The sequence below is a fragment of the Ochotona curzoniae genome, unplaced genomic scaffold, assembly GCF_017591425.1.
Source record: "Ochotona curzoniae isolate NIBS_2020 unplaced genomic scaffold, NIBS_Ocur_1.0 contig_1302, whole genome shotgun sequence".
NCBI classification, from domain to species: Eukaryota; Metazoa; Chordata; class Mammalia; order Lagomorpha; family Ochotonidae; genus Ochotona; species Ochotona curzoniae.
In genome coordinates this window covers 5200820-5344998 of record NW_024465035.1, presented here as the reverse complement: position 1 = coordinate 5344998, position 144179 = coordinate 5200820, and the positions used below count along the sequence as shown (strand labels likewise).

General features: G+C 45.4%; 2 protein-coding genes across 4 annotated transcripts; one reads left to right on the top strand and one right to left on the bottom strand.

The window, feature by feature from the left end:
- The first annotated feature begins 26781 nt into the window (after positions 1-26781).
- On the top strand, positions 26782-103362 carry COL6A6 (collagen type VI alpha 6 chain). The gene is made up of 36 exons (XM_040962999.1): positions 26782-26842; positions 29554-30150; positions 31326-31946; positions 32978-33538; positions 34228-34785; positions 36833-37408; positions 39623-40192; positions 46639-46982; positions 47054-47132; positions 50324-50478; positions 52429-52521; positions 53684-53737; positions 55098-55169; positions 55255-55281; positions 55616-55660; positions 55745-55798; positions 56712-56774; positions 58104-58169; positions 59346-59399; positions 63989-64024; positions 67431-67493; positions 68859-68921; positions 74312-74374; positions 77341-77403; positions 78125-78175; positions 79662-79697; positions 80315-80377; positions 85378-85440; positions 85899-85934; positions 86050-86086; positions 87000-87011; positions 88382-88887; positions 91525-91621; positions 94486-95157; positions 97552-97648; positions 102755-103362. Exons 1-36 carry the CDS (start codon positions 26782-26784, stop codon positions 102945-102947), a joined length of 6801 nt encoding a protein of 2266 aa, XP_040818933.1. The 3' UTR covers positions 102948-103362.
- Positions 103363-105248: 1886 nt separating this feature from the next.
- PIK3R4 (phosphoinositide-3-kinase regulatory subunit 4) lies at positions 105249-143946 on the bottom strand. Of its 3 annotated transcripts, none has more exons than XM_040963014.1 (20): positions 143712-143946; positions 142156-142912; positions 139654-139787; positions 135895-136477; positions 133289-133423; positions 130990-131211; positions 130152-130325; positions 127581-127726; positions 126209-126412; positions 121397-121598; positions 119675-119862; positions 118881-119091; positions 116670-116835; positions 115477-115641; positions 112338-112549; positions 110890-111021; positions 107765-107865; positions 106320-106408; positions 106015-106123; positions 105249-105463 (listed from the first exon to the last, which is right to left on the bottom strand). In XM_040963014.1, exons 2-20 carry the CDS (start codon positions 142886-142888, stop codon positions 105293-105295), a joined length of 4077 nt encoding a protein of 1358 aa, XP_040818948.1. In that variant the 5' UTR covers positions 142889-142912; positions 143712-143946; the 3' UTR covers positions 105249-105292. The 3 variants fall into 3 exon arrangements, with proteins under 3 accessions (XP_040818948.1, XP_040818957.1, XP_040818967.1); XM_040963023.1 differs by having other exon boundaries at positions 118881-119010; XM_040963033.1 differs by lacking the exon at positions 133289-133423.
- Positions 143947-144179: the final 233 nt, after the last annotated feature.

Here is a 144179-nt window from a genome sequence, read left to right as displayed (position 1 = left end):
TTAGCTCTAGGTCTTACAAATAAATAAACATAGTACAGATTAGTGAGTACAAAGGAATTCAAAAGTGCGTGGGAAATGATGATAAAAAATAAGCTTATTTTGGTGCAAAAATAAGTTTTGAAACTTACAGGGTTTTTTTTGTTGTTGTTCATTATATGCATTTTCTGTAAACTTTTTAAATATTCCTTGCATACATGAATCTCAAATTTTATGCAGTGAAATTAAAATATCTTTGAATTCCAATATCCATTTTTTTTTTTACATATACTTCCAATCGAGAAATGCTTGCTACTATTGGCCTATGAAGCAGCTAACAATGAAGTTTCAATTTTCTATGCTTCTCTTTCTACCTCTCTATATGAAACTTTTCCAAGGTGAGCAAATGTTGGACAAAACATTTCTTTCTTGTTATTTTTAAATTTTGCATTAATCATCTGCACATTTTATGGGATACAATGCAGCTTTTCAACATATATACAGAGCTTAACACAATCAAAGCAGGCATTTTGCCTTTCCATTTTCTCTTCTTTTCCTGTGGAGTCTTTTAACTCCTCCTCTCCAGTTCTTTGAAGAATGCTGCCATGATTGCATGCTGGAGTTGTCTCACGGTGCTGCAAGACTTAGAAACCTCTCACACACACCCTGCAGCGTTTTAGTACAAGCTTTCCCAGCTTCCAGTAATCACTACTTCTAATTTGGATATGAAATGTATTATTTTTAACTTCCACGTATGACAGAGAACATGTGGTATTTGTGTCTCTGGGTGTCTGGCTTATTTCACTTAAAAATGATTTCCAGACCCACCCACTTGGCTGAGCAGGTCAGAATTTCATTCTTTTTTATGACTGTATAACATTCCATGGTGTATATATGCCCCATTTTTAAGATGTACATGTTCTTGTTTAAAACCCTTTTCTTTTTAAGTTTTAATTGGTTTCTTATGAAATCCAATGTGGTTTATAGAAAAGAGTCTAAGAAAATAATGATATCCCCTTGCGCCTTACCCTCCCCCTTCCTTTTCCCTTTCTTTGCCTTTTTTTTTTTAGGTTTTGAGATAATATTTTAAATTCACATTATAGTAAAAATGCTTATCATGTAACCAAATAAGTTGAACAAATCAAAAGCAAAACGATCGTAGTAGAGTGGGAGTATAGATAATGGTTATAAACAATATTGAATGGAAAAATCATTTTACCTATATCCAATACATTTTAAAGTAATCACAGGATACCAGAGTAATATAGTGTTCTTAACCATTGATCTGACAAAAATATGAAACAAATTTTTCAAAATGGTATTTGCACAATAAAACACATGGGCGTTTTTCCTGTGTTTTGTTTTGTTTTTAGCTATTACCTCCCACGGAGAAGGAAGGCCAGCAGACCATATGGTGTTTCTCTATCTGGGTCTGGCTTATTTTACTCAACAGAAAGTTTCCCACTCATGTTTCATTTTGCTGAAAATGGGAGAATTTCATTCTTGGACTAGAGCTGGATAATATTCCCTTGTGTAAATACACTAATTTTTCGTATTTGTTCATCTGATGATGTATCCCATGATTGATTCCAAATTTTGGCTGTTGTGTGGACAATGCCGCCTGTATGTATAATGGTACAGGTAGGTGTCTGCCTGAGTCATTGTCTTTTGAGTATAGTCCCAGTAGTGGGATTGCTGAATGGATGGCAAGTCTCGTTCTAGTTTTTAAAGAAACCTCCAGGCTGCCTTCCAGTAGCTGCACCCACTTTCCTTCTCACACACAGTGCAGGAGCGTTTGTTACCCTCTGTGTTGGATCTGAGCCCTTCTCACGGGACTGGGATGATACTCGGATTCTGATTTGTATTTCTCTGATGGCTAGTGATGCTCAAAATTTTTCATGTATTTGTGAATAATTTGTATTTCTTCTTTTAAAATGATTTGTAAAGACTTATTTTTATTGGAAAGTCAGATGTACAGAGGGAGGGAGGGATAGAGAGAAAGATCTTCCATTCACTGCGCTCCCCAAGTGGCCACAACAGCTAGAGCTGAGCCAATCTGAACCAGGTGCCAGGAGCCTCCTCCAGGTCCCCCATGCAGGTACAGGGTCCCAGTCAGTGAGGGTGGCAGTGTTAAGATGCTTTGTATTTCTAATGTGTGTACATTCAAGAGTTCCAGCAGAGGTGAGGCCTAGCAGTAATGGAATGCGGAGAAGCCAGGGAAAGGTGAATGTCTGCAGCTTTGTAAGTGTGTCCAGGTTGTTCTCTGCATGTCTCTTAGGATAACTTATATTGCTGGGGAAGCTGGAACATAGGTCTTCAGCTTAATAGATGGATTTCACAATAATGACCATTGTTCCTCTCAGGATTTCAATTCAGACTGGATTGCCACAGTGACTTCATCTGCTAATTTCTAATGGACCCTGCCATCACCAAGCCTGGGCTAATAAGTATTCCTTAATACATCCTAGATTTGTCTGGAGTGATCTCTCTTGCACACCACAATAATTATTATGTCTTCTTGCTGAATCATATTTTATCAAAATATAGTCTTCTTTTTACAGTTTTTTTTAAATTTCAAATCTTCTTTTATCTGATACCTGGATAGCTGCTCTTCTTCATTTTTCATTTTCCTTTGCTTGGTATATGCTTCTCAGCTCTCTAAGTTCAGCAGTCCTTAATTACTGCCAATCTTGCCACTCCACGCATGATGAATTCTCTGCAGAATCCACTGGCTGACACAGTCCACCTTAGAGTCTCTGTTTGACCAACTTTTCACTGCCAACCCATGGCTGGGGTAGTTAATCAATTTGTTCTGTCCTTCGTCCTTTGTCATAGTATCAGGTGTCCTCTGCAGGTTCTAATGTACTGCCATATCCTCCATGTGCACCTGGCCATGCTGTCCACTGCTCCATCTAAGTCACTGAGGAGGCCCAGCTCTGACACATGCACTCCACAGTCAGACCATGGAACCTGCAATTCTCTCCATGGTTGAAGTCCTGAGTCTAGCAGTTCAGTTGAGGGGATCACCAAAGAAACCTCATCTGAGGTGATTCCAGACCTAATTCTTGCATGTGCTTGCCAGTGCAGGGTCCAGCCAAGTCCATCGCCCACCTCAGCCTATGCACACACTGGTAATGCACCTTAACCATATTGATTGTTCCGATCCATGAACATGGAAGGTCTTTCCATTGGTGAGTGTATTCTCTTCTTTTAAATGATTCAAGGCTCGCCTTTGCTCTCAGACAGGTCTAGATTCAAATTGCACACAAGCCTTGACAATGTATTTAAACTCTGAACGGTGCTTTTCTTTCATATCACATGGAGTAGAGATAACTACTCCCATTATGTGAATATATGAGAAAAAGTAGGAAGACTCTTGTAAAATATCAAGTACAAGTGTACAGTAAATGAGGACAAAGGCTAGGGGTGGGAAACTAGGCACCAGGCACTGGAACTGTCCCTAGCAATTTAGTTAATGTTGAGACCAATTTTATTCACTGTTCTGACCTCATTGAAATGCCTTGTTTCCATGGTTACAACACATGATGAACAGAAACAAATGACAGGCCCAATGCTGTAATCCTCCTCTTTCCCTGGAAGTGTTGTGGAGTGTGTGGAGATAGTGTGTGAATGACATGTCACTTGGATGTGCTGCTGTCCTGGAAGGCAGTACTTGGGGGAGGGATGGTTACTTACTCCGAGCATACTTGTTACTTCCTCCTGGTTTATTCTTTTGTTTTTCAGGGTCCTTGCTCCAGAAAATTCAGATTATTTTCATAGGCAGAAATCTTTACAACGTTCATTCATTGTTTTAGCTTCTTTTAGTAATGATTTTGTGATATGGAAAATATCTTTCTACTTTTAGCAAAAAGATGATATTTACATTCTCATAATCTTAACCTCCCCCCAAGTAAATCTAGATTGTTCCAGGGAACGGAAAGCTTTAAAAAAGTATAAAGTATCTTTAATCTTTACAAAGATAGTGATTAGAAACCAAAATTTTCAAATGAAAAATAATAGTAAGAGTCTTTGTCTCACTCCCTTTCTTGGTTTTCAACCCTTCCTCTCAGATTGGTCTTTTCTTACTGTGGATCCCAAGGTTCTGGGACAGGAATTTGGAAACGATTACCATGAAGAACAGTGGGTATCCCCTCATCAGTGCTCCACATGGACATATATCCTTAACTAAGTAAACAACATCAAAAATTAAATAATTTAGAAAGTAGATACTATTTAGTTGACACACATCATTTGCAGAAGAAAATATCTTGTATTCCTCATGCTTCCCATAGTACACACCACTTAGGAAGTATGCATTAAATGTTTGACAATGGAATGGCTATTAACATTTCAAAAGTCTACCTGACGTCTGCTTCCCGTGTAAAGCTGGAGCAGCTGCACTTACAAAGTCCGTAATGCACAAATCGACCCTGTGTCATATCTTAGGACAGAACGGAGGAGGCAGCTTCTCCTTGATGTGTCAGCTTCTGGATTCCAGTTTCCTTAAAGCAAGACTCAACTGTTCTATCATCTCATTTTTATGAGTTATTTTGATTGATTGAGGTCACCCTAAAAGTGAATATATCTTGCAGTTCCAAATAACAAGCCGAAGGAAATTCATTGACTTAATTTTGGCACATTGAGAATACCTTTCCCCTGAATGTTCAAATGCCAGAAGGGAGGGAAGAAAAAGAACATATCAACTAATTTTGTTTTGGGAATTTAAATCCCAACCTCCTCCTCAACACCATAAAGGCATAAATACTCATGTATCCAACCATTTTAAAAACCACTTACAATTAAGGATTTGGGCACTGATTTGTTTATAAAATGTTTTGACGATGCAATCAGTACTGTAGCCTAGATTTTAGAGAATTTGCCGGAGTCGGTTGGCAAAGACATTTGGCTTGAAAAACCATAAGCTAATCACTTATGGCCTTCTTTAAAAACAACTTGATTATTATTTGGGAAGAAAATCTGACCCAAAAGTCTCCATTACATGAGTCCAAATACAATAAAATCTCAAAGAGTATACACAAGTCATACTCATATTTGCTTACTGGTTTCCAGTGGAGAAAAAAAATCTCTTGTGTGTCAAGTGGTCCACGTACCATTTTTTGGTAACTCCCATAAGCCAGAAAGTGCAATCAACTCTGTGATCTTCTTTGTGTCCTTATCTCGTTTGGGAAAGTTGGGGACCATGACATCAGGAAGGCAGTGGTATATACTGCCACATACAGGCTTTGCTTTTCCCCAATGGCAGAGCCCTGCCAACATTCTTTCTGCATCTAGACCCTCAGTGCAGTTTGGGGCATTCTTCCTGCAGCTCTGAGACTCATCTGAAGGCTTTTGGTGGTCTTGGGCATTTGCTTGATGTGGTATGAAGTGTATGTTTTTTCAGAGATGCCCAGTGCAAATGAGTCCCCAGTGTCCACAGAGATGATCCACTTGCTGGCACTGAGGCCTTTCCTGTCTTGCCACCTAACTTCCCTTGCCAGGGCTCCTAGGAACTACCTCCTAAAAAAACCACCTGTGTAAATTCTGTTCCAGGAACCACTTTGGGGTGGGGGTAGGGACCAGCCTTGAATGATCTGTTTCAGTAAACACAGTGTAGAACAAGTGGCCATACATTAAGTGGCAGGTTTGGGGAGGAAGCCAGAGGAAGACGTGTCCATCGGCAGAAAGCATCCCACTTTTCTGACATCCTTTTGAGCTTCACTGGTGTGTGCCGTGAAATGTAAGTGATATATTAACCTATGATGGCCTTGTGATCACGTGTACACTTTCTTCCCAGCTTCCCGCTTCTCCAGCTTTCACACCTGCATTTCCGGGATGTTTGCCACAAACCCAGTTTCTGGGCCGAGGCAATTTTTTCCTGAGTATTGCTTCCCCACTGCAATTCCTCCCAGGATTTCTTTCCCCTTCTCTGTAATGATCGGCATCATCCTGCAAGGGCCCTATTAAGTACCTAATTGTTGGGCCTCCAGGGAACTGTCAAAATCCTCACAGCCCATATATGCATTTCCAGATGATTAAACCAGATGTTGGCAGGCACTCAAGCCATTCAGATACAACCCATTCACAGGCTCACCCTGGTCAATAATGATGGCCAAGAATTCTGATTTGTGGAATGGGGACTGGAATGAAGTACATAATTGGGGTAAAAACTGGGAATGATAACACTTCAGGAGGCTGCCTGTGTATTCAAGAACCTTGCGGTGTAACGGGGTGGATTATTGCTTTGGCACCCTGACCCAGCAATCTGTAGCACATGTATTCAAACTCATGGGGTGCCCCATCCCAGGCACACAGGGCTTCTGGCACACATAGTCACTTATAATTGATAGCCACTCTACCAAGAAGAATAGGTAAATTGATAGTTAACAGTGTTGTCTACATTGGAGTCCCATCTCATTTTCTTGGCTATACTTAAAGAGAAAAATCCATAAATACTTATTCTCAGCTGCAAAATACTTTCATAAAGGCCTTTAAGCTCCACCTATTTACTGTGTTTCTCTGTGGTGCACCAGGCCTTTTTATTTCTTCATAGACAAAGTTGCAATCAGGCATAGAGGGTCCCTTATTCTCTCCGTCAGCAGCAGTGAGCATGGCTCAAGTAGCAGGTGCACTGGAATGGACTGACTGTGATTCTAGACGCACTGTGCCTGCTAAATTCCCAAAGAGCAAAGTAGGTGTGTGCTTCGGCAACAGAGCTCCCACCTACACCAACAGCAAGAAGTGTCTGCTAGAATCACCTTGGGTAAAAGCACGTGGAAAACTCTAATCCTGGGGCGAGACAGGAGAGGAGTGATATGTCAGTTAATTCAGGACTTACGAAGCACTTTATATTCGTTATATTTATTTCTCACAGCCACCCAGGGAGGAATGTTTTCTCATTACTTTACTTGCACATATAGTGTATGGGGCTCCAAGGCACATCAATTGCTCAGGGTTGCGGTAGGCCAATAGAGGAGGAGATTTGAATTCTGGATTTGATTAAAACCCAGGCCTTGTTGTCACCTGTCTGTCCTGTTAGGCGCTTCTAAAACCTAGAAACTTCCAATGCTGCCACTCAGTTTTGATCCCTGCATGGTCAGGGTAATAGTCCAGAAGCCATATTTTTCATGGAAAGAGGACTCAATTTTTTTTTTTTTAATGATGCTTGAGAAGCCACAAAATTCCGTAGTGTGATTCTCTTCACTTAGTTACTATTTGCAAAAGCTCATGCTCATTTTGCTTCAGACTTCTCATGGAACCTAGAATTTCACAGCATAAATGTTTCTTATAGATCATTTGAAATCTTTTTCGGTAAGCAAAAGTGATTGATGCTTCCTTTACCCCGCGCTAATCCATCAGTGACTTCCCACAGCCTAGGGATGGCAAATGATTGACAGGTGCTGCGAGTCACATATGCTCTAATTCTTCGCCTTGTCCACCCTCACCGAGAGCCTGCTCCCCTTGGCTCTCTTGCTTGGACTGCATTCAGCTCCTTGGTCACGCCATCCTCCTCCGTGTCATAGGCCAGGTTGCTCTCCCCATTCCTGGAGATCTGTCACCTTTCTTGGGGAACTTTCACCATTCTGGTTACTTAATCTCCCCATTGCAGTCATCCTTGCTGGTTTACTCCCATCCTTCCTTGTGAACTCTTAGCATTCCTGGATATTCTCACCATTCTAGAAACTCAACTTTCCTGGTGAGTTTTCACCATTCCCAGTTACTCTCATTCTTCTCGTTAGTTCTTCCTTTTCCCACTTATGATTCCTTCTTCATTAGTTCAAATAGTCCTGCCCTAAGGAAGCCTTTTCTGGCCTCTGTTTGAGTTCATCAATCCTCTTTGTTGTGTTCTCACAATATATGATAACAAACGACAGGATTTAGAAAGTGCTTTTGTTAGATAAAATTCCTATTCTGAGTGCAGAAAGCAACAGGGACACCATCCTACTTCCAGGAAGCAAATGCTACAGAAATCAACAATTTCAAGTGACACTACATGATTAACTGATGTGCCTGACTACAGAGGGTGGGAGGTTATTATCAGATGGGGTGTTTGGAAGGGCCTTTCAAGGCAGGTGACATCTGAGCAGTGACGTATGCAAATATGGGAGTGAAATATGATGCTGTAAGCGGGAGGAGGATGCATTTCTTGGCAGGAACAACTTTGGCACATTCTGGAATGGAAAGAAGGCCATATAGTTGAAGTACACGGGATGATGAAAGAGTGATGAGGATGAGATCATGTGCACCCTTGTGGGCCAAGTAAAAGAAATTGAAATTTAGCCCAAGTGTGATGGAAAGTCATTTTGTATGTCAGGGGAGCAATTTCTGATCTTCAAAAGTCCTTCAGAATGCTGTATGAAGAATAAATTTAGGGAGCTCTGTTAGTGCTGCTATCCAGGCAAGAAGCAATAATGGCAAGGGTGTGGCCGGCAGCTAGTGAAAAGTAGTGAAATCTAGAACATATCTGGAAGGCCCCGTGGACAAGATTTGCTTTCAATGGATTGACTTGTGGGTTCCAGAGGAATACACTTAGCAGTTACTAGTATAATTCTTTCCATTCCTCCATGAGGACAAAGACCAGGTCTGTTTTTACTACTTTTTTAAACGTATCTACTACCTACCCAGAGGTGAGATGCTCCTTCTTTCCTAAATGAAAGAATAAGTGAAATCACTTTCCTTTATAGACAGGGGAGTGAGGGGCAGAGTTTACGGTTATGGCCTATGGCCTCTCAGGTCAGACCAGAGCCTTCATTTCCACCCTCTTCTTTCAGGCCACTTTCTTACAGTGGAGTTCCTATGTATCCCATGCTCATTTCTTCAAGGGAGGGGAAGTTTACCAAATTGTATTTCCATCCTCCTAATATAACTATGTAGGATGCCGCCCAGCATTATCCTAGTCACCTCGGAGGCTCTGTTGAGGCACTTCGCGTCTTGATTTTTTTTTTTTCCTCTTCTTCGAGCTTGTCTTCTTCCCCAGGAAATATCATATTGCTCTGCTTTCACTTCTGCCTAGCACCCAAAGGAGCCTGCCTAAGCCATCTGGCCCATGTCCGTTGTGTAGATGCTACATATCTTGAGCCAACAGTCATTTAAAAATACCCCATCCCCACAACCCTCTGGGTACACACAGGGATATTTTGAATGCAACCAGTGGAAGCAAGCTGTTGTGAAGAGGGAGAAGGAGAGTAGGACGTGGGGGTCCCTCTGCTCTTTGCAAGACAACAGCTGCTTCAAATGCAAAATCCTCAAGCAGCAGTGGCAGCCTTGGACCTCTGCCTGGCTAATTACATCCCTGATACGTGAGGGTATTTTCGTTCAGTGAGCAGCTGGTGAAGTTGGACTCTTGCTCTGCAGAGGTTTACCCCAGTGCTCCAGTGCTTGTATGGTTGAATGCTAATATTTAATCCTGAAAGACGAAATGAGAAAATGAAATCTAACCCAGCTGTGCACCACCTGGGACCTTCTAGGCTGTATCTTGCCTGGGCCGCTTAGTAATTTGTTCCTTTTTCATCAAGTTACTTCTGATGTTACATTTCCTCTTGTTCTTGTCCCGCCGTTGGGAAGCAGCCACCTCCTTTAGTGCTTCACACGTCCCCAGAGCTCCTCTTTGTGCTCTCAGAGCCAGCATCCACCCTCAGGAGCATTCCAGTCTAGTGGGAAAGAGAGACATTCAAATGGTTCCCCATCACAGATTTAGGACATGCTGTGAAGAAAAGCACAGGGGACCTAACTTAAGCTGGACCAGAAGCAAAGATCTCCCTGAGGAAGCAGCATTGCCACTCAGACCCGGATCATGAGGACTAAGCCTGAGTAACGATGGGGAGGGGGAGGCAAAACTGAGGCTGGCGCAAGTAGCCATGGTCAGGTGGGCACAGGGCAGGGTCTTTGAAACTTCCAGTTGTGTATGGATCACCTGAGCATCTTGTTAAACTGCAGTTTGGGGTCCAGGGGACACTGTAGAGTCTGCGTTGTTGAGTCTCCAAGTGCTGCTCACCTGAAGGCCCCACTGCATAGCAAGGGAGTGAGGCACGAGTTCATGAGGTTTTGCTATAAAGAGCCTGATTATCAACAGGTGAGACTTCGTAGGTTTGTGCTGTAGCTCAACAGTGTGGTGAATGCCAAACCAACCAGAGGTAGCGCCTAGGCGAGGGTACATGGCTCATTCCAAGAGAGTTTTATTTACCCACATAGAGATCAACAGATTTGGCCCAAAGGCCGAGGAGGACTGATTTTTGTAGAATCATGATGCTGGTTCTCACCTCAACTGCACGTTTTGGGTTTCAAAAAATACCTACAAGATCCCCGTTGCAGATCAACAAAATCACATTCTGGGGTTGGAGCTGAGCATGGTCAGAGGTTAAAAACAACCCTCCCGCAGTGATACTAAAGTGGTCTGGGGGCCACTGGGGGCCTCCCTCTCACTTGGTAGCTTCTTACTCTCTTAACCCGAGGAGACAGGCGAGGCCAAAATGACTGCCTTTCCTTAGTCCTCAGGAGCTCTTAACTACTAACTTTCAAAGAAGAAGAAATAAAATACAACAGGAACAGTATAGATCCATAGGCGCATCCATGTTGGTTTTACAAATGTTAAAATTAATGGAAACACGGGGATCCAGAAAATATGGCACTCTCATCCCTGATACAACTTCATTCAGTCTTCTCAGTGGGAGCCCCTCCACTTCCCTGGGCCTTTGCCCGCTCATCTCCCGGCTGGGGAGCCTTTCCACACCTCGTTAGCATCACCTGTCACATTCCTGCTTCTCCCTGAGGTCTCAGTCACTGGCTGCTGCTTTGGGCACATTTGGTCTCGCAGCCATGGGAGGAGCCCTTGCAGGAAGCATCTCTGGTGCTTAGTGAGGCTGACTCTCAAAGCTGGCTGTCTTTCTGTTGGCACAACTTAGCTCCCAAGCCCTAGAGACCACTTGCAAAATTCAGGACCATGCTTGGCCTCTTACTTTCTGTCTAACATTTAGCCCACAGCCGGAACTCAGAAACAGGTACTTTGGCTCAGTTCTGTTCAACAGAGGGCAGAAGTGAGCTAGAGGGATGATTGGCCAAACGTGGGCCCCAGCCCTGCCACATGAGAATCACCTGGGCTTTTACCACAACTACAAATCGCTGGGGCCAGCCAAGACCTCCTGACCCAGAGGCCCTGCGTGGGATGAGGCTTTGCGTGCTGTGTCTGAGCTGCCTTTCAGCGTCTCTGTTGTTCTTTCTGGGTGGATGGACCAGAAAGTGACGCCTGGCCTCCAGCGTCAGACCTCAGGGCCTTCCCTGACCCTGTCGCTTATGAACTGCTTCCCTCTGGGAAATTCATATCGCTTTTCTGTGTCTCAACCTTCTCATGACATGATAAACAGGAATGGTAGCTGCCTCAGTTTGGACACCCGCCAGCAGAGAACCTGCCCAAAGTAAGTGCTCAAAATACATTCCCTGTGGCTGTCATTAGCTGTGTGAATATGGGTACGTGGACTGACTTCTTCTCATTTTACGTCTTCTGTCTAAAATAACATGAAAATCTTTGTGTTTCGGTGTTCTGAAAGCAAAAGTCTCCTAATGGGTCAGTTACCATGCTTGACCATGGGCCAGGCTACCGTGCCAAGTTGTTGGAACCAAACATGGGATGTTGTTGTGAAAGGCATTTCTAGATCCAATGTTTAAGTCAGCAGATTTTGAACAAAGCAGGCTAGCCTTTCTAGTGTGGGTGGGCCTTATCCAGTAAGTTAAAGACCTAATGAGGAAAGGCTGAGATCCCCAGCAGAACAGCTCAGCTTCCAGAGTCAAAATGGCGACCCAGCTCCTGTTGGAATTTCCAACCCAGTGGTCTGCTCTACGAATTCGGGACTTGCCAGCTTTGTAAACAGGTGAGCCAATTCTTTAAGATTAATTTCTTTGTACTCCCCTACTGCTGCCCTCTCTTCTACACACTTGTATCCTGTTGAATCTTATAGAATGTGACAAGTGTGTGTACGTCTGGGTGTCTAAACCACAGCTTCTCAAATGTTAACACTTAGGATGAGTAATTCTTAGTTCCGCAGAGCCACGCTATGTGTTGGAGGATGGTTAGCTGACCCATGGCTCTACCCAGTACACTTCATCTTAGACAATAAGCCATGGCTCTAACTCACCAAATGCCAGTGGCAAACTTTATTTATGTAACAGCTTTGGGCTTTCATGGCTGGAACCATTTACTATGTTACTTCAACTTGGGGTTCCTGTACCAGTAGGTTTTATAGAGTCTAGCCCCCTACTTATCATCTTTCCTGTTTAATATTGTTATAAAGGTTTAGGACTTTGCAAAAATCCCTTTTGTACTAGTTCTTCACTCTAGGGCAGTTTGGACAAGTTAGCTTCTCTGGGCCTCTATTTCTCACTGTAAAGCTGGATATAGCAATAAATTTACTTCATAGAGTTTCTATGAATACTGACTGGTCGCTGGCGCATGGGAAGAGTCTGATTCTTGTTTTAGCTGTCTCTTAGGCTGGCACACCAAATGTTTCTATTTTTACAGAAGGGAAATATTATTGATAAACTCAGATATATCGAAAGATGCTCCATGCATCTGATCTGGTGGCTTCTGTCCTGCCCCTTTCCTTTGGACAAGGCCACATTCTGCTCCTGTTTAAAGTCAAGCTCATATTGGTTTCAAGAGTCCTTCTGTGCTTTTGCTACAGCCAGCTCCATCTGTCTGGCCATTCACTCGGCCACCTACCCGCTCCTTGTTTGTTCAGGTACCGCGATGGGACACTGTTCCGGACACTGGAGTACCAGTCCCACACTCATATTGTTCACATTTCTCAGGAGGCCATAAACACACAGCAGATTCTTAAACTCAGTGTTAAGAGGAATGTTGCAGTGGAGCAGAGAAAGAAATGGAGATTTTTAATAAAGTTCCTTTGAAGAGGATGTGGTATGTTTAAACGTCGTGGACAGTAAGCAAGTTGAAAATGCAGAGCTCTGAGGTTAAGCAGGCTTGTTCCATTCAAGGGAAGGCTCGATCAGGGGAGCTGGAGTGGGGTGTGGGCTGGTGGGATGGGACGAAAAGGGAGAAGGAGTAGCAAGGCTCAGAGCAGAGCGCCTTGATGGACATGATGGGCAAGGTGTGTGATGTGATCTCATTGTTGAGCTTGAAGTGCTCTAGCATAATCTGTTAGAGGAGCAGAGTCCACTCCGTAGGCTTTTAAAATCCAGACGAGACAGTGGTGTCTTAGACTAAGGCAGAAGTTAAAAACGTGCTGAGAAATGGCTAAATCTGAGATTTAAAAATACTTTGTTCTGCTGTTAAGAGTTGGCAATGACTCCTAAGTTTCAGCCTGATCTACTTTGAGAGCAGCGATGATAATGCCCAGCTGTGCATGATGTAACACTTGTTCTGGGGGTGATACAGTTCAGGAATTGGACTGTGGGTCTCTTAGTCTCCTTAATCTAGGCAAGCACAGCTGAAGACATGACTGGCTGATTAGTTGAGTCCACCTGCAATGTGACTTCTTAACCGGCCAGTTCAATCTCACCTGTAACAGTGGATTTGGTGATTACACTCCTTGGCTTGGTGAAGTGTTCCTTGGAACAATGTCTGGCTTATGGGGGCACTCATCCTAGCTCCTGTTCATTCCAAGAATGTCCCTGTGTGCTGCACACGACAGTCATCCCAACCAGGGACCCTGAGTTACTCCTTCTCTGTTAGTTCATTGCAAGGTCAGAATGTTTTTCGAAAGTACCTCCTGCTTGAGTTGGTCAAGAAAACCCATACGAGCCTAAGAATGCATCTTGATACGTGATTTTCTTTTGTTACCTCTTGCTTTCTCGAGTCTGAAACTTGGGAGGCCAACCGTTGGCAGATATTGAACTGAATGACTGTGTTGGATTTAACTGCTGGTATAAGAAAGAAGCCCAGTGAAACCTAATTCTCACTTCCTGTTATGAATGCTTTTGATTTAGCTGCAATGAAAAAAAAAATCTTATCAGTTACCCGTAGTGTTTTATTATCCCTTTGGTCCTCCTGGGTCCTTCTGGAGAGATTTCAGACTAGATGATGTCACGGTTGGCTTTGGTGAATTGCTCCTTTTGTATCTTTAGCCAAATACAGAAAACAACCACTTGGAGATACAGGATCTTTATTCAGACTTGATAGGGTTGGCTGTCAGCAGCAGAAATTCACAGCAGTTGGTATCCATTCATGGAGGGTAAAAAAGGGTAAAGAAATGATCTATGTTTGTAATTTTCACTGAAAATTATCTGGTGTGTTCTAGCGCATGAGAGAAATCTTTCATCTGCAGAGAACTGGACATCCCAAAGCTTGGCCTCCAGGAAAATGTTGCTAGGGGAAAACACTGGGCTCCCAGCATGGGGCTGGCTGTGACACGGCATCGTCAAGCCTCAGTGGCTTCCTTTGTTCAAAAGGAGGAGCCACTCCCTACCTGCTTCACAGGGATGCCATTGGGATACAGGGAGAGTTGATGGCTATGGATGGACATGGAAAGGTGCAAGATGTTACAACTTTAGCCGATGTTAAGGCTAAACAAACCAAATACATATTTAATTGTAGAAGGGCACAGAGGAAAGACTTGAGGGGGAGAAGTTTTATCATAGACTCTAGTTAAGGGCTTTTCTGGATTGCTCCATTCTCATGCTGCCCCATTGTCAAGATGGGAAGACCCGCAGAGATTAATGTTGATCAAATATCTACAGCAAAGCAGATGCTGAGCAGACTTTTTCCCGTAGCAATTTATTTAATTGCCCCACAAATCCCGGAGTGAGTGTGACCACTAACTCCACTTTATGGTGAGTAGACACAGCTGTCTTGTCACACTGGTTGTGGGTCACAGACCTCAGATTTTGCTCAGGCTGTCTGATGCCAGAACTGCTGAGTGTAAGAGTTTAATCACTAGGTTACAAAGCCTTCCACTGGATCCCAGTGTGGCTGGAGTCTGATGTTAATGTTAGGTGTTGTGTCACTTCAGAGCAGTGGTCTGCACACCCTCTTCTGTCAAAGGCTAATTCGACTCAGATGATAACTGTTGCTAAGGTAAATGAACTCCAAAATGTGTACTGGCCGCCACGCATACAATAGCAAATCAAATGATCACTGATTGAACGGAAATGCATGACACTCTGTCTCCACACTCATTCAGGCCCCAGGCTTGGGGTGGGGGAGTCCCTACTCCAGCCACTCAGCAGGGATTGCAGGAGTGCCCTGTGGAAGGTGACCTCTTCATCCACTGGCTAGGATTCCATTGTCACTGCGGGAAGTGCTGGGAAACAGTCCCGCTTGGCAGCCATGGATTAGCGGCAGCAACTTCATAATGTGGAAGGGGAAGCAGGAATTTGTGAGCAGTTAAGAGGAACATAGGTGTCCCAGTTGGCATCTTACCAGAGGGCCTGGGTTCAAGTCCCAGCTCTGTTCTCAAGCACAGCTTCTCGCCAATGTACATTCTGGCAGGCAACAGGTGATGGTTCAAGCACTGCTCCCTACCACCACACAGACAACCTAGATTGAGTTTCTGGTCTCTGGCTTTGGACTGGACTATCCATGAATATTGTGGGCATTTGAGGGGTGAACAGGCAAATGAGAGATCTGTCTACCTTTCAAATATGTATTTTTTACAGGTTTGTGGAAAGTGGAATTGAAAGATTGGTTTATTTGGGGCCAGCCCACTGGTACAGCAGTCTAATCTTCACCTGTTAGGCCAGCATCCATATGGGTGCAGGTTCGAGTCCTGGCTGCTTCACTCCCCATCCAGCTCCCTACTTATGGCTTGGAAAAGCAGCAGAGGGTGGCTCATCGCCTTGGTCCCTTGCACCCACATGGGAGACCAGAGGTAGCTCCTAGCTCTCAGCTTTGCATCAACTCAGCTCTGGCCGTGTGATTCTTTGGAGAGTGATCCAGCGGATGGAAGATCTGTTTCTTACATGTATTTTCATAGCTTGGTAGCTGTCTTGCTTGCTGGCTTTCTTCCTTCTTTGTGCTTAATTTCATTGCACTGGATGATGCACAAATGTTTACTTGTATTTGCTTGCCAGACATCATGATTGCTTTTAAGTTTTGACCATTGTGGATAAGACTACAAGAGCCTGCCTATGTGCAAGTTTTTGTGTATATGCGTGTTTTCGACTCAGGTAATTGTCAAGGACCAGAGCTGTGGATCTAATGCTTTAGTGATAAACTGACAACTTATCCCGATGACCACACAGTTTGCATTCCCGTGAGCAATGAGAGTCTGTTGGCATACATCCTTGACAGTATGTGATGTTATCAGTAGCATCAGACTTGGGCCACTGAATTGATGTCTACCAATATCCTATCATCTTAATTCGCGTTTCTCATGACATGATGTGACAGCTCTTTTCATATGTTGGTGGTCACCTGTAGAGCTTCTTAATGGAGTTTCTGCTACGGTCTGTGACTCATCTTTGTTAAAGATTTCTTTATTTGAAAAGTGGAGTTAGAGGGAAAGAGAGATCCACTCCCCAGATGGAGGTCTGCTGGAGCTGCACCCATCTGAGGCCAGGAACTTCGTCTGAATCTTGCAGAGGGACTCGGGGCCAAGGACATGTCTGACCCATTTTTAAAGCAGATAATTTTTTTTTGATAATTTATCATCTTATTTTTGAGTTTTAAGATTTCTCTGGGTAATTCAGTTGGCAATCCTTGAAAGCGTTATCTTTTGCAAATATTTCCTCCCACGTCTGTGATTTCTGTTTTCATTTCTTTGGTTTTTTGGTGTTTTTTTTTTCAGAGAGGAATATCTTATTTTAATGAATAAGGCCCATCAATTCTTCCTTTAATTCATAATTATTTTCTTTCATTTGACTGACTTTCGTGTTGAGTCCTGAGACTATACTTGATTTTAGTTATAGGGTTTTCTTTTTTGCTATAATTTTTTCTCTCACCCCCCTTCCCTAGTGCATGTATATTGGGATTTTCTATGCAAATTTTCTATATAATATCTGTACAAAGACATTCTTGATCTGTTTATCTTTTGTTTTCTGGTCACTAGCCAGTTCTTGGTAATATTTTGCTTTGTCTGGAAAATCATCACTAAACTGGAAAACCATTCTGTAGCTTTATTGCTTTGCACTTTACATTTAGCTGCATGGCCCTTGGTGAGTTACTCTGTGAAGGATGTAGGTGTCTCTCTGTAAGTGTCCCATCCTTCCAGCAGCACTTGTTAAAAACACAGTATTCTCTCCACCTTTGCTCGTTTGTCCAATCAGTGGACTATCCGTTTGGGTCTGTATCTGCGCTGTTCATTGCACTCTTGCTCTGATGTCACACTGTCTTGATTGCTGTAGTTTTATGGAAAGTCTCAAAGTCAGTGTCAGTTTTATTCTATAATATGTTTTATCTGTAATATTGCCTCGGCTATTCTGAATCTTTTGTCTCGGTGTATGAAGCTTAAAATCAGTTTGTTATCTCCACAAAATAACTGGCCTACATTTTGCTTTGCATTATATTTAATCTGTAGAACAACTTTGAAAGAATTGGGTGACTTGACAATATTGAGTTTCCTGCCATAAATATAAAACCTCTCTTCATTAATAGTTATTGGATTTCTTTTGCCAGGATTTCTTAGTTTTCCTCACATAGATTTTGTGTAGATTTTGTTTTATCTAAAAGTGAAAAAATGAAGTATTAATTCTTAGCAAATTATTTCGAGTAGTTGTAAACGCTACAGGATAATTTTTAATTTAAAAGTGTGATTGTTTATTGCTGGTATTGGAAAGAATTTCGCTTCTGTACAATTAACCTTACATTCTGCAACCATAATTGCTTTTAATTCCAAGGTTTGTTTTTAACTGTTGTAATTGTTTGGTTCCATTTTTTTTCTTTGATTCCTTCATATTTCTGCATAAGTAATAATTAGATCTGTGGGAAAAGCTTATTTTTAAAAAGATTTATTTTTGTTGGAAAAGTAGATTTACGGAGAGGAGGAGAGATACAAAGATGTTGTGTCCACTGGTTCACTCCTTAAGTGGCCTTAATGGCCAGAGCTGAGCTGATCCAAAGTCAGGAGCCAGGAGTTTGTTCCGGGTCTTCCATATGGGTGCAGGGTACCAAACTTTGAGCCATCCTCTGCGGTTTTCCCAGGCCACAAGCAGGGAGCTGGATGGGAAGTGGAGCATCTGAGACATGAACCTGCACCCAAGTGGGGATCCTGGTGCTTACAAAGTGAGAATTTAGGCACTAGGCCATTGCACTGGGCCCAAGCTTATTTCTTGTTAGTCTGCATATATTTCCTTATTAACTAGGACTTCCTGTATAATGATGAAGGGCATAAAAGGGGCATACTTGCCCTGTTTCTGATCTTCTATAGACATTCTTTATCAAGTTGAGGAATTTCCATCAAGTTTGAAAGTTTTGTCACGAGTGGGTGCTGAATATTGTCTCAAGCTTTTTGTTGTTGTTACAGTACTTGACGTTTTAGCCTGTTTGTGATAAATTGTATTAACTGATTTTCATGTGTTAAGCCAGTTTTATTTGCTACAAACCTCATTCAGGTGTGGTATATAATTTTTCTAGAATTTTAGATTTAATCATTTTGTTGAATTTTTTATTCTATTAATGAGAATTGGTTTACAGTTTCTTTTATGTCTTGGCAAAGGTTTTGGTATTTGGGTAATGCTGGTCTCACAGAAGTATTAGCTCTGTTTTGCATGACTGTAAACAGTTGAATAACTCGGAAATGGTGGACCTACAGGTGACTACATCTGGATCTGATATCTTTGGGAAGTTAGTCCTGGCTTAGCTTCTCTAATAGGGTATAGTCTTGTTGAGAATAACTGTTGTTACTTCTGTGGGTTTTGGATGACTGTTTCAATAAATTGGTCCATTTTGTCTAGACTGTTAAATTTGTGGCTATGGAATTCAGTGTGTTGATTAGCCTTTTCAATAATGCCTGTGGGTCTGTAGTAATGTACTGTCTTATTTCTGATATTAATAAGTTGTGTTCTTTCACCTGAAAGTTTAGCACTTAAGTTGATTTTGACAAAGAATCAGCATTTGGTTTTGTTGATTTTCTATTTTTTATCAATTTCACTTATCTTTAGATTGAGTTTGTGCGTTATCCTGTCTGAACACAACACAAAAGTGCTGATTTTAGATTCCGTTTTCTAATGCATTCAATATTATAATTGTCCTTTGAGCACTGTTTCTGCCATTGCACTTAACAAATTTTGATAAGGTGTACTTTCATTTTTATTTAATTCAAAATATTTTAAAATTAAGATTTTGTTTGGTGCCCTTGTGTGATTTGGAAGTATTTTGTTTAATCTACATGTGTTTGAGGACTTTCTATGCAACTTTGTTGATTACTGGTTTGTTATTTTGGAAGCTGGCAGGAGGCAGACAGAGGCTGAATAAACAAGCAAGGCTTCCATTGGTTGGCTCACTTCCTAAATACCCAAAGACAACCCCCAACCCCCAGTCCAGGCTCCCTCTTCCCCACCAGGACTGATTCCGAGCTGTCAAACTGAATCCAACTCAGGTGACAAGAACCTAATCACAGGCCTGCCGTGATAGCCTACTGGCTAAATCCTAGCCTTACATCTTCCAGAATCCCAAATGGGTGCCAGTTCATGTCCCAGATGACCCATTTCCCTTCCAGCTCCCTGGGAAAGCAGTAGAGGATGGCCCATCTTCTGCAGCATTACTGTAACAGAAGTCATCCACTGTGCTATGGGACACTGGACACACCGCGTTTGTCTAACCGGATTCTGCTGCCCATTATTTAAACTTCCTCCCCTAACCACTTCTGGCCCCTGGGAATTGCCAGTCTGAGTTAACACACACACACTTTCACAAATGAGAAAGATCATGTGGTATGTTTGTCAGGCAGTGTAAATTTAAAAAAAATCTGGTATGAGAGGTTCCTGGGACTAGAATCCCAGACCTGAGGATATTTCGTTTCATGAGATGATGCCAGACTCTTTTCCGTAATGATGATGCCACGTCACACTCCCACCAGTCACATGTTTGGGATTCTCTTTACCCAATTCTTTCTGATACTTGATTTCTGGTTTTTTAAAATTTTTGTTGATTGAATGGATACACAGTGACTTGTATTTCTCATCACAGATGAGTTTAACTATTTCTGTATTTGTCTAGTGCCCTTATAAATATGTTTTTTCATTTAAATTTTTATCTAGCACATAAAAATTGAACATGGTGTTTTCATGCATGTGTATGTTGTATAATGTCCAACCAAGGTGAATTTATCTATCATTCAAATTCTTCTAGCTTTTTATTTCAGAGAAATTTATGTCATGTTATTATCTTTCTATTATCAGTCTACTATACAACACAACACCAGAACCAGGAAATCTTATCTAAGAACTTGGTTGCTGTTGAGGCAGTCCCTTCCTGCCTCCCCTCTCTCCCTGATCTCTGGTACCCACCAAGGGACTCTCACCTTGATGAGGCCCAACTGTTTATATTTCACATATGAATGAGATACCTGGCTTTCTGTGTTTTGCTTATATCACTTCAAGTTCCATCCACGCTGTTGCAAATGACAGGGAGTCGTCTTTTTATGGCTCAGCATTGTTTCATCAAGCGCATTTACCACATTGCCTTATCCGGTCATCAGCTGATGGACACATGGGCTTCGATTTCTTGGATAGTGTGATTAGAGCTGTTATAAACATTTGGAGCACATGTGTGCCTTCAATAAACAGATTTAATTTCCCTTGAATACATTCCCACATTGAGAATACATGTGGTGGTTCTTTGTTCTTTGGGGGAGATTTCACACTGTTTTCCATATGCCTGTGTTCACGTGCTTTTCAACCAACAATGTGCAAGACTCTCCCACCTTTTAAAGATTTATTCACTTCTGTTTGAAAGGCAGAATTTTTTAAAGAGAGTGAAAGATTTTTTTTATCCACTGGCTCATTTCTCACATGACTGCAATGGCCAGAGCTCAGCCGATCAGGAACCATCAGCTTCATCTGGGCTTCCAACGTAGGTGCAGGGTCCCAAGGACTTTGGCCGTCCTCTGCTGCTTTCCTAGACCTTAAGCAAGACGCGGGATGGGAAGTGGAGCAGCCAAGACATTTACCAGCATCTGTATGAGATGCCAGCACGGGCAGGCAGATGAATAGCCTATTACAGCACTGTGCTGACCCTAAACTTTTTATCTTCTTTTTGGAAAGTCAATCTAACTGAAGTGAGATAGCATCACATAGAAATTTTACTTTTTCCCTACTAATTGGTAATATTGACGGGGGTGGCATTGTTGGTACAGCGGGTGAAGGTACCACCTGGCATGCCAGTGTCCCCCTGGTTTGAATCCTGGCTGTTCTGATTTTTTCCCTCAAAAATGAGCCAAGGACCATGTCAATGTTAGAGTTACAGGAGGAAGATGTTGAGGATCTCCCAGACCAGGAATACAAAAGAGTTCATGTAGCCATTCTAGTATCAGATTACATACACTTCACTGGGAAAAACACTAAAAGAAATGGAGACACTCCATAATGATAAAGGGATGCATCCAACAGGAAGAAATAGCAATAAATGTATACACACCGAATACAAGGGTAGCTAGCTATGTGAAACAATTGTTGCTGTACTAGGGGGAGATATAGATGCCAATACAATCATAGTGGGGGCCCTTAGCCCTCCATTAACATCAATGGACAGATGGACGAGACGGAAACTCAGCAAGGAAACAACAGATTTCACACAGACGGACTTTTAATATATACAGAACCTTTATCTCACGGACACTGCATATACATTTTTTTCGCCTATACGTGGAGCCTTTTCCAGGACAAGCCTTAGCAATTTTAAAAAGATTGAAATCAATCCCTGTATTTTTATATCCAAATATAAACACTCATTGTGATCAATTTGCCTTAACACGGCCTTGGCAGCATACTAGAGGTTTTTGGTATGTTGTGTTTGAGTTGTCACTGGTTTCAAGGAATTTTAAAATTTCTTCTTTGATTTCTTCTCTAATGCATTGTCTGCTCAGTAATACGTTGTTGAGCTTCCAGGAATTTATAAATTTTCTGAAGTTCTTTGAATTAGTAGTGTTGTTTCAGTTCTTGGTAGTCCGAGAAAATGTATGGGATGATTTCAATCTTTTTAAAATTGCTGAGGCTCGTTCTGTGACAAGTTATTGTACATTTCCATCTTAATCCTGTTGCTGGCTTCATTTTGTGGCTTTGTATTCAAGGGGATGTGTAGTTAACTGGATTGTTAAAATATATCCCTTGTCAGGTTAACATTCCTTCTATTCCTATTTTGCTAGATTTTTCTTCTAAATCATGATTTGAATTGATGAAGTTGCTTTCCATTTGTTCTATGAGGCTTTTTAAATTTATATTTTGTACAGTTTTAGTTGTTTGTGATAGGTAATTGAGTATGTTTTCTGATTTTCCTTTTTAAAGACATATTTGAAAATCGGAATTAGAGGGAAGGACACAGAGAGAGACCTTCCATCTGCAGGTTCACTCCCCAGATGATGGGGGCTGGACCAGGCTGGAGCCAGGAGCTTCATCTGGGTCTCCCATGTGGATTCCAGGAGCCCAAACTCTTGGGCTGTCCTCCATTGCCTTCCCACATGCATTAACAGGGAATTGAATCAGAAGTGGGGCAGCTAGACCTGAACCAGCACTCATATGGAATGTCGGTGTTGGAGACAGAGACCCAACCCATGGAGCCACTGTGTCTTTATTTTTTAAAGTTGTTTGTGTTTGGAAGGCAGAGCAATAAGAGGAGGGAAGGGGAAGAGAAGGAACTGGAGGGAGGAAGGATGGAGATAGTTTCCTTCAGTCGGTCCAATCTTCCAATACCTGCAATAGCCAGGTATAGACCTAGACCAGGCCAAAGCCACTAGTCGGGAGCCCCATCAGGATTAGCCATGCAGGTGATAGCCCGCCTCCCAGGGCATGCCTTAACAGGAAGTCAGATCCCAAGCACAGAGGAGACTCCTCACATGCCTGAGGTTTGCTCAACTCAACGATGGCATATTCTCATTTCAATATGCTGCAGGCATTGCTTTGAATGTTTTGCTGTATTTATATTGAATATAATTGGTCTTTAATCCCCCCTCATGTGATTTGTGCATAAAACTTATACTGGCGTCATAAAAATAAATTAGCCACCGTTCCTCTCTGCTCTCCTCTGAAATAGTTTGCAAAAGATGATGTGTTTCTTGAACTTAGTGAGACTTGCCAATTAAATCGGTGGGATTGAGAGTCTGTGCTCTTTCCACGCAGCCAAGCGCCTCTTCCACACAGAAGAGGTTCCTTTGACAAAGGTGCAAGGTCACCTGCATGAACTTACTCAAATATGATCAATGTTTAAAACTTTTTGAGCATGTAATTGGAGGACAGTGTGGCCTTAACCATAAAACTTATTGTACCAGGAGGACATGGCATATTTTGCCATTTTTACCGTCATTTGGTTGTTCCTATCCTGTGTCAAGGATTTATCCTGCAACATTTTAGCATGAAAGTAGATTACTTTGACTACTTTTCTTTCCACCCTTTTACTTTCAAGAAAGACAATGGCTTGAGGAAGGGAAGCAGTGGGGATGCTGGGGTGGGGAGGGTGGTCCATGAGGAAGCAGCAAACCTTTGGCCCCTGGGGAAAGGTCAAGATGTTACTTACTGTGACTCAGCTGGTGATATTCTGGCTCTTGCAGCAAAATTAAGCCAGTGCTGTATTTTGCAGGCCTGGATCTAATTTTTCTGAAGAGTTTCCTCTTATTATCTCTTGGTGAAAACAGGGCCTCAAACATGAGTTGGCTTGCCCGGGGCAGATGTTTCCCAAAGCCACAGGTTCATGATAGTTTCAAGAGGTATTGCCTAAGTGCTCGACATTCCAGGTTAGCCGCCAAGGCTTGTGTGTCTGTGCTGCAGCAGCTGTCCTTTAAATCAGAAACATTCCCAACAAAGTTTACAGAGACCCAGATTAAAAAACAAACTTTTATAGTATATCACTTTGAAAGAGATGTATTAGCTTCAACTTGCTTAGTTCGGAATGAGCGCAATGCAATGAAATTCAAAGTAAAGAACATGGGCCCTGGAGAGTGTTCTCACAATGAGAGGCAATCAGTCTCACTGGGTACATTAAGATGGGATGAACCATGGATTTAAATTTCATGCTGATTACTTTGACTATCTTCTCCACCCATGTTTCCCTCATAAGTTTTAGGTCCCAAAAAGTTTTAAAACAGTGAATGCAAAGTGTGCAAGGAAAATTAAATCTGAGTATCCAAGGGCTCTTCAAATGGTTCGTGAAACTGTATTTAATTTTATTGAAAGTCAGATTTACAAAGAGGAGAAAGAGAAAGATCTTCCCTTCACTGGTTTACTCCCCAAATGGCCACAATGGTTGGAGCTGAGCCGATCAGGAGCCAGGAGCCTCTTACAGGTCTCCCATGCAGGTGCAGATTCCCAAGGCTTTGCACCATCCGCTGCTGCTTTCCCAGGCCATACTCGGGGAACTGGATAGGAAGTGGAGCATCCAGGACACCAAATGTGACAACATACTTGGAGGTGGAACATTAGTTGATTTAGTCAACATACTAGCTGGCCCCCAAACTGCATATTTTGAAAGATTTGTGCAGGAATTTTTGAAGACATTTTGGACACCTGTAGCTACTTACAAGTGTACTCACATGGTAAGTGTACTTCAGGCAATGGAGCGTTTTTTAGACTTGCGTGTGAAAATCCCAGTCATGTTTCATAGTGAAAAAACAGAAGCATTGCATCCATGTTTGAATATGGTAAAAGTGAATCATTCTCTCTGCTCCCCAAGCATGAACTTGGAAGTTTAGTCCCACTTGCCTGAAGCTTCAGCAATGGGTAGTCTACATTATATCACACTTAATTTGGGGTTCTGTTTAAAGACTTCAGGAAGGACAAATGTTCAGCTTAGCAGGAAATGCTCATGTCACATATTAGGGTGCTTAGATTGGGACCAGGCTTCTCTTGGGCTTCAGTTTCCTAATAGGCAGCAGGTGATGGCCCAGATACTTGTGCCTCTGCCATTCCTATGGTATAACCCCCCAATGGGCTCTGGGATCCTGGGTTTGGCTTGCCCCAGCTCCAGCTGTTGCAGACATCTGGGGAGTCAACAAGCAGGTGGAACATTGCTTGCTCATTCTTCCTCTGTACTTCAAGTTAGGTGAAAATAAAACTTTGTTAAAGATGCAAAAAGTTCCAGCAGATGCTACCCCTGGAACTTACCTTTAAATGCACCAGTGTATTGGCCATCTGCACGAGTGTGTGTCCAGATGCTGCCGGTTGCTTCCGTGCTGCTGTGGGCCCCCCAGCCTCTGCTCCTCTGCCTGGTTATCCACCCTTTGCTCAGCACGGTTTCCTTCCCATGTTGACTGCTGAAAGCTTTAGCTTTGATCCTATACACCCTTCCCAAAATATTATCTCCTGTAACTCCTGAATACTATACTAACATACAAAGCTCACAATATAATTGGAAAGTAGTGTGAAGTTCTAGACTTGACAGGCAAAATAAAAGGAATAATGCTTTCTGAAACCACAGGCAAGGAGCCAGATTGGAAGTGGGACAGCCGAAATACACACTGGTGCCCATATGAGATTCGTGTGCATGCAAAATGAGGACTTTAGACACTAGCTTACTGTGCTGGGCCTTCCAATGTCATTTTTCAACTTTTATTTTCAAGATCTTTCATATCCTAATTCTTTCCATGAGGTCACATTTCACAGTAGCTGAAAATACTTTAGATTAAGCTGGATTTGGAAATTGCTTTGTGTAATTTTCTGTGGTTGGATGCAAAACAAAGCACATTGAACAACTTGTGTTAAAAATATTGTCTGGGTAGCCTAGCGGCTAAAGTCCTTGCCTTGCAAGCGCTGGGATCCCATATGGGCACAGGTTCTAATCCTGGTGGCCCCGCTTCCCATCCAGCTCCCTGCCTGAGCCTGGGAAAGCAATTAAGGACGGCCCAAAGCCTTGAGACCCTGTACCCACGTGGGAGACCCGAAGGAGACTTCTGGTTCCTGGCTTGGGATCGGAGCAGTTCCATCCATTGCGGTCACTGGGGAGTGAATCATCAGATGGAGAATCTTCCTCCCTGTCCTTCCTCTCTGTATATCCTCTCTTTGCAATAAAAATGAATAAATCTTAAAAAAAAATATTGCCTGGAATATGGAAAGTTGGTACTGGTTTTAATCATTTCCTCTTATCCCGAAATTTGAGAGATTACTTTTTTAACTACAATGAAGGAGGAAACTCTAGTGAAATTCTATAAAATTACAAAATAACATGAGTATAGTGTCACAAAATAAGGAATCACAAAAAAGGAAAAGGAGGGAATTTTGACTGCATCTAGGAATATGGCTGATTCAAAGATGAGACAAACATGTTGACAATGGCAAGGCCTCAGTGTCCTGGGGTGGCCTCGGTGTCCCGGGGTGGCCTCAGTGTTGTCTTGGCAATGCAGGATTAAGGAGGCTACTGAAGTATTGGGACGCGATCCATAGGAAGAAATCCTATTGTTGCGACAGAATCCATCTGGCTACTCGCACTAACTGTGGAATTCTCCTCTTTCAACAGGATCTGAGGACCAGGACAAGCTCATCTGGCAGTAAATTGTGATTCATTCTAAGTGACTTCGTGGATGAGGTGGTCAATGAACTTCATTTCTTGTTGCCTGGAAGAATCTTTGTGTCCAATCTGTTGTATAACGTTGTGTGCTCATGTGTGGGCATAAATGTGTGAGTCTTAATTCCCAGGTAATATTTACAGCAATCTTAGATGTTTGTGCTTTGGCCTTTACAGATTTCCAGTTGGAGATTTTTTGGGATCATAATATGAACATGTTGTGGATTTTGTTCTTGCTCATAATTTACTGCCATGTGTCCGTGAATCAAAATTCTGGTAAGTGAAAGTGAGGATTGTTGCCCATAATTTTTATTATAGAAAATACACTCCGTGCTCACTTCACATACACTAAAAGTGGAAGGATAGAAAATGCATTCCCAGGCACAGCAGGGAGCTGCATCAGAAACGGAGCAGCAGGAACTTGAACTGGTGCCCATCTGGCACACTAGCCTCACAGGTGGGGGGTTAACTTGCTATACAACAGTGCAGGTCCCGACAGCCAGTGGTGTGGAAAGATGAGCTAGACTTTGCCCTCCAAGCATCATCCTTTCATGTCTGTCTGAGCCTCAAGCTTTTTAAGGAGACGTGATGTTTTCTCCCATATCATTTCCTTGTTTAGACATAACAACAGACCTTATCAGAGCCTGTATCCACCTCATGTGCCAGGCACCCACTTTTCTCCGTGTTAACTAGAAAGATCTCTGCTGGTCATGAATCAAGCCCTGTGGGCAGGACTCAGCCGACAGTCCTCACAGGCGGTGCTATCTTCCTGTGGAGGACAGTATTGATTGGTCCTTATTTGTTTCTTTCCTGACATGATATTGGTTATATAACCACGAAAGGAATGCCATATTGGTTGGAAAAGTTATTTAAAAGACAAGAATGATTTTTTTCCTTTGTCTTGATCAATGTAATGTGAGCACAATAGAATAACACGCTTAGGTGCCAAAGCTCATTTCCTAGCAATTGCTGAAAGGAAAAGGTTGGAGTTACTTTAATTTCACTGGAACTGAGCTATTATCTGTTCAGTTCACCAGAGTCACAAAGTGAGGAGGTCCTTGGATCCTCTGTAGCTGCATCTACTAACTTTAAAGGAGCACAGACCGAGCTCAAGTACATTGAGTGGCTTGACTCGGGGCTTTCACCCCTTCTCAATCATACTGTATTTTCTTTTAAATTTTTTATTTAGTTGAAAGGCACAGAGACAGAGATCCTATCCATTGTTGCCCTCCCTAAATTACTACAACATTTGGCGTGGGCCAGGCCAAAGTCAGGAACTAAATCCAGGGTCCCCCATGTGGGCGGAAGGGACTTAATCCAGCATGGCTGCCTTCCAGGATACAAACTGGGGTCAGGGGAGCCACGACACAAACCCAAGTGCTCTGACATGGGATGCTGCCATCCACAGCCACAACATCTTAAGCATAGACTCAGCTCCTGCTGTACACTCTGCTCTAACACCCTCCCACTCCTCTCTCTCTCCCTCCCTCTCTCCCTCTCTCTCACACACACACAACTTCCCTCCCCTTCCTAGACAAGAAATGAGTCTTAGGCTATGACAGAGGGAGCACCAAGTTCAAATCAGTACACAACAGTGGTCATTTTAGTCCAGGGATCCCCTGGCATGTAAAATTACAGTTAGATCATTAGTGTTGAATCTAGCATTGACTGATGCTTTAGAAGTTCGACAAGACATTGTATATCTAAGCAAAAATTACATCTACAGGGGAAACTAAAGCTGCTATCCCTTTTGTTGCCCAAGGTATAACGAGGCTATCAGATTCTGCATATGTAAAGAATAAGTATACCTATTTTAATATGTGATTCCTTAAAACTACTGTCGACTTTAAAATAGATTAAAACAATCACATTATGATTTGCAGATTTTTTATACTTAATCATTTGAATGCTTTGAAATACAAAATATTTTTATGTTATGCAGATCATCCATTGTATTCCTTAAATGATCATTTCAATGAAAGGCTGTCTTTCAGATTTCACTTAACCAATCTGAAGAAAATGGAGTCTCAATAAAATGTTTATTCTGTTGATAGAAGTTGCGGTCATATTTTGAAGGGGGGGAGTACAAAGATCAATCACTTAAAGTATAAGAAATGTATGATTTATCTAAGTTTCTGAATATATCTAACAAATTCCTTGCAAAAGTAACATTTAATTTTGGATCAGTTCATGTAAGAGGTTACATGGGGGTTGGCGTTGTGACAGTGGGGGAAGCCACTGAGCGGTGACACTGGCATCCACATTGCAAAAACCACTTGAGTTCCAGTTGCTCTGCTTCATCTCCAGCTCCCTGCTAGTGCACCTCAGAAAGCAACAGATAATGGCCCTACTACTTGGGCCCATGCCACCCGCATGGGCGCCTGAATGGAGCTCCAGGCTCCCAACTTTGCCTAGAACAGCCCCAGCCATCATAGTCAATTTAGGAAATAAACCAGCAGCTGGAGGATCTCTTAATCTTTCTCTTTGTCACCCTGACTTTCATATAAATTTGTTTTGTAAAACATGTATAAGAGGGGGGCCAGTGCAGTGGTTCTACTGGCTAATCCTCCACCTCCAAGAGTGGACATCCTATATGGGTACCAATTTTTATCCCGGCTGCTCCACTCCCCCTCCAGCTCCCTGCTTGTGGCCTAGGAGCAGTGGAGCAGTGGTCCAAAGCCTTGGCACCTTGAGCTTGTACAGGAGACCCAGTGGAGGCTCCTGGTTCCTGACTTTGGACCAGCTCAGCTCCCACCATTTGGGGAATGAACCAGCAGATGCAAGATTTTTCTCTCTCCTCTCTCTGTGAATCTGACTTTCCAATTAAACTAAGTGTTTTGAAAAAATGCACAAGAGAATTAGCCCACCAAAAACCAAAGGTTTTTCTTGAAGATTTCGGTCTATTTTGAGTTCATTGCCAAGATGTTAAAGAAAAAGGCCTTCCTTTTTACAGTTTTTGCTTGGTTCATGTGTTTGTGGTTCTGCAGGCCCTCAGTATGCAGACGTGGTGTTCCTGGTGGACAGCTCCGACCACCTGGGCATTAAAAACTTCCCCTCCGTGAAAACCTTCCTGAACAAAATGATGGCCAGCCTCCCCATCGAGGCCAACAAGTACCGCGTGGCGCTGGCCCAGTACAGCGAGCAGCTCCACAGCGAGTTCCAGCTGGGCACGTTCAAGGGCAAGGGCCCCATGCTCAATCACATCAGGAATAACTTCGGCTTCATGGGCGGCTCCCTGCGCCTCGGGAACGCACTCAGGGAGGCGCACCAGACCTACTTCTCCGCCTCTGCTCAGGGCCGGGACAAGAAGCAGTTCCCACCCATTCTGGTGGTGCTGGCTTCTGCCACATCTGAGGATGACGTAGAAGAGGCGGCAGAGGCCCTGCGCCAAGACGGGGTGCGAATCATCTCCGTGGGGGTGCAGAGAGCTGCGGAGGACGACCTGAAGGCCATGGCCACGGCTGGGTTCCACTTCCACCTTCGGACAGTCAGAGACCTGAGCACGTTCTCTCAGAACATGACGCAAGCCATCAGGGACGCAGGGCAGTACAGGGATGCGGCCATGGATGACCTCATTGCCGAAGGTGAGCTTAGGCACCTTGCACGGGCGTGGGAACGGAAATGCTTTAGGAAAAGCTACACGGAGAGGATTGAAACTAACTCCCCTACATTTTCCATTGCTAGATATCCACGTGGCTGGCTTTCCCTCACACTGAATCATGTTGCTGTGGCTTGCAGATTTGTTCCAACCCCGGGGGCACCTGCTCCTTGCTACCTAGTTTTGACCTCTGAGTCCCCTCCTTGGGTTCCGGTTGCTGTTACTGGTTCATTTACAAGATATAGCAGCTACTACAATCCTTGACCCAGAAGGCATATAAACCACAGAATACTAGAGCCAGGAATCATTTCTTATGTCCAGATCCCCTGTTCTGCAAGCAAAGTGGGCAGGTGACCTTAGAAGCCATGTGACCCTGCCCAGGGCCAGGCTCCAGTTTGCAGCCTGAGTTATATCCAGCCTCTGGGTTCCCAGCCCACACAGTCTCTGTCCCCCACTGCCTTCCTCCCTTCTGCTGTGTGCCGAGTTGGTGCTGTTCATCTATCCTCTTGTCCTGCTCTATCCACAAGGATGTTCTAGCGTTTATATTATTCTGGCAGAGACAAGCCAGCAAGAAACTAACTTACTCAAAGTGTACCTATCCAAATAATGCATGAAACTGACATAATTCCTGGCTAAATCGGTTTCAGTTGTCATACGTGATTTCTTATCCATAATAGAAAACACTAATCATTTAAATGATTCCTTATTAGTATCTTTCCCAAATAGTCCGATGTTCAATTGTTCTGTTAGGATCCCATAGGAAAATCTGCACTGTAATTACTGTGGAATTATTGTGGAAGTGTTTAACTGGCTTTTTTTTGTGTGTCATTTTTTAAATTAATTACACAGTTTTATTTTAACTGATTTTTATCATGAAAGCTGTTCTTTGAGTGACTCCTAAGGACCAGGTCCCAGACCAAGTTTGTTATTTAATCCCTGTAACTATTCTGAGATAAATACTACGAGCATCTCCCTTTTACGAATGAGGAAATTGGAGCTGGGAGTTGAGCTGAGCGGAGGCATCAGACTGAGAGCTGAGACCACGAGGATGTCTGATCGCTTCCTCTAAGTGATACACTGACCCCTGGGCTCCCTCTCCAGTGCTCAGCAAGGATGCAGAATCTGGAACTAACACTGTGCCTGTTGCCTCCTTGCCCGCAGTCTGCCAAGGCCCCTCCGTGGCTGACGTCGTGTTCCTGTTAGATGTGGCAGTCAACGGCAGCCAGGAGAACTTGGACTATCTTAAGGCGTTCCTGGAAGAAAGTCTCTCTGCCCTTGACATAAAGGAGAACTGCATGCGAGTGGGCCTTGTGGCCTACACCAATGACACGGAGGTCCTCAGCGCTCTGAGCCAGGGCACCAATAGATCAGTGCTTCTCCAGCACGTGGAAGATCTCAGCCCCCGGGCTGGAGAGGCTTACACCGGTGCTGCCCTCCAAGCGCTCAGGAAGGAGGTCTTCAGTGCCCGAGGCGGCAGCCGGAAGAACCGGGGTGTGCCCCAGATCTTGGTGCTGGTCACTCACAGGGCTTCGGAGGACAACGTGACCGAGGCAGCTGTGAACCTCCGGCGCCACGGAGTGACAGTGTTCACTTTGGGCATACAGGGGGCCAGTGCCAGCCAGTTGGAAAAGATAGCATCTCACCCTGCTGAGCACTACTTCACCAAGCTGCCAACCTTCTCGGACCTGGCCGCCCATAATCAGACATTTTTGAAAAAGCTGCGGAACCAGATAACCCACACGGTCACTGTCCTTTCCGAACGGACCGAAACCCTCAAATCCGGTAAGATCCCGCGGGAGGAGGGGCATCCATGCCCTTTCCGCTGCTTCCTGTCTTTGCCTGTATCTTGAACGTTAGCTGAGAATGTGGGCTTTCCCGGCACAATGCGGGCAGGACGAGTTCTTTTTTTTCTCTCACTTAGTAAAACAGTCGAGGTTTGGGGAGACTTAAACCTGACAATCTGCTGTTGGCACAAAAGAAAGATTTCTTTTCCTCTTGGGTGTGACTGTCATCACATACACCCCCAGGATGCCATCCTTCGTCGTTTTTCTCATCTCTCTTTTTACTTTCGCCCCTTCGCTTCCAGACCACCCTCTTTTTTTCTACGTTTCTTCTTTTTCTTCTCTTTCTTGACCCCCAAATTGCCAGTTTAGAGAACAAACAAGAAGTATCATGTGGATGGCAAAGTAGTTCACTGTGAGCTAGCCCAGCATCTACAAGTTGGGATGGCGAGGCGGGGGCAGTATCTTCTTACGCTTTCTGCAGGCACCCACAGGCTGTGGAAGTATCTTATCGCAGTTATGTATACACAGACAGACACATAGATGCTTGTGTCCTTCCACAAATGTTGATCGCATGTTTACTGTCTTTCATGTATAAAGACACCAACAATGTCTTGGGTGGTTAATTCATTGTCTAGCAAAGGCAAATGAGCAAATTTATTATTTTCCATGATACCATTTTGTAGGTTTAGGGATTCCTCCTCCCCCTTCTTCCTTCCTCCCTCCCTATTCCTCCCTCCTGTCATTTCCCCCTATACTATTATAATGGTATAGTCTTTTAGACACAGGTACAAGTTTAACTCTCTACTATTTAAGTGTATCATGGCATTGGACGTATAGAGAAAAGTAGAAAACCTCATAGCATACTGGCAAGGCATATTTAGCTGCTTCATTGAGAATCCTGCTGTTAGGCTGTAGCCTCACTCTTGCATCTAAGCTCATAAACTGTCTTCCCTTTCTCTCTGAGGAGGCTGATGTTGTCTCTTCACGCTTTGCCCAGATGCCACATTGAAGCTCTTGGTTGCATTTCAGGCTGTGTGGAGACGGAGGAAGCAGACATCTTTCTGCTCATTGATGGCTCAGAGAGCATCCAGGCCACAGAGTTCCAGGAAATAAAGACCTTCCTGTCAGAGGTGGTGGCCATGTTCAACATTGCCCCCCACAAAGTGCGGGTCGCGGCTGTGCAGTACGCCGACGGCTGGGACTTGGAATTTGACATCGATAAGTACTCCAACAAGCAGGATGTGGGAAAGGCCATTGAGAACATCAGGCAGCTGGGTGGGAACGCAAGCTTGGGGGCAGCGCTGAATTTCACACTGAGGCTGTTGGAGAAGGCAAAGAAGCAACGAGCAAACAAAGTGCCGTGTCACCTGGTTGTCCTGACAAATGGCGTGTCTGAGGACAGCATCTTGGAGCCTGTGAGAAGACTGAGAGAGCAGACTGTCCGTGTCCATGCTATTGGGGTCAAGGAGGCCAATCAGACACAGCTGCGAGAGATTGCGGGCGAGGATAGGAGAGTATATTATGTGCATGACTTTGATGCCTTAAAAGACATAAGAAATCAAGTTGTTCAGGAAATCTGTGCTGAAGAAGGTAAGAGACATACGTGGTGGGTTTGACCTCTGACTTGAACAAATGACCTTGTTGACAAACTTTAATATTGCTAATTTAGAAAAGCAACATACATTTCTGTAAGTGGAGATTTGAGCATATTTGTAACTGCTTTGTTCTCCAGAACAAAATAAAGACCCCACGCCCCACTAGGGGGGTCATTCTTATTCATACCTCAAGCAAAAGAATAGTATTTGGAGACCTTCCCAGTGTCTTAATTAACCTCCCCCCAGCAAATCCCTACTAGGACAGATATAATTGAATATCACAGGTATCAAGGGATCAAATGGTTTTAGATTTTCAGAAGTACTTTGAGTGTATTTAAATTTTTTGTGTATGAAACTTGTATGAATTCCTTCAGAGCTGCTGTTTAAGAGGGTTGATGGCACCTGCTGGCAATGTCTAGAGACATTTGTGTTTGTCGTGACTAGAAAAGTTCACTGGCATCTGATGGGTGGGGGTCAAGGTTACAGCTAAAGATCCCCAGGTATCCTATGACACATTGCCTGCTCTATAACAATAAAGATGATCCAGCCCAAGATGTCGGCAATGCTAGGCTTGAGAAGACCTGAATTACATGCTTAAGCAAATTAGTAACCTGCTGATAGTCTTTACCAAGCACATATCAATAGAGAATTGTGTTAAGAATTTTCTTGTCCACTCCCATGCAGCCTGCAAAGACTTGAAAGCCGACATCATGTTTCTGGTGGACAGTTCGGGAAGCATAGGACTCGAGAACTTTGGCAAAATGAAAACATTTATGAAAAACCTGGTGAGCAAATCTCAGATTGGGGCAGATCGTGTACAGATTGGAGTTGTCCAATTCAGCCACACCGAGAAGGAGGAGTTTCAGCTCGACACGTTTACATCACAGAGTGACATCTCAAATGCAATAGATGGAATGGCTCATATTGGCGAGACCACCCTGACTGGCCACGCCCTAACCTTTGTGTCTCAGTACTTCAGCCCTGCCAAGGGGGCCCGGCCCGGCGTCAGGAAATACCTTATCCTCATCACGGATGGCGAAGCCCAGGATGTAGTGAAGGGTCCTGCGGAAGCACTTCGGCAAGAAGGTGTGATTATCTACTCGGTGGGAGTGTTTGGTTCCAATGTCACCCAGCTCAAGGAGATCAGTGGGAGGCCAGAGATGGTTTTTTATGTTGAGAATTTCGACATTCTGCAGCACATAGAAGATGACCTGGTTTTTGGAATCTGCAGTCCCCGTGAAGGTAAGTATGAATATCTTCACAGTAGCCCAACCTAAACATCAACCATTATTTCTTGACTAAATAGGGTTCTACTTGGATCCTGTAAATATTTGGTTTCATTGAAATATTTATCCTAGTAGCTTTTGTGGAATTAACACCATAAGGAGTCACTTTGGTCTACCTAGTGGACTTAATCTCATGATAGACAAGCAACTGAAGGATGAAGAATCGTCCTTTGGAGAGAGTGGTATCCTACTAGGTCTTCAAGTTCTCGAAGTAACTGTATATCCAGGTCCTCTAAGGGGTGATTAAGATGTTTTCAGTGGGGAATGAAAGAGGTCAGACCCAGGCATGGGTGGCCAGAGTTAGGCAGGTAGGTCGTCTTGGCTGCAGCCCTGTCCGTTAGGGAGCTTGAAGGCACCAGTCACACACTGCATGATCTTACCAAGCCTGTGTTCCTGTGTCACTGGGCCATAAGTGTGCTATCAAGGCAGATGATGGGAAGACCTCATCTACTGGGAGACTGGCTTTTGTGGGGCTTGGGATTGGTCTTTGCAATTTCTAAAGACTGATGTTCATATCAAATGGAATAATGTCAAAAATGATTTGATATACTTTAAATCTTATGCACATAGAGTATAGTACAGGAATTTGAGTGACGAGTACTTCAAAGGAAATAAAGGCTTAGTCCCAACTCTCTTCCCACAAAATTAGAGTGATTGAGCTAACAAATGTTCAGCAAACCTAAGTGACCAGTGGGTACTGTGACCTGGAGGCTGTGTGACAGGCATTCTGAAATGGACCTATGAAGCAGATGGGTATGATTGGGGTCCTGGGGAGAAACACTGGTTTCTAGTCAATAACTGTTTAACTCCCATGAACAGAATTTGTGATGATGGCTGGTATTTGTAGAGAGGAGTAGACTCCCCCCTAGTTCTGCCCAGAACACATATGAACTCTTTCAAGGATTCCAACACTGAGCAATCAACCACCCTGCCCTGGCCCCAATCCCTGGGTAATCCAAACACAGGCTTTGTAGGCAGCCAAAGGATGGAGGGATACAATTCCCTCTTTGGTAGAGCCAGCTTTTCATGGGAATTTGGTTTATGGCTCCAAGCACTTGGCCTCTAGTCAGTGGAGTGAATATATGGGTTTGATTTTTACCTGCCCCACCCAAAGCAACCAGTCCAGCCACAAGGACGAATTGGGGTAAGCCTCAGGGTGGGTGAGGGGTTTACATCTTAATAGTTCTGTTTCTTAAGAATGGGTGAGTTACCTTCCTAAGACCTCTAGGATAAATAGACTTCAATTGGCTTCATAAGCACTGAATAACTAATCAAGTCAACATTCCATTTTTTCAGAATGTGTGAGTTAGGGCACGGAGCACTGTACTTTTGGATGGAACATGTACAAGTGGATTAAGAATTAATTAGGTCTTTCCTGCTCTACTTCTCCATGACAGTGACCTCAGAGATAAAGGTTAATAGGAACATGATGTTAGGACATCCCAGGTCAGATAACAAATGGGCTTTATGTCTAGGATGAGATTACAATCATGAGAATAGATATTTCAAGAAAGTCAAAGGAGAGAAAGTAACCTTGAGAAGTCAGCTGTCATGTATCTATGAAATCAGTGTTGCCAAATTCTTTCCATTTGATCATTTCCCCAAGGTTTATCTTAAGAATAAAATCTATCCATGGCTTTAGAATAAAAGACAAACTTGAATAAATGAAAGCACGTGTTGAAGGAGTCACTCGTACAGCAAAGTTTACACAGAACTGTGATGCTTTCTTTTCAGTCCAAAGGTTTCAGATTTTCTTTGCAATGAATCTGTGATTGTCAACTGAGCCCTCCTTCAGTTGGCTTGGCTTCACATCTGCCTTGTCCTAAAAGCTCACCTGAGTACTACTGTGCACTGGCAGCACAGGAGTAGCTGGTGACCAGGAACTTGACATTGTAAAGTATGGGATCACCTGGAAAGAAAACAGCAGGATTTTACCCAAACAGCTGGAGGGAGGCCTGCTGTCCGCAATCATTCACTGTGAATTTTCTCTTTCACTCTTTCAGAGTGTAAACGGATCGAAGTGCTGGATGTTGTATTTGTCATCGATAGCTCTGGCAGCATTGACCATGATGAATACAACATTATGAAGGAATTCATGGTTGGCTTAGTGAAGAAGGCTGATGTCGGCAAATCACAGGTCCGCTTTGGGGCTCTGAAGTATGCTGACAACCCAGAGGTGCTGTTTGAACTGGATGACTTAAGCACCAAGTGGGAGGTGATTTCCAAGCTGCAGAACGACCAGCCCATGGGGGGCAATACCTACACTGCCAAGGCACTGGAGTTCTCAAGCCACATGTTCACTGAGGCCTGGGGCAGCCGCCTGCACAAAGGGGTGCCCCAGGTCCTCATTGTGATCACTGACGGGGAATCCCACGATAGTGATAAACTCAATGCCACCGCGAAGGCCTTGCGCGACAAGGGCATCCTCATCCTGGCTGTGGGCATTGCTGGCGCCAACCACGTGGAGCTGTTGGCCATGGCGGGTTCAAGTGACAAGTACTACTTCGTGGAGACTTTTGGAGGCCTGAAGGGGATATTTGCCAATGTGTCGGAGAGTGTCTGTACCTCTTCGAAAGTAGGTAAGGCTTGTGGACTTTGTTTCCCCCTGATGAACAGCATAGAACCAGACCATGAAAACGAAACCAGAGCTGGAGTACCAGGGGTATGTTTCCCAGAGGAAAGGCCCCGAGTGTGCCATGACTTCCCCCAAGCAGGAACGACCTCACAGGCACTTCACGTGGGCCCCTCCTGAGATAGCATTTAACATTGTCTTTGGCAACATTCCCACCTTCCCACGTGCCTCTCTGGATGGACAAATCACTGTTTTCTAAACAAGCTCTCTTTGTTAGGACACAGATGACTGACATAATCTTTGGCTCACTGGTGCTGCTCACACAACACTTCTGATTCTGTCTATTGCTAAGAACAAGCTGGCCCACACTTGGGGCCAGCACCACCCACTCCATGTTTCTTCATCTGTTCCCACCCTGGCAGGGTGGGAGTTAGCCATCCCATAGGAGGATGCCTGGGTTTGATGCCTACCTCTGCCCCCTGACTCCAGTTTCCTGTGAATGTAAGAAAATTCCTTGGAAGGCCGCAGTGATGGATCAAGTAGTTGGCTTCCTGCCCCTCGAATGAGCACTCTGGCTTCGGTTAGTTCCTGGCTTCAGTGCCAGCCTGGAGCGTTGGTATCTGGAGAGTGAGCTAGCGTATGGTGGGAATACTGTGCGTCTCCCCTCCCTTCCTCTACTCTACCTTCCCAACTCTGTTTCTTAAACAATAAAACAACACTTATTCATGAAAAACCAAAATAACATATGAAGCCCAACACTGAACACTCTGGCCCAGCCCAGGCATTTCCAGGACAACAGGGCAAAGGGGTTTCTGCTGCCCCGGCTGTTGTGTTTCTCTTATGGCTGTCGCAGATGACTTTCCTGCACCTGTGTCGTCTTGCATTTATCCACCATCTGTTCATTCATTCATTCATTTCTCCTCTTACATTTCCGAAGGAAGATTGTGTCCCACTAAAATTCCTTAATTTTTTTCCCCAAAAGTTTTTTTTTTGAGAAAATAAAAGTAGTCATTTTAATTAGATGAGCTGTTGTTAGTCCACAGTTCCAACATGTTGGTGCAGTACTTCTTAACACTCATTTAACTCTGCTGGTGTTCATAGGCCTTGCCTCCTTAGACTGCAGGTTGCTCTTCTGGAACAAAACTGGCAGAGTCATGCTGGGTCTTATCGAACCCTGGGATGCCTTGCCAACTTCACGTCCGATGGCGAGTACTTGATCTCCCTTGTCAAGTCTCCACAGAAGTTGACACTGTGTCTCTACCATGAAACAACTTTTTTGGATGGAGAATAAGACTTGGTTTCCTTTATTGGACTTTGAAACAAAGGCATTTGTGCAGCGCAATAATTCCCAAAGGATCCATGTATATTTGCCAGATTACTTTGTATCACTTCCTTGCTTATCTGGACTGTAGGAATCTGAGCGTTGATCTTAGCCGAGGCCACAGTGAGAATCATTAGCGTTAGGTCACTAGTTGGATCCCTGGGGAGTTTAAGGAACAGTGTTGACCAGAGCTCAGAATATGCATGAGCATGTGCTGAGCATAACTCACTTATTGGCAATGGTCTCTCCCATTCCTTTTTTTATATTTAAGTATTTCTAACTATTGTGCCTTATTCGTTCAAAAAATATTTCTCCAAGGTTGATATTTTAGCCTATAGGCATCAGAAAGGGGACTGATAAAGAATAAAATCAGCTGGATTTGGATGAGAAGGCCTACTTTGAAACCCTAGATTTTCTCTAATAAATAATTTTTTTAAAAAATGTGTTGGGTCAATAGGCCAAGAAAGCCAAGTCACAAGTCCAAACCATCTGTGTGAATTTCTAAGTGATGTGTGGGATGTTGTTTGTCCTCGCTGTGCTCCTCCTGTCATGGGACTTTCTGGAAGGGTTAAGACTATATCACACATGAGGCTGTTTTCTGCACCAACATCCTTTGTTCTCTGCATCCCAGACAAGACAATGGCGTAAGACCAAATGGAGAAGCCAAGAGACGCGTTAAAAGGATGTGTGAGTGGTGCATGCCTGGCGCTGTTTTATTTACGATCTAGTCATTTGCTTTTATCCTACATCCCCAATTAATATGAACACAAAGTAACACAAAATAAGAAACCGCTTTCAAAAAAAAAAAGGCTTCTGTATGATTGCAAACATTTATTCTTGATAGGTTCAAGAAATGAATCATCATTTTTGCTTTTTTCTCTCTCCCTTTCCTTTTTTTAGAGTGCGAAATTGAAAAAGTAGATCTTGTTTTCCTCCTGGATGGTTCCAACAGCATTGACCCAAGAGACTTCAAGAAGATGAAGGAATTTTTGACGTCTGTCGTTCAAGACTTTGATGTGAACCTGCACAGAGTGCAGATCGGAGCAGCCCAGTTCAGCGACACCTACCGGCCCGAGTTTCCACTGGGAATGTCCTCAGGCGTCCAGGAGGTGTCGCTTCAGATCGCAAACATTCAACAGATCTTTGGGTTCACACACATTGGCGATGCCCTCCGCCAGGTGGGAGATTACTTCCGGGCAGACAGGGGCAGCAGGATCAACACAGGAACTCCACAGGTGTTGCTGGTCCTCACGGATGGCCAGTCCCAGGATGAGGTGGCCCAGGCTGCCGAGGAGCTGAGACACAAGGGCGTGGACATCTACGCCGTGGGCATTGGCCAGGTGGACGATCAGCAGCTCATCCAGATCACTGGCACTGCAGAGAAGAAGCTCACAGTGGATAACTTCGATGAACTGAGAAAGGTCAAGAAAAGGATTGTTCGCAACATTTGTACCTCGGGGAGTGAGACTAGTAAGTGTTTAATGAGATCTTCCCTCACCCCCTGCTAACTGCCCTGACATTCTCCTCTGGCTCTGTTTACATCCCCCGGGGCTTCTGGGAGACTTTAGGTTTGTATCTCTAGGTTTCAAATTGAGCTTCATACAGTTAACTATCTTCTGGGACCTGTGCTAAGCAACAGGGTGGTTGGGATGCTGGGATTTCTGCTTCCCCCACCCTCGTCGTTCAGGGAAGCAGACCTTCTTCAGGAATGGGAATGTCTTGACTTCAGAAGGTGTGGGGAAAGGCCAAGGTGCACAAGCCAGCAGGTTTCAGGGACTGGCGATGGGTCTCAGGTGTTAACTGTGTGATGGATTTGGGTTGCCTGGCAACGGGGCCTCCAGAGCTGCAGAGCACAGTGGTACAGGGAGGGTGGGGCCATTCCTAGAGCATTATGAACTTTAGCACAGAAGTCCGTAAGTATTTCCTTAAACGCTAGTGCCATTTTATGTTTCTCCAACAGATGGCAGGGAGGAATATCTTAAAGGGAGAGCTTCCTCTGTTAAGTTGCCTTGTGGTGGACAGCATGTTTCATAAAATCAGAGTTCTTGACTGGTAGAGTCCCATCTCTGGTCTGTGTCCCTCTGCACCTCCTGCTGCTGTTTCCTTTGTTCTGTCCACTCTGATGAAAACAGCACAGGGTTAAGTGTTTTTGTGGTGCAGTGTACTTGAGCCTGTTCCCCCGAGTGCCCTTGATCACCAGAATTTCCTGACTTGCAGCCTGCTTCTGCAGTGCAGCTTTGTGCACACTCCCGTTTTCTTGGGTCTTACTTAACTAAGCCATGCTTTTACCTCTCTTTCCCATCGGCTTGATGTCATGGAAGAGAAGCTTTAACTGTAACCACGGAAGTTAAGGTTGACCTGTTTGCTCTGCGGTTGCCTCCACACTCTGGGCAGACCAGCTGTGCTTGCTGTTCATCTCCCCCAAGTCCTATTCCGAGGCAGCCAGGGACCTGGATCTGAATCCTAGCAGTGTGGGTCTTCCACTTTTTTTTTTTTTTTTAGACTCAGCCTTTTCCATTCTGAAAAATGCTAGCGTGTCTATTGCCTCAGTGAATGCTGGGCAATACACTTGCCTGTGTGGCTGCCTCTCCTGAGTCTTATTCTTGAGAATGTCCAGTCCTTCTGAATGGTCTCCCAATTGAACAAAGAAACTTCTCTTAACTTAAAAAGGAAAGTGCCCTGCCCTGTGTGTGTGTGTATGTGTGTGTTTGTATGTGTGTGTGTGTGTATCTGCACACACATGTACAGTGGGTGAGTTCAAGAAAGTTCTTTCTGAAAATTTCTGGACTTCAGTCTCACACCTTTGAGATGCAATGTGTAGGGTAAAGGTTGAACAACCTGGGGTTGATTAGGAGCTATCAGATTCAAAAATCCTGTGTCACGGTCTCCTCCTACTTTGAAATGTGTCCGATCACCTCTGACAAACCTGCCCTCTTTCTCCTGTGAAATGCCCGTGGCCAGCTATCGGGCTGGAAGTCACCTTGGAAACCTCTAGTCTCTTTTTAAAAAATATTTTTACTTGAGTTACAGATAGTGCGGGAGAGGCAGAGATCTTCCCTCTGCTGATTCACTTCCAAAATAGCTGTGACAACCAGAGCTGAGCTCATCCGAAGCCAGGAGCTTCTTCCAGGTCTCCCACACGAGTGCAGGGTCCCAAGGTTTTGGGCCGTCCTCCACTACTTTCCCAGGTAATTAGCAGGGAAGTGGAACAGCTTGGACTTGAACTGGTGTTCATATGGGATACCAGGGCTGCAAGTAGAGGCTTAGCCGCTCTGCCACTACCTGCCCTAGTGGCTAGTTTCTACTTCAGTGCATAAAAAGAAAATCATGGATTGAAAGGAAACAGTATATATTCCAAGAAGTTAGTTCTCTTTAAAGGAAGCAGTTGGACACACATGCACACTCAGAGGAAAGTAGTCTACATTCAGATAAACTTGAAGTTATTACTCCAGCAAGCAGGAATGTGAGTGAGGGCTCTGTAGCCGAGCTGTGAGCTGTGAGGTGATGAGCCTGGAACGTGCGCTGATAAAGCTTCAGAGCAGTGTGCAAATGCATGTGGGGACACCAGTTTCTCTGAAACCATAAATCCCCAAATGAAAGAATACAGACAATAGCTCGGGTTGGCTCAAAGCAAACTAAAGTTAGAGCCTAAACATTTGTTCTGCTGATTAAGATAATGGGCAGCTTCAGGAAATTGCTACTTTTTTTTGATTCTTAGTTTTCTGATTCATCAAGCTGAATCATTTTCAAAGAGTTTGGCTAAGAGCACACTGTACTTCAGTGTCTGAAGCAAAGGTCAGCTGCACGGAGACATGAGGGAGATGAGGCGTTGCTCTCTGAGCATCTGTGAGGAATCACGTCTGGTGCTCTAAGCACTATCGGTGTGTTAGCTCATTCAATTCTCCCAACACCTTATGTGGCTGGTGATTTTTAGTTTCTTTTATAAATATGGAAATGGGGCCTAAGGGATGATTCCTAGCCTGATCCACCTGGGAAAGGCAGTAACAGACTAAGGGTATTTTCCAACTTCTGTGTCTGACCTCAAACTCCATCTCCCCTTTTATTATCTTTTTTTTTTGTTAAATTCCGCTATTTTCTGATTATTGCATGGATATCTATTGTTGACATAATGAAGAACCAGAGTCTAAGTGTTGAGTTTCACCAGTAAACAACTGGAGCTTGTGAACTCATGAGGAGTTTGTATCTTTGAAATTATTTCCAACAAGCTGCTGCCTCCTGCGGGTACCACCTGCTGCTGAGCTGTCACTTCCACCTGCACTGTCTAGCAGGAGAATTAGTAACTCATCAGCAGCAAATCAGGAAGTGGTTAAATAAGATGGTGTGGCATGCGGACTGCAGAGAAGCCTGGCTCCCGGTTCTCACTGTGAAACCTCAGTCGAGCTTCTCCAACTCATGATTTCCTTTTCTACAAAATGAACAGTAGAGGCGTTTTTACTTATTGCTTCAAAAGGACAAGTGGGAGGATGAATGGGAAGCTTGAGGTGAATATTAAGTGAGTGTAAGTTCCCATGGTAACATGATATAGCAGCGTGATCTTAGAAAGCCAAATACACAGCTCCCGTATTGTGGCACAAATACTGTCATCTGTGATGACAGCATAGATTTAAGTCCCCATCCCTCCACTTCTGATCCAACTCGGTCTTAGTCCCTCCAATGGAAGCAGTAGACAGTGGCTCAAGTCCTTGGGTCCCTGGCATCCACTTGGGAGACTGGGATTCTTGCCTTTGGCCTGGTCTAGTCCTAAAAAGTTGAGGCCATTTACAGAGTGAATCAGAAAGAGAGAAATCTTTCTGTCAGAATAGATTTTTTTTTTTTTAGAAAAATAGAAATACAGATACATGCAACAATAACATTAGCTTGCATTGGCTTGCAAATGAACAGGAGTTCCTTGGTGTAGGACCTTGAGCCTTGGGGCAGCATTTTGGAGCTGTATTCACATGTAATGTCTCAGTATCCATCAGTGGCTCCTGCATAGCTCCCCTCTCAAGTCCGCTTCCCTGCCTTCCTGCACGCTTCTTTTCCTGATTTCCCACTGTTGAGAGAAGACTGCCATCTGTCCTCAGGATGAGTAGACCCTGCCCTTCTTGACAGGAAGACTCAACTAGATGAACAAAGAACCAGTAGTTTCTATCACCTTTTGCATTTGCAGTCAGAGAGCGGAATGAAAATGAGCATCAGTTAAAAGGCCAATGTGATTATAACAAAGTAAGAAAAAAAAACTCAGATCTGATTCAAGGAAGGAGGGAAATAGAGAAAAATAGTCATTCCCAAGTTTCCTCCTCAAGGAGCTCAGGATGTTCCTGTCTTAGTTGCATTCTCTAGAAAACAGTTTGCAACCCAACATGTGTGCAGCAGGTCATAGGGTGTGCAGCTTCAGAGACATGAGCTAGGGAGGGATAAGCAGGCGGTCTGTAAATGGAGTGGCCACAGCCTCTCAAGGAGGCAACCCTGGGCCACTGGCTATACAGCGCATCACCAGAGAGACCCTGTGGGTTCATTGCCTGGCTTGCTCCACTATGGGACAGAGGAGACGATCTGTCTGCCAGCTCCTTCCCTTCTGCCCCTGCTAGGTCAGACTTAACCCCGTGAGGTGTTAACTCACTCGCAGTACTGGGCTGTTAACCCAGCTCCTTTGGGGAACTTCTGGAGAAACCGGAAATGGAAGCCACTGTGTCCTGCGTCTGGGGCTGTGGGTAGTGAGGGGCCACACCACAGCAGCTGGGGCTCTTGGGCAGGGAGCATGTCAGAGCCTGGCCCTCTCCTACAGTGTGTCCAAAGACCCGATGATGGTGACAGCTGGGACTGTGCAGTAGACACATGTCCAGTTCTTGACGGGCGAGCAAATCTGGTCAGGGTGTCTGCCAGCTCTCTGACGGTACCTGTTTCCTATACCTAAGCCACCCTTCCTTCCAAGGCTGCAGATGAATTCCTTTCCCATCCAGCTGATAATTACTCACAGTTCTCCTTTCCTTTCTCCAGAATTTTCTCCAGACTCCCAGCCTCCTAATCTTGCAGCTATCCTCTAACCTCTTGATGATATTTCTCAATACTAAGAATCTGTCATGATCAGTTCCAATTAAGGACTTTCCTTATGAGTCAGATAATTAGGATCAGCTTTGGGGTCTGGCAGAGAACTGAGACTTCAGCTGTCTAGTTCAATCTACCCTTTGCTGTTATTTTATATTTTTATTTAGAGATATATAATCCCTGTTTTTATAGGCAAGAAAAAGAATGCCCGGAGAGGCTTAAAGATCTGCCAAAAGTTGTTCACCAGTGAGAGAATCATGACCAACACTTGAATGAACTAGATTTCCTGTCTTCACTCACAGCTTTGCTCCTTGGCAATCTCCAGTGCTGCCTGGAGGACTCGGCCAAGGCCCAGGATGCTGCTTCACGTCACCCACCATAGCCTGTCTTGCGGGTGACCTCCTTCATTTTCCTTGCTTTGATTGCCTCCTTTCTACTCCACTCCTTAATCCTACTTTCATCTTTATCAGTTTTCTTTGGAAATCCCTAGCCCACTTCCAAAGCCACCCCTGACTGCATGATTTTGAATCGTCACTGGCAGATTCTGAGGTGGAACCACTGTCCTGGAGCACTCCAGTCCCCAAGCTGTGAGGCGCTCCTGCTGCCAGGGCAGGGGTCTCGGAGCTTGCAGGGGTGTCGCGTGGAAGCGCACATGTCCAGCCTGGCCTGGATCTCCCTCGTCACAGAGAGTCACATGATGGCTAACTCCGAATGTGTTTGACAAGCTCCATTTCTCTGATCACATTATTATGGAATCATTTGTCTATTTAAACACAAAGGATCTTACGTAGATTTTGTACTCTGATTAACTTAGACAAAGACCTGAAATACTCGAGGTTTGTAGGGAGCCATCTCCTGGAATGGCTGTCATCGTGGCATTTCTGTTGATGTGCCCTGGTATTAGGCGAAAGATTGATACGCTCTGAAGGGAAACCATAGTACATGATGTGCTCTGGTAAGGCTGGTTTTCCTTGAGGGCAGCCACGTACCTTGATTTTGGTTACTGTTTTTTTGCTCAGAGGTCAGAATAATCCTGATCCAAGAGTGAGATTTTACATCATAATACAGATATGAGAGAATCCAGATTGGCAAGGAGTTTGCAAACATATTCAGACGCTTCTTCTTTCTGACCAGTTTCTGTCCTTTCTGAATGTCTAAAGAGATTTTCCAACTATATAAAATTAGAAGACCAACTTTTCTGATTTGGGGTGACATATTTATTTGGAATCTCATGAAAACTTACCAATACGGCTTCTTTTGTCCTTCATCCAAATTTTTCCTTGTTAAAAAATAAGACTCCTATTTTACAAATTGAAATACACATTGGTTTCAAAGGCTTGCAGATACCCAGTTGACCAGTCTTGTCTGGAAATAACGTGAGTAGATGCCGGCTCACAGAATTGACATCTGAAAAACTGCAGATAAATCATTAAAACCGACCTATACATGAGTCCTTTGCGACTTGTTTTCTGAATGACTTCCTCTATTCAAATCTTTTTACATTTCTCTTATACAGACTATAACTTAATGTTTATTGAATGTCCTTCATTGATAAGTAGGATGATAAGAATTTTAGATAATTAACATTTCTGCAATCTATTTCATGGTATTTAAATAATTCAGTGGCAGTAATTTTTTCAATGGCAGTGATAAAATCTCCTAGGACTTCAGTTGTGGTAAGAAGCATCCAGGTCTCATGCCAGCTACCAATGTGATAATGTATGCTTATACCTTTAAAGGTTATGATAGTGACTCCAAGCCTCACACATGGCCTTCCTTGTTTTCCTAAGTCATAACTATGATAAAGAATTTCAAATGTGAATTAAAGACGTTCACTGGTTAAAGCATCGCTTTCCTTTGAATCCTAGATTGTTTTGTGGATGTTGTGGTGGGATTTGATGTCTCAACTTATCAGAGTGGACAGACTTTGTTTGAAGGCCAGCCGTGGATGGAAACCTACCTTCAAGGCATTTTACGAACCATCAGCTCCCTCAATGGAGTAAGCTGTGAAGTGGGCACAGAGACACGAGTTAGTGTGGCTTTTCAAGTGACAAATGCCCTGGGGAAATACTCTCCCAAGTTTGAGATCTACAGTGACAACATCCTGAACAGCTTGAAGAGTATAACAGTTCAAGGCCCTTCACTGCTCAACACAGACCTCTTGACGTCTCTCTGGGATGCGTTTCAGAATAAATCCGCTGCCCGAGGAAAGGTAATGAGGGTGTACTCTGTTGATCTGCGGTTACGAGGAATTTTTACTCATTCTTTTTTTATTTTTCCTAGGTGATCCTTTTGTTTTCAGATGGATTGGATGATGACATTGAGAAACTTGAGCAAAAGTCTGATGAACTCAGAAAAGAAGGTACCAAGCATGGGGCTGAGTTGGAAAGGGCTGTTTGCTAACGTTTTACTTTCAGAACCTAGCTCTGCCTGTATGTCCCCAGGTTCTTAAATAACCCTGTATGCACTGGGCAGAGCAAATCAGCTCTGGGGACATTTTGATACCTCCTTTGTTCTTCATGCCTTTTGAGTAGGAAATCACACGGTACTTCCTTCCATCTCAAAATCCTGAATTTCTTCTTCCTAATGTTTCCCAGCAATGCTTCTTTCTCCCTTACCACACATTGTCTAATATTGCTGCTGCTTTAGTTCTGGTAGAAATGAAAAAGTCTATATTTCTCTAAGAAATAATAAGACTGTTTTCTTGTAAGACTCTTAGAGTTTCCAAGATGCAAACATTGCCAGGAGAGCTGACTTGTGTTTGAGGATCTTCTAATCAGTTCCTTTCTTTAGACCGCAAGTGAACCACCAACCCTGATGTTTATGAATGTTTAAAGATCCGGCACAAGGCCTTTGGCTTTGGAAGCCAATGGCTGACCTGATTTATTGTCAATAGTAGGAAAATATGCATCAATGAAAGCAAAGTTCACCCTCATATTCTGGTCCAACTGAAAGTGGAAATATTCCCATAATTGGAAGCTGCTGTTGCCCCACCCCAACTTCCCCCATCATGCAGGTTCACCCAGCACCAGCAAGCCACTCACATCTTGCCTCCTCTTGGAAGAACTGCACCCAGAAGGTTACTGCTCACCTCTGGGCAGCAGATCACAAAGAGTTGAACCTTTGCCTCCAAATGGCATGAGTGCTGCACTGCAGTATTGCTCCAGAGCTGCCTAGCTTCAGGCTACAACTGGATTCCAACTGAAACAGGGTCATGTTCATGTCACTATCCCTAACCCTGCCTGGCTGCTCTCACTAGCTTCCCTTACAGAGCTCTTGATCCACAAGGGATGCCCATGTAACCCCCACCTTTGGCTCTGCTTCTAGAACAGCTGACCCAAGACCTCTGACTCTCAGGGTTCACTGACAGTTGCAGTTGGGACTTCCCTCTTTCCTGTTCTCTCTCTCAACCTTAAGCAGACTGCAGGATACCCTGTATTTGTAGCCACAGGGTGAAGGATTTTCTTTGGTTACTTACTAAAGCTGCTGCTGTCAATAAATGAGGCTCTTTGGAAGAGAAATGATGGCCATGATGTTCACTGAAAAGCATCAGCCATCTTTCAAAGTGGCTGTCCCTAGTTACACAGCGGATTTCAGTGTCGATGACCCTGGGAACTGCTGACCTGAGAAAGGCTCCTAGCCTTGAGCCCAGATGTTCTGTGTCTGTAAGCTGTGAACAGAGACGAGGAGTAAAATCATCCCTGGTGGTCGCTGAGGCTTTAAAAACCTACCCATATAAATTGGGGGTTGAATTATTCTGTTAAGCTTTAACAATATAATGTCAGAACCCACTCAGTGCTTCTTTATTCTCCTGCTTTAGAATCTTTAATTCATTTTCAGAAGTTGAAGGTACCATATTTAAGAACACGTGACTGCTTGTTTAGAGAAATCTGGAAGGAGCAGAGCTGGAGGCCTTCTCTCTCCCAGCTTCTGAAGATAAAGGCTTCTGGATAATGGCTGCTTGTGGATCTCCTGCAAGTCTGTGCTCCCAGGGCTGTTGTGACTTCAATTTGTAAGGTCCTTGAAACTTATAAGAGAAACCAGTAGTGAGGTTTTTTTTTTCCATCTTACTGACAATCCCATCAGCATTTCTTGGTTGTCTAAACTGCAGCTGATGCACACAGCATTGCCTATCCAGCTTGCCTTCCATCTCCTGTCCTCTGCATCCTTGCCCTCGTTCCAGAGGAGTGACCAACTGTGCTGGTTTGGTTGAGACAAACTGGAAATTTCCAGCACTAGAACCTGGGAAGTCCCAACCGAATGGAATGTGCTGGTCACCATCATCTTTGGTGGTGATTCTTTCAGCCGAGGCCCTGTCTGCCTCTCCAGTAAGTTCCAGGAACTTTCACTCCTTCCTTCTTTTCACCTATCCTTGCTTGAAAACCCTTGTAATGTAGTGTAAGACGGCATTCAGGACCTCAGCGAAGTCCCTGAGTATTCCATGCTCCAGTCCAGTTCACTGGTGCCCAAATCCCACCCAAGTACTCTACCCATCCAAAATGGAAAAAAATTGGATGACTGGGAGCAGATTTATGTCAAGGTAAATTTATTCAATTTCAAGATTGTCCTTTTTCATGACTCTTTAGCTGTTAAACTGTCTTTTGAAGAGAGGCTTTGGAATCAGCTGAGTGAAAACCTTAAAATACCACTTCATCCATCCATTCATCCTCTCTAAGTCTTGAGTTACTTATCTATAATAAAATATGGCTATAATCATATTCTGCCGATAGGATTGAATGTTTATCTTTAAAAATAACCCATACAAAGCACTTACACAACTTGTGGACAAGCTTCCACTTGGAAGCTATGAACAGATAGTTCAGTACTGTTGGTAAGCTCACACCTCCAGCATAATGATCGACAGGCGAACCACCATCAGTGCTTCTCCTCTGTCAATCCTATGTTAATCTCCTAAAGTTCCCTTTGAAGTATTCTTACCCTTAAAACCTCCAGGTCCCTGAGCCCCAGCTTGGGGTGATTGTCAGCATTGGTTTCTGTCTGACCATAGATCTTTTTTTTAATAGTTCTAGTTCCCACTGGTTTACTGATCCCTTATGTCATTCATAGCCATGCTTCTGATATGTTAATATGCACACAAATCTAGACATTTTGTTAAAATACAGGCGCTGATTGAGTAGATATAGGATGGGCCTAAGTGTATTCCTAGTAAGCTCTTAAGTGGGATCAATGCTGCTGTTAGAACAGTCTTTCACTCACAACTGCACAAGCCTTTCTTGACACAGACCTCTTTGTACTCTGGCGTGCTACAGCGACCTTTCTCAGCTCCCCTCGCACTTTGAATCATAGGGAACTAAAAGTTGTCACAATTTCCCAGGCCTTCAGTTCAATTAGTCTTAAAAATGCAGGATTCCGTTTCTGTTCTTACTATGAAAGTCTTGCCCCCTTGCTGGTTTTACACGTGGTTGGGAGGAAATGGACATTAAGATGAATGCTCTCTTTGCAATGTTTTCTGAGAATAGCAATTGTAAATACGTGTGCAAAAAGAAGAACCAAACCCACCTCCCCCATGGAGTTGTGAACTGTGTTGAATAGGCCTGAATGCCCTCCTAACCGTGGCTTTGGACGGAGCTGTCCACTCGGGTGACCTGGCCGATCTTCTCTCCGTGGAGTTTGGGAAGGGATTTGAGTACAGGACACAGCTCACCACTGGCATGAGGGACCTTGGGAGCCGGCTGTCCAAGTACCTGGTAAGTTAGGTGTGAGGTGGATAGTGACTTTACACTTTGGTTGTTTTCTATGTAGGCTTAATGTTTATGCAATTGTGTAACTGAGTAATTCCCTGCCTGCCTGTGCTAGCATCCCAAGTGATCACCAAATTGTCAAGTGCTCCACTTCCCAAACCGGCTCATGGCCTGGTGAAGCAGCAAAGGATGGCCCAAGTCCTTGGGAGACCTAAACAAGCTCCTGCACCCAGCTTTGGACCTACCCAGCTCTGGCTGTCACAGCCATTTGGGGAGTGAACCAGTGGGTGGAAAACCTCTCTCTGTAACTCTGACTTCTCAAGTCAAATATATAAATCTTTTAAAAATGAATTTATGCGTGCATACAAGCCAGGAGTCTCTTCCAGGTCTCCCACGTGGGTGCAGATTCCCAAGGCTTGGGGCCGTATTCAACTACTTTCCCAGGCCACAAGCAGGGAGCCTGATGGGAAGCAGGGTCACCAAGACACAAACCAGCACCCATATGGGATCCCAGCATGTGCAAGGCATGGTCTTTAGCCACTAGGCTACTGCGTCAGGCCCATACTCATATTTTTTAATGCAATTTCATTCACTCTCCTAATTGTGTGACAGTGATTGCTAAGAATATGAATTCTTTTCCTACAAGGGAATTCTGTTCCCACATGGGAACACTGTTTATTTTAAAAATGATTTTTATTTGCCACTGTTTGAAGTCTATGTTGGTAATTCATAGAGGAAGAAAGTTCTTCAAAACAAATGTGCCCATTTTGAAAGTCACAGAAACGAAAGGCTGTGTAAGGGGATGTTAATGTGCTGCTGGACTTCGGTTGTCTGAAGGAAGCTGTGGTTATCTAACACACCATCAAAAGATCTGTTATTTAGTTTGACACATTGAGTTTTATTGCCTTTTCTGAACTTCTCAAGACATGGAGAACTTTGTCACAAAACTGTGATAAGAAACAGAAGTCACTAAATGGCTATAACAAGAGTTCATTTTTAAATATAGTAAGCTTTTTTTTTTTAGCTTATTTTTACTTGAAATGGAGACGCGAAAAGATCTTCTACCGCTTGCTTCTCAAATGCACACACCAGCTGAGGCTAGAGCAGGCTGCAGGCGGGAATCCAGAACCCAGCCCAGGTCCCCAGTGTACGAGGCAGAGACCCACATGCTTGTGGCGTCCGTTGCCTCCCGCAAGACACCTGAAGCTGCATCACAAGCAGAAAAGCTAAAAACTCGAACAAGGCACTCTCTGCTAAAATGCTAATGAGAAATTTTACAATATTAAGATTGATTACACCCTGCCACTATTGCTTATAATATTTGATATAAACAGACTTTCCTAAAAATAAATCTGGTGGATTAATTATACAAATGCGAAGCAATGTGCCAGCTACTCAGGGATAACTAAGTCTGGAGTTAAATATTTTTAAGTATGCAACATGATTTTTAAGCTAAATTTGCCCCACATCCCTATTTCTACAGCAGGTGCTCCCCAAGTTGTTGGTGTTTTTGAAACGCTAGTAAAAATGTCATGGAAATGTTTGCCGTTGAACTTGGTTCTAAGCAGTGTTTACATTGGTTATCGCCTGACTCCTCTAACAGTCACAAAAAAATGGAGAAGAGAACAGAGCGTGCACCTGTTCTGTGGAACAAAGCAACTGGGTTACAATTACACTGGGTAGTTCATTAGACCATGGTCCATGCGAGGGTGGGGAACGGGCCACCTTAATACAAATTCCTGTATGATGAGTTGGCCCTGGCTAGATGGATGCCATTTTGAGACGACAAAGAGTTTAATTTAGAATTCCTTAAGTGCAGTTTGTAAAGGGAAAGTGGAAACAAAGTATCACGTGTTCTTGGTGCTGTGACGTTGGTGAGGGAGGAGCTTGGTCACCCTATGGGCCTTGTGTGTGTAACAAGCACCCAATGTCAAGTGTTTCCCATTCTCTCCCAAGGTCAATGTTGCCGAGAAGACGTGCTGCTGTCTGTTCTGCAAGTGCATTGGAGAAGCTGGCGCCGTGGGCGAGCCTGGCCCCCCGGGGAAAAAGGTGGCTGTAGTTCAGACTCGGGTTCCTGGTTTAGGTAGAATAAGGGGTGATTTTAGCTTCTAGGTAGGACAGTGAACTGTTACTACTCTCCTGTCAAATTAGATGTAGTTAATTTCCCCAGATATCTTTAAGTTGGAGTGCTTTCAAAAAGTGTTTTATGGGCTTTAGGAGAAACAATGACCAAGATCCTTGATAGTGTCCTAGAGTGATAATGTAGAAAAACTACCTTGAATCCCTCATGTTGAGTAACACAAAACCTTTCGACTCCCACATTCACTTCTTTTCCATTTATAATGGTGCCAGAAGCATTAAAATCAAGTGATTTGTGAGTGTGTAGCCTGCTGAAAAGCATATCATTTTACTGGAGCAAAAGGTGATATTTAAGCTTTAACCACGTCAGAATGTTGTCACAGATATATATATATATATATGTAAACACAAAACAGGATAATTTGTTTTTCAAGTAGCCAAAAACATTGATTTGTAGTCCCTTACCAAAAATAATAAAAAATAAAAACCCTTTATGTATCCATGTGTAAAAAATTATCTTGAGTTTCAGAAAATGTCTATATATAAACACACTATGGATGCGTTTAATACAGATTGCTGCGTGTGTACATGTGTATTTAATTTTTGAATAATTATAGACAACAGTGTAACTCCCCACCCTTCAGAGCTGTGACACTGACCAAAGTTTTTAGATTATTTCCTGAATGTTTTAATTTCATGTAAGCAGAGTGGTAAGATTAAAAAAAAAAACTCAAAAGAGGAGAGTAAATGTGTGTGGTCTGCATGTGTAGCATTAATCCTAAAACAAATGTGCTTTTCTTAAAAGGGAAAAAGGGTAGTTCCAAGTCTGCCAGAGACAAATATAGCTCTGTTTGCTTGAATGTTGTCTGGAAATAAACTCCAGTGCTAAATATATAAACCCAGAGAGTTAGACAGTGTTATAACATGCACACTTAGTATTTGGATACTTGTCACAAATTTTGGTTTGTGTTTATGTGTGCACAAGTGTAGATTAGGCTGCAGAGGGAGGAATATTTATTTCTTCAAGCTCTTGGTATCCCGTGTGAGGTAAAACTGTAAAGCTGGGAAATTTTGCTTAGTGCCTTTGCTTTTGTTCTATGGCATATCAGCATTTTCCCTTTCTTACTTTCAGGGCGCCTTGGGTTTTAAGGGCAGTGCCGGCTACCTGGGAGAAGAGGGTGCTGCAGTAAGTCTAAGTTTGTTTTTTTTTTTCTACTACATTGATTCCTAAGACCATACTATAATAAGAAACCCCTTGTGTCAATTTGGAGGGAGACAAGAAAAGAGACTTCAAGGAGTCCTGTGTAAAATCTCAGGACTTTTCTAATCCTTGTTGCATTTGTAAAGGTTACTAGAACATCAATCTGTTGTCTCCTGTTTGATCACTGATATTGCACAATGAAGGCAATGCAAAAATAATTGATGGGTATGTGTGTGTGTGTAAAATTACTCCTCTTCAAGGCAAATTGCTGCCATTTCTCCCTTCCTGGTTCCTTTTGCAAAAGCAAGCTTATTTGTCCCATTGACAGGGCCCTCGCTCTTTCATTCATTCATCCATACTGTCCTCTATCCTTCAATCGCTTCATCCATTCATTCATGTAAAACATTTATCACAGATCTCAGTCACTGATGCAGTCAGCCATTTATCACTTAAGAATATATACAAAATATCTTACGTGTCAGGCACAGAGACAGGCTATAGAAAGAGAAAAAGAAAGTGGATTCCTGCTAACAAGCTTCCAACCTAGAGCTGTGGTGGGACAAGAGTGACATGCAGATGTTTATATACAAGAGACATAGTAGAGGAAGAAGGAGGCATGAAAGGATGAGTCAGAGGAGGTCCTAACAGCCCCGGGCACAGCTTTGGTGAGACTTTGGTGCTTGAGAAGGGAACGCTATCAACAACAGGCCATACCAGGACAGCTATTCAAAGAACAAACAAAATTGATGGAAAAGACAGTTGCAAGAGAGTCAGGAAACAGCATTTTAGCAAAAATGCACACAGTTAATGTGATTGGAACCCAAGGAGGTGTAGCTGTACGTAGTGAGCCAGGTTGCAGGTTTTTGGGCATAATGAATACCAGGCAGAAGATGTGGGTTGTGTATGCTAGTCAATGGTCAATACTGAATGGCGCCAGGCACAGGAGTAAGCATGATGGAGGCATTTAGAATGTAGCTTAGTCAATGTTGTAGATGATGATAAGGCAGGGGTTGCAGGAACAGGTCTGCTGGGAGCAGGTGCGACACCAAGAGCTCCTCATCTTGGCTTTGGGTCAGGCAAATAGATGTATTAAGGAGTGAACAAGATATAAAGTGGTGACCCCTGGAGAAAAAGGAAGCTCCACTTAGTATGTGGATGCGATCGAAGCCACACTCTCTCATCAGCAGAGCCCACTCTGATTTCTACCCTTAGATTTTGGAAACTTGAACTGTGGATTACAAACTGTGACAGGCTACTTTTTTTTTTTCCAAGTAAAACTCTTGTCAAGTTTTTAAAGACACGTATCAGATTGTGGTAGCTCACCTAAAAGTGGCCTCTCTTACAGGGAGAAAGAGGAGCTCATGGGCCAGTGGGGGAGCAAGGGACTGAAGGATGTCAGGGTGCCAAAGGTCCCAAGGTAAGACTTGCGTCACCCTTTGGGGCATCTGTCTACCATCCGCTTCACCTCCTACACTAACTGCTGTTGTCCTTTCCATTTTCAGGGAATCAGAGGACTGGATGGACAGAAGGTATGTGACCAGGAACATCCATTTTGCATCCCATCCTGGTCTCGAGAGAGGTTTTCATTTGTGAGACTGTTGACATGGATCATTCATTGGGAGCTGAGACAACTCAAGTTTCTGTTGATCTTCCTCACCATTTCAATTTGTTTATTCCTGTCATTATTGTGGAAAATGTATGCTACTTGTTGATAGTTTCTATTACTAAAAATAATAATCACTCTTGCCAAGCCCAGCCTAACAGAGGTTATGGGTGAGACTCAGTAGACGTTTTCTGTTTATTGTTGAACTTTCTTGCATGTAATTGCAGTGTACTCTCTGGTAACCACATCTGTCTTTTCAGGGAGAAGATGGGGAAAGTGGAATTGATGGATTGACTGGAGAACAGGTAGCACCTTCTACCACTGGGCCCTTGAGAGTTATTTCCCATTAAGAAAAATATGAAGTTGGCCTTTTTCTTCTCTCTTTTCAGGGAGATAATGGTCTTCCTGGAAGAAAAGGAGAAATGGGTGACAATGGGATCCAGGTAAGGATTCAGTGAGGGGACGACGTAAAACTGTGCTCGGAATTAAAGGCATGGTTAACTGAGTGGAACCATTACCCCAGATGTGTTAGTCAGCCACTGCCACAAAATTGTTCTGTGACAATTACAAAACTTGTATCGAATAAAAAAACAGACATTTCCTTCTTACATCTAAGGGGCTATGCTGGGCATAAATGCCCTTGGTTCATGTGCAGGGTGGTCAGGAACTTGGCTCCAGGACATCTTCATTTTCCTGAGACGAGGAGTTAGCCAACCATGTTGATCAAGACCTTCTCATAGCTAAGACAGAAACCCGTGAAGGCAAGTAGAAACATAAGACTTGGAATCCAGGCTTGGAATTCTCTCAGCAACTCTTGCCTCTCTTTCTATTGGCCAAATCAAGTCATGTGACAAAACTGCAAGAAGGAAACCCTCTTGCTGTTGGAAATCACTGCAGAGCCACAGGGCAGAGAGCGCGGATACAGGGAGGAGTAGAGGCAATAGGACAGAACATCAAAGGGTCCACGCCAGTCATTCCCATCTGGAAGAAATACGCCCTGCAACTTCTTCACTTGAGTTATCAACCCATCAATGATTGAGTCAGAAGCTTGCTTCCTAATGGATGCAGCCACTCTGAGAAAATTCTGCTACTTTATGAAGCTCAGTTGCCTCATTAGGGAAAGACAATGAAGGAAAAAAAACTTGTTTCCAGAACAGCTGAATAAAGTGGCAACTCTTAGTGGAACACAGAGTCCATCATTATAGAAAATACTGAGGACATGCTTCAATTATTTGTCTGAAAGTATTTTTTGTCCTTTCTAATTTAGGAATTAGAGGAAAAATACTTTCATTTAAACCAAGGGGAGAAAAATCTGTCTAAAATGTATTATTGTATTCCGAATCGGATCAACTCTAGGGCATCCCTGGAAGGAGAGGCATTCCTGGTGACCGCGGAGCCAAGGGCCTGCATGGAGATCCTGTGAGTGCGGGCTGCCTGGGATGTGGACGGGGGGTAGGACCTGGTTCCCATCGCACTTCTGAGAGATGGGGAATGTTTCTGTGTGAAGCACTACAGGAGAAATGCTGAAATTAAACATCATGGTTACAGTTTTGGTAGAATTTTTTAAAAGCCGGTAGGGTGCCTGCATTAAATCTTTGAACATGAAGTGAAGGTTGGTGAATAGTTCTTGCACGTCACTTACAAATGCTTTTCTAAAAATAATAAGTATTCAGCATTGCCCTTGAGCTTGAGAGTGAAGTGAAGGGATTCCTGTCTACTCCAAGTGTCTCAAAATGAGGACAGCAGCATCTCTTTATTTTCATGTACTGGAAAGGCAGAGCATGAGAAAGGGCACACACAGTATTTGCCGTCTTCTCCTCCCCTCCTCAACTGCCTCCAGTGACTGCACTGGAACTGGCCAAAGCCAGGAGCCCAGAACTCCATCTGGACCTGCCATGCGGGTCTCAGGTGTCCAGTTGCAATCCACTGTGTCTGCCTTCCAGGTGCAGGAGGAGGAGGAAGCTGCCTCCCAGGTGCAGGAGGAGGAGGAAGCTGCCTCCCAGGTGCAGGAGGAGGAGGAAGCTGCACCAGAAGCACAGCAGCAAAACTTGGACTAGCACTCCAAAATGGGACACAGGTGTCCCAAGTGGCAGCTCGGGCTACATCACAGCACCCACCCTGCTATCTCATTTTTATCTTTAAGAGATATTCTCAGTTCAGAATATTAACCTCATGTCCCTGAATCTGAGGATTCAGGTCTGATTAAATTCCACAAGACTTAAGACAAAAAGCTGCTGCTCTTTCATAGACTTGCATTAGTCGAATAGACAGCCCGCAGTAGGAAAGATCCAATCCAATACAGGGAATGTGCCAACTCCATTGGAACGTTGTTGCTATAGGATTTTCATCTCCATGTCCACATTGAACTCCACAGACCTCAATGAATTAGAACTTGTGTTTCTGTATGTTTAACAAACTATAACATACACTAGGGGGGTTCGTGTTGTGGTATTAGCCAGGTGAAGCCACTGTCTGTAAGGCTGCCATCCCATTTGGGTGCTGGTTCATGTCCCTGCTGTTCCACTTCTCATCCAGCTCCCTGCTAACAGACTGGAGAAAACAGTGGAAGACGGACCCTGCCTTTTTCTTCTCTTTTTTCAGAGAGAGAGTGGTCTTGAAACTTGAACCTGCTTTCAAGGGCCTTATGAACTTTTTGAAGGACAGCTAAATGTATTATACTTCTGTTATTTTTTTTTTAAGAAGAAACATCTAAAACTTACTTGCCTCTCTCATTTTCTACTTTTTTAGGGAATTCCTGGAATTGATAATAGCATACAAGGACCCAAGGGCTTGAAAGGAGAACGTGGAAGACAAGTAATTATGTGGGCATTTGAGAGTAAGCTTGTAAAACGACGACAAGGCTGCTACAAGGCTTAAGTTCTTAGTGATCTAATATAAAAATGTCTGAAAAATAATTTGAAATCAAAGAGGCTAATGTTTACATAGACAACTCTTAAGAGCATACGATCTTTCACTGCTGCTTGTAAGTACAACTCTGAGATTGGAGTTCCTCTGTGTTTAAATGTAGGATAATTAGTTTCCCCAAGCCGTGCCCTTGAAGTTTTTCTCGCTAAGGAGAACTATCTGAACTCTTAACTAGGGAAGCTGATTTAAGAACCATGGCAGCCAGAGGAACACATACTCAGCAAGACAACATATGATTAGGATACGACAGAATGAGCGAGAGCTGACTGATCCATTTGGCCCCCAGCCTCAAGGCAGCTCTCCTGAAGCTAACCCCACGAGACACAGTCTGTCACAATTTTGGAGAATGGTTATACAGAAACTGTATGTCCACTGAATCTTTTTGTCGAGATGTCTCTTGATGGGTCCATCTGGGGAAGAAGTCTGAAGTGGAAAGGTAGATCTCCCCTGTCCCTCACCTAATTTGTAGCCTTAGGTCACTTCTAAAAGTCTCGTTTTCTTATGTGAGAAAGAGTGAATAGGCTACTAATAAAATCTACAGGTTACAGTGGGGCTCTGATGGCCACATCAGAAATATGTTACCCGCCACTGTTAGCAAATGGTAACAGTTTGGGAGGCTCATACATTCCATACCTCTGTGTCTTAGAGGAGACGTGTGTGTTTTGTGAGATTTAATTCATAATAGTGCATTCATCTACACAAGTTAGCCAGACAGAATAGGAAATCCAAAGCTGTAATAGGAGCCATTCCTGATGGATGGCAGGCTTCCATTAAACCCACTGTGGTGAGGTGGGCATAGTTTGATTTGAATACTCTGTGATCTGTGCCCCCAAAACAAATCCCACGTGGTAAGGATTGAGAAAGCCTAGTTACCATTCTGTACATCTTCCTTCATCACCTGCATGAACGTGAGCTTTATGACCAGTGCACATGAATGCCACATTCCAAATGGGGGGCAACTGGCATTCATGTGGACCTGTCCTTGGTCCTGGAACCACAAGCTAAAGTCGAGGAGCTCCGTGCCAGTGCTGTGTGGTCACTGCCATGTGTCTGTGTCTTTGACAGGGCAGGCGAGGCCAGCTGGGCGCCCCTGGAACTCCAGGCTCCAGAATAACGACGGTAAGAGCCTTTCTAGGTCAGGGACCCACCCCTGGCTCTGGGCAATGAGAATGACTGGTTGTGGGGCATAGGTGGTAGGGTTCCACTGGAGTGTACAACCTCAAGAAAATCCAGTTAGGACTTCTCTTAGAATAAGATAAAGGACTCAGTGGTTACTGCAGTGGAGGTAGGGAAGTTGCTAGCCAGATGACCCAATAGGGCAGAGGGCATGGTAAAGAGAACCCGAATGACCAGCCTGGGGGAGGGCTGAGTGTTTGGGTTCCTGGCCAGGCTGAGGTTGCCAGTGGTGATGCCACTTGAAGTCTACCTTCTGTCCTGGAATTTCAGCAGGGTGGGAGGACAAGAAAGAAAAGATGCTCCTGGTGTGGTATATATGAGAAAGGAATTGCTTCTGAAATCTTCTAGGAGTTCTGTTTGGTTCTTATTTTAATTTTTGATGATGTTTATATAGTTGAGAAGCATGCATGCCCATGCAGACCACTGGTTAGGATGGAAAGGATGAAGGAATAGAGGGAAGTGAATGAGGCAGTTGTTTCCAATCTTGTGTTTTCCCCTTCCTGTATTTGGGGGAAGTGGGGAGAGACAGGAAGAGAGTTGCTCGCAGCAACTCAACTGCACCAGTGCCCAAGGATGAAGGAGGCCCACCTGACGTCACCCCAGGGTCCCCAGTCTGTAGCTCTGAGGGAAATGCTTAAGTGGTTTCAGTAGTTCTGAAATGCAGGTGATTTCGTTGCTCCAAGGTTGAAGAAATTCTTTCAGGGTCCATTGGATGACATAGTCCACCTTAGAGTCTCCATTCACGCAGATACTTTCTGTCAAAACTTAGGAGAGTTGTCCCATTTGTTCTGCCCTTCATCCTCTGCCGTGGTACTGGATGTTCTCTGAGAGCCTCAGTGAGCTGTCATGTCTGTCCTCTATGCGCATCTGGGCATGCCATCCACTACACTGGACTCAGCGTCTGAAAAGGCCCAGTTCTGACACATGTACTCCACTGTCAGAACACAGATCCTATAACTTTTCCTGTGCTTGGAGTTTTGAGTTCAGTGGTCCAGTTTAGGGTATCTTCAAAGAAACCTTGCCAGAAATGACTTCAGACCTAATTCCTGTGTGTGCCGGTTAGTGCGGGATCCAACTCAGTCTGTGATCCACATCGGCCACACAGGTGGTTGCAGTCACCAGGTCCATTCTGTCCCCGGCCCCAACTCAGATGCAAACCAAAGGATGCTGTGACCCTGCCCGTGCCTGCCCACCATACACTTGGCCCTCAGGTATAGCAGCAGGAACTGCAGCCTAGTCAGACCGACTCCCAGTAACCACCGCCAGGCCTACCTCCAGCCTGTTTTATTTTTTCAATGAGCACTTTAAGTTTTTTGTCTATGCTTGACTGTTTAGAAATGCATAGAGTATAAATACAATTTTTAGCCAGTAAGTGGAGATGCCTATAATGAAATACACTTAAATGCCTTTCTTAAAGGTCAAAAATAAACCTTCCTTGTGTTATTTGACATTTTTTATTCTTTATTTAGTTGTCCAGCCCTCTTACAACTCCTCTATCTTCCCTAAAATATAAAATGTGTTAAAATCGAGCATGTGTATACGTGAGCTGGGTGTAGTGTATTATACGTCACATTTTTTTGAGTAGAAGGTCATGGAATCAGTTGTTATACTCCACCAAAAATATTTTTGTATCTGGAAGCAAATTCATCTTTGCAAGGCAGAGACCATGACAATGAGAATAGAGTGTACTTAAAATATGCAGAATGCGATGGATAGAGGAGCGCTTTGCTAATTCTATGTTAACATAGGCACAGAAATGCATTGTAGTTCATTTTACTTTCTCACAGATGTAGCCAGCTTACATACCCCTGGAAAATATTTTTTTGTTTTAAAAGGGTTATCCAGGAAATCCTGGCTAGGGAGGGTACGCTTTTCCCGTTTTATAGCCTCTGAGGGCTAATGCGGCATCACCCTAAATCATCACTTACATCTCATCAGCGTTGCAACCCCCAATGCGAGCTGCAGGTTCAGCTCCATGAAGGCAGGACTATGGCCGAAGAGGTCAAGCTGGAGATGTGTTCAACATCTTGGTGCAAGTCACCAGGAGCAACAGACATTAACAATAGAAAAACAGGGCCCAGTGCAGTGGCTCAACTGGCTTATCCTCCCCTTTCAAGTGCCAGGACCCCATATGGGCACCAGTTCCTGTACCGGCTGCTCCACTTCCCATCCAGTTCCCTGCTTGTGGCCTGGGGTCATTGTCCCCTGCTTTCCCAAGTCATAATCAGGCAGCTGGATGGGAAATGGAACAGCCAGGACATGAACCTGCACCCATGTGGGATCCTGGTGATTTCAAGGTGAGAGTTTAGCCACTGAGGCATCATGCCAGGCTCTTTAATATCCTTGTTAAATCACATTCCTACTGTCTAGGATTCTGTTTGTAAAAATGCATTGCCAGGGATCATCATTACCAAAGGTCAGTGATAGTTGCTTCCAGGCAGAGTTTGGGGGTGATTATTTATATTTCCTGCATTCATATATTTTTTTAAAAAATCAATGTAATCTTTGTAGAAACAATAAAGTCTTTCTTTTAGAAAGAAGAAAAATCCCCACTGTGGCCTGTAGAATTTGGGACTTGGGAGATGAAAAACACGGGGTTCGGTGCAGTAAGATTCTGCTGCACTGTTAAGTGGAAGATATGCTTTGCAAGGAAATACACAAAACTGACAAAATCTGACTTTTATTCATTCAATAAATATTCTTTGAACACCTACATTGTGTCAGCAGCTCTACTGACTAGAGTTATGAAAGCAATATGATCATTTATTTTATTTCTCAACTTTAATATTGGTCCAATTTGGGTTGCCCAAGTTGGGAGCTGTGTGGTACATTGTAGGGTGTTGATTTTGTCTCTGGCCTCTGCCCACTCAATGTCAACACTCCCAACTTGTGACAATGACAGATGTCTCCTGATATTGCTCAGTGTTGCTGGGGAAGGCCAGATGGGGAGCAAACTGCCCTGTTGTGACTGAGAGCCATTTCTTCTTCTGGAGGGAGACGGACTTGTCAGGACTGTGCGGGCAGAGGAGTGAGGCACAGGGAAGGGATTGGCTTCCGAAAGCTGCAGTGCTGGGCACAGATGGAGCAGATGGAAGGAGGGGCTGTGTGTGAACTAGAGCGCTGACAGTCAGTCTAGCATCCGGGAGAATGAGAAGCAACTACAGACTCCAACCAAGGTGTGCTTTGGTTCCGGTTGGGTCCAGAGGCTGTTGCGCTCTCTGTGCTTCTCGGTGCGGCCTTGGCGGCATCCTGAGGGGGCTCTAGGAGAGTGGTGCATCGTTGCCATGAAGATGTAGTATCAGTGTGATGGTTCAGCATTTCAAGTCCATTCCTTCGTCATCCCCATTGGTAGGACATTGGCTGTACTCTACCTTGTATATGTTTATGATACTTATCTCCTCCCATGAAACCCAAAGAGTAAGAGCACCAGCCCCCAAGGTCAAAGACGTGTGTGTGAGTGTGTGTGCGCGTGCGTTTATGCTCACATAGTTCCTGTCCAGTGTGCTTTCTGCCTGGGAAATAATCTGAATAAAGCTGAAATGAATTGAATTAGAGCAGAGAAGCCCTTGTGTTAAAGCAGTGGAGATTTCTTTTTCTCCCTCTGGTAGGATGTAGACTTCCATGGTAAGATAAATTGTTTGTATCTTAGAGAAATAGGCCTCTTGTCATTTGTCACCAATGCAGAGTCTTAGAATCAGATACCAACAGATTTTGACTAAAACACGATTAGGAGAATTTAAAATTTGCACTACTGGCCTTTCAGAACGTCAGGTTTCTATCAAGACACGATTGTCTGATGCTTAGTGAATTTCATAAGATTTTGAATGTCTACCTTGCTATAACCTTACTGAGTGATCTTAAGCAATGAAATGCCATTCTCTGTTGATATTTTGGTCTATGAAACAGTGATCTGGAAGATTCCTAGATAAACCCCTACCCTCACTTATGAGGATAGAATTAAAAACCACTTGAATGTTACAGTATCATTGTTTTCATTGGATATTTTATTAATGGGCTGACCTGAGTAAAATTAGGCTGATTTCTTCATTTTGGACATGTAAACATATTACTTGACTTTCAAAATAACATTAACCATTGTTCTTTTCTGAACTTGACCCATTATAAAGTTCATGGAGCCAATTTTTTTCAGTTTTTCCTCTGGCCTCCCGCCTTTTGGCAAGTCCCCTCCCAATTTCTGGCTTAGTTGTCAGTGCTAAGGGAAAAATAAAAAAGAAATAAAAACCCAGTCGGCCAATCTTGCAGCTGTGAATAGCTCTAGTGAAAGTTGAGGGGAGGACACGTTGCTGACCACACTGTTTTCATACGTGCCTGTAGATTCCAGCTGTCTGTGCTTCCGGTCACGGTGCCCCCAGGACAGAGCTAGCAATGCTTTGCTTTCACGAGTGGACAGTTGAATGTTTTAAACCCTTTGTGGGAACTTTTATTTATGTCAGTGCTTTAAAATGCTCATTGCTAGCTCAACTATAAAAAGCATGTTTTTTGAATGAAAGTTACTTTTCCTTCCATTTTAGGTGACTCATGGCCAAAGGGGACAAGCAGGGCCACAGGTACAGTAGCTTTTTTTCTTAGTTATCAATGATAAATATTTCTTGTGCAGGCAACAACTAGGATAAGTGTTTGACAAAAATCTCTTCCAAGTCTAAACTTCTTTCTGGTGATAGAATAAAATGTTCGGAAACAAGCGGGCTACAATTTCAAAGACATCTGATTTTGAAATAAATATTTGGAAACTTTTAATGAAAAACATAATGACCAGAGAGAGTTTGGCCAAGTTGTTTAATTTTGCTTGCATTTCAGGAACAAATTGGTAACCCAATAGGTGACCTTTCTTTTAGATTTTTTTTTCAGTTAGCTGTTTAACTGTACTGATAATTTGCCTGGAATCCCTTATATGGACTGTAGGAATGCAATAAAACTCTAATAAAATTGTAAATTCTGAATATTCAAAAACTGTATCCAATGCCCTGTGCATTTCTTGGTGATAACAGTGGACCTGCGGTATTTACAGCACAATAATGTGACTTCAGACTTTACAAAGCACACATCCCCAAAATAAAACACAATGTGAATAAATATGAAAATGCTTCGAAAGAGGCATTGCAAATGCAATGAAAAGGCTTTTTCTTTTGGTGCAAAAAAAAATTTTTAATTAATGCATAGTGGTTTTTTTTAATACATACTTTCCATAAATTTTTAAAAGACATCTGATGCCCAGCTTTCAAATTTCTGGCCTTAAAAATTGTTTATTTGTATTTATTTCAGAGAGAGACATCTCCCACTAAGTGTTAAGCTCACTCCCTTAAGTATTCACATCGCGGGGCCTGGTAGGACACAGGGTCCTAAAACCCAGACCGAGTGTCCTAGGGGCAGAGACCCCTTCCTTGAGCTGCCACCTGCTGCCAAGCAGGAAGATGGAGTCACAGGCAGAGGCAGACCTGTCCTTCACATTCCTGCTCGGGATGTGGGCGACTGGAGCCCTCACTGCTGCTGCAGTATTTGCCCCAGCTTGCCACGAATCTTTGAAGCCCTCCTTCAATACATCCACACCCTGTCACATTATGATGAAACTTCAGAATGTTAACTTTTTTTAAAATGTAGGCATCAGTAGGTAGTTTTGCTCATGAAATAAATGACAAACTACTTTACAACAGAATTCTATTCACAATAATACTTATCCAAAACCAAGAGAGGGCCTCGTGCGATAGCCTAATGGCTAAAGTCCTCCCCTCGCACGTGCCGGGATCCCATATGGGTGCTGGTTCTAATCCCAGCAGCCCTGCTTCCCATCCAGCTCCCTGCTTCTGGTCTGGGAAAGCAGTCAAGGACGACCCAAAGCCTTGGGACCCTGCACCCACATGGGAGACCTGGAAAAGGCTCCTGGCTCCTGGCTCCGGATTGGCTCAGCTCCAGCCGTTGCGGTCTCCTGGGGAGCGAATATCAGATGGAAGATCTTTCTCTCTCTCCTCCTCTGACTTTACAATAAAAGTAATATCCCTTTTTTTAAAAGATTTATTTTTATTATTTTTTTTTTATTGGAAAGGCGGATATACAGAGAGGAGAGACAGAGAGGAAGATCTTCCGTCCGATGATTCACTCCCCAAGTGAGCGCAACGGGTCGATACTATGCCAATCCGAAGCCAGGAGCCTCTTGCGGGTCTCCCACGTGGGTGCAGGGTCCCAAAGCTTTGGGCCGTCCTCGACTGCTTTCCCAGGCCACAGGCAGGGAGCTGGAAGGGAAGCGGGGCTGCCGGGATTAGAACCGGCGCCCACATGGGATCCCGGGCGTGCAAGGCGAGGACCTTAACCACTGCGCCACTGCATCAGGCCCAAAAAATAATATCCTTTTGTTTTTTACATGTTTTAAAGGCACAGAGAAAATAACTGGTAACAATTCTACACCTAGGTAAACCATAGAAGAATATAAAATAGACACTTCAAGGCAAAGTGTCTACTCCCCCCACACACACACACGCACGCACACACACGCACACACACACACAGACACACCCCCACACACACACCACACACCATACACACACACACACAGACACACACACCACACCACACACACACCACACACACACACACGCACACACACACACACACAGACACACACACACACACCACACACACCACACACACCACACACACACACACCATTACTTTAGTTCATTCCTATTACTATTACAAAATATCTTAAATGGGCAAAACTTATACACAGCAGAGTTTCATGTCCTACAATTCTCCAGGCTAAGGGATCAGAGCTCGAGGCACATGCAGAGGTCTCGGGGGAACTTGCTGTCTGCTGTAAAGATGGTGCCTCATGCAGTAGAAGGGGCTGAAAAAATAAATGTTAAAAGATCGGAGTATACTTGAGAGTTAAACTTCGACAAAAAAGGAATTTCAGCCCAGAGGAATGACATGAAATGCATGAATGTGAAAGAAGATGTTAAACAATTTCTTCTTTCCTCGTTCTATGCAAAGGTGTTAATGAGGCAGAATCCTAGCCAACAGTAGAAAAACAGATTATACATAGAATATACTGGATTATTAAATGTGCTGAAGCCTGCCTGCCTCCTCCACTGTTTCTGACTGTTCCAGAGCAGTACAAAGGAAATGTGTAAGCTTTTCATCATCCGTCTGCTTCCCAGAGTTTCAGAAAGAAGAGACCGAGCGTTTCAATCTGCTGGTTCACTCCCCAAATGGCCAAATGGGAGCGTCCTCTGCTCTGCCACATTAACAGAAGGGGCAAGCTCCTGGGCTGCCCTCTGCTGTCTTTGCTCCTGGCTGGCACACTAGTTAATATAATATTTTAAGAGATAATGTCATGGTGATCTTTGAAGAGCATCTGAAGTACACATAGTACAAATTTATTGAAAGTGTGGGCCCGATGCAATGGCTTGGTGGCTAAAGTCCTCACCTTGCATGTGCCAAGATCCTATCGGAGCCCTGGTTTATGTGCCAGCTGTTGCACTTTCCTTCCAGTTCCCTGCTTGTGGCCTGGGAGGGCAGTAGGGTACAACCCAAAGCCTTGGGACCCTGCACCCACGTGGGAAACGCGGAAGAGGTTCCTGGCTCCTGGCTTGGGTCAGCTTAGCGCTCTCTGCCTGTTGTGGCCATTTGCATAGTGAACCAGTGAATGGAGGATCTTTGTGTCTCTCCACCTTTGATTATATTTGCCTTTTCAATAAAAATAAATACATCTTTAAGGAAACAAAATAAAGGCTTGTACAAATATAAAAAAGCAGAAGGATATGTATATATACATATATGTATACATAAACAGTGTTTAATGAGCTTGTAGACTTTGCAAGAAATGCAGAAATCGAAGAATAAAAGCAAAGATCTTGCATTGTCATTGTGATTGAAAAATTCCTGATCTGTAACCTTGCACGTGAGGACGGCGTGATTGTCAGGAAGCCGTGTTAACACAAGGGTTCTTTATCATCCCAGGGAGTACCAGGCACCCCCGGCCCGGACGGACTGGAAGGCTCCCAGGGACTCAGAGGCGCTCAGGTATGTGTGAGAAGCCGTGCCGCTGCCTTGCGGAAGGAGACACGCTGGCAGGAGTCTCAGGGTGAGAAGCAGCGGGGCCACCCAGTGTGCATTTGTGCAGTGCATGTCCTTCTCTGTTTCAGTACTGTCCCCATCCAGAAGTGAGAGGAAAGAGGGTGAACCTGCCAGGCAGCGGTCCTTACCCACCGGGCTCTGAATATCAAAGTGTCCCAGCCTGGCTTTAAAGTCAAGAAACTGTTGAGTCTCAAATCTGTAAATCGTGGTCAACAAGTCACAGCTCAGAGTAACAGAATTGTTCCAAACGTGGCAGGAGTCGTCCGCAGGCTGGTCTGCCAGGTGGCGCTCAGCCTGGCCTTTGCTAGCCTGCTTGGGGGACCTGCTTCGTACACTTTGCTTTCCCTGGGACACGCCGCAGCTGGCTCGGTGCACTGTCACAGGAGAGAGGAGGTGTGTGCCAGCAGCAGCACAACGCAGCCTAAGATAACAACGGGCAGGGAAGGAAGGGCCTAGCCAAGGCTGAGATGAGAGCGGGTCCAAGCACAACCAAAGGGGAAGGTTTTGCTTCATGGGTTGTTGGTTTTTTTTTTTTTTCTCCAAACATAGTTTGGAAAGCCAGAAAAAGAATGATTGCTTGGACCATGCAGAACAATGGCCCTGTTAGTTTTCAAAGTGTTGATTCACAAATGAAAGTAGCTAAATGAATGTTGGCATGTGGATGGATGAAAGTTCTACAGAATCTCCTTGAACATCAGAAGAGAAGTCGGGCCCACGCTGGAAGTTCAGAGCAGTGAGCAGCTTTCTCTTGGCCCTCCACCTGGCCAGTTTGGTTGCTCTCTCGCAGTTACTCGCCAGCTGAAAAGGTCTCCTTTCCTCGCTCTCCAGGGAGAGACCCTTACCACGGGGACTTCACAGGAAGCTTTATTCCATGCTTAACACATCACCCTAACGTCCTTTCTTCTGCTTCATAGACCCTTACTTTTTTTCCCCATGCCATAATTGAAAAGGAGAAGTCTTAAACCAGGAATGGTCATACGTACTAAAGCTCCAGGTTTTTATTAAGGGTCTTTCTTTCGTTTAACGTAGAAATGTTCTATCATGAAAATGCAAAAGGAATTCTAAAGAGCTCAGCTGTGCAGTTTGCACCCCCCCACACACCTAGTCCAATGCCCCACCACCAGCATTTCTTGAAACGTTGGGGTCCCCACGAGATGAGGGACAACACAAAACATCAAGATGGAACCAATGACATCGTGGGAACTCTGTCTCCAGTTTCTGTCCATGTCTCTAACTTGGCCTTTCCACTTTAATATTCAAATGTTTTAGGAAACCTCAAAGAAAATAATGCTTTTATGTCTGTGCATTTAGGGCCGAAGAGGAGAGACTGGTGTGAAAGGAGAAAAAGGAGATCTGGGAAGAAAAGGTCCCCAGGTATGTGATGATGTCATCTCCGCACGTGTCTTTGATCTTAGTTTATAACAAAGGCCCTTTTCATTTCTCTAGAGCAACTGGAAAACTTTGAGTAACAGCTACTTGGACACAGCTTTGGGTATATAGAGAAAAGGCACAACCGTTGGCTTTCCTCCCGTCCACATCTCAGTATTTTACATCTCACTTTGGCCAGGGGCTGGGGTGGGGAGGGTCATAAATCATCCCACGCCTTGGCATTGCCAGCATTCGTCAAAAGGCACTCTTCTGTCCTCCAGTTCTTCCATTTATCTGGCTGCAAACAAAATTTTTTTTCCCTCTGTGCATTTCATGAAATACCCTTGTCACACAGTGAAATGCCGTTTCAGAGACGTATTTTTTTCTGGGTTCAGTCCATGATCACTGGGCTCTCCATATTGTTTACGAAAGAAAACTGGAGAGACACAGTTGGCTAGAAGGGCAGTGCTCTGTGCATCCACTGCCATAGGTCGCAGAGCTCTTCGTTACACCCAAGGACCAGCCACTCTAAAAGGATAAACAAGTTCTGCTTGGGGGCTTCAAAGTTTTTTCTTTGGTTATAGCATTTTTTAAAAGAGCACGTGCTTGGATTTTTGCTCCAATGTCCTGAAGGCTTATAAACGTACGTAGTGTCGGGTATACCACGCAGATCAGACTGACGCAGTCGAGTGAGTGCTGGGATATGTGAGAAGCACGGGTCGGCACAGTGAAAAGACCGCTTTGGGAGGAACAGCATATTCGTTAGCACTTTTTTGTTTTGTTTCTTGCTTGATTTATCTCAAGGTCTTATCCCCATGTAATTGATGTCTAGAGAAAGAATGGAACATCAGACACAATTATGAATTCCAGTTAGAGCTGTGAACGTCCTTTAAGGATGCTGAGTGGTTAGGGGCTTGAGCTCAACCACATTTCCAGCGCTGATGACCAATTGCGCGCCCTATGTTGTGTAATGCCGGGCAGTTTATTTCACCTTTATGTATTTGTTTTCTCTGCTATAAAATCAGAATATTGGTAGCAGTGATCTTACTTTTTGTGAAAACAAAGTGTGTTGGACATAACTAGCGATAGTAAATGCTGAATAAATCTTTGGTCAAAATTGCCTAATTTAGTGGAATATTTTGTGACTAAAGATTAAAGGTCACCATTCCCAGGAAGGTTATAATGGCAATCTAGCAATATGCAAGTGTCAGGTCTCATTGTTCTGTATCATCTAAGTTGGATGATCCATCAACCATTTCTTTGGCTCAATTTTAAAATCATTTGCCACAGACCTCCTGTGAGTGAGGACCTATCCTGGCGTATGAGAGTGCCTCCGATGCAGAGCCCCAACACAGCCAGGGAGACCCAGAGGAGACACAGGCATCAAGTCAGTGAAATGTGCTTAATATTGGGAGAGTTTTGAACCCAAAGTAGAGTGATGTGGAAAAAATGTCCAAGTGAGAAAATGAGCGGACCTGGTTTTACAGAATGAGGGAGCAATGTCTGGGCAACCAAGGGAAAGACGGGTGTTCAGTAAAAGGAAGCACGTTGTGCTAGGAGTATAGTCAGGGTGAGTTTGGCAAACGCTGTAGTTCGACACGTTTGCAACGTAGAAGTCGAGGGTGAGGGGTATTGAGAGCTACCTCTTAGTCATCAGGGGATTTCTTCTTGCATTCCGCCAATTCTTGGCCGAAATGTTGGCTTTTATTTTCTCACATTTAGGTTATCTATTCCTAGAGAAGCTGTATCTCTGTGATGCTTCCTGGATTGATATGTACTGGTTGGAACTTTTGCAAAAATTTACCTTCATGCAAATAAAAATGAGACTTGACAAGGATTGCAAGTGAGAAGAACCTGCACCTCTTGTCCCTGCTACGTTAGGACTTGTCCTTGACTGCTACAAGTGTTTATCACAACCTCCTACTGTAACCTCTTCTGTTAAGCTGTCGCTCTTTTTCAAAGATTTATTTTTATTGGAAAGACAGATTTACAGAGAGAAAGATCGTCCATCTGCTGGCTTACTCCCCCCAGTGGCTACAGTGGCCAGAGCTGAACCCTTCCAAAGCCAGGAGCCAGGAACTTCTTCCAGGTCTCCCATGTGGCTTAGGGCTGTCCTCTACCGCCTTCCCAGGCCACAAACAGAGAGCTAGGTGGGAAGTGGAGCAGCCAGAACATGAACTGGCACCCATATGGGATCCCAGCAATTGCCAAGGCAAGAATTTAACCACTGGGCCATCGCTAGCCCCTGTTAAGCTGTCTTAAGGACCTGTTTGTTTTTTGTTTTAACACCTGAGTTCTAAAAACCTCCTTTTCCCACTGCTTTTAATACTTACGATGTCATCACTGCCAAGGGCTCCATGACAAACCCCCAATCCAAGTCCCCATATTGGAGGTTTTTCTGGGCCCCACCTCCTGCATTAAGCTTGTGGATTCATGTTTTTAGATCTCCATTCTGGGCTGATACCTGGATGTTGCAAGTCGGAAAAATTGTCTCCGATACTGAGGCCTCTGAACCACTGTGGCTGGGACAAAGACAGATTTAGGTTCAGTTTTATTTCATCCATTTATTCACAGAATCAAGGGTAAATGCCTTGAGAATCGATTTTTGGTTGAAAAGTTGTGTTAGTAAGACATGCCTCGCTGTGTGGTTGTGAGGGCTGAAGATTTGTATTTATTCTATCAAGTGTCCTGCGCAGAACAAGCCTTCCCTAGAACTGTAGCAGCTGTCAGAACAAAAGCAGCAAGAATTTGACCTCAAGCTAAAACCCTTTCCCTGGAAATGCCTTAGGCTTCTCTTTTACTGCTGAGCTGTTGTCACTCTCAAATCAAGGAACCCCTTGGAACCTGGAAGGAGAGAAGCCACCAGCATTCCTTCCCTGCCAGCAGCATCTGAATAGGTAATCTGTCTGGGTTAGCCATTCACTGATGCCAAGTCCCATTCAAGCAGGCGTAAGCCCACATGTGGTATTTTGTGGCATATTTCACAGGGAAAGGAGTCATGACTCCTGATTTTTTGGTAAGAGAACACAAATCGACTAGTTTCCAACCACTGGTTTTTTCCCCCAGATGGTTGCAATATCCAGGACCTAGCCAGGCTGGAGCCAGGAGCTTCATCCAGGTCTCCCACGTGGGTGACAGGAGCCCAAACACTTGGGTCTCCCTGCTGCTTTTCCCAGGCCATTAGCAGGGAGCTGGATTGGAAGTGAAGCAACTGGGACATGAACTGGAGCCCGTATCGGATATCAGCATTGCAGGTGTCAGTTAAACCCCACTACTCCACCAAGCTGTCCAGTGTAGCACAGTCAAGGACACAGTGTGGTATTTCAAATTTTCCTGACTGGTGTTGTGGCATAGCAGGTAAAGTCACTGCCTGCATGGTCCAACTGCTCTACTTCTGCTCTAGCTCCCTGTTAATGGCTTGAGAAAAGAATCATAAGGTGGCCCAAGTGCTTGGGCCCCTGGCACCCATGTGGGAGACCTAGAAGAAGCTGCTGCATGAAAGAAACTTCTGACTCTAGGCTTTAGTCTGGCCATAGTTGTGCTCTTTCTCTTTCAAAGAAATAAATCTTTAAATAACTCACTTTAACCAAAGGCTGGGGGATAAATTAAAGGCTAGGCTGAATTTATGCAGAATAGGAAAAGGACTTGAAGCTGAGTGATGGCGATGGGCATTGGCGAGGGATGGTGGCAGAAAGCATCTAGAGTGCTGTGCAACTCACAGCAGAGTGGTTTCAAAGAAGCTGGGCTTAAGGTCCTTCTGACTTGGTTTTTAGAGGAGTTTAAAGAAAAGGAACATGGGAAGATGAGCATAATTTACGAGAAATTTGATGATTTGTAGTAATAATTGTTTTAGTGTATTTGCTGGTTTTCAGTGAGTGGTTTGAACTGAAAAGGCATCCGTGCACATTCCTTGTGGAGAAGTGACTTGGGGGTTTTGACAGACCACTCAGGAAGTGGGGATGAGTTGGGAAAAGTAGTTCAGCAAATACAGTCCTTGCAAATGGAGAGTAGGGGGCGGGTTTTCTTTGAGGCTGATGAGAGAAGTCGGGGGATGACCAGGAAGACCGTGATAGCCTGGCATCACAGAAGTTGATGGAAAGTTTTCAAAGAACATGTGTTCAAACACAGATAAGATCAGGGCGGAAAAATGACCACTGGACAGAACATGAAGGTAACGGGAGGTGATGCTGTGCAGAGGTGGAAGCGAAAGCTCTCCTCCCCTTCTTTTTGATCTAAGGGAGTGAAGAAATGGAGTGTTGGAGCTTGGAGAAGGGGAGGAAGGGAGTGAGAGACCACGGGCAGATCCTTATCTTAGCAATCAACTCACTGTTTAGCAATCCTATCCACTGGGATTCTTCATGTCCAATTTTCTCATCTTTTAAAAAGTTAAAAGCATAGTAAGTTGTCAAAAGTCTTCTCATTCTGAAATAAATTTGTGGAGTCCCGTGCTTCATACACAGCAGTTGCTTTATAGAGTTTGGAATTGACCAAAGCATTGTAAAAGTTTTACAATGGACTGACGCTAGAATTGCAAGTCCGTGTAAACACTTTGGAAAAGATTCCTCCTGCCGAGTGTTTGTCCCAGAGGAAGAATCTGGTCCCTGGAGTTCCCAGCAGCAGGCGGCTATTGTGTTGTCTCTGAATTGGGATTTTTAAACTGTTCGCCTCTCGAGCTGTTTTAATAAAGCATGCTTTCTAGAATATTGGAAGAACGTTCTTCATTCGATCTGATGGATCTTTGTAGACACATGTTCAGGCTTGTTGTTAAGGTCTTTACTCAGATGTTAAAGCTTTCTTAATATGGGCCTGTTATCTTTCTCGTTAAATTGGTCTTAAGCATCTTAGAGTTTTTTTCCCTCTCTTGGAAAATGGGTGTTTACTTCCAATTTTCTAACATAACACACAGAATACTTAAATATATATTTACGTTTTATAGATTTTGTTACTGCTAATTGCTTTCAGAGAAGTCTCTAATGTGCAGATCATATTATTTGCAAGTAGCAGTAAGTTTACTTAAATAAAAGCTTTTGAACAAAACAAGGAATCCATAGGAATTTAGTTCAAAGCAAATATTATTGAGAAAGCCTCTTTAAATGTTAGGCATTTTAACAACATCTGCTTAAGAGAAAAACATTGAGAATTTGAAATCTCTTTGGAAGAAAAGACTCACAAGGATGTGCGATCATTGGAGTGACATCTGGCATGAATTACCTTATTAATTTTCTTTTATTTACTGGTCTTTGACAGCTGTGATACATTTTTCCAGAGTAAGAATCAAGGCAGCCACAACTCTTGTCCCATCTGTGCTTCATTTTCCTCTTAGGAGAAACACAAAGGGCTTAAGGGAAAGTTGCTTCATGTTTGTGCTACGTTTATAATTTCTGTTTTCATTTCAGGGGCCTCCAGGACCTGCAGGAGAAGCAGGGAATCCAGGCCGTATGGGAAGCCAAGGCAATAAAGTAGGTCACATTCTTTGGCCCCACCAAAGGAGAGAGGTTTTCTACCCAAGAGAGCTGGGGCCTGGATGCATTGAATTGAACCTTTTCAACACGGAGAAGGCACTTCATTGCCCCAAAACTCTGGCTGGATTCTTAGAGAGCCAGAAACCTCTAAGGATATGGGTGTGGACCCCGATGAGGTCAGGGATTCCAGCTGAGCAAAGTCTCAGTCGGGGCTCCACCCAGAGACAGGCCTTCCTTTCCTTCTCCCACTGGCCCTCCCCTCCTCCTCTCCTTGCTTTTTGTCTTCCCACCATTCATACAAACCTTGGCTGAACACATCTGCACGACAAGATGCTGCCCTGAGCCTCCAGGTGGACCAGGGAGTTACAGCAGAGCGATGATCTCTGGTTTGCAGAAGCAGCCCTAACGTTTAGGATAGTCCCTAACATGTGAGAAGAGCTTGGTAAATATTTCTTGGATGAATAAACTTGTAGATGTAATCATGTTAACCGTGACGAGAAAATAACCCCACAAAATTTAGAATGTTTTTAAGACCATACCCTAAGGCGTAAAATTAGTAGGGGTAGTCACTGAGATGGAAATTTAAACAGCACAAATAGAAGTGTTTCTGCGTCTGGAAACGTGGCTTCATGGAAGTCCAGCACTGAGTGGCCTAAGGAGATAAAGGGTTTTTGGCAAGGAGAGAAGGTAGCAGGGGAAGAGATGGTGCTGGAAAATCCTGGGAGAAAGTTGTCATTGGAGAGTGAAAAATAATGCTGTCTGGCAGGCACCTAAAGAACAAGAAAGTCAAGAAATTCCTGGGCATAGAAAATGAGACAGAGGGAAAGGGAGTTTGTTTTGCAATGGAGGACTGTTGGCGTGGGCTGCTGTGATGGAAGCCAGCAGCTGGATGCTGCTAAGCTAGTTGGTTGGCATATATAAAGAGACGTGGATGGGACGATAGGGAGGAGGCAGTTCAAGGGCAGAGGGATTACTATGGCTTGTGGTACAGCAATTGTATACATGTGTCTTGCCCTGCAGAAGGCTGCAGGGGAAGCGGGTCTCCAGTGGGAATTGCCCTGAGCTGCCATGAGACTTGGAAAATTTTGTCAAATTAGGTGCTAATGTTTTTCCACTAACATTTTGAAGACATTTTGTATATATGGAATGTATACTGTGTGTGAGATAGCAAGAAACCTCCCAGGGTTTCAGAAGGAACTGAGAAAGGGGTAGACAGTGGAAGATGTGGAAGACAGACGTGAAATGGTTGTGCCAGAAGAGATCACCATGAGCGAGCTCTAAAACATTCACGGAAATGATGTGCATTTTCATAACACACGCCAAAACTGAATGGATTTTTTGCACCAATAGAAGCATCTTTAGTTTGATTTGTCCATGGAATTTTGCAGTTTCTTTATTAGTAAAGAGGGGTTTGTAAGGGAGGAGGCAAGAATTGAGGAGATAAATAACCCAAAGCAAACCCAAATCTAAAGGGCAGGATGGACTAGACCTTCCAGAGCTCAAACGCACGCTTGTCCTCCTCCAGCAAGTGCAGGTTCCCAGCGAGACATGCAACCCAGCGGTTCATCCTGGGTTCAGTGCTGGACTCCTCCAACAAGTCTGGATTCCTACCGGTAGTTCCTGACTCCAGCTTCCTGCTCATGCAGCCCTGGGCATGGGAGACCTGGAATGAGTTCCTCGTTCTGGCTTCAGCTGAGCCTCAGTCAGTGCTGGCACTTGGGAAGTGAACTAGCAAATGGAAATGTTCACTGTGTCTGGTTCAAATGTAAAAGTAAAAACATAGAAGTAAAATGTTTTGAAAGGAAGTCTTGGGAGCAAGTGAACGGCTTGTGTTTCATGGGATTCTGTTTCGCTTCCCCCTTAGAGTTCAATGCTGGTGGGAATTTGTCCTTTCCTGTGTTGCCTTTCTAGCCTTAAAATGATGTAATGACCCTCCAGGTGCAGGTGCACACATTTCCTCAGTTTCTTTCCCCAAAAAACAAGAGAAGGAAAGAGGTAGAGTGGGGATGCAGAGTAACTTGAGAGTGGAGACACTTAGCAAGTGTTATGTCAAGCAGCAGTCAAGGCTAACATCAACAGTGAGAACCCATGTTGACGGGATGCACTCTTGATATAATGTGATGAGAACAGCAGTGCGTCCTTGCGGTCTGCGCCAGAGCCCAGACTAAGCAAAGAGGGGAATCTGAGGAGACCCAAGCAGGGGACAGCCTATGACAGGCCTGAGCAATATTCCTTTCAACACATAACTCATCAGAAATAAGACAAGTTTAATTTTCCCAATCTAGAGGAGGCTAGGGAGATCCTGGAACAGAAAAACTATGATATAAAAACCATGGAGTCATCAATATAGGCTAGATCCACTGATTGATTTGTTGGGATAAATGTGTCCTCTAAGTAAAAGTCATAAAGAAATATTCACAGGGAGAGCAGGGAGGTTAGATGGGTACTGTCTGGAATATGCTCACAACATTTGTGTAAATCTAAAACTGTTGCAAATTTTTTTTTTGGAAGAGGGGTTAACTTTATAAAGCTTTGTGAATTTGCTATGAAGCTGAGCCTTCCTCAACATAATAAAGGGATTGATTCATAACCCACAGTTGATGATCTACTAGGCAGAAGACGGACACTAGTGCCACGCAAGCTCTGTTTTATCTGGCTCATCAGGGAAAACACTGTGTTACATTTTTTTAAGCAGTTTACAGCTTCCTCTTTGATTCATGGTAAAGACTCTCGTAGTGCTGGGTTGCTGGGATGGCAGCTTGCTCTAGACCATACATCAGTCTCACTGGCTCTCCAGTGATGTACGGAGAACCCCACTGGCCAACAGCAGCGCCTCCTGGGGTGTCACCTGCTTGATCCACAGAACTGTTTCCCATTGTTGTATCTGATACACAGGGGATGGGTGCCATCACTTCTGATTTCCATGACAATTCTAATACACATTTCTTGGTTCTGTTTAACAGGGAGAATCTGGAGATGTGGGGCCAAAAGGAGCTGTTGGCTTTCCTGGTCCTCGGGGCTTGCCGGTTTGTTGTTTTATCACTATTTTTTATCTGGTCCTGGGAATCTTAGAATTCAGTAGACACCCGGCATGGTTCTTGAAGAGGTAAAGGATGCTATCCAAATCAAGCTAATTTGTAGCTTTCTAGAATTTGAAAAGAACAGCTGTCTTCATCTTACCTTAGTATCTTAGCCGCTTTTTCCAAGGCAGCAGTCCTCCAGGTTCCAAATATGACTAGGATGCTCTTGACGCCAAATGGTAAAATGGACCAAGTTTGTCTTTAGCATCCCTGTAACCCTCCTTCAATCTCTCCTCCCGTGAGAACCACAGCAGCAGAAACCCACCCCAGTGTTATTCCTCTGCACTCAGCATGCCCAGGCATTTAACATTCTCGCTCTGTCTGGCAAACTGAAAATGTACATGTGCTTCCGAAGTGAGCACAGCAAACAAAAAGCGAGTTAGAGCTAAGATATTAAGACATGAATGTGGTGCAGAAGAGACTATAAGTTCCTGTTTCTGCTGTTTTCTCATCTGCATAACTGAGTAGGCACAGGTAATATTCCCACTTCATTGAAGAGAATACAGGCTAGGTGCCTTAGGCGCTGCTGTCCCAAAGCATCAGTGACTGCTCAAAGGGAAGATCCTGTTTCCTAGTCTCTCCTACTTGGACCGGAAAAGCTGGCTCTCTGGTCCTCTTGTGAATAAGCTCTTGCACTGAAGTCTGGAATGTTCATGACTGTTCCTAGGGTGACATCGGCAGTCCTGGCTACGGTGGTGTGGGCAGTAAAGGGAAAAAGGTGAGTCCATCTGCCGCAGTGCACACAGTTACTGGGCTTGTTGCTCAGGTGTGGGAATCTGCCCCCACACCCACCCCCCATTTTAAGAGGGAAACCGCATATAGAGCTACCTTGGACCATCTGAAATGCATTTTCGTCACTTGGTATTGATGTCTGTCCTGTGAGGATTGTGATGGAGAGGGGAAAAGTGTGATGCTTTAAGGTGCAAGTTACAATTGAAACGTGCAAATGGATTTCCTGGTTCTTGCCGTGATAGGCAAGTGGGACCTGGCAACTCTGCAGCCCCACTGCTCAGGGAAGCATGCCAAACTGTAGCCCCTCTTCCTCTGCTGGCTTTACCTATAGTGAGAGATTTTGCAAGAATTCTTAAAAAGTGCACTGTGTTGAGTAGTCACTTAAAAAAAAAAGCTGCACATGAAGATGCTAATTTTATGTGTTCGCTAAGGATGTGAGTGGTTGGAAACAAGTTAAAGTTCACCAAAACTATTGACTTGTATAGACCAACAATAACCAACAGGAAATCATGATAATAAGGGCTCAGTCATAGCCACACAATCCTCAAAAGCATCCAAGCAAAGACAGCCTTCCTTGAGGATGAGAGCCTCTGTCGGGGAACCACAGAGGTGCATAAGCAAGCTCCAAGAATCAGAGAGATTACCAAGTTCCTGGAAAATTAAAACATTGTAAAGGACCAATGCAGTCGCCGTTGGAGTTCCAGAGGGAGTGAGGGTGAAGTTTGGGAGGACAAAGGCCGTGGAAATCTAAAACTTTTCTAACAACAAAACTACCAAGAGGGATATCCAGTGAGAAGGTCTTTAGAAGCTAGAATAATTAAAACAGCCTGGAGGGCCTCACTGTGGCTGAGTAGGTTAAGCAGCTGCTGACAACATCAGCATCCCATATGGGAGCCCTGGGATTAGCATACCTCTTCAACAATAATCTTCGGTCAAAATTTGGTAAATAGATGACCAAAAAGGGCATAATTGAGCTTAGAGTCTGTAAGCTCCCTAAATTTCCGTTGAGATCTGTCTTAAGATCACTGTTGCTGAGGTGAAACCAAGCAATAGCCTATCACACTGTGTGCAAGCAGGAGGTCCTGACATACGTGCTTTGACGCGCTCAGTGCCTTTGCTTGCCACATCCTGATGAAAGCAGCGCCTGTAGAAATGGGAGTTCCCATCTTTTCCAAGTGATGTGGCTTCCCAGCCCCTTGCCTGCTTTTCTGCCTCTCTCTGCTCTTTTTGACTTGACCTTTTCATTGAGTGCAACATTAAGCCTTGGCTATCGTGTAAGTTTAAAATTAACTTCTCTCAAAAATAAAGTATCATATGACCAAAAAAGTTGGAATTTGTTTCCAATGGTGCTGTTGTTTCAGTGCCTCCTTGGCTGCAAGGCATTAAAAACGAAGGGAGGCAGTGGAGAGATAAAAGTCGATACAAATGGACTTGGGCACCACGCGTGTTAATCCTCCTATTGTCAATTACAGGGGCAAGAAGGATTCCCTGGAGAGAGTGGACCTAAGGTATTGTGTGCGTCCTGGTAACTGCAGATCAGTCAGAAAATTCCTCAGATTATGAAATGTATCAGAGCCCACTGCAAGGGCAGTTAATAAATAAATAAATCCTACGGGGGGGGGGGAGATTGGATGGGCATTTTTTCCCCATTTTTTTAAGACCATACTTTTTTTTAGAATGAAAGACTTTTGAAAATATATATTGTTTTATATTTGTAGATTAAAAAAGATAATTTTCCTTCTGAAATACTTTCCATTTGCCAAGTGAATTGTTTTCCCTTTGCTTGAAGGAAAGTAAAATGTAAAGCAAAGATGAGGTGATTTCTCCTGGCTGAAGGTCCCCACGTCCAAGGGAAGGGGAAGGTTTTCCTAGAAGCACTGACTGAACTCAGTAAATGGCAAGCTCTGTGAAAATAAAGCACAGGGTGCGTTTTGAGGCTCCCCTGAGGCTGTGACATGTTAAGACAGAAGCAGAACTGCGCTGGGCTGTGCTCTGTGGGGAAGGATGCAAATGGAGCAGAGTCCCTGGAAAACAGCTGCATGTTGGAATCAGTTTAGAAATGTGAATGTCTCTATGAGGGGCTGTGTATCGGATTTTAATAACCGTGTTGTTTTAATCAACTCAGGGTGAGATGGGGGACCCTGGTAGCCCAGGAGAGATGGGACCCAAGGGAGCCAGAGGCAGAACGGTAAGTGTTCCCGATTCCCAGAGCACTTAGAACCTTCTGGACGGCCCCCGCTCTCCACAGTGTCAGATGCGGCCATGTGTAAAGGCGGATACTGCTTAATGCCAACGCAAGGGCGATGAACTGCACTGTGGCCGAACAAGGCCCGCTGCTCCTGTAGCCACGGTCCCATTCTCGACACCAGGAACAAAGTTGAAAAAATCTGGGATGCGAACGCAGATGTTGCTTCTGTGCTGTTTCCATGGCAGATCTTTATTAAGGTTTCGAGAAACTACTTTCTAATAGGGCATGTGATGAATGGTCTTCTCTTTACGTGGCTCCAATAGACAACTTGAGCTCTGTGAGAAAGTCTGTGTTTGCTGTGTACTTGTATCTGAACACATCTTCTCTATTTCATGGAAGGCTGAGATCTTGTGTAATGCTGCAGATCGCATAGCACAAATGCACATCTCCAGTTCATCCCATCAGCCTGTCCTGGGTAGGGAGATAAGGATGGATTTCTTAGGCCCAGCGCAGTAGCCTAATGCAATTTACAACCACCAGAAGCCCGTGTGGGTACCAGTTCATGTCCTGGCTGCTCCACCTCACATCCAGCTCCCTGCCTGTGGCCTGGGAAAGCAGTCGGGGACGGCCCAAAGCCTTGGGACCCTGCACCTGTGTGGGAAACCCAGAAGAAGCTCCTGGCTTCTGGCTTCAAACCAGCTCAGTTCTGGCTGTTGCCGCCACTTGGGAGTGAACCAGTAGAAGAGAGATCTTCCCTTTCGTCACTCCTTCTCTCTGCAAATCTGACTTTCCAATTTTAAAAAGTTGATTCCTTGCATTTGCTGATTTTTTAAAATACCTCTTAGACTGTATAAATAAGATGGTTCTTTTTCTCAGAATAGGTGAATTGATCTTGATATTATGTTAATTAGCGAGAATTAAAATATCTCAAAAAAATTGAAACTTGGAAGGTTTTCCAGGTTCGGTTTCATAGTTGATTTTGCCTTGATCTCGAGTGTGTGTGCGTGTGTGCGTGTGTGTGAGTGAGTGTGTGAGAGGGGGAGGTGGAAGGAACAGAGGATTGTTGATTTTTTTTCTTGCAAGCCATCCACAATCCAATGTACAGAAATTATTTATGTAAATTTGGGGGCAAATGGGGGAATCCTTCTCTTCCCTCTCTCCCTCTTCCTGAAGGGACTGCTCCCCAGAGGTGGTTTTTCTCCTTCAACAACTTTGGACTGGCAATTCTTCAAGACTGCACTTTCAAAACAATGGTAAAGATGATACACATAGAAAAAACACTGGGCAAGACTTTAAAGTAGTCCAGATGTTCTCTGCATTGGAATCCTTCTGGCTCATTCCCCGGCTTTAGTGCAGCGGCTCCACCATGCGTGCTGTCCGCACTTGCTAACAAGTTCAGCCCTTTGTTCATCTTCCTCCCCCACATGCACATCAGTCCTTTTAGTTTAAATGAACTAATGGGAAACGTGGAACCCTTGCTCTTGCCTTTGGCTTCTCTGTTCTTCAGATTGGAGTGAATCATGCTATGTAGCTTGCTTATTCCGCCCTCCTGGTGGCTTGTTCACCTTTCCATGAATATTCCTGAATTTGGAGTTTGGAGTTTGAAGTTTAGACATTGGAAACCTGCGTGAGCTCAAGTTTCTTCCATAAGATTCTGGGAGAACTTTGCCCCCCTTTCTGAGTGTTTCCTCCGTTCCCCACACATACTTGTGGTCTTCATTGTTCTCTGCATCTTTACCTTGCCTTTTTTCTCTCATAAAAGACTTGGAAATTTCATGAGAGTTTTAACCTATTTCTTGCCCGTGTTTGTGCTTTTGTTTGGTTTTCTTTCTCCCGGCGTTGCATAGCCACGTAGTTTAGGCAGAGTTCCTCAGCGGCAGCATTGCTGGCATGTTGGGCGGGTCTGTGGTCTATGCTGTGCATCCAAGGATGTTGGGCAGTGTCCAATTAGTTCCCCTTCTGTCCATGTGGGAGACCCTGATGTAGGGCCTGGCCTGGTAGGTGTGGGCCTTTAATAGGGTGAGCCAAGGCATAGGAGATCAAGAAATCTCTAGGGGCTGGCGCTGTGGCTCAAAAGGCTAACCCTCTACCTTGAAGTACCAACATCCCATAAGAGCGCCAGTTTATGTCATGGCTGCTCTTTTGCTCCAGCTCCCTGTTTATGATCTAGGAAAGTAGCAGAAAATGGCTCTAGTACTTGGGCCCCTGCACCCATGTGGGAGATCCAGAAGAGTCTCCTGGCTTTGGATCATCTCAACTCTGGCTGTTGTGTGATCATTTGGGGACTGAACCAGCAGATAGAAGATCTCTTTCTCCTCCCTATAAATCTGCCTTTTTAATGAAAATAAATAGCTCTTGCTTTCTATTTTATTTAAGATATATTTAGTTTTATTGGAAAGACAGATATACAGAGAGGAGGAAAGACAAAGAGGAAGATCTTCCATCTGATGGTTAACTCCCCAAGTGACCACAATGGCTGGAGCTGAGCCAATCCGAAGCCAGGAGCCTCTTCCGGGTCTCCCACATGGCTGCAGGGTCCCAAGGCTTTGGGCCGTCTTCAACTGCTTTCCCAGGCCACAGACAGGGAGCTGGATGGGAAGCAGGGCCTCTGGGATTAGAACCGGCGCCCATATGGGATCCCAGCACGTGCAAGGCGAGGAATTTAATCACTACGCTGTCACACTGGGCCCTGTCTTGTTTGTTTATTTTTTTAATCTTTCTCCCTCTTGTTTTTTCTCTTTTGCTCCCACCTTCTTTCTCCCTCTCCTTGGCTTCACTCTCCCTCCCTCCCTCTTCTCTCTCTCTCCTCCCCTTCTCTCTCCCTCTCTTCCCACTTCTCTTTCCCACCCCATTCTCTCTGACTTCAAGCAATTAAAAATATCATTTTAGGGCCCGGCGCGGTGGCGCAAGTGGTTAAAGGTCCTCGCCTTGCACGCCCGGGATCCCATATGGGCGCCGGTTCTAATCCCTGCAGCCCTGCTTCCCTTCCAGCTCCCTGCCTGTGGCCCGGGAAGGCAGTCGAGGACAGCCCAAAGCCTTCGGACCCTGCACCCGCGTGGGAGACCCGGGAGAGGCTCCTGGCTTCGGATCGGCATAGTATCGACCCGTTGCGCTCACTTGGGGAGTGAATCATCGGACGGAAGATCTTCCCCTCTCTCTCTCCTCTCTGTATATCCGCCTTTCCAATAGAAAAATAATAAAAATAAATCTTTAAAAAAAATATCATTTTAAAAACACTTGATAATTTGCCTTTTGTAATTTGCTATTTGTCCAGATCCCTTCTGAAGGCCATATGGGATCCTGGAGCATGCAAAGTGAGGACTTTAACCACTAGGCTACCACGCCAGGCTGTTTCATGCAGTTTTCTTTGCTCTTTTGCTCTGCTCCTCATGTGGCTGAGGGATGTGCCATCTCTTCCTGTGTACGACTTGAGCCAAGAAAGAATGATTGGGAGCACCGAGGACAGGAGTGTGACGTCAGCCAAGTTTGCGTTGCGAGTCCTCTGGTTGAGCTCGTTGTGAGCACAATGCAGTATCAGTGCTTCTGCGTCGTCTGTCCCATCAGCTCTGCCTGCAGAGTGTCGGGCTGGTGGCCAGCTCTCCCCAGGGACCCACTCCACCACGGCACCCCTGGTTCTTGGCTCTGTCCAGGGTGCCACCTCAATGTCACTCTTATTCATTGGGACATTTGCCCAACTTTTGAGAACAGACAGGTCTGGAACTTCCTTCGATGATTGCCAGTGAGTCATCCTAAGGTGGCCTCTTTGCTTCACCTTTCTTTCTGCAGGCGCCTAGTCCTGCCAACTCCAGAGGTTTCTGGGAATGTGTGATAGAAACCACATTCTGTCTTGGCTTCGCCCGCTGCTGGCACGGCGTCCCGCTTTCTTGGGCCTAAGTCATTTAACACAAATGCCTTTGCTCGCTAGCATCCAAATTCTTATGGCTGTCATCTTCCTCTTTCTTCCCCTCTTCGTTAGTTTTTGCCTCTTCGAACAGTCCATCATTTTAGTAAATAGGGAAAAGGTACAATAGTTAATGCATGTATTTCATCTGCTATTTTTTCCTTGGAGATTAATTCATGTCTTCCAAATAAAATAATGTCAATAGGTTTATTTCTACTTCTTGCATATTGCCAATGTCGTTGGTATCCACAGAGGACATGTGTAATTCCTTAGTGTTCCATAGGCAATATTATAACATACTACCTGTGTTAGACGACTTGACTTTGTTTTACTGTAAAGCTTGTAAATCCTGTGCCATTTTGAATGAAGGAAATAATAGTCTCAATTTTTAAAACTAAATCCTTGTTTTCCCTGTGTTATATTATTGAATACGTGTGGGTAGTTGTCTGGCACACAGCAAACAGATGGAAGCATTGTTTACAGCACTGCAGCTCTTCCCGCGTTATTACAGATATTTTCTGCCAAAAGTTAAATAATTCTGCTCTTTTAAGGATCTTCATGTTCTGTTTTCTAGTTCCATAACTACCTACCATCTTTAGATAAAAGTTTGCCTCCTGGCTCAATAATTCTAGACCTTGCCATCTTCCCTTATAATCAGGATTGAGTCTGTAACTTTATACTAGCGTTGCCCATCCCAACACCAACCAGCCTGCACGCCAACCATGAGTGACTGGCATTACTTGTGGAATGCCACTAGGATGGAATACAAAACAGCCACAAAAAATGATTTTGTAAAAGAACAGTCACATGAAGAATACCCAAAGAGATAAATTTAGTTTAGAAAGCAATGAAAAGGGCATGATAAATAAAATATTTTTGAAAATGAACATAGATCTTCATAATGAAAAATGAGAAAAAGGCATCAACGTTAAGATTATTTAGGGGCAAAAGGAGGTGCTGAGATGGGTTCCGCTTTGCATTCTTGTCTCAAAGTGAATCATGCACTTTTGAATTTTACCCTTTGAAAGTTAGGTTTTTGGTTCATAAACACATACATATGCATATAAATGTTAACAATATAAATACATTGTTCTTTCAGGTGTCTACTGGGCTGCCAGGAGAGCCCGGGGCACCTGGGGAGCCAGGGCCTCCAGGACGCAAGGTGAGTGGGAAAGCTGCGGTTTGTACCAGGTCCTTTTCCATACACAACGGCAATGAGTGGGGCCTTCACAGTGGCCAGTGACTGAAGTCCTTGCCTTGCATGCTCTGGGATCCCATGTAGACGCCAGATGTGCCCCGGCATACCTGCTTCCCATTGCAGCTCCCTGCTTGTGGCCTGGGAGGGCAGCAGAGATCGGCCCAAGGCCTTGGGACCCTGCGCCCATGTGGAAGACCTGGAAGAGGTTCCAGGCTCCTGGTTTCGGATCAGCGTAACTCTGGCCAGTACAGCTGCTTGGGGAGTGCATCAGCAGATGGAAGTTCTTCTCTCTCTCCTCACCTCTCTATATTTGACTTTCCAATAAAAAAAAGTTATCACATTCTTAGGCTCGCTGCACATCTAGCAATTCAAGGGTGTGTGTGTCTCGAGCTGTAAGATGACGTGTTCTTTTGTCTTTCTAGGGTTTGAAAGGCACCCAAGGCTTGGCGCCCTTCTCAGTACGTATCTCCTGCCTCCAGCAGAGGCGTCGTGTCCCCTCCGTGATATGCATTTACTTTCCATGAAGGACCTAGCAGCCTGTCGGTCAATCCCTGCCTTCTTTTTGAACTGCAGGTGTGTGAGCTCATCCAGTATGTGCGGGACCACAGTCGTAAGTATCCTGAGACCAGCAGTCACCCCAGGGGTTGGCATTAGGGGAAGAAGTGCCAGGAGCCCTGCACTCGGAATCATGACGATTTACCAGGCAGTTTCTTGGCATCAGAGATGTCGCTGGCCCATAACTTGAGCCAGCATGGACTGTGACCAAGCCAATGTTCCCCCGCTGGCTGCCAGTGTGCTAGGGTAATCTGTTCCAAACACTAGCTGTAAATGTAGCTGGTGTTTTAGATTGAGATCTGAAGTCAGCAGTCTCCTAACAGCTAACTGAATCGGAAAGCTGCACTCTTTAAAAAAAAAAAAAGATTTATGCATTTTCATTGGAAATAGACTTAGAGAGACAAACATCTTCCATCTTCTGGGTTTACTCTCCAAATGGCCATGACAGCTGCAGCTGAGCTGATCGGAGGCCAGGAGCTCTTCTTGGTCTCCCACCTGGGTCTCCCACCTGGGTCTCCCACCTGGGTCTCCCACCTGGGTCTCCCACCGGGTTCAGAGTCCTAAGGACTTGAGCCAGCCTCTGCTGCTTCCCCAGGCCATAAGCAGGAAATTAGATGAGAAGTGGAGCAGCTGGGACCTGAACCAGCGCCCATATGAGATGCCGGTGCTTGCAGGCAGACGATTAGCCAGTTCAGCTCTGGCAGTGGCTGCAGGTGGCTCATGCATGGTTATCTGTTTTTCTACTACTTTTCCCATCTCCTGCCCCGAAGAAAGAATAAGGTTACGCTCAATGTCCATTTCCTCTAAACTCTGCTGCCTTGATTCTTCTATGTGGGTTTTTTTTCCCCCCTTGAATCATCTTCAAAAAAGCAGACAGGACAGGGACTGCCCTGGCATGATCTGCCTGCGCACTGCAGAGCTCTGTTCCCCCAGAGGATAACCCCATCTCCTCTGTTCTTCTTCCCCAGCTGGCGGACACGGTGAGTAATCTTTATTTACAGCATGTTTTACTCCAGCTCCAGAGTGTCATGCATCTGGAAAGATGGGTTAGAGCAGAGTGCTTGCTGCCAGCTGATGGGAATGGATGTGCACTTCCTGTGCTGCGTCAGACTGGTAGCAGAGACCTGTCTCCCACAAATCGCCCAGCATCCGCTCAACTCCACCGCTGTTTCCCAGCCAACGGGTCAGCTGGTCTATTAATAACCCGCTAGTGACCGACTGCGTTTTCCCTCTTTGTTGTCCAGTGATTAGGGATGATATGCAGAGGACAGAATAAAAGTTAAGGCTTTTCAGAGAGCAAGTACATAGAGCAAGCAGCTTGGATGACGCACAGGAGTTCATGCCGCACGCTAATGATCACACTGACTGACCATTACGTGCTTGAGTGCTTCACAGATGCTTCGTACGTGACGCGTAAGCTTGTCATCACTTACACGTTTACATCCTTAGAACATTTGTGTGAAGCCACAACACACACCCTCTGCTTGTCTGTTCATTCTTTGATCAAATGCTGATTGAAACCCTACTACGAACCAACTCCTGTCCCAGTTTTGGGAACACAGGGTTGAGTAAGGGACAAGGTTCCTGCACTCAGAGGACTCCCCATCTCCAGGGAGAGCTAGATAAAAAAGAAATGAACCAACTGGTAGACTCAGAGTCAGTTGCTGTGCAAGAGAGAAAGGACAGGACGCTCTGTCACAGCACACTGTTGGAATGAGAGATGCTTTTGCGTGGCGGGCTCTTTCCGCTTTCCAAAGTTGTTTTAGTTGAAAGGCGGGGTGAGCGAGGCAGTGTGCACTAATGGTTAGCTCTCAGTAGGCACCGCCTGCGTGCCCGCCACTGCTCTGGTTGCTTGAACTGGTGACTCCTTCAGCTCTCACTGCCGACCTGCACAGGAAGGAATGGTATGACTTGTGCCTTGCAGGTGAGGGAATTGAGGTGCAGAGAGAATCATTGGTGCTTTGGCCAAGGTCACGTGCCCAGTGTTCTCACTGCCTGCCTTCTCCATGTCTCTTCTGTGTGCGCATGTCTGTCCTCCCCCAGTTCTTCTGAAATTATAAAAAAGGTTTTACAGGCCCTCCTTGGTAACCCTGGTTACGTTTCTTCACCAAGTACAAAAAAATGCTTTATATTTTAATGTTTTTATTTTCCTATTTGTACATATTGCTGCCATACAAAATGTTTTGAAACATTTTTTAATGGGTGGAAAATTTAAATTTGATATCTAGTATATAGTATATAATATATACTTATAGGTAATATAATATTAAATGACAATATAATAGATGACAGATATATATGATATACGGCGCCCATGATGCCCGCTCAGTGGCCTCATCCCGTGTTTCAGGAAGCCCCGAGTGCCCTGTGCACCCCACGGACTTGGTGTTCGCGCTGGACCAGTCACCGGGCGTCACCGCACAGGCATTCGCACGCATGAAGGAGATGGCGTCAGCCGTGCTGCGCGACCTGCGTGTGCGCACAGGCGGCTGCGCGGTGGGCGCACGCGTGGCCGTCCTCACTTACGGGGGCGCGGGCACCCAGCAGCTGGTGCGCTTCTCGGATGCGCTGGACCAGAGCCAGCTCCTCAGCTCGCTTCAAGCCATCGCTCACGAGGCGGCAGCGTCCAGCGGTGGCGGGCTGGGCCGTGCCATGAGGTTCATCTCCAGGCACGTGTTCAAACGCACACTGCCAGGCACCCACACGAGGAGGGTTGCCACCTTCTTCAGCGCGGGCCCGGCCGACCCCTCGGACGCGCAGGAGCTCACGACGGCTGCCATGGAGCTGGGCGCGCTGGACATCATTCCTGTGGTGATCGCCTTCGGGGCGGTGCCGGCCGTGCGGCGGGCATTCGCGGTAAGGCCCTCCTCCTGCCAGTCCCGGCCCAGGTGGCCCCCGGTCTCCAGACAGTCAGTGGAAAGTGGCAAAACTGAACAAAACCCAAAGTCATTGTAGGATTCTAGGGCCCACAGGGTAGAAATTACCCGCATAATTAGCATCTACCAGCCCTGTGTACATTTAACCTGTTTAATTCTTACCTGGTGGATGACCTCGGCACAGGTCGTGTCTGCGTCTTGTGGGTGAAAAAAGTGAGAAGGCAAGCCCCTTGTCTGGAAGTGTGCGTGTCAGGGCCCATTCCAGGCGCGCCACTCGGTGTTTTGGTGGCTGCCTTGGCGTGTCCTCGGGGGGTGAAGACACCGAGGACCTGGCTGCCATCTGGAGACCTGGGGTGCAGTCCTGACTGGACAGTAAAAGCCAGCGGGCTGACTAGACATCGCTGGTCATATAACGGTCCAGGTTTGGTCCAGGGGAAGCCATCCCAGTTAGATTCTTAGAGCAGGGATTACGGTGTCCATGTGTAGCATTTCTCAAAGCGGCCTTGATGAAGACGGCTGCGTGTAATTTGGGCACACCCTGTCCAGAGTGCTGGATGGCTGGCCTTGTCTGAGAAAGCCTGTGGTAGCCAGCCAAGTACCCTCAAACTCAGCTCTATGTGCCTCCCCACTGCCAGCTTTCTGTACTCTGTTCCTGTGGAAGAGGGGCTCCTAGGGCAGCAGCAGTGTTTAAGAAAATACAATCTTGGGTCTGGCACGGTAGCCTAGTAGCTGAAGTCCTCACTTTGCATGCCCAAGATCCCATATAGATACCAGTTTGTATCCCAACTGTTTGAATTCCTTTCCAGCTCCCTGCTTGTGGCCTGGGAAGGCAGTTGACAGCCCAAAGCCTTGGGACCCTGCATAGGAGCCCCAAAAGCAGCTCCTGGCTTCGGATCAGCTCAGCTTCAGCTGTTGTGGTCACTTGGGGAGTGAACCAGCAGATGGAAGATCTTCCTCTCTGTCTCCTTCACTCTGTTAAAAAAAAAAAATCAGACTTCCCAATACAAATAAGTAAATCTTTAGAAAAAAAATAGAAAATACAGTCTTAAGGGGGCATCCATCTGAGAATTACCCCAATAAGAAGTTTGTAAGGTACAAATCATCGTCAGAATCTTCCTGGTGAGCCTTTGCTCGCTGGTACTGAAGTTTGCACAAGCCCTTAGCCGGGAAATCGGAGGAAGAGCGGCAGGAGGCAGCTTTGCGTTTAAGAACTTTTTATTGTAGGGTGTAATTAACGGAAGGACACAGAGCAAACTTCTGTCCACTGGTTCACTCTTCACCTGCCCCCAACAGCCAGATGGGAGCCGGGCTGGAGGAGGAGCCAGGAGGTCCTTTGTGTTCCCCATGTGGGTGAGAGAGGCCCATGTGACGGCGCCACCATCCACCTTCTTGCAGGGGCCGCCAGGGCTCTGGATGGGGAGCTTACCCTCTGTCACAGTCCTCACTCCTGGAATGGGCACTCCGCCAAGGCAATTTCAGTGTAATGGAACAGATGTCACCTTTCTCTGACAGTCCCTGGGGCAGTCAGTGACCTGACAGGGATGACCTGTGTGGAATAAGTGGCCTTTGAGCCATCACAGAGCCTTCCCGTATCTGTGACTATCTGGGAAAGTGTGGCAAGAACAGAGTTGGAGACAGCGCTTTGTCCTCTGTCAAATGAAAAGCAGTGCCTCTTTCCCGGAGTGGTGTAAAGATGAAATGGTGTAACCCTGGATTAATACCCAGTACCTATCAGCACTCAAGAGTAATAGCTTTTGCTCTAATTCTTATCACCATTCTTGGTGATGAACTAAAATCTAATAGTGCCAGCTTCCCATTAGAGGAGCTAACGCTACTGTCAACATCACTAAAGTTGCTCTCGGTCACACGCACGGAAAGGCTGATGAGTCAGGTTCAGACTAAACAGCACGGGGACCAGACTGTAAATAAAGCCTTTGGGAGAAGTGGCAGCTCCCACAGCTGTCACCTCGAGGCCTCCCTGATGCCCTCAGCCTTTGGCTTTAGTCTCCAAACAGGAGACAGATGACTGATGGCATTTATTCTAACAGTCTGGCAGCATTCCCACCCACCTAACGGTCATGCCCAGCACCTTTTGAGGGGCCACAGTCAGAGTGACAAGTCAGATGTCTCAATTCTACCCACATCACTTCAAAACTGCTTCACTAAGGAGTTATCTCAAGAGAGCACCAAAGGAGGTTTATGTTCTGGATCAGGGCGTCTCCTGTGTCCAGCACTTTGGCCACCAGTACCTCTGGGGCAGAAGAATCAGAACTAAATCCAAAGGCAGCATTCACCCAAAGGAAGTTTAGTGAGCATCTTACCTTCAGCAGGTGCAGTGTTGGACTCTGATACACAAGTACACTAGATGGCCAGAAGATCCACCCTAATGTTGGAGGGTGCGACTGAACCGGATGTGTAGGACTTAAAATAGGCCACGTGCTAGCTGAATACACACCCAGTGACTACGGATGTCACAAGAGCAATCATGGTGCTACTATTTTATTGCTACTATTTTATTTTTCCATCCATTCTCTTCTTCAGCTCTCAGTTCTCTGGTTCTGGGAGGTTGTTGCCACGCTACCCACTAAGCTGTGCTTTCTCCTCTTGCTGCTTGCAGATCGATGACACTGGCACGTTCCAAGTGGTGGTGGTTCCCCCTGCAGCTGACTACACAGCAACATTACAGAGACTCCAGCGATGCACTTTCTGCTATGGTAAGACCTACAGGGAGGTCATGATTTGGGCAAGATTGTTAAGCGTGTTGAGTCACCATTGGCAAAAGCAGCTGGAACTTGGCAACCGGGATGTGTGTGGCCGGGCAGGACCTCGCCACACTGCCTCATCCACAGCTGGCGCCTCTCAGCGGGGCCCGCAGGGTCTCTGTCCCAGCAGGAGGGGTGCTGTCCAGGCCTCTGCACTTAGTGCCACTTCCGGGAAATGGTAACGATTTTTAAAGAAACATTCCTGCCTCATTGCCAAGTTTTTTCATGCTGTAAAGTATATTTTTCTAAATCTCCAATGTTCAGTCCCTGAAGAAATGCTCTCGCGCAATTCAGAGCCCTCCTCTCTGTTTAGGAATAAAGTGGAAGTCAACAGAAAATGACGCAGTTCCCATTAGAGTCTTCATGGACTCAAAGGTTACACATCAGAAGGATTTGCAAAACTGGTGTATCTGGTGGGTTTCATGCACTCTGTCGAGCTACAGAAAACTGGACTGTCATCTTCTATGGGAGTTGTAATGGTCACAGTGGAAACCACTGAGGTGTTGGGATGTCAGTCTTTCTCAAGCGTTAACTTTGTTCTCGTTCCTAAGTAGAAATCGGTCAACACCGATAACAGGCAATACTTGAACTGACCACCTGCCATCAATTGTCATTCTGTTTTTAGAATATCGGACTCCCGATGAGCTCCCCATGTTAGATGAAGAAAGCAGGAAGCTCTTCAGGGGCTCCCAGCCGCATCAAGCCCAACAGAGCTGCCGCCAACCCGCCTGCCGGGCGTGAAGCAGGCAGCTCTGACTCTACTCCCGCCAGTGCAGTGCTCATTGTGGCCTGGGGGACATGCTCAATTCCTCTGCTCCATGCATGTCAGCCAGGGCAGGTGGTTGCCATAGCAATGAGCCCACAGAGGTGCTGGTACTGAAGGAGCGAGGGCATTCCTGGCATTTTCCCAGCCCCTTCTCCCTGTGTCATTCCCTCTGCCCTGACTGCACCGGGCTGGCTAAGGCACTAGCAGACTCGCTCGAGGCAGCCCAAGGGCCGATCATGCCACAGGGAGGGAGAGCCCACCCTATGTATTCTCAGTTGTGGCTGCAAACATGTCGGTTACAGCCGTGTGCTGGTATGTTGCAGTCAGAAGTCGCACATCTGTGACTAGGGACAAATTTTTGGCTGCAGTTTTTGATTTAAGCCTTTGTTTTGCCTCTTGGGCATATAACAGAAGATATTTTGGCTTTTGTGTCCTGCAAAGAAAACAAAACTCAGCAAATGGGCAACGTGCTGACCCTGATTTTACAAACTGCCTTGCATGCAGGTCACTGTTTTTGCCATCTGACCGTTACACAGGGTCATAAAATTTTACTAAATGCAAGGGAGCCATATATGTGTGCAGAGCCCCTGAGCTGCAAGCTGTTATCTCCCTAACGTCTTCACTCTGATCCAGTAACTTTGCCTTGCAGCCAGTGCCTTGGCGGACTCCCAGCCATCCACACACGTTCTTCCATTTCTCTGCTTTCTGCTTCTTGGCCTTCTGGCTAAGATCAAGTGTTCATTGCTAAAGAGGCCAGTCTCCTCCACAACCATTCAATGACATTGAAAACACAGAGTGTGGTCCTGTGGGGGAGTCTCTGGGTAAACACGGCCCGATCATCCCATTGTGCCGAGGACCACGGCCCAGTGGTGATTTGACTGGAACCCAGTCATGCCAGCTGTGAGACCAGGGGGCCTCCCTGTTACTCTGTTTTGTGATCTCATCTATAACACAACTCTTTCTTCAGGCAGAAACTTGGAGAAAGTCTGATGTGTTCTTTGGCAAAATGATTTAACTCCCATAGCCTGAGTCTTCTGTATGGTTAAAAAAATTAAGTGACTTTGAAAATCTTTCAACTTCAATTTTTAAAAATTCCTCTGAATATTCATTGTGGTCAGATGTAATAAATCTATTCTTTTTTTCCCAAGATTTATTTATTTATTTGAAAGAGTTACAGAAAGGGAGAGAGACATCTCCCATCTCTGGTTCACTCCCCAGATGGCTATGATTTCCAGCACTGTGCCAGGTCAAAGCAGGCAGCTTCATCTGGGACTCCCATGTGGGTTCCGGGGATCCAAGGACTTAGCCATCTAGTGCTGCTTCCCTGGCTCAGAATCAGGCAGCTGGGTTAGAAGAGGATCAGCCAGGACCCATGACCCTGAGGTAGAATGCAAGGGGTTGTGAGCAGTGGCTTAACATGCTGCCTTATAATACCAGCCCCACTCTCTACACATCCCCCTAGAAATCAAACATGTACACTTATAAAAGTCATTTCCTATTTTATGAAAGTCTGTTACTATGCAATATTTAACCAACAGGTATTAAGTTTTTAATAAGTGTTATTGAGATATGTACAGAAGCTTGTTATTAAGAAAAATACAAAGTTAACTGGTTAAAAGTCAAAAACTTTTCTTCAGTTGAACCAAGATTTCTTAGGTGGTTTTTTTCACCCATCAAGCAAAATACTTTCTCCTAGTGAGCCCACACATCACAGGATAGGGTGATGCTCTGGCCTGCAGAGTGTTGCTTGCAGAGGTCAGAGGCTTTCATGGTGAAATGCAGTATACACCTGCAGGAGAGCACCCACTTCAATCTTTATACAGTTAGTATCAGACTCTCGTGAAAATCTGTTCCAGACACATACTGGGCATAAACCCTGTTGAAATTTATGAAGATGTACTAGGAAGTCTTCCTGTTGATACTGAAGTCATTTAGAAACTATTTTAACATCAAGGCCTATGCAGTTTCCAGATGTTGAAAGCTTTGAGATGCAGCTTTCCCACTTGTGCCGACTTGTGCTTCCTCACCCCGGGTGACTCTTGCTTTTCAGATGTGTGCAAGCCAGATGCTGACTGTGACCAAGGCAGCCCAGCCCCTGTGCAGTCTTACATCGATGCTGCCTTCCTCCTGGATGGCTCCCGCAACTCTGCAAGTGCTGAATTCGAAGATCTCAGAGCCTTCCTCGGAGCACTCTTAGATCACTTTGAAATCACCACAGACCCTGAGACCTCTGTCACCGGAGACCGGGTGGCGCTGCTGACCCATGGGCCCCCCGACTTCCTCCCCAACACTCAGAGGAGTCCCGTGAGAGCTGAGTTCAACCTGACCACCTACAGCAGTAAGCGCCTCATGAAGAGGCATGTGCAAGAGTCAGTGCAGCAACTCAACGGAGAGGCGTTCGTTGGGCACGCCTTGCAGTGGACGCTGGACAAAGTCTTTTTAAGGACACCCCACCTGAGAAGAAACAAAGTCATATTTGTGATCTCTGCTGGGGAAACCAGTCACCTGGATACAGAAGTCTTAAAGGAAGAATCCATGCGAGCCAAGTGTCAGGGCTATGCCCTGTTTGTGCTTTCCCTTGGCCCTGCTTGGAATGGTGACGAACTGGAAGACCTGGCCAGCCGCCCTTTGGATCAGCACTTGGTCCAGCTTGGCCGCATTCACAAACCCGACCACAAGTATGGCGTGAAGTTTGTGAAGTCTTTTATCAACTCGGTCAGGCGTAAGTCATAAAATCTACTTCCTGCACAATAAAACTAGACTTGGTATTTTCCCTGAACCTTCCCTTCTGTCCCCAAATAAGGTTGATGAATTGGCATGGGTTTCTGGAAATTTCATCTTTGAGAGCATTTCAGGATCAGAAAGGGAAACACTCAAGAGTGGATGGTGGCAGGGAGGAAACCTCTTGCTTGAATGAAGAAACGACCCTGCCAGGCAGCTGCGAGACGTGTGTGTGGAGCAGTGTAGCCTAGTTCCCTCAAGGCGCAGCCTGGCCTCAGCTGCAGGCAGATCCCTTGCCGTGTGACATTAGCACGCTGCCCTTTGATGGAAAGTTTCCGCAGTTAGCATGCCAAAAGAGAGAGAGCCAGAGAAAAACGAAATGCCTCTTGGCTTTGCTTTTACAAGTTCTCAAGGCTGAGTTCGGAGTGTTAAGAGATACCATTTTACTTGTTAGAATGAAAGACACGGTCTTGCAAAACTTTTCTTCTCTTAGTTAATGACTTTTTATGATGCCAGTAGTTATTACAACTGATACCCATAAAAAAGAAACTGGCTATAATTCTTGGAGTGAGCTGGCCCAAAAAATATGCAATTCATTGTGAGTTCACTTGGAAGGGTTCACAGATGTGCTCATGGTAAGTGGCATCTTCAGGGTCTAGAGATGCAAGTGCTGGTTGTATCCCTAACCTGTTACTCCTCTGCAGTGTAACCTGTTGAGGATGTAAAAACACGGAGGACTCAGTGCAGGTGGGGTCAGGCTGGCATGCGGTGTCCCCTGGGAGCAGAGCAGAAATAGGTCTCAGGCCTCAACCCAGACGTCTGCGACCAGAGTCCCCAGGTGGCTCGTGTGTAGCACATAGGAGTCCTCCAAGGAGTGTGTGAAAAATGGAATTACAAGGTAAGTTTGAGTACCAAAAAGCTGTGAAACCCATGCATACAGAGGATTTTTCAGAAAGATAGGAAATACTTATCATGATAAGCTATTTAAGGATTTTAGAAATTTTTAAATCAACATAAAGGGACCTTTTTAACTCCATGTTTTACAAACTTTTGAAAGTACGGACATTTGAGAAACCCGAGTAAGGTAGCAGTAAGCCCCCAAAATATGACTTGAGATGTTTTCTTGAATAGGAACCTGGACGAGTAAAGGAGGAAATGGGGCTGAGGGTCACGCTGGAGGAAGTTATCACAGAACATGGACAGGACAGGAACGACAGCTTGTGAAAGACTGATAAACTCGTAAGGACGTACTCCTTAGGAGGCGATAACACACTGGAAGGAAATCTTGAAGTGGGATTTCCTTTCCAAAATTCTTGGTGATAGTTTCACAGTAATTTGTGAAGCAGTGTGATTAGTCAAATGGCGTAAACTCCTCCCCTGCTTAAGAAGTCCTTTGGGTACATGAGAGCTAGATAAATGCTTTTGACAAACTACAGCCGTGACGATTACAGTCCTAGAACTTTCCCTGTAACAGTACCTGAAGCCGTTCCCTAGCACATCCTTCAGCTCCTGCTTCCCACCTCATGTCATGTGACACTAACATGCATTCCTGAGGCATGTGCTCTGAGCCACGTACTGTTCCAGTACTGGATGTGGATGAGTGACGGAAACAGACTTGATCCCTTCTACAATTTGTGGTTAGTTTTCTTCTAATCCTCTGTGACTCTTACATAATACAGTGCTCACGTCGAGAGGCTAGCAGCCGCAGTCCGCACTGGACTCAGCACATGTTCTGGGGAAGCCAAGCTTCGGGCAACCTGCTACTTAGAATTAATGTGTACAGTCCAGTGTCAGGTGCACCCTCGGGTAGCAGCACAGTCTGAGGCCGCCTGGTGTCAAGCACACAGCTTTACCCACACTACAAGCTCTGCAGGTGTAGCCTGGTCACAGCTCAGCACAAACTTGCTATTGATGCTGACCCTGTGTCAACAGGAAGGAGTTTAATTTGCATTGAACAAATCTCAATGCTTTCAAGAACTATATAATGCATTTTTAAAGTTTTCTATTTTTTTTTTTAAGAATAACCAGGCTTTGGTATCATGACAAGGTAGTGCACTTGCCTCTGATGGATTTAATCCAAACTGACTGATGTTACTGTTGGTACTGATAACAAGACCGGAAAGAAAACATCCTTTCCGCTTACATTCTAATACTCCAGAGAAGGAAACAAAATAGTCCGAGTTCATGTGAATTAAAGGACTGGCCAGACTTAGCTGCTGCATTTTGTAAACTTAGCTTTAGGGATTCCTTTGAGAACCCTGCCTTGATTTCATAGGATTATCTTAACTGTTGACTTGGCGGACATTGGAAGCAGTGAAATGAACGTGTAGAGAGAGCAGGTGCTAGTCATGCTCACGGCCATGAATGGCGACTCACCCAAGCTTTTCTCTTCTAGGTGCAGTCAACAGATACCCCCCAACAAATCTCAAAGCCAGGTGCAACAGACTGAGCTCGGCAGAGCCGAAGACACCACCCCTACGGAAATCTCCAAGGTATTCTCTGCTTAGTACTGCCTCAATGTGACTGTCACTACATTTTCTTCTCTGTCCTGCCTCTTCCTTTTTAACTGTTCCTCCTCCATCTTATTTAGACAAAAGTCTGTTGCTGCATGCTTTTAAAATATGATGGCATATGGACAGTAAGCATACTAATGACCAGGCCTTGATTACTGAACAATATTTCTCATTCAAAGGAGCTAAGGTTTGTTGAGGGGCAAATCCAGGCTGAACAGGGAATATATAGTGCTGATTTGAAGCAACTTGTCACATCGGGAAGGAAGGAAAGCCAAAGAAGTTAACAGTTTCCAGTGGCCTGTGGATAACCTGAAAATCTTGGAAGAGTAATCATGGGATGAATTGTAACAAACTGAATTTTTTAACGTTTACAACTCTGGAAAGGTACTCTAGGGGAGGAGGAGCTGGTCTCTGCATAAGAATGTTAGTAAATGCAGAAGTCATGGACTGACATCACCAAGTTGCACCCCATCGTGTAATGGCCGTGCTAAGAGCGAATGCAGTCACTGACCTTGAAGAGAACAGGTGTTGTGGTATGCAGTCGTTTGGGAGAAGACGGTCAGTGTAAGTCATGGGGCCTCTCCGTAGTATACGGTAATTACAAAGAGGAAAATATTACACGGTGACATCTGGGAAGATTAGAGATCTGCTGTTAAACCAAGATCTGACATGACATGCCTCCTGAGGTGACACAGAAGACGACACCACCGCCTGTGTGGAGTCTCTGCTGAGTCTCCTGGGGAGGAAGCATTCAGACAGTGCCACATTATGGAAAGTTCTCCCAACACCTTGCTGCACACATCATAGGTTTCATGTCACGAAGGGTAGAGGCATACAGAATACTGTTCTAACACGACGAGATTAAAAAGACCAAACAGCCTAATGTAATGGTGTGATGCTTGACTGGATCATGGATCAGAAAAGGGAGCCGACAGAAGTGATATTAGAAAAGTTAGGAAATTTGAGTCTGAGTACATGTTGAGTGATACTGTCTTATGTCTGTGTAAGCGAATGCCTTTGTTTTTGAGTCAGGTATTCTGAAGGATGTACGAGAAACGCAGCCGATGGCTGCAGCCCACTGCCATAGGTCGTATGCCCGTACAGGTGCATGTGAGTGCACATACACACAGCGCATCAGTGCACATCCACCTGCAGACAGTGATCCAGAGTAGGGAAAGACGGTGCACGTGAGTACACACAGATGCACACCGCATCAGTGTAACTGAGAGGAGGGAAAGGCAGGCGGTCACCAGGAATCTAGGTGAAGGGTAGTCACGGCCCTGTTCTCTTTACTTTGAAAACGTTGATTTTAAAAATCAGTACCTTGTAAAATTCAGTGGAGGATTAAACAGTGATAGACACGTCTGGAGAGAAATATAATGAATTAGAAAACACAAACTACTCAGTATGCAAAGGAGGCAAATTTAAGAGATTCAGAACAGAGCGGAAAGGCTAATCTACACCTAAGTTAGAGATAAGCTAGAAATGTCCAGTAAGAGTCAGGATTCAATGATGAAGAGCGTCTTTCCAGAACTCAGGAAATAATGCACAGAGGAGGAACAAGGGTTGCTAGGCAGAAATAAGAGCAGAGTGCCAGTGAGGTGAGGCAGAGGGCGCACACTGGCATTTGGCTCTTGCTGCTTCTGCCTACCAAACCTTGTTCCTCCTCTGTGCATTGCTTTCTTGTTCTCCCTTCTAGAGTGCTGGCCAGGGGAGCTGTCCAGCAGCAAAGACTTCTGAAGTCAACCCTCCAACAGGCCTGTGGGCTCAGTTCAAGATGAGGAGGGCGCCCCTGCTGTGAGTGCGTGTGGGCGGCAGCATGTGCCAGGCTGGCTGTGACTCCTGCTGAGGTAGCATTGCAGCAGAGGACACCACAGAGGCTGGTGTTAAGGCTGTGCAGTCTCCAAGGCAGGTGTGAGTCGTGCTACAAGCCGGCCAACTTCGTGAGTGGAACCTGTGCGCTTGCTGCACTTTGGGGTTTAGTGCTGTGTGGCCACAGTTCATGTTGCTTTTCAATTTGTTTTCTGAGGTCCGCTGGAAGAGCGCAGCAAGTGTGGGGCTTGGAGCCTTGTTCACTTGCCATCCCACCTCCTCCTGAACTTACTGTAAACATTTCAGCACCTTCTGGCTCTGAGCCTCTCCCCCACCCTCCCCCCACCCCATCCCTGCATTGCAAGGCCTGCAGAGGACAAGCATGGGAAGTCTGAGGGCAGAGTTTGAATAGGAAGGCAGTGGCCGTCTACCCCAGGCTGGCAGCTTCATGGCATGTTTGTCTTTTCCTTGCCTCCACCTTGGCACTCCAGTGTATCTAGGCAAAGAGGCTGTACACCTACTGGGGGGTCACTCCTCTGTTGTTCTTAGGAGAGCTGGCCAGATGGCTGGTATCTTCTGGGGTAGTCTTAAGGCTGGTAGGAGAAACCCAAAAGCTGGCTATGCCGAGTCAGGGGGGCAAAAACCCTGCTGAGAGCCAGTACTGCTGCTGTATTACATGCTGGGAAACTAGGCATTCCATGGCAAATTCAAAGCCATGTTAAATGGAAAGACCACAGGAAAAAGAGGCTCTTTTTGTCATGGGGATTCCTTTTGCAATCTACATATTCTGTAGCAAGCTGTGACTACCAAGAGCAGCCCACACAGCTGTACCACCAGAGCACGTGTGGGAAGGATTCCTGAGCTCTGGCATGCGAGTTCCTCCTCTGTTCTCTGAACTGCCCTCGGTACAGTGGAGGCTCAGCAGCTTCCCCGTATCTGAAATAGTGGGAAATTGCTGGGGAATCCAGCAACTGAGACATGAAATCCATACGAGATGGTCCAACAGACTGGCCTTCCCCCGGCCTTCTCTTAATAAAAGGTGGCAAGCCACATAGTGGCCTGTGACACTGGTGGGGCCATTCGTGACAAGCAGGATGGGGAGGAATGAGCATGTCTGCTAGCTGAGCTGTCCAGCCATAAAGGTGACTAGCTAAGCCCGCATAGGAATCCTGAGCCACACTTGTGAAAGCTGGTTCTTATCAGAAAACAAAGGAACTGAACCGAAGGGTAGGCAACCCTGGGAACAGATGGCCGGGGGATGAGGCTGGACAGCCCCTTGCTGTCAGCCCTTAGAGCCAGAGAAACAAGACACTAGTGGCCTGCTTATTTGCCTCCTCCGGTCAGGAAGGCATTCAGGCCAGAACTGTCGTCTTCTGTCTTGACCAACTGTTCTTGGAGTGGCCAACCACTACAGGATACATAGTAAGAAAAGGAGGAAGGGTGCATGACTCCAAATGCACCATCAAATGGTTCTTATCCAGTGCTCTTCTAACACAAGCCCCTGTGATAACAGTGGAAGATGTAAATTCAAAGACGGCAGGAGTTAATCTGCTTGGCCCTTTTGACCTAAACATTTGAGAAAAGAAAAGCATCAGTAAACCTATAGGAACAGCAGTCTAACCTTTTTCCCCCTTAGGAGTATAGCAAAGATAACCTGTGATAAGATGGGAGAAAAGGGTCCCCAGGAATGAGAAGGGGGAGGGCTGGGGACACGACGAGGTGTGGGTGAGATGGGCTCTCCCTGGTCAGCAGCTCTGCGTTCTGTGTGCGCACACGGTTATGACTTGGGGGAACTTGAGTCGCTAATGGAAAATACAGGGATGGGTAAACATGGGCATAGGTGGGCAGAAACACTGAAATTCAGCTATGGTGCGGTTCTTTGTTGATGAGCTCAGTGCAGCCTGAGGCAGTAAGACAGGTTCATCTCATTTCAGAAGCCCAGGCGTACAGCACACCTCATCCAAGCCTGAGTCTGCATAACCTTGATTTCCCTGCTCAGATATTTCCTTTGCCCCAATGCTCTTTACAGATGAAACAAAAAGAAAATGAGGTGGCAGGGCGGTCTCGTGTGTCTGTATGTTAGAAGTGAGTGGCCTAATTTTAGCTTCAATTTGTTTTATAGCTGTTACTGTGCTGTTAAATACTGCTGGTTTTATCAGGTCAGAGTTATTTATAGCTGGTAAAAGCAAAACCAAAAAAAGAAATGGAGATTGCAATGAGTAGTTATCACTGTTCAGGCATCAACATTATATTTATTTGAAACTTAAGGAGAGACTGCGAGCAGTTTCTACCACTCCCTAACTAGCCACAGTGGCCAGGGCTGAAGCCAGGAGCTTCATCCAGCCTCGCACGTGGCTGCAGAGACCCAAAGTGCTGGGCTCCTGGGGAGGACTCCTGTGCGCTGTCCAACACCAGAACCACATGTGGTTACTGCAGTTTAACATGACGACAGAAGTGCAGTTGCTCATGCTAAGTGTGTGTGGCCAGTGACTGCCCCGCCAGGCAGTGCAGGTTACAGCACCCCGAGTAGACGGTGGAGAACGTCAGGTTTGCCTTGGGCTCTGTGGTTCCTTGATTTCTTGGGATTCAAAGCCTTTCCGAGTCTGCAGCTGCCTTTGTGGGGTCATACACGACTCCTAGTCCCGCCCCTGAAGTGCCTGCGCCACTGTGTCCCTCACTGTACCTACTGCAGTGCATTCCACAGAGCAGACGCTCAGATGGTTGGACTAGCTGAATAGCCCTTTAACTTACTAAGTATCTACCGTACGCCGAGGATTCTAGGTTCCCTGGGTAACTGCTGAACACACAGGCTCTCATGAAACAAAACTCTCTAGTGGGCAGAGGAGTAGAAAACTATATGCAAGTTTCTAGTTAGAAAGTGTTAAGTGGTACAGATGAAACTCGTGCTGGGGATTTGGGGGCCTATAGATGTGGTCTCATACTGCCAGGACTGTGGGACACTTAACTCCGGAGGTCCACCCTGAAACTGCACAAGCTGGCATTCAGACTTGGCCATTTGAACCCAAGTCTGAATGCCAGGACAGCCATGTGAGGACTCAGAGGAAAAGCAAGCTTGTTGAATTCAGATCTGTCTCATTTGTCGGCTTGTGATGTCGGGGCCAGTATAAATCCCTAGTTGAACAATACACTGCCCTACGGAAGGATGCAACAGGGTTGGGTGCAGCAACTAATTTAGGAATATAGGCTAATGTAGAGTTTATCACAAAACTGGAAAGGGCATTTATCTTCTACAATGTTTTCTTTGTTTTACAGCTTTGTTCCTGGGCCACATAAACCTGTCCTCAAAGAAGTCGTATTACAGAAGGCAAAATTCTTCCAAAATAAAAAATACCTTTCAAGAATTACAAGAGGTGGCAGGGATGATGCCATTCAAAAATCTGCCAGAAATACATCCTATAATTTTCAAGTCGGATACAAGGACATACAAACTCCTCCCAGACGATAAAGGAAGTGCCCGATCAACTTGATCTTGGGGAGCACGGGTAAGACTCCGGACTTGAGGAGCTCAGCATACTGCCAGGACTGTGGGACACTTAACTCCGGAGGTCCACCCTGAAACTGCACAAGCTGCAGGTAGGACAGATAACCTGCACTTCCTGGCATAGATATTTACCTTGCCTGTTTGTGTGACCACTCCTGATAATTCTAACACTCTTAAGAGCTTCAAGAAGTGCTGCCTGTTATGGGAGAATGCAAAAAGTGTTTCTGAAAGTAGCAGAGGTCTGATTACAGCATGTATAAGCATGTAACACTGGCCTATTCTGATTCTTTTGACTGTAGATCTGTGAACAGTCGTTTTCTGCAAATCAAGCCTTCTTTAGTACTGTTTTAACACTCATTTGAATATGTGGGCTGTTCCAACATTTATACTAGAAATGTCCTGTTGTGAAAAGCTGCCCTTTCTCGACTCTATTTAGACATCACTGTGTGTGTGACTAATTCTCATTGTGCTGGAAAGTTCCTTCTGGTGCTCCGCATCGCTTGGAATGGTGAGAAGCAGAGGGTAACTTCCGGTAGCTCTAAATCCTCCAATCCCACTTGGGAAACTCCCTAGTTGCCCAGTCATTCTGATACATTTCTGGTTTTTCCTATTTGTGGTCCCTTTTAATTCTAATCTATACATTTTTTTAGACAAGGGAAATCGAGACACAGCTTAGATTAAAACTCTAGGTGGCTTTCATCCATCAAGTAGCTGCTGAGTCAACAGTGGCAAACAGGATCAGCAGAACTCTGAAAACAGCCTGAGACACTGGGTTTGGAAAATAATAAGAAACCCATATGGGTTGCAAGGATGAATGAGAGCAGAGGAAGTTACAGTAGGAACGGTCTTCAGAGTGTCTGCTTCTGTTGTGTTGACTTTGTTGTCTCATCACCAGCCAGTGATGACTGTCACCGTTTGGGCCCCACCCAGCCAGAGAGCTGGCTGTGCAGCTGCCAGCACTGCCCTCCAAAGGAGGATGCCTCTCTTGGGGAAAGGTGGTTAACACCCAAGACCAGTTACTATCTGCACTCCTCTTTTTGCCTCCTTCCCTAAGCCTGGAAAGGACATGCGTGTATTTTTTTTTAATTACTTTTGCCAGCCTTACTCAGGCAGCTCTGTGGAGATAGCTCCCAGTGTGTTCAGAACAGGAAGCCCAAAGAAATACGTATTCTACTCATACTCAGGTATAACACACTGCATTTCTCCATCTGTTGTAAATGGTGCTTAGGGCTTCAGTAAAAATTTGTTTCAAGGACAGGACACCAATGAGCGGTAACTAAAGCAGTGTTTTAATAGAGGGGATTTCTTTTTTCCAGTTAACTTTGAATTAAGCACAAACACCTTTCTGTTTATTGTTGGAAATATTTTTTAAAGTTTTAAGTTGAATGTAGATTCTTAAAAGTGCTATTAAAATCAAGAGTCGTCACTTGTTTGCTTCCCCTTATTGCACAGAGCTGAGTGAGACTTGTCACAGGACGGAGCTGTCATGGAGCAGCAGTGGAGCAGCCCTCGGGTTCTGCATATAGAGCACTTAACCAGTGCTTGGAGGAGGAGAACGAGTGGTGGGGGACAGGTGAGCCAAGGGTCCAGATGGCAGCCCATCTACTATGCCAGGGCTTGTCCAGTGACCTTAACAGGAAGCCCATCCTGACCCCTGCACTGACTTGGCCAGCTAGCTCTGTTAGCTGCAGTCTGACCAGACCATAATAGCAGTGCCGCCTGGACTTGCCACTTGGATTCTCGTGCCTTTGGCCTGAGCGACTGGCACTTCCTGACAGTTCTGCTTACCTGTCTTGCACCATAAGTGAGCTCTAATTACAGAAGTGCTCAACAAGTGGCGTGTTCCTTACGCTGTGCATCTAAGGTCCTGTTTTGTCACTGACTGCTTCTGACAGACCATCTCTGTACCTTGGGACAAAGGCAGCTGGAGGGCTCACCCCTCTGCTTCAAGTCACGGCTAAAAATGCCGCCCAAGACAAGGACTCTCTATAAGCTTTAACAGCGATGACCACATTTTTAATACTAAAAATGTTTACATCATAACAGCTTTACAACCATCTTTAATACAAAATAAACTGAGCCCATGTTATTCTTCACATTTCTTACCTTGAAGGTAAATACATATACAATAAACATCCAGAATGTTGTCTGGCTGCATCTTGCTGCACGAGTAGACAGCCAGACACAACTTCTTGCCCATGTGGGGTAGAATGGTACAGGACAGCGATGTAGAACCACGATTCCGAACCAGCCACCTACATTAGAGCCTATTCACAACTTTATTACAGTTTATACAGACCATCAGGCTCCTATTTCCACACCTTCACAATCCCATCTCTGGAAGCGGTCACAATGAAGCCCTGTGTGCTCTGGAACGTGGCGATGTCCGTGATGATGTCATGGTGTCCCACGGGCAGAGACTCGGGGCCCCTTCGAGGGGTGTCATCACTCGGCCCCACCTTCTGATTACTCTGGATTTCCTGTTTGAAGGTCAAGCAAGGGGAGAGCCAGGAGTTAGACATCTGCGCCACACTGAGCTCGTGAGTGCCCCTGCTGCTAGGGTCTGCTGCGGGTAAGTCAGCACCTCTGCTCAGATACATGTGAGCAGAAACAGGATCCAAAATGATGACCGGATCTTCAGGAGCAGCCACTTAAAAATATGGAAAGGCCACTTTTCCTTGCATTTCCCCTTCTGGCAACATCAAAAATGAAAGGGAAAAACTTGGGAAGTGTAACAGATCATGAAGGACACACTTGGAGGCAGGGAGAGTCTCCTGTGACCTGCGCATTGACCAACGGCCAAGTTGGACCCTCAGTCCCCTGGAGGCTACACAGAGTCACACGGCTCACTTTCCTGCTGGTAAGGAAATGTTTTCATTATTTCCCTTTTTCTCAGTTTTTAACTTTGTAATAGTTATTAAGGTCTAACATAGTTTTTAAAAATACAAGAATAAAATAAGCATACTTCATAAATTCAAAATTCTAAGCCAAAAATATTTTTATGCCTCCAAAGGTGAACAGCCCGCCGTACCTGCACAACCTCAGTGCCTTCAATGACCTTCCTGTAGTAGCACACGGACGGGGAGCTGGTGCCTCCAGCCACGACATAGGACCTTTCTGGGTAAGCCAAGTCCCAAAACCTAGACGGGAGGAAATGCATGGAGGTCACCACCACAAAGCAATGCAGGGAGGTGAAAACCACTGGCTTACACGCTCATCAGAGCTAACAGAATGTCATCAGTTAGAGTGCCATCACTGTGCGACACCTTGCTTAAGTATCCATCGCCGGCTAATCCCCCTCCTCTGGAGGACTAAAGGTTGTTTGTGAGACTATACCTTATTTTCATGTCTGAGCCAGCTGTTAGCAGGATTGGATTTCCATCTGCAGGACTACAGTAGATCCCGTGGACACTGTGAGGAGAAGGCTTAAAAGAAATACGGTGGAGTCAAACAGAAATCAAAGTATTCCAAATGTTGGTGTCATCTTTTGAAAGTAATTGCTGGGGCCTGCACTGTGACGCAGCAGCGTCAAGTTCAGATCCACCACTTCTGACCCAGCTTTCCCGCTGCTGCACCTGAGAGCTGCAGAGGATGGCCCAAGAACTTGGGTCTCCAGCCACCCATGTGGGAGACCCAGATGGAATTCCAGGCTCCAGCCTGGCCCAGACCCAGCCTTGGCGGCTACCTGGGAAATGAACCAGCAAGTGGAGTATCTCCATCTTTCTGCATACTGCTTCATTTCAAATAAGCTGGCACTTACGTATGTCACAGCTGCATCTTTCAGACTTTATATATGCAGTTGTATTCAGAATGGTACACAGTGCTATATTTTAATCTCCAGATTTTTCTTAAAAATTTATATTTAGGACAACTCTGAGCAATACCTCAACTAAAGGAAAAAGTAAAGCAATCCTGTTATGTCCCTGTTGCCAAGAGCACTTAAGAACACAAGTACAGGGCACAGCATGATGGCTCAAATAGCTAATCACCCCTCACAAGTGCCAGGATCCCATGTGGAAGCAGGTTCATGTCCTGGCTGCTCCACTCCCCATCCAACTTCCTGCTTACTACCTGGGAAAGCAGCAAAGGATGGCCCAAAGCCTTGAGACCCTGCACCTACATGGCAGACCCAGAAGTTCCTAGCTTCAATGGGCTCAGCTCTGGCCATTTGGGGAATGACCAGCAAATGGAAGATCTGTCTCTCCTCTCCTCTGTAAATCTGCCTTTGTAATAAAAATAAATCTTATAGGCACACCTGTACTTTTGCTTTTTATTTATAATAGGATTACATCCTGGTGAAGCCGTTAATTAAAAATAAACTCAGTATGCCCATGCCGGAGTTCCACTGTTTCCTCTTGGGCTCATGCGGCTCAGAGCTGCTGCCCAGCACGGCCACCAGAGGGTGGTGCTCCACAACCAGCAGCCTGGGAAAAGTGCAACGCCGGAGGGCTCCTTCTGAACACCTGTACTTTCATGGCATTATAAAACAGAAAGATCATTAGCTTATCTGTATGTGCCAGAAGGTCACATTCCATTTTTTAATGGTCAAAATTTTTATTCTGGCTTTTCCAAATTAACTCAGATCTTCCTGGGGTTTCCAAAGAGATCTTACAAGGTTTTGGCAGCTAACCAAAACACTCAATGAAGCAGATGTGCTCAAGTTTAAGGGGCTAGAAAGCACCCACCCTACAGTCAGTGGCCACAAGATAGATGTGACATGGAAATCCACGAGAAGCACTACTTGGCAAAATGCCGAAATGCTTAGAAGCAAGAAGGCAAACCTGCAGCTCCGAGAGCGGCGGCGCGCTGCTGGCCCAGAGTGTGAATCGTCTGTCTCCGGTCTCCATGTCCCACATGGACACTTCATTGTTGCCCTGAACGGCTGAGGGAGACAAAGATCAGAACCGTTAACTTTGCTCTCAGAGCTCTCACATCTTGGTAGGTAACCAACATTAGGCTACACCCACTGCACTTTTGGCACCCTGCAAAAAATGCCAAATTCATGCTTTAAAGCAACATTATGACTATTGCCAGATCCAATGACTGTAAAGAGTTTAATATCCTAACAGTATGAATTAGATATAGAACTTGCCCTGAGCCATAGTCATCACGTAGATATGAGACAAATGGAGCCAGTGTGACACTCCACCTGAACTCAGAGCAAAGGCGCATGTCCAGTGGGTAAGGATCAAGGTCATTTTGTGGAAATAACATTCTGGTGTACTGAAAAGGCAAAGGTGAACAGACAGGGGCATGTGGGAAGAACGGGAGGAGCAAAACCCTAGGTGTCTGCAGGACATCAGTGCCTCGTCTGCCCAGAACACAACTGGACTGGACAGACAGGTAGGGGTGCAGGCAGATCACAGGCCTTCAGCATTCTACTCCTTAGGCATTTTTGAATAGGGGTAGCAGCAACATACCAGACCTTGATTTGCAATATTTACAGAGCCAGTCATATTTTTTAGGGATTGCCATTGCCCTTGGCATTGAAAGAAGGATGAAGGGAACTTCCCATTGTGAAGTGAGGCTGACAGATCCACACGTGAGCACTCTGAAGCAAGGGCCTGCCTGCCGTGTGGAACACATCAAGGCTGGCACCTGGTGGGAACGGCGGCAGTGCTGGTTCCTCCCACTTCCGGCCCTGTGCTGCTCCTGGTGAGCTGCATCAGCAGGTCCTATAGGTGAAGTCAGCATGTGGGAGGCGAAATGACCTCCAAAGACTCTCGTCCTATTCCCTGGAACCTGTGAGTGTTAGTGCGCATGGCAGTGTGTGGGCGTCAATAAGGACTTGGATTACTCAGGTGGACCTAAATGCAACCACAGGCATATTGAAGCGCTGGTGGCAGACTGGAGAGCAAAGGCAGCAGGCTGCAACAGTGATGCCAGGGGCTGCCTACTGCTGAGGATGAAAGGGGCACCATGAGCCAAGGGATGCAGCTCATGCAGCAGAATGCAAAGAGACAGGAGTACGGTCCTGCTGCCAGCTCGGGATTGTCCCACAAACCCACTGCAGAATCAATCTTTGTAGTTTTTAAGTCACCAAGTCTGCAGTAATTTGTTACAGTACTCACAGGACACTAACGCACGCCTAGCAGGCAGTGCCAAACAAGCAAAGCAAGCCACCTCGGCTGCCTCCAGCTGGGCGCATCCCTACCTCACGGTCACTGCTCCAAATCCCAGGAGCTGAGCCCTCCTCTCCTGCTCTGTTGCCACTCTACTCTAGCACTTGTGTGGTATCTTCTCATCTTTGTAAATACTTCCTCTTCAAATTCCCTTGAGTGTGTTAGCCATTTCCTATTGTAATCCTGGATTCCTGGATGACAAAAGACCAAAGGGATGGCAGGCCAATAATCCCCTACAGCCTTAGGGATCCCAGTGAGGAGTTGGGATGTTACAAGAAACCACTAGAAGGTGCTAAGCAGAAGAGAAACTAGTTATAGCAGCAAGGCCTTAAGACATCGCATTAGGGATTTGGGATCAGATGCTGACAACAGAAGCTTAAAAATGCTCAAATTCCGGGGCCAGCACTCTGCCATAGGTGGCGAATCCTCTGTCTGCAGCACTGGCATCCCATATGAGCACCAGTTCATGTCCTAGATGCTCCACTTTTTTTTTTAAGACTTATTTTTTAAGACTTATTTATTTATTGGAAAGATATACAGAGAGGAGGAGAGAGAGAGAGGAAGATCTTCCGTCCGATGATTCACTCCCCAAGTGAGCGCAACGGCCGATGCTATGCCGGTCCAAAGCCAGGAGCCAGGAACTTCTTCCGGGTCTCCCACACGGGTACAGGGTCCCAAAGCTTTGGGCTGTCCTCGACTGCTTTCCCAGGCCACAAGCAGGGAGCTGGATGGGAAGTGGAGCTGCCGGGATTAGAACTGGTGCCCATATGGGATCCCGGGGCGTTCAAGGTGAGGACTTTAGCCACTAGGCCACGCCGCCGGGCCGGGATGCTCCACTTCTGATGCAGTTCTGTGCTTATGGCCTCGAGAAGCAGAAGCAGATGGCTCAAGTCCTCGGCCCCCGCACTTCTGGGGGAGACCTGGAACGAACTCCTGGCTTTAGACTGACTCAGTTCCAGCTACTGCAGCCATCTAGGGAGTGAACCAGTGGCTGGAAGATTTCACTCTCTCTCGATCTCTCCTTCTCTCTTTAAATCTTAGCCTTTCAAATAAAAATAAATCTGAAAAAAAAAAGGTCAAATTCTGAATTTTAAGAAAGCATGGGACCAGATGAGATATACAGAGATCCAGTGTCAATGGGAAAGAGGTCAAGACCAAAGACCAAAGACTGAATTTTGAACCCTGAGGCCAGCCATGATTTTTTAAAGTCTTATCCATGTTCACTGGAAAGTCAGATCCACAGAGAGGAGGAGACACAAAGGGGAAGGCCAGCTTCTGGTCTATGCCCCAAGCAGCCACACAGGCTGGAGCTGAGCGATCCAAAGCCAGGAGTCAGAAGCCAAGAGCTTCTTCCAGGTCTCCCACAGCTTTGGGCGTCCTTAACTGCCTTCCCAGGTCACAACAGGGAGCTGGATGGGAAGTGGAACAGCCAGGACACAAACTGGTACCCACATGCAAGGCGAGGACGTAAGCCACTAGGCCACCATGCCATGTCTGAGGCTGGCCATGTCTGAGGCTGGCCATGTTTTAAAAGCTGATATGGTGAAAAAAGACTTAGCAGATCAAGAAATTAACAGCCAAGAGAAAGGTTCTTAAAACCAGGTCAAATATTTCAAAAATATGGAAATGATGAACTGAATAAATGTCAAGTCAAGTAAGAAGAGTCGGAACAGGAGCATTCAGTTCAAATGTAAAACACAAACCCTGCAACCATGAGTCTTAGTAGCAAAAGATAATATCCTTTCCAACCAACTGACCCAAAATAGGCCAACCTGGCATTTTACCTGCAATTACCCAGGACTGGTACAGAGGGTGCATCGAGAGGCGCCTGATCCGAGCCCGGGAAGGATGGCAGTGACTGGAAATGGGCAACTGGAACCTCATGTCCCAACAAGCCATGGTCCCACTGCTTGTACCTGAAGCGGAAAAAGCACAAAAGCATGACCGTGTGCATCAGCTGCCCTTACACCAATGGTAAACAGCATGAGCTTCGTAAGGCTGCATTATAAACTGCCCCCGTCTGAGAAAAAGGCTTGGTTCTCATGAGGCCATGTTCCCAATTTCAAACAGTAACTAACAGTGCTTACCAGTGCTATCCAGAAGCATAAACTGAAAATGAATAATCCATTAATTATTGACAAAGCACAAACACAGGTGTTAAAGATATACAACTGGATTCCGGAGTCAGCCGCCGTAAGTACCGAGAGATGTCTTCTTGGCACCTGGTGATCACCTTAGCATCTCCAAGTCACAGCAGCTTTGCGGCCTCACCAGATTGCAGCCATTTCTCCTGGTCTTTCCCCAGCAGTTAGAGTGACCAATCACAGCAGAGGTGGCCTACGTCTCTTCCCCTGACAACTTCCGCCCTACAAAGACCCTCAAGGGAAGTCCTTTTCCAGCACTGACGAGAGGGCTGTGACAGACAAAAAGTGCACTCTACGTTCAGAGCACTGGGTCTCTGCCCGCTCGGGGACCAGGGCCCCCACATCCTCCTGCAGCGCCTGCACAGGCCCACCCGGTGCTGTGACAGCTCCCCCAAATCCTCACTGCAGTGCCTGCACAGGCCCACCCGGCGCTGTGACAGCTCCCCCAAATCCTCACTGCAGTGCCTGCACAGGCCCACCCGGCGCTGTGACAGCTCCCCCAAATCCTCACTGCAGTGCCTGCACAGGCCCACCCGGCGCTGTGACAGCTCCCCCAAATCCTCACTGCAGTGCCTGCACAGGCCCACCCGGCGCTGTGACAGCTCCCCCAAATCCTCACTGCAGTGCCTGCACAGGCCCACCCGGCGCTGTGACAGCTCCCCCAAATCCTCACTGCAGTGCCTGCACAGGCCCACCCAGCACTGTGACAGCTGCTGCTCCCCCACATCCTCACTGCAGCCCACCCGGAGCGGCTAGAGGAGGAGGGTGCCGGGACATGGAGGAGTTTTGTAGCCTGCCTGAGGCCACTGGACTTTAACACTGTTTTCTGTCTTAAGTCTGCTGTTTCCCTGGCAGCAAGCAGCTCACTGAAGAACAAGGAAAAAGAAACTGTTTGTGTTCTAGGCTACTGATTTCACTCTGATTTTTTTTTTTTAAATGAAAAAAGCTAAACTGAAAATGACTGTAACACAGTAATCATGGGGCTTAAATTACCAATGAAGGAAAGGAAGAAACAGCTTCCGGAAGATGGCAACTGCAGCATTCAAGTGGCACTTCAAGCCCAGACAGTGACAGCAGAGTCGGCTTACCAATGCAGAGCCAGCACTGGTGGATATCCACAGCAAAGGACGTGATGAGGCCTGACTTTAAGTCGTGCTTTAACGTCCACGCGTTGCTTGAAGACCTGAGGTCCCAGCCGACCAGGGAGCCATTCACTGTGGCGTAGGCGAGCACCGACTGGGCGCCCGCGTTGAAGTGATGCATGTCCACGACACAGCCATCTTTCTTGGGATCCAGCGTTCTAGAGAATGGACGCCATTTAAGATGGTTTCATACATGACCCGTGCTCAGGCAGCAAAAAACCACGTGACTCCATCGAGACAGTGGTAGCTCAGGCATGTTTTTCTTTACTTCATTTTTCTCTCGGCTTCCCGTGTGTTTACCTTACACAGTCACATTACTGAACCTAATATAGCCATAGTGTGATCCTCGTGATCGCAGTAAACAAATCCAGATTTTTTTTACCCAGCATCCCTTCACTGTAATCCTGTCCAGGACACAACACGGTATTGCTCTCGCACTCCCTCTGCCTGCCCCAGCTCTTCCATCTTTCATTATATCTTGATACTTTTAAAGGCAACTGGTTATTTTGAATAACAGCCTCCAATTTGATTTACGTAACAATTTATGCCTTACTGGGAAGGGTGCCACACAGAAATGATGTAACCTTCCCAGTGCATGACAAGCACCCAATATTAGCTTCTGTCACTGGTACACTAACTTCCAGCATTTGGTAAAGTTGGTGTCTGCCAGGATTCTCCACCATAAACTCATTTTTTCCCCTTTATGTTATATAGGATTTGGTGTGAAAACTTTGAGACAAGGTGAAAATCTCATATCCACCTTAACTTTTGCACTTTAACTTTAGCATCCCTGAGGCAGGTTATGTGTGGGCTCAAACAGCAACTTCCCGTGGTCCTCACTCCTTCTGTATTTACTGCCTGTGCTTCTGTAATAGTAAACTAATGCAGGAGAAGCAGCAGTTCACAGAACACCTCTGGCTCTGATGCGGCACCAGAGTTCATTGTAGCTTGCTCCTTTTTTAACTTCACACCTTTCTCAGTCCCTTCACCTTCAGCCTTGTAGCATCCAGTCCAAACATGCTACTCCACAGGGACGCAGCTTGGCTCCCTTGCTCTCATGGCCTTCAATATCATAATGAACTTTTATTTGTAAAACAGATTCACTTGTCCCAGAGTATATTCCAATTTTCCTCCTACATTCTGCTTGGTTTTTTTTCCTACTTTATACACAATAAAACCCAATTTTTGTGGCATCCATTTAAGGAATTATGACAAACATACAGCCAAGTAATTTTTACAGCAGAACTACAAAAGCTGCTTCCTGCCCACCTGTCATCAGTTTCTGCCCCAATCCCAAACCAACAGCAGCTCAGCGATCTCCTCCCTCCCAACAATTATTTACTGAACTCTTAGCATTTTTCAAGAATTATGCATATTTAGGAGATCCTCCTATGATTTTTGTTCCCCAGGATATCCTAATTGCAAACAACCCATAGCTTTATGGGTCTGACTTCTTCCAACAGCAACATAAACTCTGGCTTCTCTGATGCTGTTGCGTCAGTCAGCAATTCCATCCCTCTCATCCGACAGTGCAGGCCAGTTTACTGTTCTCTCCCTTAAGCTGAGGCATTTCTAAAATCAAAAAAACAAAACAATCACAACACACTGGTCAGCCTCCCTGGCTAACATACGGTCAACAATGGGTGTTTCTGGCTTGCTGAGTCTCACAGATTCTTATTGCATAGGCTTTGTTTTTTCTTACAACTTTTTAAAAAATGCAAACATCTTTCTTATTTTATGAACCATAGAGGCTGTTGTTTGTGACTTCTGTCTTCTGATAATCATATTACAGAAATTACCCTACAGTAGGAAACTTAAAAACCAAGTAAAATGTGAAATGACTCCTTCCGCCCATGTGATGCTGACAGCTGCAGAGCAGATGCTGTGACTGAATGACATAGAGGACTTGTGAGCCTCTGTGGAGCGCACTGTGCCCAGACGCATGAAGCCTAAGCACGCTGGCACGGTCTTCCTGGTCATACCTGCTCAGTGTAAACAGTAAACACTGCCAGCTTTGAGAGAACATGGTGCTCCCTGGGCGGATCACATGGCACGCTCTGCCAGTGACTGGTCTGCAGGAAAGCCCAACAGGCGTTGTCACTACAAAGCCACCCTCTGCTGTAGCACTTGAGAGAAGAATGGCAGATAAAGACTATCTATAAAACGTCCAACACAGCTGCTCGAATCTACGGAGTCAAAGGTGTTGAAAACACCACTTATTTTTAAATGTAAAAACAAAACAGGAAGAAATCCTGAGTGACCCAGGAAACAACCCTTTCTGCCTGAAGCTGCCCAGTGACCAGAACTGACCATCCTCTACGCTTAGCCTTCCCCCTCTTGCTCTCCTGCGTCCAGCGTGGCCTGCTCGGCAGCCAGCTGCAGCAGCTTGCTCACTCCCTGCCGTCTTTCCCTTTCCTCTCAAGCTGGGTCCTGCCAGTCAGACAAGGTGGCACATTACCACACTACACTGACATTGTTCATCTGTACATCTCTCGCACCAGGCACGTTCTTAGAGAACAGAACTGAACTGAGGTTGTCTTTGAATCCTTACGGTGTAACATGTCATTCAAAAACCTTTACACATCTTACCGTGCATGCATTTAATCTGAAAGTAACCACTGTAAAACTAAAGAAAATTAAACCACTGAGGATTGTTTTAAATGGTAAAGTAAAGCAGCTGCACTCTATGTTCCTATCGGCTGCAGATTTTAATGTGAAATGACAGAATGCTGACGTTAAGTGTTCTCTCATCAAGATCACAAACATTCTCAAAATCAGCCAGACACATAACTAATAATTAGATTATTCACAGATTACAGACGGGGACAAACCACATGTTCAAAGCTCCCTTTAGATCTTGACAAATTTGCTCAAAATAAGCTCCATGGAGACCCATCCTAGGAAACTAATCACATTTGATGATCCTGCACTGCAAGCACAACTTTGCTTGCATTATGGACTGTCAAAGCCAAAGCCAAGCACAACATAAGAAGCCCTCCATGTTCTAAAGGAGAGTGCAAGGGCCAGGGACAGCCCTACACACTCTCCGTACACAAAGTGTAAACTCTGGGACAGACACACGTACCTGCTTTGCAGCGGGTGGATCTTGGGAGACTTGGGCAACTTCGAGGCCTCAATGCCCAGCAGCTGGACAGCGCCGCTGTCCGACGCCACGGCCAGGTAGTGGGAGCCCTGGCAGAATGTCAGCGTCCTCACCCGTCCTCCACTCCGGCTGTACGTGAGGATAGACCTGGACAAACCACACAGCCAGACACACCACTGTCGCAGTGTTAAACAGCCACACGACGGCAGGGAACAAAATGACCACTGGAGGTCTATTTGATCTCCCCAGTCTGACAAGAGATTCCAAATCTCACCCTCAAAAGCAAAGGTGCAACATCTTTTGTCTGCTGCTTTCAAGTGACCATCTTTCCATACTTGACTGCTGTTGTAGAAGCCAGGCTATTCTCCTCCATCTCGTTTAGCGCCTCCAACCTGGGGACCTGACCATCTTTCAGCTCTTACACATCCACTGAAGCTGCTTTACCTTGACCCAATACATCAATCTCCCCTACAATAATCTTAGTTAAAATTAATAAGCTAAATGAGCCAGAAATAAAGTAATCCTGCCCCAAAATTATAAAAAGTACAATTTAGAATACTACAAAGCAGGGGTGAGGGTGGGGGCACTGTGACACGGTAGGCTAGGTGTCCACCTGTCACACTAGCATCCCCTATGGGCTCTGGTTCAAGTCCCGGCTGCTCCATTTCCAATCCACCTCCCCTTATGGAGCAGCAGCAAATTATTCAATCCTTGAGCCCCTGCACCCACACTGGGGACTAACAGGAGTCCCTGGCTCCCAGCTTTGGATCAGCTCAGCTCTAGCTGTTGCAAACAATTTGGGGAATGAATCCACAGATGGAAGACCTCTTTGTTTCTCTTTCACTCTGTGTAACTCTTTAAAAAACAAAAATACTATAAAGCAGTAAGCTGGAAAATCTGTACAAGTTTCTAAAATCAGCAATTTTTCAAGAAAGAGTCTCCAAGGAACTGAAAGTTTTACTCCTTAAAGGCATGTCACAAGGGACAGGCTGAAGAAGCACACGGGAGAAGAACTAAGTGCATAGGAAAACGGGTAGAGGTACGCTGTCATTGATATAACACTGGGACACACTGCCGGAAGTACGCCAGGAGATGCACCAATCACGGCTCCCAAGTAAAAATCACCTGGCTCACTCCTGAGTAAAAATCCTCCTCCTCACTCCTGAGCACAGTACCTTGTAGTAGTGGTCTTCCCTTCCATCTTCTGACTGTTCCAGATCTTCACGGTGCCATCATTTGAGCACGTGGCAAAGAGTGAGTGTTCATCAGATACTCTAATTCGATTCACGGCTGACTTGTGTTCATGAAGATGTGCTACCAGAAGGCCTTTAGGACGCCACCCTTAGGGGAAAATGATTATATTGTAATTTACAAACACAATCTATTCTCTGCCCCAGCTACATCATCTAGAATCACCTTGTGATCAATAATACCAACTATTACAATTAAAAGGTACCACCTACTAGCAATAAATACACAGTGATCATACTGGATCAAGACTGATATTTACTAGACATCAAGTAATGTATTTACTTGATCAAGTGATGTATTTACAAAACATCAAGATAACAAGTACTGCTCCAACAGCATCAGAGACACTGCACCTGGGGCCCTTCTCCAGTATCTAACCCTGGAAGTGCTGACCACTAGCTGTGACCGCAGCAGATCATGACTGCCTTAGCCAGAGAACCTGGTATGAGGATGGTCATCTGTGTATGGAAGACTCTAAGACCCGGCTCTACCATATCAGAAATGTGGGCTGCAGTGACACATTTGGGATCCCCACAGTTGCAAGGTGAGGATTTAGCCATTGAGCCATCATGCTGAGCTCCAACTCTGCCTTCCTAATAGATTAAAAAGAAAAATACTGGTCCAAACCCAGCTGTTTCAGCCATTTGGGAAGTCAAGCAGAAGACAAAAGATCTCTGTTTCTGTTGCTCTTTCACGGAAATGAATCTGAATAATCATACAACAGCAACAGAATGCTCATGGGCCTTCCAACGCTTTACCCACTCTATAACCTTCTGTTCCATACATTCTTGTGTGATTAGCTTCCTCTAATGAATCCCCCAAGGCAAGAAAGCACATTTTAACCATCCTAAATCATTCACAGAACACCTAGAACAGGTCTTACATGTAACTATCTCCTATGTTTAACAAACTTCGATTTAAGTGTAACTGCAGACAGTTATGCTGAAGATCATATTGTACTGGAGATCAACACTGTGCTTAACTGTGTGATGTAATTCTAGAAAATTCTTTTAACAAAAAAATGCAAAGCCAAGGCCAATGGCAAGTCTGGCTCACACTGTGTAAACAGCTGGACACGATGCTAGAGGATATACCGGCTTCACAGGGACCAGCACCGCTCTGCCATGACAGCCAGATGATCCAGGGAGGAGGTCAGACACTCCCTCTGCACACAACTCAAGTGTGGAATGAAAAAAATCAACACAACTCTAAATCCCAGAACTGACACATCTACTATGATCACTGAATCAGATACGTAAATTCACTGAAGTCAGTCATTTGTGTACACATATTCTTATAAAATAAAGTGGACACTTGGAGGTCAATTTTCTATTTGTAAAGCAGGGCTGGTAACTAATGACACACCACAGAAACAGCTCACACTCTGAGCGTTTCTTCAGGACATTTCTATTCTTCAGTGATGCACCCATCACTTAATTTCTAAATCTTTAAATCAATATCCTCGACCAGCACTTCCCCAAGCCCACCTCAAGTGCCCCAAGAACTCCTGGGATGTTTAAATGTCTGCTCACAAGCATAATACGTATTTCTCCTAAGAGTTTTCAAATTCAATTTTTATTAAAATACAGAAACTCATTCAAAAACCTAGTATCAAATTTAGTATCAAAAATTAGTGCTGCCACAACAGGTTAGACAATTCTGTTAACAGATAAATGAAATTTTTACCTGAAATTATCTCTGAATTTCTCTTTCTCAGAAAATAAAGGAGCATTTCTCCAAAAATTTTACATTGATAACCACTAACATGGTAAGGTTATAGGTGACTTTTTTTTAGTAGCCAATATTTTCTAAAATTTGTACCATTTGATGCCAAGGAACATTAAACGATACACGTCGAACTCTACAGATAACAAAACCAAGCAACTATTATTCAATGAGCAAGCACAATCTAGTAGCTACATGGAGAAAAACAAGCAGAGAGAAGCTACAAAACTGACTCGGCCCAGGAGGACACTGCAAAGTTCCCGTAGAGCCAAAGGGACGCAAACGCCGCAAACAAGCCAGATTCTCCCGTTTCCCTCGTCCCCTTTATCTGCTCTGCCTAGGAGCTCAGGCCGTGCTTCCTGCACTGAGCTCGGGCGGTCAGGGATGCCGGGGGTCGGGGATGCCCTTACCCGGCGGCGGGGGCTTGCTCTCCCACTCGGCGTTCTCCATCATCTGCTTGGCTATCCTCTCGGCAGCACACTGCTCCCGCTTCTGCTGAACGAGCTGCTGCAGCTCGCTTTTACAGCTTGTCATCCGGATCTGATAAGCAGACGGTACAATTGTACTACTTAACACCTGTATGCCTGGTTTTTTATTCTGAACATTAATCCCTTCTGCAATCTGTAAAACAGAATTATAGGTAGTGTGTCATAAACAAAGTATATGCAAATACTTTTTAAAAATCGATTTGTCCCACCCAGCTTTTTGTCATTCATGTACCAATTTTGAAATCCACATAACAAAATGACATTTTTTCAGTGACAATCTAGTTAAAAGGAAGTTTAACCAAACACTGCAAACTTCTATGCTTTGTAAAACATGACTGATCCGGTAAGAATACCTTATACCTTAAGTTGCCCACTTATTTCGACACATCAAAATCACCCTGCCCTTTGTTACACACAGCAAGCTTGGGACTTGGCGCCTCACAGAGAGTGCACTGTTCCAGGAGGAACACGGATCACCTCCAAGGTTCACCCCAGCCTGACTTGTAACCACAGTTCACACTCACATCTTTAACCCACAATTTCATATCACTTTATTGACAAGTACTCCAAAATGAGATCTTATTCTAATGTTTTCAACGAGGTTTCTCCTAGCTATGAAATTTAAGATGTATCTCTTACAAAGTCACACTGGCGTTTCCAGTACAGCACACCACCTTAAGCGCCCGAGCAGCAGGAGGGGACCCCTGCGCAGGTACCTGTGGGGACGTGGACAGTGGGCCACCAAGGCCAGCAGAGGACTCGGAACGTGGAGGCTTCCCAGGCTGAATCACTTCCTGGTCACTCGCTTTGGGTAGGGCCTGCGAGATGTTTGGGGGTTCCAGTGACCCAAACATGCTTTTCCATTCTTCGTTTATATTGGAATCTTGTTTTACATGTTTTCTAGCTGTGAAAAAAAATATTCAAAGTAGGCCATCTGAAGGTAGCCTTTGACACCAGCCTGGCACGCACCGTCTCTGCTCCACAGGCTGGCGGGCTTCCTTCCGCGCTCTCAGCGCCCACAGCGATGCGTCAACTAACCGAGTCCGCCCTTGCACTTAGGGCAGATGAACATGGTAAGAACTAGAATGACTCTGAGTGCCAAGGCTAGCTCAATTTCAAGTAACTGAAAAATCAACAATAAAAATAACTTTCTCAAGTGTCACTGACCACACTGCTGATCAAGAGCTTTTTCCAGGAAACATACTTGAAAACCATAATACACACACAGGAAAAAACCACTGCTACCTAGCAACTTCTTGATGATAGCTAAGACACGACCTCAGTAATAACAAGTGCATTAAATAACGCAAAGTTTCAGTGTTACCCAAATACAACACGAGTTGCTGTCATAATTCCCCAGGCTGACACACAGTTCAACTCTGTAACACGCACAGATAATCTGATCATTTGCCTTCACATTATTGTCAAAAATAGTTTTACAACTTGTCCCTACCGCCCTAGCAAAATAACCTCAAACATGTAAATATCACTCTGCTAATGTCTACTTAGAGCACTTTTTTTCAGAGCATTCATACATCGATGGACATTTTTAGCTGCCTATCAGTGTCTCTCAGCGCTCCGGGACTGAACACAGCACACCCTAAGGAGAGCGTAACCTCCCTGACAGCTTCCTGTCGCCGTTCCAGAGCTCTGCCCACACCAGCAACGTCAGTTCATGCTAACCCAGCCAATCTCATTGCTTTAATTCGCATTTAGTCTATTATGTTCCATCTCTGAAGCATGCGTTTACACTTCCCCAGCATTTATTTGTTCAAACCTTTCACCCTTTTTCTTTTTGGGCACTTGATTCCTCTTATTTGCATGAATGTTATATGTATTGCAGTTATACACCATAATTAAGTTGTAAAGACTTCATCTCAAATATAACAACTAGAGGTTTATTTAAAGTAGATTGCATTAGCTTCATTCAAAACCTGATACTAGAACGCAGAGATCTTGAAAAGAATGTATGTAGCAGCCAATATACCCATAAGACCTTTTACAAACCTCATCCACTCAATGCCCATGGCAGGACACGTGACAGCTCCAAATCTCAATTCTTGAAATGGCTACTGTCTCCACTCTTCTGTATTTCACTGTTACATCAAGACCATTCTAACAAGTCACAGGGTAAGATTTGCTAATAGCAAACTAAAAGTATTTATCTTATTTATACACACAGCTTTGAGGTAGAGGATACAGGATTCTAAAATAAGCATCTTTAATCACGCAGTCCAGAGCTGCAATTCAGGTGCACCACCTAGTCTCTCAACATTCAGTTCACTTGGCCACTATTCCTGGCCCAAAAATCTTCCCACTGAGTGATGGTGTCACTACATTAAGAGCATTCTTTATCTGGAGAGCTAGCCTTCTTACTTTATGACTAATCACCTTCAAAGCAGTCAGAGGAAAAGCTAACAGTAACACAGTGTACTAACCCCGCTTGTCATCTGGCTCTTGTTTGGTTTTCACAAGATCAACTTGTCTCCCAGTTATGCCGAGGGCTGCCAAGTCGATCACACCTTTCTGACTACTATCATGAAGATGGCTCTGGTCCACCAGGTTGGCCTTGGCCTTGTTAGATTTCATCATGAAGTCTTTCAGGGCCAGAAGTTTGTCTTCCTCTTCTTCTGTCATTCCCTAAAACAAAATAAACCATATGTTATAGGTTCCTTTCATGAGCAATCCAACAGGCTTGAGAGCGACTCACTAAAGGGTTTCCCCTATACAATTTGAAATTCAGAGTCAGAATGGGAAAATGATAGAGGCAACACAACAGAACAAACGTGTCAACGCACAACACTGTGTCCCTACCAAGATCCAGCAGGGCACTGGCGCACTTCTTCCTTTGCATCACAATTTATTTTCTTCCTAATTGATGCTTTCAAATACAATCCATCTTTCACCTGTCCAAAGAGGGGCTTATATGGCTCAAATTGGCCATCTGCCCACACACGCCAGCATCCTAAAAAGACACCGGTTCATGTCCTGGCTGCTCCACTTTCTATGCAGCTCCCTGCTGATGGCCTGGGAATGCAGCGGAAGATGGTTCAGGTTCTTGGGATCCTACACCTACGTGGGAGTCCCAGAAGAAGCTCCTGGCCTCGGATCCGCTCAGCTCCAGCTACTGCAGCCATCTGGGGAGTGAGCCAACAACAGATCTTTCTCTCTTTCTCTCTGTAAATCTACCTTACCAATAAAATTAAGTAAATCTCTTTCTAAAAATGTCCAAAAATTTATACAATAAATTAAACTTAGTAGTCTCTGATGAATAAATCTTTAGCATCTAAACATAACATCTGAATATAGAATATTAAGCAAATAAAAACATACATACTTCAACTTTGCTACCCATTGTGTTCAGAATTTTACAGAATGTAGGGAAACATCTAGAATGTTCAAAATGTTCTATACAACTGAGAAACTCAAAGGATTATTGGATGAACCGGAAATGTAAGAAACATTGAGCAGCATTCCAAGATGGCAGCAACTGTCAGCTTGCCTCTGTTCAAATTCCAGCCCTATTATTTACTCGCTGTCTGATCCTCAGTAAGTTATCCAATTTCTCTGTATCTCTATGTATTCAGCTAGATGGTGAAGATAATTACTAATACTCATCTTAAAAAGTGAAATTTTAATGTGTCAATACAATCAAAAACACCAACACTTGAAACTAAAACAATAAATATTAAATAATCCAAAGAATTAATTAAACATGCAATTTAAATATTCTGGTGAATGTGGCAGTTCTGCATTTTCGTTCCAACCACTTACGAAATCCCCTAGTTCATTTTCTTATGCAAATGAATAAATATTCCTTTAATAAAATGACAATTCCTCTGAGGCCTCAAGCTAGAATCCATTAAAGTACCAAACAAAATTCACAGGCACAATGTGACACAACAGAATCCCAGAGTTGGAAGGCTAAAAAAAAAAATGCCATAGAATTGCTTTAAAGCATGAAATAAAAATAAAGTTAAAAATCTCTTTTTTTGTAGTAAAGAATAAAATCATTTTGTACTCTTTACTGCTGGCTCAGTAAATGGATGCAATTAAAACGGGAGTGCTTGCCGCGAGGATGAGAACAGGGCCGCACACTGCTGCTGGCCAGTCCTGCTGCACGCCGCGGCGCAGACAGACAGCTTGCCGACGCGTCATGTCCCAGAGTGTATTTTAAGTCTCACCATCTGGAACTCTGAGCACATTTCCCCATGGAAACAATGCTATGCTGATCTAGAAAAGCACGCTTCACCCAGGATGTGTCTCAAGTAGAATCCTGTTCTGTAGGAAGTGCTCAGAATTCCCACTTGTGTAAGCCAGAAACAAGCCTCTTCCTTCTGTAGCTTTCACATTAGGAACAAAGACCCACTCTGCTCCCCGCCCACTCCAAGCTCGGCTGGCAATCTAAGGAAATTCCAGGGACCCTCCCCATCAACAGGGATCCAAGAGGCGAAGGTACACAGATGTGCATGGACTTCTTGCTAAATCTGTTAATCCCGAACAACCTTCTCAGTCCAAGCTCTGCCCTTTGCCTATTTTACTGGAAAGGCAATCTGGCTTCGGACTTGTTACGGGTATCTTTCAGACTCCTTGTGAAGCTGGTAGTTTCCTGCTGTTTCTTCTCAGGAGCCCTGGATGCTCCACGAGCAGCACCTGTCCCTAGAATAGAATGTGTCATCTCTCCCCAGACTGCATGGCTATAAGCATCACCCACAGCAACAACATTAAACAAGGACAATTCTTGCTTATTTTTTTTTTCACTCAAACGAAGGCATACATGAAAGGCAAAGGAGCACACCAAGAGGCAGCACGCGCAGCAATGTGCCTTTGTGTTTTCATGGTTTTCACCGTGGCACAGCTCGTGCAGCAATGGCACGGATCAACAGACCAGCAGGGAGCAGGCGGCAAGTGACAGGAGCCTCCCTTCCCACTCCCCTCCCTGTACCACGGGAGCGACAAATCTCCACCTTAGCAAGCCCAGAAGGGACTCGAGGCTGGGCTAGCCCCACAAGGTAATTAATGACTTTAAATTAAGGCCAATCTTCAGGATTCAGGCTTTTAATTTAGTAGACAAGCTAGGCAGCACGCGCGCGCACACACACACACACACACACCCACACCCACCCACCCACACACACACACACACACACACCCACACACACACACACACACACCCAGGCCTGAAGAGATTTAACCCTGGATGAGTTTCATGACAGCTGAGATCTTTTTTGTAAGGATTACCTACTCCCTAAGAACAACAGAAAATGTAATTTGGAATTCCATTTCCCATAAATCACTTTCTAAAATAAAATACATCTCCATGCAGTGGACAAGGTTAAAAGAAAACACAGAACAAAAAGCTCTTTGGAAATTCAAGTCACATCAAATGGGGTGCTAGCAAACAGGGAAACAGAAGCAGCGTCCTTGAAGGGAGACAGCCTTCCCCCTCCAGGCAGACTCAGATCTAAAAACACAAACCGATGCTGCCCAGCCTCCCATGGGCACACAGTCCAGTGATCAATCACCCTAACCAATGTCTGGCCATCACACAGCCCTGGATATCCAGTAACCAGCACACTACATGACAAGGATTTATATCGCAAAACTGTTAAAAAAAATTTCTCTACAACTGAGTGCATTTTCTCATCTGATCTTGTTAGACAAGGGATGGCAGGCAAGCATTCTCTGCACAAGCGTTCTGCAGAGTTAAGGACAGTCGTTGAACTTGTCCCTCTGTATCTGCTCCTCCACCTGACTTTCTAATCATTTTTATTCCTATCTTCATTTCTCTAGAAGCCCCTTCCATATAGCACTATCAAAGCAGGAGGCTGAATATGTTTTTTACCTAGTAAGATATTATCAAGGGCAACATGAAAATTATTCCCCAGTTTTAACAAGATTTGTTAATCCAAAATCAGAGGCTTTTAAGATACAGCAGTAAAATTCTTAATTTATTCCAAGATGCAATATAAATACATCATTTCGACTGTCTGCATCTAGTCAGCATTTGCAATGTGGACCGACACTGACAAGGATTCTTCTATACTCCATCCATGTTTGCAACGTTTCTGCTAGATGAATTGTCTTATATTTCTAAAGCATAAAATACAACTAAATCATTTTTTTAATCTAAGGTTATTTGTTCATTGTTAACACTCATTTATTCAGCCAGTAATCAAAATGAAACTGAACACTTCCTATTTCATATAACTTTTTTAAAATACAAATTTAAGCACTAATTTATTAATTTATTTTTATTTGAAATGCAGATTCAGAGAGAGAGATCCTCCATCTAATGGCTTACTCCACAGATGGCCACAACTGACAGGCAGGCCAGAAGCCAGGAGCTTCTTCCAGATCTCCCACCTGGGAGCAGGGGCCCAAGGACTTGCGCCATCGGCACCGAAGGCACAAAGGGAGCTGGACTTAAAGTGGGGCAGCTGGGACTTGAACTGGCACCCAAACAAGAAGCGGGCATCACTGATGGCTAGGAGAAGCCTCACCTACCACACAGTGGCACCAGCCCCATTGTATGTTATTTCTTACTTAGCTCAACACAATGCCTTCTCATCCTCTACTGTCTCTGCTTAACTATCAAAGTAAATGCCTAAGTTTGCCCCATCTTGTTACGATAAAGCCTAATCAATCAAACTACTTTCAAAGCATTTGGCCCACTGAGTTAAGGTGCTCTTTAGGGACCTGGTGCAATGGCTTAGTAGCTGTATTCTCGCTTGCATGCGCTGGAATCCCACACGGGCACCAGTTTGTGTCCTAGCTGCTCCTCTTCCCATCCAGCTCCTGGCTTTGGATCAGCTCAGCTGGGTTGTCACAGCCACTTGAGGAGTAAACCAATGGATGGAAGATCTTTCTGTCTCTCCTTCTCTCTGTAAATCTGCTTTTCCAATAACAATGTTAAACCGATGATGCTCACGTCCCATTCTGGAGTGTCTAAGTTCAAGCCCTGCGGCACTCCTGCTTACAGCATCCTGCTAACACCCACCACGAGAGGCAGCCGATAACAGCCGAGATCTGCAGCTTCCTGTCACCCACATGGGAGGCAGGGATTGAATTCTTGGTCCCCGACCGTGGCCAGACTCAGCCCTGGCTGCTAAAAGCAGCTCAGAACTAAATCCGCAAATGAGAGATCCCTACCTCTATCTCAAGCAAAATGAACAGAACTTCAAAAACAGATCAGAGGTTCCAATGTGTTTACGAAATCAGCATGTCAGATTTCAGAAGAGCGATCCAACCTGTGACAGCAGTTTCTTTAGAAGCTGTGCGATGGCAGGGTCCTCCGGCGGGGGGCAGTCAGGCAGAGCCCCGCTCCGCTTCTTCTGACGCATGTGCAGGTGTCTGAACAAGCTGGTAATATCTTTAGACCTCAAGGCGTAATCAAATATGGAACGGCTCACTGGCTCTTTCAAAACACTGAGCAGAACTAGTTTTCTTTCAATCTATATTAGAAAAATAAAGAGGAATCAGCGAAAAGTCCATACAGGATAGTTATGTGCAAGTTAAATACACCCATCTCTTAAAACTTGACACATACACCTTTTTCTTAAGGAAATCACAGACAGCACCTAAAGTTTTTCAGAAGAAACAATTTTACATGAGGCAGTTTTGGTCCTTCATTATTAGCACTAGAATACACATCTCTATCGTACTGAAGACTAACAATAAAACCCAAAAGAAAATTTTAGACAACAAAAAGCCTTTTCCAGATCCCAGTATGTCAACAATTTCCTATAAAAGACTCCCGGTTATGACTCTAGCAGCGGCAAGAAAATATTCAGACCACAAGTCTAACCCCTCAGCCACACAATCCCAATAAAATCAACCACTTGCAAAAACATTGCTGTCAGGACCAGCACCATGGCACAAGGGCTAAACCTACATCTACGACTCCATCACTCCCAAGGGGCACCAGTTCCAACCTAGGCTGCTCCACTTCCAACGCAGCTGGCCCAGGAAACCTGTGCAAGATGGCCCCTGCACCGAGTCTCTGCTTCCTGGCTCTGGACCAGAGCAGCTGCAGCTGCTGCTGTCACGGGGAAATGAACCAGCACTCTGTCTCTCCTTCAGATAAAGAGCAATCTTAAAAAGCAAAATGGTACATTCTCCATTGAGTCCACGAAAATCTTTCCTAAAGTATGCCCCGGAACACTTATGTATATAGTAAAAGGAAAACACTACCAACAAGAACATATTTTTAACCCCCTGCCAGTTACGAAGTGGAACTGATTCTAAAAGGTTGTCTTTTGTCCAATCCGAGCAACAGACAGGTAAAATCTGTGAGGCAAATGGGCAGTTATCCCCTTAACACCTAATTCTGGAGAACAATGATAAAAACACCCATACTGGTTGTCAGCAACGCAGGAAGCAGCTTGACCCGCTGTGCAAAAAAACACTGTCCCACTGCATGCTATACCTTGCACAATGAAGTATAAAAATTTTTTCTCAACTTCAAAGGTGCTTGTTTCATTCTCATTAACTACTTAAGAAGGAATATAAAGCTGCTACAGGTCAATTTAAATCAATTCAAAATAAATAAATAAAATTCACAACATCTTTTAAGAGGCACACTTCAGAAGCAGCACTGACTCAAATAAGGAACACACATACCTGTATGATTGGCTGGGTGATGTACGGGTTAAGATAAGGCATCAGTTTGCAGTAGACATCGGCTGTACTTATCTGATGGGCCACCACCGTGATGAACCCCACAGCGCCATAGCGTATCCAGAGATTGGGATGGCACAGGAACGGGGCTACAGGAGGGGAAGAAAGGTATGTGTCACTCCAGGTTCAGGGCAAATAAACACCTTTACAGCCCTATCACATTGTCACTATCAACTTACTTCATATATTCAAAGACTAAAGCCTAAACTCAAGCAACTGAGCATCCTGTTGTTATTACACTTTCTTAACGTAAGTATGAACAAACTACAGAAAGAAGACGTTGTTTACCTCCTGAGGATTAATCATGCAGCCAGTGCTAAAGATGTGTGGGCCCTCACCCATTTACAACACTTACTTAAAACCTATCGGCCAGATATATCCCCAAAACACTATTCCTGTCCCTCTGGCAGCCCTCCAGGACTTCAAGCACATAAGCTCTACCAACTGGGGGCAGAGGCTGCCTCCTCTCCAGGACACCCACAAACTCGGACTGAGCCAGCCACCTAGCTCGCGATTTAACTCACCAGTCTCTGTGAATGGGAACTGAAAAAGCAGAAAGCACGTCTACTCGGCAGGTTTAAAATACAAAATTAAACCATAACTAATGTTTTCCACCCCTTTCCTTTTCCCTATGTTTTGTATTAAACCTAAAATCAAGGCCAACTAATTAAATTCAGGCTAACCTCACTTAAAATGCAACGCAAGCTTCTAAAAGAAAAAATAACATCTATTAGCCAGAAATGCAAAGACTTTTACATTCCAAGATACTCATTTTGTAAGAAAATCATGTCAATAATACCACGATGTGTGAGGGAAAACCTCATTCAAAATCTCTCTCCAAAATTATCTCATTTCCAACTCCTCTGGCTACTCTGCGGGGGGTTCAAGATTTCGTAAATGACCTGCCACCTCTGATCCCCCAGCAAGAGCGGGCTGATATTTCCCCGTGCCTAGAGGGAAAATGAGGAAACCAAATACACTTCAGAAGTGCCCCAAAACGGCTCCCATAACGGCCTGATGGAGTCAGCCCTGAATTATATCCCAGAACTGGTCCCAAGTCTTCACTTTCTTGTTCTACACAGCCTTAAGCACACAACTTACGTGCAACTGTGGTAAACAACCAACACTTCTCTTTCCCTCGGGTTGGCAAAGTATTTCAGCAAACAGAACCCAGAGTTGAGATGTGCTACACAGCAAGCCTTGCCCTCTGTGCTTCTACCATCCTCATGAGAACTCAAGCTCAGGCAGGTACCCAGACAGGATCTGAAGTTCACAGTCCACAGCAGACCAACGGGCAAAACCCAGACCCAAGAGCAATTCACTGGACCCGGTGCTATGAATCAGCGGTTCATGTCGGGATCCCATGTGGGCACCTGCTCATATCCCGGCTGCTCCACTTCCTATCCAGCTCCCTGCTTGTGGTCTGAGAAAGCGGGGGATGGCGACACAAAGCCTTGGGACCCTGCACCCGTGTGGGAGACCCGGAACAGGCTCCTGGCTCAGGTTTAGCTCAACTTTGGCTGTTGTAGCCACATGGGGAGTGAACCAACAAATGGAAGATCTTTCTGTCTGTATCTCCTCTCTATAGGTATTCCTTTCCAATAAAAACAAAAATAAAAACAAAAGGCCTGAGAAAACAGCAGAGGATGGTGCAGGTACTTGAGGAATAAGGAGTGAAATCAGTGGATGGAAGATCTTTCTCTCGCTCTCTCTGTAAATCTGCCTTTCCAATAAAAAAAAAGAGAAATGTACCAGACTATGTGGTTGAGTGCTGTACAGCAGTGCTGTAATCAGTAACTTCAAATGACTTTTTACAACTTTTAATTCTTAGCTGGGGACGGGGGTGCAGGGGAACAGAGCCAGCAGAGGTCTCTTGGTGCTGGTTCACCTACAGCTGCGACAGGGACAGCCGAAAGCCAGAGACCAACGTGTCAGCTGGGGTCTCCCACCTTGGTAGGGACACGCATGAGCTCCCCCCCCCCCCCCCGCCGTCTCCCAGGTTACAAGGAAGACAGGTCTGCTATGTAGCGGAGACATGCTCCCAGGTACTCAAGCTGGAATGTAGGCACTCCAAGTGGCTTCTCAACCAGGACTCCAAGCACCTGCCCCAAATGACCCGTTGGGGGTCACCATGTCTTCTCCATGACACTCATACACGTGGCTGTGAAAAGTCTCTGAAATTTTTCCCTTCAGTTTTATTTTTCATTTTAGAAATGATTTGGTTTTTAGTCTTTCTCTTTGTTCATGTATTATTTTTCCAATTTAATTGAGTTATGTTCTCTTGTAGTTTTCCGAAAGTTATTTAGGGTTATTTTAAACTTTTAGTGTGGCAGCTGGTAGACCTCCAGCCAATGGAATGATAGGATTTTAAGTCATCCTTCACTCAATCTTCCATCTGACAAGCAGTCAAGTATTAAGAAAAGAAGAAATTTAAAAGCTTGATTTCCCCGTTACCTAGAAATGAGGAAGTTCTTCCCGTACTTGCCTTCAGTGCGGATGTTCAAAGACACTTACCAATATCACTGGCAAATTCGTAGACATGAGGTTTTTGCAGGAGCCCCAGCTGGCACATCCAGGTGAGGGCGTGCAGAGCTTTCACAATGACAAACTCCTCGGCGTCACTGAGGCCTTGCTGCAGCAGGGGCTTCAGGATGGACGAGCTCTGCCAGCCCACGTAGGCAGCGACCCCTGAGGATGACAAGCAGGACCACCTCGTCACCGAGAAGCCAACCAAACGGCAAACACTGAGCAGCTCACGGAGGAATGCCACGCCGCCCGCCTAGCGCAGGAAGTCAAAAAGGGTTTTGCTAAAAAAGTGAATGTTCTTAGAGACTAAAATGAAAAAAAAAAAAAAAAAATCAAAGCCCAACTACATCAGAAAAAAATGAACCAAAATAATGAATATAAAAATTCATAGGAAAGAATGATGACAAATGTGGAAAAACTTAAACAATCACTATCCCAGACTCCAAAAGCCCTGACTGACTGCATTTCAGCCTTTTTTACAAAGATCGTCTCGTTTATGTATCTTTATACAGCTGGGGCCATATTTTAAGCATGTTTACAATCTCCTTTAGTAATTTTCAAATATCCATGGCATTTTCCCAGGCAATTATCCCTTTAACAGTGTTCCAACGACCATTTAGTCTTCTTGCATATGGATGTATAATAGGATCAGCTAAACACGCAGGAAATCCAAAAACAACCGGAAAGCAAACAAACGTTAGGAACTTAGTCCACTGTTAATGAAACCTGATATTATCACCAGTCCTTCTTAATTAATAAAAGTCCAAGTATTTGCTTGACACAATAATTTAAAAATTTTAAGACAAACTTAAAAGCAAAGACATACCAACTATACTGTCAAAAAAAGCTCCTCGTAGATGCCAATCATTCTTATCATTTAGAAAAGTGATCATGTGAGACAGTAACACGTCATTTGCTTTCTGCCGTCCGAAGAATACACACAGCCGTGTTATCCCATTTTCCATCAAGGTCTGCTTCACAATGTTCTCAGGGTCACTTAGCAGAGTGACAACTTTCTGCTGGACCATCTCATGCAAGGCTTGGAGCTCTAGAAGCAAAACCAGCAAAGACAGCATCAATTCTCTTCCCTCCAAGCCACACAGAATCCACAGAGCCAGTCTTGTTGGGGTAAGAGAAGAGCCCAGAGCCCACAGGAAAGCTTCCACGTGCCCCCACAGCATCAGTATCATCTACGAAGTGCACGTATGAGCTCAAGGAGAAAATCAGAGAAGTGCGAGGACACTGTAAAACAATTCCAAACAAATCAACAACTTGAACGCACCGACCAGCTGAGAACACAAGACTTTAAGAAAGCATTTTTAAACGTCTCTTTATTATACTTTAAAACTTTGCAAAATACACTGCCTCTCCTGCCAAGGCTTTCCATGATCGTCTCCTGCATTTCTCTTCGACCGTATCTCCGACCTAGCTGCTCATCCTCTACTGAGCTGTGTAAAATCAAGAACACTACTGTCTTCTCACTACCCTGTTGCTTCAGGCAGGTTCTTTTCTTTAAGTTTTATTTTATTTTTTATTGGAAAGGCAGATTTACACACAGGAGGAGAGGGAGAAAGATGCGCCAGCTGGTTCACTCCCCAAGTGGCCACAACAGCCAGAGCTGAACTGACCTGACCCCAGGAGCTTCTTCCAGGTCTCCCACACAGGTGCAGTGTCCCAAGGCTTTGGGCTGGCCTCAACTGCTTTCCCAGGCCACAAGCTAGATGGGAAGTGGAGCAGCTGGGACACAAACTGGCACCCATATGAGATCCCCACACTGGAACAGGGAGGATTTAGCCACTAGGCCCTCCAGCAGGCTTCTGGCTGCCTGGTGCACAGCAGTTTAACAAGGCCCTGATGACTGCGTGAGGGCAGACGTTACTGGTGCTCTCTATTCAGCTACTGCCAAGGGGAAAAGTGCCCAGACTGATGGGCCAAATTACATGCTCACACCAAAAGAAGTTCAAAAGAAGTTCACACCCCAAAAGTGTGTATACCAAATTCATTATCTAAAAAGGTCTGATTACATGGTTATAGAGTGTAGGACATTATTAAAGATTTATTTATTTTTATTTGAAAGAGAAGGAGACAGAGAGAAAGATCTTCTATCAGCTGGTTTACTCCTCAAACCGCTACGCTGGCCAGAACTGAGCCGATTCAAAGCCAGGAGGATGGCCCTTCTTCCTCTATCTCCTCTCTGTATATCTGCCTTTCCAATAAAAATAAATCTTAAAAAAAAAAAATTAGAAAATTAACTGAGACTAAAAGATAGTATTCAAAATAATCAATTTGGAAGAAAACTATAATAATTTCTGCCTGAAAGGACGACTCCCATTTAGTAACCAAATTCTAATCATTTGTGTTTCGGGGTTTTTTTTAGAATTAAATAATTTACTGATTACACATAATGGGTGACACACAGCTTCAGTCCCATCTGAAATTTTATCCAGTACCATTTTTCAATTCAGATTGCAAGGAGGTACCAAGCGTCACTTTTGTAACCATGGAATCCGCGCCTCTGCGTGGGTGACTGTAAGTGCACTCCTGAGCTGCCAGCGTGAGGACCACTGCTTCTCCAAGACACTCCCAGGGCCCCGGCATCGCCCGGAGGAGGCTGCCTTCACACTGCGGGGGAAGTTACCAAGATGCCTTGGGAGCCGACCAACCTCAACCAGGCACAACCTCAACAGACACTTTGATTCAGCATCAGGATCAGCAATCAACAGCACGGTGCAAATAAAAGGAAAAACTACATTTTGGTGGAATACTTTACATTTTCCATAGTACAGAAACTAAAGCCACCACTCTATCATTAGTCAAACACAGTACTCTAAGGCTTTTTTGGCCATCCACAGGAGCGCTAAGATGCGTCCTCTTTGGAGCTGCCGGATCCCGCCCCACTGCAGTTCAGTGAGCTCACAGATCTGCTGTAAGCTGCAGCTTCCCCGGAAGTCTTTTTAAACAAATATCTGTCAATCCACATAATCTACAGTGTAACAGAAGTTCATCCTTAACCTGGCCATTATCAGAAATCATCACCACTACATGAAAATGACAAAAAAAAATAACCTTTGCAAGGCAGCATCAGCCATCACCTTTAAACAGGAAATCCGGAAGAATTACACTACCTGTGTCATAATTTCCATGCGGATGTGTAACTTCATCTGTTTCTTCATTATTGGGGTCATTTTCCATAGTGAGGTTTTTTAGCTGTACTAACTCCAGGAACCTGAGTGCTGTTTCTGCCAGCAGAGCTATGTTTTCTGTAACATTAGAAAAAGACCGTTTCTCACTGTAATTTTTAATAGCTGTGATGCTTGTAACTTTTCCACCCCGTCTTTATGAATAATCACAAAATTTACTCATCATTTAACCTAAGCATGTATATCATAACCTACAATTACCTCCAAGCAATTGTAATATAGAAGTATTTAAAAGCCAAAATCTAGCACCCAACTCTACTGAGCTAAAAAGCTTTAATCCTGCCACAGACGCCTACCCTTGGAACAGCAGCCTGACACTGAAATACTTCAACCACCACCACACAGAACACTTTTCGTCACAATAACACAACAGGCAAGTTGGGTTCCAATTTCAATGCTGCCACTTCCTAGCTTGCAGTTTTAATGATCTGCACCTGTTTTGTTGCTGATTTTCTCCCACGTAAATGAGGCACAGATAATTCAAAGGGTCATTAGCAAATGAACTAACCAGTACTAGGCTGCTTCACAGTGCGACTTTCAACAGGCAAGTGAGACTGCCTCCTTTCTCCTTAGTCCTAAGGGTGTCCGACACCCCTGAGTTTCTGCTGTCCTACTGCCAGTGAGGACCGTCCTTCTACCAGCTGAGCCTGGACCCTTCCACATCTCCCCTCCCGGGCTTGACACAGCATCCCCAAAACCGCACGCTCTCCCACCTCAGCAGTGAGTAGCACCAAACAAAAAGTTTACTACCTTAAAATGAGGCTTGCTCTGCCTTGTTTTTTTAACACCCTGAAATCAGAGTAACCTGAAAGCAGCTGAGCTCTTTAAGGATGTTGCCTTAGACAGTGACCCCTTCAGCCTGGGGCCACACCCCCCATGCTCAGACCTCCCTCAGAAGGTGTTAACACGCTAACATTTGTTCATCCTAAAGACAAAGACGCTCTAGGCCATCATATGCTAACATACCTAAATTTTAGTAAATAGCACCAGATTATCACAGTAATGAGTATTACTTTCATCTGGAAAATTTCCTACTTTCCTGGGCATCTCTAAGTTGACCTCTCAACCCCGATTGTCTCACTTTAAAATGATGATAATGCAACCTAGAGCCTGTTTCAAGGGTGACCAGGCTTCGCAATCCATGAAATCATAACTCAGCCTGCGACAGCCTGAAACAGCAGACACCACGATACACAGCAGGCTTTTCAACAGACAGAACTACACTTCGGCTGTACACACAGCAGGCTTTTCAATAAAGACATTCCTGCACTGTGGCTACTGGTAGTCAAATGTCAATATGCTAATATGGTATCTATGCATCCAAACTTCAGCTACTTAACATAATCCAGAAGTACAGTCATGAAACTGACAATGATACAGCTTGACCCTAAAACCAACCGGCTAGGATTTCACTTGATTTTGCCTGGTTCTACGACTTACACTGCCAAGGGAGTTTTAAATATGCTCTGTAATCCAAGGCAAAAGTGGATGTTTCAACAAATCCTGGATTTCTAGGCCTGACCGATGAGACATAGTGAACAAAAGCATGGTGTATAATAGAGGAATACACCCCAGAAATCAATCACTCTGTGGATATCTGGAATAAGACTAGGGCATAAAGGCTGCTTTTCACACATTCCATTAAAACCGGGTTGCCCACTTGAGCTAGACCCTCGGAGCACACCCCACCTGGGGACCTGGGATGGGTGGGAGGCTGGGTGGGGCTTCTCCCTTTATCTCCCCCTTTACCCCAGAAACAAAAAAAAGAGAATGTGGAAAAAATAGTCTTACCTACCTTCCCCTAGCCCTTGAACCTTTGTGCCCTAACTAACCAGGTAAAGATTGTCAAAAATAAAGAAAAAAAAGTTTAAAAAAATCATGGTTGCCAAATCACACATTTTACATACTGTTTACAAAGACTTCAAAACAGAATCCCTGGTTTTTCTGCAGACTATACTGCAGAAACTCTCTTTTCCATGAAATATCCACGCAGAATTACTCTGCAGAGCTAAACAGGTGAGTTTTCATCACCGACAAACGCGACAGGCATACAGAACACAGCTACGTCCGCAGCACAGAGCACACCACAAAAAAACCCACAGATCCAGAAGCCAACAGGCTGGTCCAGCACCAAATTACTCAGCAAAACTCACTGTCCAATGCAACAAGCCACTACGTGCTAAAAGTGACAGGCGAACGTGCGTATTTCCTCAGTGACATTAGACACCAGATCCAAAACACATACCACAAACATTAGTCTTAAGCCAAGTTCTACTCCCTGTAAAATCACAGCATTATATCCTTTCTCACTTCATCATTCTGATCATCTCAAACAACTGGAAAACACACAAAATATGAGCCCGAGGAACAGGTTAGCTAGCTCTATATGTCAAGGAACAAAGCTCACATTTAGAATTTCCAAAGAAATCAGAACAAGTGGCAGCATAGGCGCTACCTGAAAACAATCAGAATATTCTAGGAATCAGCTAAAGCAGTTCCCTCTCCCCAGAAGCACGCGAGCGTCACCTTACCGGCATAGGCCAGTCGGACAATAGTGGCATCGTCCTGGGCTAAGTGCGCGATGCCTGGCAGGATGTACTCCGGGTAGATATTGACGTCATTGCGAGGAACCTCTCTGACAAGGGCAAGGACTTTGGTCAGGGTCCTCAGGGCTTCCGCCCTCACCCTGGGCACAGAGTCATTACTGAAGTGTAAAAGGTAAGGAGTGATGCGGTCCAAAAGGATCTCTACACTTAATCTCGGGGCCAGATGCAGAATGAGCTCCAAGGCGGCGAGCTTGGAATCGCAGTACCGGAGCGTCTGCAGGCAGGACGTGATCACCGACACCAGGATGACCAGGCCGCTCTCCCGGGGCTCTCCGTCGGCTTTCTCTGCCGGCTCCTGGCCGCAAAGATTGTGGACGATGTTCCCCAGGTCCTTCCGGATGACCAGAATGCGCTCGTCTGCGGACAGGAATGTCTCCTTGGCAAACTGGGCCATGTAGGGCTGAAGGAAAGTGTAAAATATTTCCGGAAAAGCATTGCCACGTTGCTGCTTTAAGTAATCTTCTGCTTCTAACCGTTTTTCTGGCTCCCGGTGGATCATCTGAGTTACCTACATGAGAGAGCGAGGAGGGGGATAAGAGCGGAGACCAGCAAGGCACACTCAAACGAGAGCAGACAACGCACTCGGCAGGTTATCCCGCAGATCACGCTCCCTCCTCCCCCAGCACACTGTTCTCAAGCCCTGAATTCCGTGGAATGCGACTGTCCCTCAGTCCTCAAAGTTACAGGAAATCACGATGTACTATTACACACGGCCTCACACAGACAGGCAAGTTTACATCCTGTTCAGTAACCTCATCTTTTTTAAGATTTAGCTTTTTATTGGAAAGTCAGATATACATAGAGGAGGAGCCAACAGAGATCTTCCGTCCACTGATTCACTCCCCAAACAGCTGCAACAGCAGGAACTGAGCCGACCCAAAGCCAGGAGCCAGGAGTCTCCTCTGGGTCTCCCACATGGGTACAGGGTCCCAAAGCCTTGGGCCATCCTTGACTGCATTTCCAGGCCACAAACAGGGAGCTGGATGGGAAGCAGGGTTGCCAAGATTAGAACCGGTGCCCATATGGGATCCCAAAACAGGCAAGGTGAGTACTTTAGCCACTAGGCTACTACGCCGGGCCCTATCCTCATCTTTTAAACCAAGGAAATTACGTCAGCCATAGATAAAATTCCTAAACATTTCTGAGCAGTACAGATTACTGGGAATCTGAGGAAAGCAATGGATCTTCTCCAAGGAAAAATATATGCATAAAATCTGTGCATACAAAATTACATACAATTCTGTGAAGTTTTACAGAACCCCTGAAGTTCATTTAGGTACAGAGTCCTGGTTTAAAACTTCATCACCGGGGCAACACCGTGGCACAGCATTCAGCTGCCACCTGCAGCGCTGGCGTCCCATCGGGGTGACTGCCGATGTCCCAGTGGCTTCAGCTCAGATCCAGCTCCCTGATAACGGTCTGGGAAAATCAGAACAGTTGGCCAGCCATGTGTGAATCCGAGATGAAGGTCCTGGGTCCTGGCTTCGCTTGGCCCGCCCCGCTCATCGCAGCCATCTGGGACGTGACTCAGCAGATGGAATAAGTCCGTCTCCTTCTGACTCACAAACAAGTCAGCGTGACACCGCACCCATGTCGGAGCACTCATCTGAGTCAACTACTCTGATCCAGCTTCCTGCCAACGCGCCTGGAAACACAGCAGAAGCTGGCCCGGGCACTCGGGCCCTCCCACGCCGTGACAGAGCAGCACGGGGAGCAGAACCCCTGGCTTTGGCCTGGCCACTGCTCCCATCGTGGGACGTCATAGATGAAGATCGTGTCTCTCCTTCTCTTATAAGGCCTTTCAAACAAATTAAAAAGAAATCTAAAAAAAAAAAACATTATAGTCCAAGTTCAAAGGAACTCATAATTTAACTGTAACTCTAGAATCCACTCAGTTAAAAAAGCTTAAACTCCCAAGCAAGGTAAAAGGGAAATTTGGCGAACACTCTGAATCAAAAGCTACTGCAACAGCAAGGGCTGCCCAGGCCACAGCCAGGAGCCAGGGGCCTCCTCCAGGCCCCCCCAGGCGCGGGCCAGGCCACAGCCAGGAGCCAGGGGCCTCCTCCAGGTCCCCCAGGCGCGGGTCAGGCCACAGCCAGGAGCCAGGGGTCTCCTCCAGGTCCCCCCAGGCACAGGCCAGGCCACAGCCAGGAGCCAGGGGTCTCCTCCAGGTCCCCCCAGGCACGGGCCAGGCCACAGCCAGGAGCCAGGGGCCTCCTCCAGGTCCCCCAGGTGCAGGGCAGGTGCCCGAGTGAGGGTCATCTACACTGGATTCCCAAGTCACTAGCAGGAAGCCGATCAGAAGCAGCTAGGACTCACCCCGGAGCCCATCTGGGAGGCCGCCGTCACAGGAGGTGGCTTTAACCACTATGCCACAATGCCAGGCCCAATCCTACAGTTTCTATAGTATCATAGGGAGATAATATAACTTTTCATGAATACTCTTGGTATATTATTAAATATTATTAAAAATGTATTAAGTTCTTTGAACTTTTTCTGTTTAACAGCCTAGAACTGGGGGGAGTCAGATGTACTATAGAAGTGACTGAATTATATTTGGATCCAACATTAAATAAGTATACTGCTTTCACAGTTAAAAAAACAAATGCAGGCACAAACATACAAAACATAAGCCCACTCTGTCATTTAGCCACAGGAACATGACAGCTTCCCTTTACAGCCCAGGACAGGCCGGGCCATGAGGCCTCGCATGTAGTATGCTCTTCTCAGAGCAGCAGCTAAACTGCCTTTCTCGGAAACAGCTTACTTGTTTGCCTGTCACCATTTCTAAGAGAAATAAAATATTTGCCTATCATATAAAAATATAACCACACACCTTCACCCCCGTCAGTCACTATCTGAAGCATCAGTTACTCTGACTGACTGTTGCAAGATGCCTGCAGGCAGTAACGTCCGGTCTGAGCTAGCTAGCCTCCTGGGAACCCTCACTGTCCTCCGCTGCAGTCCATCAGGGACGCACGCACAGCTGGCCTGCTTCTCCCTGCCCGGCTGCCTCACGCTGAAGGCAGCATCACCTAGCCCTTCCTTTGAAGTGTCTGCTTCCTTCAGACAACTTCTCTAAACCCCAAGCTCCTTTGCAGCGCCTTCAAATCTGTCCAAATCAGAGCTCAAGACTGTAAGACAGATGGCAGACTTTAAACGAGGTCTGTTCCTGAGAAGGGGGAAAAACAGATTGCTCCTACAAAGGTAAAAACTAATTGTACAGGGCCCGGTGTGATAGCGTAGTGGTTAAAGTCCTTGCCTTGCACGCCCGGGATCCCATATGGCCACTGGTTCTAATCCCGGCAGTCCCGCTTCCCATCCAGCTCCCTGCTTATGGCCTGGGGAAGCAGTCGAGGATGGCCCAAAGCCTTGGGACCCTGCACCCGTGTGGGAGACCTGGAAGAGGATCTGGGCTCCTGGCTTCAGACTGACTCAGCTCCAGACGTTGTAGCCGCTTGGGGAGTGAACCATTGGACAGAAGATCTTCCTCTGTCTCCTCCTCTATGCATATCTGACTTTCCAATAAAAACAAATCTTAAAAAAAAAAATGGTTGTACATATTAGTCAATGCTGCGTTACTGCTTCCTTTTAAATTCTCAACATGGCAGAGAGCTGCCTAATGCAAATGCGAACAGCGCCAAGCTTCAAAACTGCACAGCAAACATTAGTTGACATAATTACCAATTCTCTGATACTCTGGTCTTCAATTTTATTTAGCACTTGCTCGGGGAAAAAATGTCCATTTCTATAAGCCAAAAGTTGGGAGAGGTCAAACAATGGCACTCCTTCTGTGAAAAGCTCAGCGATCACACAGCCTGGAAAACAGCAGACAGAACTGGTCAGAAGCGAGCCGCAAGCGATCATGCAACACAGGTGCCGAACTGAGAAAACTGCCAGGCTCAAACCATAACCCAAAACCTGAATCAGAACTTTACCACAGGGCTGGCATGGTGGCTAATCCTCTGCCTGCTGTACCAGCATCGCAATGGGCGCTGCTTTGAGGCCCAGCTGCTCCACTGCTGACACAGTGCCCTGACTGCAGACTGGAAAAGCAGCGCAGGACGGCCCTGGACCCACACGAGACCCAGAAGCTGCTGGCTGCAGACTAGTTCACGACACTGGCCGCTGTGGCCACCTGGGGAATGAACTCACTCACTCACGCTGCTTCCACTATCCTCGCCCCCAAAAAAACCTAAGTATTGCCTTGAAATGACACATGCGCGAACTTGTATAACATTTTATCTACTCCCCTAGATGAACTATACTTGATTATACTATTTTTCTTAGTCTATTAGCTCAACTTAAAGTCCCCGCCCCACTTTTCGGTAAAACCACAAGCAAAAAAATTACATCAAATCATGGCAAAATGAACCACAAACAGCACTGATGCCAGCATTCATGGGCGCACCGTCAATCCCCTGCCTCCGTTTCAAGGCTGTTTACACAACTCAGCCACTCGGCCCAGCTTCGGTGCTCAGTTACGCGTGTGGGGGAATGTGTCATACACTGCCCAGGACAAGGGACTACCAAGTACCACTTCCTGAAGGAGAAACAAGAAAGCTTAAGAACAAGCACTCCCCTAACTCCCTGGCCTCCAGCGCATCCCTCGGTGACAATCTGCATCTCCGTTTCAAATGTCCATGCACCATTTAGGACCAAAGCTCCACTGTCCGTCTTCTCCCGGTTAGCTTACGATACCTCCAGATGAACAGCACGCCAGCTTGCCATCTCTACCTGCTTCCTTCTCTTCCGTTTCCCATCTCAGTGACCAACATCACCACCCAGTGTCCCAAGTGCAAGGGGAAGCTGCTCACGGCTTCATAATGAATCAACAATTCTATCTTCTAATTATATTTGGGGGAGATATGTATTTTCATTAGAAAGGGAGATTTACAGAGAGGAGGAGAAAGAGTATCCACCCACTGGGTTCACTCCCCAAGTGGCCACAACAGCCAGAGCTAAGTAGATCTAGAGCCAGGAGCCAGGACCTTCTTCTGGGTCTCCCACGCGGGTGCAGGGTTCCAAGATGTCAGCCATCCTCCTCTGTTTTCCCGGGCCACAAGCAGATAGGAAGCGCAGCAACCGGGACATGAACTAGCACCCATATGTGATCCTGGCCCTTGCAAATTGAAGATTTAGCCATTGAGCCATTGCAAAAGCTGATTTTTTTAAAGGATTTATTACTTTTACTCTCCAAATGGTCGTGTCAGCTGGAGCTGATCCGACCTGAAGCCAGGAGCTTCTCCATGGTTCCCACGTGGGTGCAGGGGCCCAAGGACTTGAGCCATCCTCCACTGCTTTCCTGGGCCACAAGCAGAGAGCTAGATCCAAAGAGGTGCACTGGGAACACAAACCAGTGCCCATACAGGATGCCAGCACTTAGAGGCGGAAGATCAGCCTGTTGAACCATTACACTGCCTCTTATCAAGGATCTCTCAACCACCCTCAGCTCTCTCCACACCCAACTCAGCCACACCTTAACCCAATCAATCACAATCAGAGGCAGCTGCCTCCTTAGCTTATCCTCCCTTCTCCAGGGCAGCTCCCAGCAACCCACCCGCCTTGCTACAGGCAAGAACACCCATCCGATCCTTTCCGGCCTTGCTTCAATCATACCCAGATGCATCAGACCCCAGCCGCGCCTCCTCTGCTGGGTGCAGGGCACCCTGGCCTCCCAGAGCAAGCACTCGGCCTGGAACAAACTCCTCCCACGGCCGACTCCCTGTGACCTCACAGCACTCATTTTGAAGGGCATCTTCCTAATAGAGAGGTCTTCTGATCCTGCCTCTGCCCAACACACCATGGGGACGCTACGAGCATCCTATGCCTACCAAAACCATAATACACAACAACACGCTTCATTTCTACACCTGACAGGTAACACACACACAGCTGGCAGGCATCTGGCCCAGCAGAAACACTGCTCAGGACGCCAGCTCCGCAAAGCAGTACCCGAGTCCAGCCTCCCGGAAGGGCATGCCTCAAGGCAGGGGGGCCCCGTCCCCTGCCCCCCGCTGGAGTTCCCGGATGCTGGCTCCCCCAGGGCCAGCCCCAACTGCTGTGGACAAGTGGGGAGTTCATCAGCATCTGCGTGTGCATGTAATGTCTTTCGAAGAAATAAAAAAGAAAATTAATAAGTAACCCCATCCATCTGTTGACTGCACGAGCCTGGCCTGCACATACCTGCTGAGAAGATGTCCATCGGCCTTTTCAACTCCCCCCTCGTCCTCTGGTTGCTACTCAAGTCCACGAGCGGGGTCGAGGGGTCTCTGATGCACTCTAACTCAGCGGCAAACATCCCCCCATCCACAAATCGCTCAGGAGCAATGTAGCAAGTTCTTCTCCGGGACGTGTCAAAGAAATAGTTGAAATCTGCTGGGTTGTCCTCGGGAAGGTAGGTGGGCTTAAAACTGGCAAAGTCGGTGAGCAGCACCCAGTTCCAACTGGTGACCATCACGTTCTCCGTCTTGATGTCCCCGTGCCGGACCCCGGACTTGTGCGCCTGGTCCACGGCGGTGAGGATCTGGAAGGCGATCCAGCGCTTCTCGATGTTGTTGAGGAAGGGCCGGGTGCTGATGCGGTCGTACAGGTTGTCGCGCACGTACTGCCGGAAGAGCATTGCTGCCTTCTCCGAGGCCTTTTCCACCGCCTTCTGGAAAGGCAGGCAGTTCTGCGCAGAGTGCAGCCTGATCTTCAGCTCCTCCAGCTCTTGTTTATAGCTGGTTAAAGGCAGTGTGGGATCCTGAATGGCAAAGACCTTCACCACCACCAGGCCTTCTCGGTGCTTCGCTCGAGCCACTTTAAAGAAGCGAGTGCTTCCCAGGCTCCTGTCATACTCGAAGTCGTGGATGTCTGAGAAGTAGCTCTCCACGGACAGGATCTGGGAGGGCGCGATGCCGGCCAGCTGGTTGCCCATCGTGGCACGTTAAGGATACAACACCTGCGGGAGAAGGAAAGACGTTAAGGACAAACAAGAGGCCATAATCCGCCTGTAACTCCGAGATGGAGGAGTGGGCTTTGGAGCCGAGTGGGTTAAACCTGCACTGCAGTGCAGATGCTAAACGACAGACGACCCAGGCACCTGGGCCCCGACACCCACCTGGGGGACCCTGCCGGCATTCCAGGCTCCCGGCAGCCATGGGGGATCCATGATAGAGGTCAACCCACCTCCGTCACCCATCTCCGCTGTCAGCCCGCCTTACAAATAAAACTAATCTCAGGAAAAAAAACCAAAAACGCCAAGATGGTGCGTTTCTTCTAGCTCTCTACCGCAGCCAGACAAGGCTGTTCCCCGCGAAGGCCAGAATGCTTAACACCTACTCAGAAATACTGAGAAACACGTGGAAAAAATCTACACCACCCTCAGCTCAGCTGCTAGCCCCCTTTCTGCACACACGTCCTGACACGCCCCGGCATTCCCGAACCTTCGCGAACCGTGCTCACCACTGCGCTCTGGGGAGACGGACATCCTGCACGTCAGCCCTGGGAGAACCTGGAGTTGTCCCGGCGATAAAACTCAGACACACATTACAAATATATCTTTATATCGTAAACGCAGTGTGCCCTCGCAGCCGGTTAGAGAAGGGGCCGGCTTCTCCCCAGGAGATTCCAATAAGCCCAAAGTCACACTGACCCAAGGCAGCCCCAGGTTCTTTTAATTCAGGGTTAATTTATTTTTTTGCAGGAACTTGAAAAGCCACATACACACACACGGCCTTGCGTACATATAAAACATTTACCCCAGGCTTCTGGAAAGTGTCAGAACCCGCTCAGTAACGAGGTCATGGCAGGCCACCCGGGTCCGGTCTCCGCGGGGTGCACGCTCCGGGGGGACTCCCAGAGAGACCCCACACGCACGCACTCCGGGTCGTCGCCCCCCGAGCCCCGCTATCCAGGAGACGACCCGTCCCTAGCGCCCTGGTCCAGGGGCCGCCGCGGAATCACTCCCGAGTCTACACCCGCAGCTGCGCAGGACGCCGACTCCCGGGAAAGCCGCCGCTCTGACCTCACGTCCTGTGGCGGGGCGGAAGTGACGCGGGAGGCGGAAGCGCAGGCAGGCGGTTGCTAGGAGACGAGGGCGGGGCGGGCTGGCCACCGACGGTGCTGGTCCACCTTCCCTGCCCAGACCCTGAGACAAATCTGCAGAGACGCCTCTCAGAGCACACTGCTGCTTGTTCAAGGGAACTCACAGCTGATTTCTCTGTGAG

What these genes read in the sequence shown, in the direction of transcription:
- PIK3R4 (XM_040963014.1), bottom strand. Translation starts at nt 142,888, where the DNA reads ATGGGCAACCAGCTGGCCGGCATCGCGCCCTCCCAGATCCTGTCCGTG. An exon ending in TGTCCGACTGGCCTATGCCG is followed by an intron (nt 133,424 to 135,894) that starts GTAAGGTGACGC and finishes CTAATGTTACAG; the next exon opens with AAAACATAGCTCTGCTGGCA. An exon ending in CCAGTCCTGGGTAATTGCAG is followed by an intron (nt 107,866 to 110,889) that starts GTAAAATGCCAG and finishes TGTCTCCCTCAG; the next exon opens with CCGTTCAGGGCAACAATGAA.
- COL6A6 (XM_040962999.1), top strand. Translation starts at nt 26,782, where the DNA reads ATGTTGTGGATTTTGTTCTTGCTCATAATTTACTGCCATGTGTCCGTG. An exon ending in AGGGAGCCAGAGGCAGAACG is followed by an intron (nt 80,378 to 85,377) that starts GTAAGTGTTCCC and finishes TTGTTCTTTCAG; the next exon opens with GTGTCTACTGGGCTGCCAGG. An exon ending in CCGTGCGGCGGGCATTCGCG is followed by an intron (nt 88,888 to 91,524) that starts GTAAGGCCCTCC and finishes TGCTGCTTGCAG; the next exon opens with ATCGATGACACTGGCACGTT.